The 144,179-nt window shown below is 43.9% G+C and overlaps 1 pseudogene across 1 annotated transcript; it reads left to right on the top strand.

Annotated features, from left to right (window-relative positions):
* Nucleotides 1-21,556: 21,556 nt before the first annotated feature.
* Nucleotides 21,557-110,847, top strand: LOC311248728 (annotated as a pseudogene). The gene is made up of 4 exons: nt 21,557-21,566; nt 34,914-35,630; nt 108,979-109,230; nt 110,645-110,847. The product of its transcript is annotated as an uncharacterized misc_RNA (transcript).
* The last annotated feature ends 33,332 nt before the right edge of the window (nt 110,848-144,179 follow it).

The following is a 144,179-nucleotide window of genomic DNA, read 5'->3' on the forward strand; positions in this document are numbered from 1 at the left end:
AGCAAGCAACACAAACCAGCCAAAGAAACCTTCGGTGAGTAACGCACAGATCTCTTTGCAGACATGTGGACAAACAGGGGCCGGAAGCAGCAATGGGGCTCTGTCAATCTTGCCTGTACAGGTGAAGTCCGGCGAGGGAGACAACATCATTACAACATACGCATTTTTAGATCCAGGCAGCACTGACACATTTTGTTCAGAAACCCTAATGAGAAGGCTGAACCTTACAGGAAGGAAAACACAAATCAGCTTACATACCATGGGCCCAAAGGCATCTGTGTCCAGCGAGTACTGATCCGTGAGGCGACATCATGGTACCCAACGCAAGGAGGTATGTGAATAGCGCTATATAAATACATGGCCATGTAAAATTGTGTGCACACATAACTTGGGGTTGAGCGTAAATCCATGGTTGCTGAAGAGGAATAACACTTGACTACGCGGACCTTTTTTGTAGTGACTATGTTGTGCGACTCGTCACCAGCCGTCTCGTTTTAATTCAGACAATCTAATAACATGGCGACGCGCAAAACGGCGTCAACCGTTTCCATGGAGACCACAGCGCGCTCCGCTGTTAGCGGTGACGTCACTGGGAAACGTGTTGTTAAAATGACTGCCAAGGCTGTTGCAGAACATTGTGGCAAATTGGATGCCAGCAGAAAACGTAAATTTAACATGGCAGCCAAGATAAAAGATTCAATTCTTGGTTTCATGTTAAATAATGAGAAGGAAAAAGTAGAGAATGCTCTTACAGATTTGAATCAGGTGTGTTATGAGGCGAAATGCATACATGACAATCTTCTGTTGGGTTATACGTTACATGATGAAAAAGAAGAACATGACACCTGGTTTAAAGCAAAAATTTTGTCAATCAATGAGTGTATTTCAAATGCAAAACTGTGGGTTTCAAATATTGTCATCTGTCATCTACCAGCCCCCTCTCAGTCATGTACCACAGCCCCATCTGAGTCATGTACCAGCCCCCTCTCAGTCATGTACCAGCCCCTCTCAGTCATGTACCAGCCAGCCCCTCTCAGTCATGTACCAGCCCTCTCTCAGTCATGTATACCAGCCCCCTCTGTCATCTACCAGCCCCCTCTCAGTCATGTACCACAGCCCCATCTGAGTCATGTACCAGCCCCCTCTCAGTCATGTACCAGCCCCTCTCAGTCATGTACTAGCCCCCTCTTAGTCATGTACCAGCCCCCTCTCAGTCATGTACCAGCCCCCTCTCAGTCATGTACCAGCCCTCTCTCAGTCATGTATACCAGCCCCCTCTGTCATCTACCAGCCCCATCACAGTCATGTACCATAGCCCCATCTCAGTCATGTACCACAGCCCCCTCTCAGTCATGTATACCAGCCCCCCTCTCAGTCATGTATACCAGCCCCCTCTCAGTCATGTACCAGCCCTCTCTCAGTCATGTACCAGCCCCCTCTCAGTCATGTACCAGCCAGCCCCCTCTCAGTCATGTACCACAGCCCCCTCTCAGTCATATACCACAGCCCCCTCTCAGTCATGTACCACAGCCCCCTCTCAGTCATGTACCAGCCCCTCTCAGTCATGTACCAGCCCCCTCTCAGTCATGTACCACAGCCCCCTCTCAGTCATGTACCAGCCCCCCTCTCAGTCATATACCTGCACGACTGGCGGGGGGGGTGCTTAGTAAGAGATGTGATTGGGCCAGCCCAGTGTCAGTCAGTACCAATGGGCCGATGTCTCAGCCTAGTAGTGGGCCGGTCGTTGACAAAAAAAAAAAAAAAAAAAAATTATAAATTTTTTTATAAAAAAAAAAAAATTATATAATTTTTTTTTTTTTAATAGTTACAAATAGTTACCGAGGTCCGGACCTCGGTGACCTCATAGCTGGCTATGGCCATGGTCTCATCGGCGAACGGTAAGAGGACACTAACCTTATTTTCAGCCCGATTGTCCATTTCCTTGTTTGCAATCAGTCTGATCAATATATCAACCCATACTAAATAAAGCCGTTACCGACGATCAAGGAATTATAAACGACCCCAACCCCCTTTCCTTCACGCATGATGAAGCATAATGTAAACCGATCATATATATATATATAACTAGCGTTTTTGGAATTACAGCAGAAAAGCTTAAAAACATACTTACATTTACATTTACATTTACATTTAGTCATTTAGCTGACGCTTTTATCCAAAGCGACTTACAAGTTCTGTACGACAAGCCATCAGGAAGAGTACAACTCTATCAGCTGAGTAACAATGTTCATCAAAGTGTTGAGTGCTACAGTGTAGGTTAGTTTATTAGGACAAGTGCATGACAGTATGGTTAGTTAGGGTTAGATTTTTTTTTTTTTTTTAATACTTATATTCTAGACGGTATTAACACAACAATGTATGAATGAAAAAATATAACGTTCCCACATCCTGAACGATAGATAATCGATGTTGAATGGGCCATAGTAATGCAGATATACCTATAATATTTAAAAAGTTATAGCCCTGCAAAGAAGGTAAACATCTCCATAGGCTTACAGCGGTGGCAGACTGGGTATATTGATGGGTATAACCCATGGCGGAGAATGTGTTAAGGGCCGATGCCCCTTCAGGCAATATATGCCATCTGCTGCAGGACGCGCCCTCCAACATCTTGGAACAAGTAGTCTGCCAGTTCAGCAAGGTACGGTGCACGTTTAGATTAGATTAGATTTTTCTGGTAGCTCCTCTAGGTCCCTTCCTGACATTTTATCCTTAAAAAGTCAGCGACTCTCCACGATGCAACCAGGATGCCAATCTTCGCCTCTCTGTGGCCTGTTCCCAGGGGCCTTGCCGTGGAAACCTGCAGCTGCCAGCTATCATGATGCTGGGCTACGTGGCCGTGAACGAGAACCTAGCCATGGCCGTCATCAAGTCCAAGGTGGCAGCTCACATGAACCTAGCCATGGCCGTCATCACGTCCAAGGTGGCAGCTCACACAAACCTAGCCATGGCCGTCATCAAGTCCAACATATTTGGAGAATAGTTATGACTGAAAGTAGAAGTGTTTGATCTGCACCCCCCCCCCCCCCCCATTTTGTTAGTGTGTTTTGTCTGTATTGTACTGTTTGTGAGTTTTGTTTTGTCTGTATTGTATTGTACTGTATTGTATTGTTTGTGAGTTTAGTTTTATTTGTATCGTACTGTTTGTGAGTTTAGTTTCGTCTGTGTTGTACTGTATTTATGTTGAGCTGTTTTGTGTCTCAAACTAAAAAGAATAATTTAAAATATGGGCAGCTGTGGTGCTGCGGTGGAAAAAATAAACAGCCCTTTGGATTTCCCCCCGGAGTCGAGATACCTGGTTGAATGACATGCCTTTCTGTGATGCTATAGGTTTAAGGTATGGAGTCGAGATACCTGGTTGACTGACAGGCCTTTCTGTGATGCTATAGGTTTAAGGTATGGAGTCGAGATACCTGGTTGACTGACAGGCCTTTCTGTGATGCTATAGGTTTAAGGTATGGAGTCCAGATACCTGGTTGACTGACAGGCCTTTCTGTGATGCTATAGGTTTAAGGTATGGAGTCAAGATACCTGGTTGACTGACAGGCCTTTCTGTGATGCTATAGGTTTAAGGTATGGGCAAAGCGTCCAATTTGTGGACCCAGTTCTGCTTCTTTGACAGCATTAACAATGTTTCTGGCATTGTCTGCGGTCACAGCAATGGTTTTGGGCTTTTCTATTTTCCACTCTGCTACTGCCTCTTGTAGCTTCTCAGCTAGGTGGGTGCTAGTGTGCAGTTCATACACAGGTCGCGTTTGTAGAACTGGGTTTTTAATTTCCCACTCACTGTTGATGAAGTGGGCGGTCACTGTGAGGCAGCTTTCGGGAGCACGGGAGGTCCACGGGAGGTGCCTGGTGGACGCGGAGGTGACTAAGCGGCTCTGCGGGGCTCGTCGGGGCATCTCTCTGTTCCGCGACGGGAACACCTGCTTTGTATGACGCTGGACCGCATATTCACAAATAATGCGAGAGTGATCGAGGCCGGCAGAGTGGGGCCAGGCAATGAAATGCGGCTGAAGGAGATAATGGAAGCAAAGATCCTGCCCGTGGCAGCGGAGTTGGAGCAGAAGCAGAATTTTATTTATTCAATTTATTATACCTTTTATCCAGACACGCTATATGAGGACAGATTGCAGGCGGTGGCAGATCATTTGATTGAGGCTGCCTCCCAACTGCCTCTAGAGCTAACTGCTTCCCCCTGTGTGGCTTTACAAACCCCCCCAAAAAATACATTAGCATTTATGGGATGGAAAATAATTAACCCTTTGTGTTTTTTGTCTTGAAAATAAGCCACGCCTTAATCACAAAAACTGGTATTTAAGGGGTTAAAATCCTGAAAATGAATGAATATTTGATATGTCTTGCAGGACGACCAGCCCAGAGTATTCCCTATTCCTTCCAGTGAGCTTGTGGGGGGAACACACCGGCCGGCCCATTTTCGCGGCAGTGATGACGCACAAGCGTTTTTCGCTATTGAGCAGAACCATGCGGTTCGACGACCGGTTGACAAGCTGGCGCCGGTGCGAGACGTCTGGGACAAGTGGGTGGTGCGGCTCCCACTGGGTTTCAACCCAGGCGTCGATGTATGCATCGATGAGCAGCTTGTCGGTTTTAAGGGCCGATGCCCCTTCAGGCAATATATGCCATCTAAACCAGCCCCCTATGGCGTAAAATTCTGGGCCATGGCTGACGTCAGGATGGCATATGCCGTCAGCATGCAGCCATACTGTCCTGTCTAGTGTAAGAAGGCTGTGTCTCTGTCCTGTGTCTCTGTCCTGTCTAGTGTAAGAAGGCTGTGTCTCTGTCCTGTGTCTCTGTCCTGTCTAGTGTAAGAAGGCTGTGTCTCTGTCCTGTGTGTCTGTCCAGTCTAGTGTAAGAAGGCTGTGTCTCTGTCCTGTGGCTGTCCTGTCTAGTGTAAGAAGGCTGTGTCTCTGTCCTGTGTCTCTGTCCAGTCTAGTGTAAGAAGGCTGTGTCTCTGTCCTGTGTCTCTGTCCGGTCTAGTGTAAGAAGGCTGTGTCTCTGTCCTGTGTGTCCGGTCTAGTGTAAGAAGGCTGTGTCTCTGTCCTGTGTCTCTGTCCGGTCTAGTGTAAGAAGGCTGTGTCTCTGTCCTGTGTGTCCGGTCTAGTGTAAGAAGGCTGTGTCTCTGTCCTGTGTCTCTGTCCAGTCTAGTGTAAGAAGGCTGTGTCTCTGTCCTGTGTCTCTGTCCTGTCTAGTGTAAGAAGGCTGTGTCTCTGTCCTGTGTCTCTGTCCTGTGTCTCTGTCCTGTGTCTCTGTCCGGTCTAGTGTAAGAAGGCTGTGTCTCTGTCAGGCCATGTGAGCGGATCGGAGCGTGAGCGGCGCGGGGCGCGGAGCGGGCGGTTTTGACGTGAGCGAGGAGTGGGTTTTAAAATGAGTCGGCGCGACGTCCGGAGCGAGAGTTCTCCTCCGCTCCAATCCACTCCAGGCCGCTCACAGTGGTTTAACACTGTTGATGTAATATACATGCCAAAGCAACAGATGGCGATGTACAAACATGAAGGCCATTTTCAACCAATGAGAAGGGTGAACCTGTGATATCCTGTTCAGGCTTCACTCCTCCTCCTTCACTCACTCCTGTTAGAAAAAGTATCGACGCCATTGTTGTTGTCGTTAGCTTACATGCTAACGTTAATGGCAGCGACCATAGCATTGTGGCTCGGCTAGCCTATCATCGCTTAATAGAGCTAGTGAATGGATAAACAACGTTATTTAACATTGCAGAATGGGTACAATTACAATGCGGCTCAATACAAACAATTGTTAAGGGGCCCAGGGGGTGTAGACTGTTGTAGTTTGAGCTAATTTACACCATGATCCAAAAAAAAAGAAAAAAATCTGCCGAGCGATCTGGCGCGGGGAGCGGGGAGCGCTCGATTCAAGGTGAGCGGGGAGCGAGCGGAGAGCGACTTGGGGGCGGGGTCAACATGAGCGATTAGCGGAGCGGACCAAGCTTTAAAGAGCGAAGAGCGGATTTCTCGGCCGCGCCGATCCGCTCACGTGGCCTGGTCTCTGTCCTGTGTCTCTGTCCGGTCTAGTGTAAGAAGGCTGTGTCTCTGTCCTGTGTGTCCGGTCTAGTGTAAGTGTAGCCGGTGTGATCTTGTTGCGTTGTGTTTGTCGATTCGACCCCTGTTGAGGGATCGCCCTGAGTGGGAGTTGAACCACGGACGCCTGCGTCGCGGGCGGCATCACAGACCACTATACCAAGAAGTGAATTCACTTCTTGCTTCCGGGTCTGGATGCCTCTGGGGAGTGAGTTTACTTGCAGTACCGCTTACCATCCACAGCCACTGAACTACTTGTACCATCGTGACTGTGGATATACTGCGGTACCTCCGTTACATAAGAAGTGTTAGGAGTAAGGGTACGTTTGTTGACTGCGTGCGACAGCTGAACAGAGATGGTGAGACATGCAGGAGTCAGAGGTGGAGTTCAAGTTGGTACAGCCAACAATGGTTTACTTTTGAAGTCTGAAGCAAATGTAGAGTACAAGCAAGTCTTGACCAGAGCCTCAAGTGGAGACTCACGCAGGAGCACACCACTGAGCTAAGGTTCCGATAAACATCCACACAGTATATTTATGCATCTTTCTCCCGACTCTCAGGTAGGACTAGGCCTAGGCCCGGTGGAGCATGTAGAGGACCGCGTCGTCCACCCCGATGCTCTCCCGATTTGGAGGACTAATGATCGGAATGTCAGAGGAGGAGAGGAGAGCAGTCTCTCGGACCAGGGAGAGGTCCCAGCCCAGGGAGAAGTGTCCGGCAGGGGCGTAACTATGGGGGGGACACACCGGGAAATGTCCCCTGCATGGGTTCAGAATGCAGTTATTGTCCCCCCCACGTTTTTACCGTCCAAAGATAATACATGGATAATAAACGGACACGCGACCGCGGCGACTGATTGTCTCTGAGCTGAGTCTCTGACTACCTGTCCTATTATTATGCAAAGATGAGTAGATGGGGGTTGCATTCTTGCCCTGCATGGGCCAAGTACCCACTCGATACAGTACTCGTCTTTGCATAATAATAGCTTGGGTCGTCAGCCGAGGTGTGCCAGATTTTCCCCAAGCCTTTGATTGCCAGGACCAAAAACAATGGCTAATTTTATATACTGATAGTGAAAAATGCAGCACCGTGGCGGATGCATACACTTAATAATAATAATAATAATAATAATAATAATAATAATAATAATAATAATAATAATAATAATAATAATAATAATAATAATAATAATAATAATAATAATAATAATAATAATAATAATAATAATAATAATAATAATAATAATAATAATAATAATAATAATAATAATAATAATAACTTTATTGTATAGCACTTTTCATACAGAGGTTGCAGTTCACAGTGCTTCACAACAGTAAAAAAAAACAGGCATAAGCGAGCACTCGCAAATGGGGGACCCTGATGTAAACAAGACAAAGGTTTTTCTCTGGTCTGCATCCCCTTAACAATTGTGTGTATTGCGCCGTACTGTATTGTACCCATTCTGCAATCTGTTAAATAAAGTTTTCATTCATTCATTCATTCATGAACAGCAGATCAGCTGTTGCAGATCACCACGGCGGGTGATGAACAGCAGATCAGAATGCATGAACACGACTCACCATACCTTGTTTGTTGTTCAGTCCTCCAAAATTTAATCCAATCCAATCCAATCCACTTTATTTATATAGCACATTTAAAACAACAAAGTTGACCAAAGTGCTGTACAAGTCCACAAACATAGGATAAAACATAAAACATAAAAATTGAATAAAAGCACACAATAAAACAGTACAGTATGTGTCACATAAAAAAGGCCAGTCTCTCAAAAACGGTTTAAAAAACAAAAGCCAGAGCAAATAAGTGTGTTTTGAGGCGTGATTTAAACACCTGCCTAACATGCAGTGGCAGCTCATTCCAGAGCTTTGGGGCTGCCACTGCAAAAGCACGGTCCCCCCTAAGCTTCAGCCTGGAGTTTGGAACGGCCAAGAGGAGCTGGTCAGAGGACCTGAGGGACTTTGGAGGAACATAGGGTTCCAGCAGGTCTGAGAGGTAACCCGGTGCCAAGCCGTTCAAACATTTAAAAACAAACAGTAAAACCTAAAAATCAATCCTAAAACGCACAGGAAGCCAGTGGAGGGCAGCCAGCACAGGGGAAATGTGCTCCCGCTTTCGCGTTCCCGTCAGCAGATGGGCAGCAGCGTTTTGCACCAACTGCAAACGAGAGAGGGAGGCCTGACTGACGCCCACGTACAGGGCATTACAGTAATCAAGGCGAGAGGTCATAAAAGCATGGATAACCGTTTCAAAAACGGAACGGGATAAAAAAGGTTTGACCTTGGACAGCGTCCTAAGTTGGAAAAAGCCCCTTCCCACCACAGTATTGATCTGCTTGTCCAGCTTTAGGTCACAATCAAATTTTACCCCTAGGTTGGTAACTGTTGGCTTCACAAAAAGCCCAAGAGGGCCCAAGTCACCAGGAGGAGGCACATGACCATTGCTGGGACCAAACACCATGACCTCTGTTTTACTATCATTGAGACAAAGACAGTTTGATGCCAGCCATGCCTTAACATCGTCAAGGCATGCTAATAGTGGTTTTACCGGGTTGCTAGTGTTTCTTTTTAATGGCATGTAAATCTGGCTGTCATCTGCATAGCAGTGAAAGGAGACGCCATGCTTTCGGAGTATAGGCCCTAAGGCAGGGCTATTCAACTGGCGGCCCGCGGGCCAGATCAGGCCCGCGGGATGATTCTGACCGGCCCGCCAAAGATTACATGATAATAAAAAAAAATAAAAAAAAATAAAAGATTTTTTTTTTTTTTTACTTTTTTTTTTTCATGTCAACGTTAACACGCACAATTGAGCCAAAAGTCACTCAATTAATGACAGATTTCATTGATAAATTGAGGGAAAACTTTGCAAGTTGATTTGATGAATTTGACATGTCCAGATAATTGATGCATTTTGTGAGCAACCCATTTGCCAATGTAGCTGCTATTTCCACAAAAGGACAAGAGTTCCTTGCATCACTTCACATTGATGAAGGTCTCCTGCAACTTGAAATAATTGACATGCAAGCATCATCTGCTCTGAAGCAGGCACTTGAGAATGAATCCACCACAACATTTTGGATAAAGTGTATTCATGTCAAGACATTCCCCAAAATAAAAACGCTGGCAATATCTGTGCTAACAATGTTTGGCTCAACATACACCTGTGAATCCAGTTTCTCTCACATGAATGCCATTAAAACAAGCAACCATGCCTCCTTGACAAATGAGCATTTGCATCACTGTTTGCGGGTAGCCCTCACTTCCTATGAACCCTCTTTCTCTGCCATTGCCCAGTCAAAGAAGTGCAATCGCTCTCATTAGATGTGTGTATGTAGGCTAGGCCTGTCTGCCCCCCACCCCCCTGATGTTTGAGAGTTAAGAGTCGACAATAAGTGCTAATAAGATGCTGTGATTTGCTGTTGTTGCACAGACATGAAGCACTTTTTCATAAGCTCAGCTGCACTATAAATGTGTTTTTTTGTTCAAGTGTTGATGTTAGAATGGTCATATGCACATCATGCACTTGTTTGTTTTTTATTTTATTTTTATATTGAAATGTTGAAGAGGAGATGTTGCAGTTGTTGCACATAAATGAAGCACTTTTTTTGAAAAGTATACTACTTTTGCAATGTAGTTAAAGGGGATCTTATAAATGGCCTTTTTCAGTGTTTAGCATTGTTTCCTAGCTATGTGGACTTATATTAATATGATCTATGTCTCTAATTCTCATATTGGCGCATTCTTCCAATTCTCCTCTCACAATATTCACCCTCACTGAACTGAGTCATCTGAAAATGTGCTGATTTGTGATGTCAGAGAGACACTGCTGCATGATAATCAGCTGAGTTTCCACACAGTTCCCACAGTGGTTGGAGCCCAGGCTCAAAACGTGTTTTTGAGTACTTGATTAGAAATACAAAACAATGAATTAAAAAAAAATATTACAGAGGTGTTCCATAAACCCACAGGAATTGTGTAAAAGTGCCCAAATAGTGAAAGAAATAGTAAAATAGTTCCCCTTTAAATAAAAGTTGTGAAAATGTGGTTGCGTCAAGTGTACATATATTCATAGCACGGGGAGGCGCCGTGGCAGTCCGGCCCCTGGCCCCTTGGGTTTCTGACAATGTGGCCCCCTGAACAATTTAGTTGAATAGCCCTGCCCTAAGGGGAGCAGGTACAACACAAATAAAATTGGCCCGAGAATTGAGCCTTGGGGAACCCCGCAGGGGAGAGGTGCTGTGGAGAATACAGCGTCGCCCAGGCTAACACAAAAACTTCTCTCAGACAAATATGATCTAAAAAACTCCAGGGCTTGGCCTTTAATGCCAACCCAGTGCTCCAAACGGGAGAGCAGAATATTGTGATCCACTGTGTCGAAGGCAGCAGTGAGATCTAAAAGTAAGAGGATAAGGGAGTCACCAGAGTCAGTGGCGAGAAGGATATCATTAAAAACTCTTAAAAGTGCAGTCTCTGTACTGTGCAGTGCTCTAAAACCAGATTGGAAGACCTCCAGAATGCCATGTGTGTCAAGGAAAGACATTAATTGGACAAGTACAATTTTTTCCAAGATTTTGGATAAAAACGGGAGCTTGGAGATAGGCCTGAAATTAGAGAGGACAGAGGTGTCCAGGCTAGGCTTTTTAATAAGCGGTTGCACCACAGCATGTTTAAAATGTACAAGTATATCACCTGCAAGGCTGTTGTTCATAATGTTTGAAACATGTCAAATATCCACTCGTCGCCCTCCAATTCCAGATTGGCGTTGAATGCAGCTACTTTATCTGCCAACTTGAACACAGTTGTCATCATTGCCTCATTGTTGTTGTGAGTCTTATGCATGGCTATACTCCTATGTCATTCTTTAACTGTATGTGAAATGCCACATACCTGTTCTGTATGTGCATACATTGAATAACTAATAGCATATGTAGCCTAATAGGTCTACACACATACAATGACAATATTGGGTTATTGTCCCTAGTCATGCACCCAGCCTATTAGAAGTGTATGCCGACATGCATGGCTGGTGTCTGTGCCCTGCTCGCCATGCTTGGGGTGTGATTTGTTTGTCGTGTTATGCTATGTCACAGACAGTGTGCGTAAATGTGCCCTGTGGATTATACATGCCCCATGTAAAATAAAGCTGAGAGCGTCGTTTCTTGACTCAGCTGAGAGCGTCGTTTCTTGTTGTGATCGTTGTGATGATTAAGGATGTTATGATTACTTTGCACCACTAGGTGTCAGTATGATAGGCTCTGATAAGTAGAAGATCCAGGAAGTAAGAACGACCATCTGGAGATAACATGTAACTTGTGCTGTGGTAGTAAAATAAAGTACTGGTGTTCATGAGCAAGGACTCAACTCATAATTGAACCACTGAACAAAACATGGTACCAGGAGTAAAAACTACATTGTGACAGGTGGCATGGATTCCTTAAAGCCACCGGAGAGTTTGAAACTAACTGGAAATGTCGACAGCAACTGGCAGTTCCAGCTATACCTTGTGGCCTTGGGACTGGAAAACAAGTTGGATTCCAGGAAGGTAGCATTACTTCTAACAATAGCAGGCCCACAGGCCATAGAAGTGTACAATACATTTGTGTATGAAGAGGAAGCGGATAACATAAATTTGGATAAAGTGTTTGAGAAATTTGATGCTCATTGCTCTCCAAAAAAGAATGAAACATATGAGAGATATGTGTTTCGTTCTCGGATGCAACAACAAGGGGAACCTTTTGATGTTTTTCTGACTGACCTGAAGCTTAAAGCACATTCATGCAACTTTTCAACACTGAGGGATTCCTTGACCAGAGACCAGATTGTTTTTGGAGTGGAGGATAAAAAGGTCAGAGAAAGGCTACTAAGGGAAACAGAGCTGACACTAGAAGGGGCCGTCAAGATCTGCCATGCGAGTGAGCTGTCCCATATGCTTGTGAGGACATTCGGTGAGATGGCAGCAGGCACAGAAAATGTGGGTCATGGTGCAGATGTGGGTGCCATTTCAAGCACAGGAAAAAGACACACAAAGACACGGCCTGCACAGCGGACGGACGACAGAGTGTTCAGCTGCAAGCGCTGTGGCTCGCAGCACAAGCCAAGGCAGTGTCCAGCCTTTGGTAAGAAATGCTTTAATTGCCAGGGGAGCAACCACTTTGCTACACAGTGCTTCGCAAAAGGAAAAGAGAGGGGGACAGGAAGATGTGTAAACAGAGTGGAGGACACTGATCTGAGTGACTCAGAGAATGAGAAATTTTTTGTTGCCACAGTGAACAGTGAAGTGAATGCTATTAGAGAAGATAAATGGATATCACCACTGTGGATAAACAGGACTCTAGTCACAATGAAATTGGACACTGGAGCAAAAGCCAACTTGATCAGCATGTCTGACATCAAAGAAATGAAAGATAAGCCAAATATAAGAAAAAAACACTTGCACTGAAAGACTACAATGGACAGAGGATTGACTGTCTAGGCACATGCACGCTGAATGTAACAGTGAAAGAAAAAGTGCATCACCTGTTCTTTTCTGTTGTTGCTGAAGGACTTGATTCACTGCTGGGTGATAAAGCCTGTGAAGACCTGGAGCTGGTGAAAAGAGTGTATCGCATCAACACAACTGTGAGTACACCAAGTGACTCTGTTGACTCAATAGTACAGAACTTTGCAGATGTCTTCAAGGGTTTTGGTGTATTGCCATTCACATATAAAATCCAGCTGAAAGCAAATGCACAGCCAGCGGTGCATGCTGCACGAAGAGTTCCGGCACCACTGAGAGACCGTGTTAAAAAAGAACTGGACAGGATGACAGTGCTGGGGGTGATACAGAAGGTAGAGGAACCAACAGAATGGGTCAATTCTATGGTGTGCGTGAAGAGAAAAAATGGTGACCTGAGAATATGTATGGACCCAAAAGATCTGAATGAAAACATAAAGCGGGAACACTACCAGATACCCAAGCGTGAGGAAATCACCAGTGAGATGGCTGGTGCCAGATACTTCACAAAGCTTGACGCAACACAAGACTTCTGGCAGCTGAAATTGGATGAAAGCAGCACCAAATACTGCACCTTTAATACACCTTTCGGCAGATATTGCTTCCTCAGACTGCCTTTTGGAATCTGTTCAGCATCTGAAATATTTCACAGAGCAGTGGAACACATCATCGAAGGGCTGGATGGAGTTCGAGCCTATGTTGATGACATCATCGTCTGGGGCTCCACAGTCCAAGAACACAATAGGAGACTGACCAACGTGCTGGAGAGGATACGAAAGTTTGGACTAAAGCTCAACAAAAGCAAATGTCAGTTTGGAGCTCAAGAAATCGTCTTCCTTGGAGACAAGCTCTCTGCACAAGGTGTCCAGGCTGACCAGGAAAAAGTCAATGCCATACACAACATGCCAAGGCCCACAGACAAGACAGGTGTGCTACGCATTATGGGAATGGTCAACTTCATAGGTAAATTCATTCCTAACCTATCTGCAAAGACAGCCTGTATTCGTGAGCTCCTGCATACAGGGGATGAGTTCAAATGGGCATCCAAACATGAGCATGAGTGGCAGAGGCTCAGTGGCAGAGGCTCAAAGAGACACTGACAACTGCACCTGTGTTGGCATTCTATGACTCGACGAAGAGGATCAAAGTGTCGACGGATGCCTCCAAGGACGGAATTGGAGGAGTACTCCTACAGGCTGAAGGTGAGCATTGGAAACCAGTGGCCTATGCATCCAGGTCCATGACAGAGACAGAGTGTAGATATGCACAAATCGAAAAAGAATGCCTAGGGTTAGTGTTTGGCCTAGAGAGGTTTCACAGCTACATATATGGCCTACCCTCCTTCACTGTAGAGACAGATCATCGTCCTTTGGTTGCAATCATAAAAAAAAACTTAAATGAAATGTCGCCAAGGATTCAGCGCATGATGATGAACATGCAGAGATACGACTTTGAGCTGATCTACACACCAGGAAAGCACCTGATACTCGCCGATGCGCTCTCACGGGCACCCACAGGGAAAGGTGTGAGCACGACTGAAGAAGATGTTCAAAACCATGTCAACATGGTGGCTGCTGCGCTTCCTGTATCAGACACAAAGTCCAGACAAATAGCTGAAGAAACAGCAAAAGACACAGAGCTGCAATGTATCATTGGAAACATGCAAAATGGATGGCCTGTAGGTTCCTGTCCACTGTTCCACGACATCAGAGGTGAACTGAGTGTTGTTGATGGACTGTTGCTAAGGACAAATAGAATTGTCATTCCACAAGAATTGAGAAGGGACATACTACAGAGGATCCATGAAGGTCATCTCGGTGTCGAGAAATGCAAGAGAAGAGCGAGAAACGCAGTCTTCTGGCCTGGGATCAACAAAGACATTGAGAGACTGATAAGTGGATGTGAAACATGCCAGAGACATAGGAACAAGCAAACCAAAGAGCCTATGATGGTAGCTGATGTCCCAACAGCACCATGGGATAAAGTAGGAATGGATTTGTTTCATCTCAAGGGTAAAGACTATGTAGTGGTCATTGACTATCACTCAAACTTCCCTGAAATGGCATTGCTATCAAATACATCATCAACCTGTGTTATAACACATACAAAATCGATCTTCGCCAGACACGGCATACCAAACACAGTGGTGAGTGACAACGGGCCATGCTTTAAGAGCAGAGAGTGGCAGGAATTTGCAAAACGGTACGGCTTCAAGCATGTGACATCTAGTCCTCTGTATGCACAGTCAAATGGAAAAGCTGAAAAAGGAGTCCACATCCTCAAGCAGCTCCTGAAGAAAGCTGCTGACAGTGACTCAGATCCCTACCTTGCTCTTCTGAGCTACAGAGCATCACCCCTCGCTTGCGGACTGTCACCTGCTGAGCTGCTGATGAATCGAAAGCTGCGTACCACACTGCCGAGTTACTCAAAAAAAAAGAAACATCCAAAGTTGGTACAAAAGCTACAACAACAGAAGATGAAACAGAAGTCATTCTATGACAGAACAGCCAAGCAGCTTCCACCACTATCAAGCAACGATACAGTTAGGATTGAAGATCCTGATGGATGGAAGACAAAAGCCACTGTTCTTCAAGAAGTAGCTCCACGGTCTTTCACTGTGAGAACAGAGGAAGGTCAGATCTTCAGACGTAACCGCCGCAGTCTTCTGAAGACACAAGGGACTGTTCGAGAGCTCAGTGAAGCCCACACTGAGTCTGAGTCCATCTCTCCACCTCTAACAGACTATAACCCTGACAACAGTCCAGGTGAACCTGTCTTAAGAAGAAGTGCAAGAGAAATCAGAAAGCCTGAAAGACCGGATTAAAAAAAAAAAAAAAAAAAAAAAAGATGAAATCAAAAAAAAAAAAAAAAAAAAAAGTGTGATAGAAAGATTTTATATATATTGTGTAGTATGTATTAATTATGTTAATATGGTAATTGGTTAAAATGATGTGTTAAAGAAAAAATGGTTAAGATACCTGACACCTGTAATTTAGTTTTTCTACCGTTTACAGAGAAAGGGGGATGTGATGATTAAGGATGTTATGATTACTTTGCACCACTAGGTGTCAGTATGATAGGCTCTGATAAGTAGAAGATCCAGGAAGTAAGAACGACCATCTGGAGATAACATGTAACTTGTGCTGTGGTAGTAAAATAAAGTACTGGTGTTCATGAGCAAGGACTCAACTCATAATTGAACCACTGAACAAAACAATCGTGTCATCATATAAAAAATTGTCAAGGGATAAAGTTGAACTTCAGGGCCTCAGAACGATTACAAAGGCACCTCCCTCAAACTGAACAGTGACATCTCCTTAGCAAATGATCTCAATACCTTCTATGCGAGGTTTGAGGCTGTGAATAACAACACCAGCCTACAAACCACTGCAATGGAGGGGGGGGGGGGGGGGGGGCGCTGCTGATGGAGATTCAATGTTCAGGATAACAGAACATGAGGTGAGGAGGACCTTTAAGAAAGTGAATATCAGGAAGGCAGCAGGACCGGACGGCATCCCTGGCCGCGTCCTAAAAGTCTGTGCCGACCAACTGGCCCCGGTATTCACTGACATATTTAACCTGTCCTTAGAACAAGCTGTCATCCCCACCTGTCTGAAGAAGTCCACCATTATCCCTGTACCCAAAAAATCTACGCCCGCTTGCCTCAACGACTATCGCCCTGTAGCTCTCATCTCCATAGCCATGAAGTGCTTTGAGAAGCTAGTGAAGGGCTACATCTATTTCTCCCTCCCCATCAACCTGGACCCCCTGCAATTTGCATATCGCCCCAACAGGTCCACGGAGGACGCCATAGCCCATGTGCTGCACACAGCAGCATCACACCTGGACAAGAGGCAGGGGAACTATGTGAGAATGCTGTTCATCGACTACAGCTCAGCATTCAATACCATAGTCCCCTCCAAACTCATAGCCAAGCTCAGGGACCTGGGCTTGAACTATGACCTCTGCCAGTGGGTCTTGGAATTCCTGACGGGTAGACCCCAGGTGGTAAGAGCAGGCAACTGCACCTCCTCATCCATCATGCTCAACATAGGGGCCCCCCAGGGCTGTGTTCTGAGTCCCCTCCTCTACTCCCTGTACACACATGACTGTGTGGCACAGCGGAACAACAACACAATCATCAAATTTGCTGATGACACAGTAGTGGTGGGCCTGATCTCTGCCAACGACGAGAGGGCCTACCTGGAAGAGGTAGAGAATCTGTCGCAGTGGTGTCAGGAGAACTGCCTCTCCCTGAACGTCAGCAAAACAAAAGAGATGATTGTGGACTTCAGGAGGTCGGGGGTCAGGGACTACAGCCCCCTCAGCATCGACGGGGCACCGGTTGAGAGAGTGAACAGTTTCAAGTACCTTGGAGTCCACATATCCGAGGACTTGACATGGACCACACACATTGACAGTGTTGTGAAGAAGGCACTGCAACGCCTCTACTTCCTCAGGCGCCTAAGGAAGTTCCAAGTCAGTCAGAAGATCCTTAAGAACTTCTACTCATGCACAATAGAGAGCATCCTGACTGGCAATATCACCTCCTGGTTTGGGAATAGCACCGCACAAGACCGTAGCAGACTACAGAGAGTGGCCCGTTCAGCCGAACGCACAATTGGAGGGGGGCTTCCCACTCTCCAGAACATTTACAACAAGCGGTGCATGGGTAAGGCTAAGAGAATTATCAAAGACTCCAGCCAACCAAACAACTGCCTCTTTTAACTGCTGCGGTCAGGCAAGCGATACCGGAGTCTCATGACAAGCACAGAAAGACTCAGAAGAAGCTTCTATCCCCAGGCCATCAGGATGCTCAACGAACAATAACACTATGTAACAACCATCAAATGCACTCACAGCACACACATCCACACGCACACACTCACTTTAAACAAACAACTCACTGCAGCACCCACTTTACACACTTTAGAACACTTAAACACACTTTATATTTATTGGTAAAGAATTTGCACTACAACCCATACCTCATTACACCTTACTGTAAATTGTACCTAAATTGTACCTCATCCCATTTCTGCTTTGCACTATATAGTATATTGTATATTAGTATTTTGTATAGTATATTGTATGGTAACTCAGTTACTTCTACTCTGCATTGAACATTGTACATATGTACATACTGAACACTTGTGTCCACGTACGTGACTTCTATTTCTTACTTGCTATACTTATTTTATTTTATACTTATCTATTTTTGTCTAGCACAGTCTCTGGAGCGTAACAGAAAGAAGCATTTTGTATAAAAGTATTCTGTACTTCTGTATGACAACTAATAAAGAAACTTGAAACTTGAGCTACAATATTATAAAATCCTGTCAGGAATTGTGCGTGCCTCAAAGCATGAATGAACCAGCATTTCTAAGCATGTTAAACTTACCGCACTTTTTATACAGTATTTACCTTCAGTGAGTTAGGGCTCATTCAGATCTAATCAGACAATGTGACACATCACAGCAGGGTGGTGCATTGGTGTGGAGGCCGTTTGTGTGACATTGAGCGTTTCCTTTTCATGCTGAATGAGCCCTTAGTTATAGCTTGAGGTGGATGTAGAACGTCTGCAGATTTACAAAATCCAAAGTCCACATTAAAAGGAGTTATGTCTCCAACAGTAATAACTTCCTGAACTGCTAGAAACGCTTTATTTTTAGTCCTGCCTGTCTGGCTAGAATGTGTGATTTTTTAGTCCAGCCTTTTCTTCCAATAATATCGACGTCACTATTTACATTTATATAGCCGACGCTTTCATCTAAAGCGACTTACGAGTTCTGTACAACAGGTCAGCAGGAAGGGTGCACTCTTTCAGCTAAGTGTCACAACCAAGCCTGCATGTGTTGCCCTAAGGCCCCCACAGTGCCAGCAGAGATGGCTCGTTTCCCCCTAGGCCTTGGTTGCAACGTGCTGGACACAAGGACAAACATTTTTAAGCAAAAATAACAATATTTATTCACCACTATTCTAAATTCACAAAAAGGTGGAGAGCTGGGTGCACCAGCCTCCCTGAGTCCTTGGTTCAGGATACAATAATAATTGACAAGCAGAAAAATGGTGAGAGACACAGCAGTGACAATGCTCCCAGTCTGCGTATAGGGCGTGGAGCCTCGTCACCACACCTGTGTTCAAGTATACAAAAAACAACTGTCAATTACAAGAAAGCAAGTGTGTCAATTACAACTCACCAATTAGTGACACCACACTCACACCACAATGTGAATGTAACACCAAAAACAGTAAGTATATATACCCTCCACCATGTGAAAAGTACACATAACACTAAGTACCAATGTTTTTCAAACAGTGTTGAACTTGGGTGCTACAGTCTTGAGTGCATAGTAGTACAGACAATATAGGCAAGGAAGATTATTATAATACTTTTTTTCTTTAATTTCAGATCTTGATTGAAGTGTGTTTTTAGTCAACGGCGAGAATCTGTCAGGTTTTGGCTGTCCTGACTGGTTCGTCAGGTTCGAAGTTCGTTCCACCACTGTGTGGAGCAAGGACCGAGAATAACCGGCTTCTCTTTGATGACCCCCCCCCCCCCAGGAGCTCGGATTGGAGTGGATATGAGGCGGCCAGAAGATGTAGAGCGGAGGGGTCTTGAGGGTGTGTAGTTAGAGACCATTGACCGGAGGTAGGCGGGCGGGAGCTGTTCCCTTTGTCGCACGGTATGCAAGAACTTTCAGATCCAGGTAACACAATAGTTTACTGTTGACATAATTATGTCTATTGATGTTTATTATTGTACACTTTTGCAAAGCAGCCATACTGCGGTACTTGAGAACACTGCAAGCAGCCATACTGCGGTACTTGAGAACACTGCAAGCAGCTATACTGCGGTACTTGAGAACACTGCAAGCAGCCATACTGCGGTACTTGAGAACACTGCAAGCATCCATACTGCGGTACTTGAGAACACTGCAAGCAGCCATACTGCGGTACTTGAGAACACTGCAAGTAGCCATACTGCGGTACTTGAGAACACTGCAAGCAGCCATACTGCGGTACTTGAGAACACTGCAAGCAGCGATACTGCGGTACTTGAGAACACTGCAAGCAGCCATACTGCGGTACTTGAGAACACTGCAAGCAGCACTTACGGGGGCCAAGCAAGGAAACTATAAAAGAAGGAAGGGTCATTGTGTAGTGCGTGAACACGCATTGGTGTTAAACTTTTATTTCGGCCAACATTGAGTTGAATGGGATCAGCCATCTCCTCATTTATGACCTGTAATTTAAACAGGTTATTATGTCGGATGTCAGGATCATCTGCAATTTGTTGCATTTAATTTGGACCCGGGGTCTAACTCAGTCCTGACCACTAAAAAGAAAGGAGTATCACTCAATATAGTTAATACTACATCCTCACTAACATTATATGCATTCATAACTGAAGAAACACACTCCTCAATGTCAGTTTCAGTATTTAATAAAAGACAAAGATGAAGACACCCTGAAACAGACACAGACAGCACAGTCAGCTGACAAAGTATATCCTGAATACACAATCACACTATAGTAACACATAAATATATATATCTATATAATGCATATATAATATAATATAATATGTATGAGCAGTAATGGTGCATAGAGCATCTCACATGAATGAGTGAACGAACGTCTCTGCAGGAGGCGAAGTGAATGAATGAATGAATGAAAACTTTATTTAACAGATTGCAGAATGGGTACAATACAGTACGGCTCAATACATACAATTGTTAAGGGGATGCAGACCTGAGAAAGACGTTTGTCTTGTTTCCATCAGGGTCCCCCATTTTCAATTCATATAGACATTTATGACATACACAACATACATGACATTTATGGCATAGGGACATATAGGTATTTAGTACTGATACATTTGTGACATAGGCGGTATTCAAATATACAGTACTGTTACCCCTAGATCCTGACAGAGTATATACATATGATGGGGAGGGGACTGTACATTAGGAGGGGGTGGGTGGGTGGGAGGGAAATATACATACGGCGGGGAGGGAATATATACATGCGGTGGGGAGGAGACTGTCTATTAGGAGGTGGTGGGGGTTTTGGGCATTTACGGTGGCCAGTTTCGAATTGCAGCCTCCCGTAGGTGCTCTTTAAGGGCGGTTTTGAATGTGGGCAGGGATTCACATTCCTTTACAGCTTTGGGTAGGGCGTTCCACATTGTTGTGGCATAATTGTGAAGTGAAGAATGACAACTAAGATGGCTGCTCAGCGTAGTGCACGGCATATCCGGTTGGATACTGGTAAGACGCTGCCCTCTAGTGGCCGGCGATAAACTCTTCATCCCCCCCAGACCGGAAAGCTAAGGGTCGGAATAGATTAACGGTCTAAATCCTGTATCCAGCTGCCGGACTCGGGCTCGTAGCGCGCAGGCGGCCTCCTCACGCGGCCCGGCCGAGTAGGCAGGGGCAGCGTCGGTGGCGACCGCGGCACCGGGAGTGGCGTGCCCAGGAAGGCACCGGCAGGAGCGGTGAGGTCAGAGGGCGCCTCATCTGCAGGCGCCGTAGGGAAGGCGCCCATAGCCGCGTCGCGGGGCCCATCAGCCGGCTGCTGAGCAAACCCCTGGGGCACCGTGGGCGGGGGCTGACGGGTGGGGGCCAGGGTGGGCACAACGGGTGGGGGCAGGCGTCCCAGGGCAGCAGGTGGCGGCGACGGCGCAGCCGACTGCTGATGGGCGCAGGGTGTGGCCGGTGTGTAGGCGCGGAGGAAACGCCGGTACATTACAGTGAAATGCATATGTAACAGGGTGGATTATCCTTGCTTAGTGAGGGTGAGGTTCTACAAACACTGGGTAGCCGGAACACGGAGGAGCTATGTCCAGCCGGGCCCCCAACTGTGGTTGCCACACTACTAGGCGTAAGGTATATGAACGCGGCTAGTGGGGCCTTAGGATTTACCAACCTAGGAGCTTTTACAGTAGTCATCAACTGCTCTTAATGATGAATACCCGTTAGTACACTGTAATTCCCCTTAATAACTGCGTCCCGTCTAGTAGGTGACACACCCCCCCACACCCAGTGTAAGTAATAGACCAAACAGTTTTCCGTAAAATAGTAGCGTACCTTTTGTTATGGTTTGTAACCGACCTCAAACGCAACGGCACAGACAGGAAGTTCAGAGTTAGCCAAAAGCTAGGGCGTATTTATTTACAGAGTCAAAAGATGGAATAGGTACAGTAATCAAACAAACGGGGAGACTGCCTCCGGCAGAGTCATCAGCCGCTCTGCAGAATCCTCCTGGCGACAGTGGTGGGAATTTGGCATATGATGTTGTAGCGGCTCTGCAGATACTACTAGCTCTTCCTCGAGGTGGGAAACGGAGAAAGAGATAGGTATCAGTGTTTTCCCCAACACACAATTAGCAGAGTCAGTGCAAACAAAAGATGTCTTCAGTGCTTCTTCTATAACACACAATCCGGCTGAGTCCAGTGCAAACAAATTTATATCTTCAGTGCTTCTTCAATAACACACAATCAGAATTATCCAGAGCAAACAAAATGATCTCTTCAGTGTTTCTTCAATAACACACAATCAGAACTTATCCAGAGCAAACAAAAGGATATCTTCTGTGTTTCTTCAATAACACACAATCCAAATTATCCAGAGGGGTTTGATTCCACTCACCCAAGTGCAACGCGTAACGGGTAACAAGGCGCAGCTCCAAACAGTTCTCCACAGAAAGGTCCTGGAGAGAATATAGACCAGGAAACAGCAACGGGAAAAAAGCAGGCAAAGCAGTTGTATTCCAGAACGACCCGACAACGATAGCAAGAAGGTCTGTGTATATAAAGCTAATTACAAACTGTGACAGCTGCGTGATGAGATCGATACTTGCTCCAAAAGCGTGTGGCGGGGAATGCACCAATCAACACGGCACCTTAAAGGAACGGAGCGTGTGGCGGGGGACGGACCAAACCTCACAGTACCCCCCCCTCCACAGGAGCCACCCGGCGACCAGCCCGACCCGGCTCGCCCGGATGGGCACGATGGAAGTCGGTGATCAGGCCGGGATCCACGATGAGCTGGCGGGAGACCCAGCTCCGTTCCTCCGGGCCGTACCCCTCCCAGTCCACCAGGTACTGGAACCCCCGACCCCGCCGTCGAACGCCCATCAACCGGTGGACCTGCCACTGGGGGTGACCGTCCACCATCTCGGGAGGAGGTGATTCCGGAGCAGGAGGCATCAGGGGACTGAGAGAGACAGGCTTAACCCGGGACACATGGAAAACGGGGTGAACGTGCATGGACGCAGGAAGCTTAAGACTCACCGCCGCCGGACTGAGTACCTTCAGAACCTCAAAAGGACCGACGAACCGGGGGTTAAGCTTCTTGGCCGAGGACCGAAGTGGAAGGTCCCTTGCGGAAAGCCACACCCTCTGCCCAGGGTGGTACGTCGGCGCAGGGACCCGGCGCCGGTCTGCCCCACGACTGGCACGCTCCGATGACCGGAGCAGCGCAGTCCTGGTGATCTCCCAGACCCGACGGCACCGGTTGAGGTGGTCCTGTACGGAGGGAACTGCCACCTCCGACTCCTGTGCAGGGAAAAGAGGGGGTTGGTAGCCCAGGGATACCTCAAAGGGTGAGAGGCCGGTGGCGGAACTGACCATGGAGTTGATGGAGTACTCGACCCAGGGAAGGAAACGGCTCCAGGAAGCGGGTCTCTCGGCAGCCACACACCGAAGAGCAGACTCCACACTCTGGTTCATCCTCTCCGTTTGTCCGTTAGTCTGGGGATGATAACCAGAGGAAAGACTGACCGTTGCCCCCAATCCCTTGCAAAAAGCCCGCCATACCTGGGAAGTGAACTGGGGCCCCCGGTCCGAGATGACGTCCTGGGGAGAACCATGGAGGCGAAACACGTGGCGTGTCAGGAGGTCCGCCGTCTCAGCCGCCGAGGGAAGCTTGGGAAGGGCCACGAGGTGAACCCCCTTGCTGAACCGATCCACCACGGTCAGTAGGCACGTGTTCCCCTGGGAAGAAGGAAGACCCGTGACGAAGTCCAACGCCACATGGGACCAAGGACGGCTCGGAATGGGAAGCGGCTGCAATAGCCCGGAGGGTGCCTGGTGGGAGGCCTTGCTGCGGGCGCAGACTGCGCAGGCCAGTACGAACTCCTTGACGTCGTTCCTCATGGTGGGCCACCAGAATCGACGAGCCAGGAAGGAGAACGTGCGATGAACGCCCGGGTGGCAGGCGAACCGGCTGGTATGTCCCCACTGGAGAACCCGGGACCGGACCGAGTTGGGGACGAAGAGACGATGAACCGGTACATTGCCTGGAGCGCGATGGAAGCCTAGGGCACGCCTTACCACCCCCTCGATGCCCAAGGTGACCTTCAGCGACTTCGGGTTATTGAGAAGCGCTATATAAATTAAATGAATTATTATTATTACTCCTACCACCCTGGCCTCTGGGAGGATGGGAGTCGGGTCCTCCGTGGTTGGAGCCCCCTTGGAGTGTAACCGGGACAGGGAGTCGGCCTTTGTGTTGCGGGAACCAGGGCGAAACGTCAGCAAGAAGTCGAACCGACTGAGGAAGCTGGCCCATCTTGCCTGCCGGCCATTGAGGCGCTTGGAAGCACGGATGTATGTCAGGTTCTTGTGGTCCGTCCAAATGGTAAATGGCTCCTCGGCCCCCTCTAGCCAATGACGCCACTCCTCCAAGGCAGCCACAACCGCCAGCAGCTCCCGATTGCCGATGTCATAGTTCCTCTCGGCAGGGAGGAAACGACGCGAGTAGAAGGCGCACGGATGTACCTTCTGGTCCGTTGCCGACCGCTGGGATAAGATAGCTCCTAGTCCAGTATCCGAGGCGTCCACCTCTACGATGAACTGTCTCTTGGGGTCTGGATGGAGCAAGATCGGGGCGGAAGTGAACCTCTTCTTGAGGGAGCGGAACGCAGCACACGCCGCTGGGGACCAGTCGAACGGCAGGGCGGGAGAGGTCAGCCTGGTAAGCGGTTCCACCACTCGACTGTAGTTCCGGATGAATCTTCGGTAGAAGTTGGCGAACCCGAGGAAGCTCTGTAACTCCTTCCGAGAGGTGGGTTCCGGCCACTCCTCCACGGCCCGGATCTTGCGAGGGTCAGCTCGGGTCAAGCCTCTCTCCACGATGAAGCCCAGGTAATCGACGGAGTCGGAGTGGAATCGGCACTTCTCTGCCTTGACGAAGAGCCGATTGTGGAGGAGGCGCTCCAGCACACGGCGGACATGCTGGATGTCTTCCTCGAGGGTCTTGGAGAAAATGAGGATGTCGTCTAGGTATACTACCACAAACTCCTCCAGCATGTCACGAAGGACGTCGTTCATGAGCGCCTGGAATACCGCCGGAGCGTTGGTGAGGCCGAACGGCATTACACAGCACTCTCTCCCACCTTGACCGTCAGAAGGGGGGCTATGTGAGACTGTTGTTCATTGACTACAGCTCAGCGTTCAACACCATAGTCCCCACCAGACTGGTGGACAAGCTGATCGAGCTAGGTCTGAGCTCCGCCCTGAGCGCCTGGGTACTGGACTTTCTGAGTGAAAGACCCCAGGCGGTCAGGGTGGGGGGTCAGACCGCCAACACCATCACCCTGAGCATCGGGTCCCCCCAGGGCTGTGTTCTAAGCCCCCTGCTGTACTCACTCTACACACACGATTGTGTGGCCAAGTTCAGCTCCAACTCCATAGTGAAGTTCGCAGATGACACGGTGGTGGTGGGGCTGATCTCGGACAACGACGAGAAGGCCTACCGGGAGGAGGTTGAGGTACTGGAACGTTGGTGCCAGGACAACAGCCTGCTCCTGAACATTGGTAAAACCAAGGAGCTGATCGTGGATTATAGGAGAGGACAGCAGGAGACACACACACCACTGATGATTAACGGGGCTACCGTGGACAGGGTGAGCAGCTTCAAGTACCTGGGGGTCCACATCTCAGAGGATCTGACATGGTCAACACACATAGACACAGTAGTAAAGAAAGCGAAGCAGCGCCTCTACCACCTGAGACAGTTAAGGAAGTTCAGAGTATCGGGGAAGATACTCCAGTCCTTCTACTCAGGAGCTGTAGAGAGCATCTTGACCGGAAACATCACTGCCTGGTATGGGAACAGCACGGCACAGGACAAGAAGGCCCTACAGAGAGTGGTGCGCTCAGCCGAGCGTACCACAGGTATTGCGCTACCTCCCCTGCAGGCTCTATACAACAAGAGGTGCAAATCCAGAGCCTGCAGGATAATGAAAGACCCCCACCACCCCAATAACAGCCTGTTCCAGCTGCTGAGGTCAGGCAGACGCCTGCGAACCCCAGCTACTAGGACGGAGAGGCTTAGGCTAAGCTTCTTCCCCCAGGCCATCAGAGCCTTGAACAATGAACATTGAGAGACACAGAAAACTGAACTATCCACACACAAGCACACACAAGCACACACAAGACACGCACGCTGAGCACGCTCACACACTAGCAGCCACTTTAACACTCATGCCGCACACACGCACACTTATGGCCAGAGGAAAGGCCACTTTAAATTAGTAAAACAACAGGAACAGTGTATTGCACTACTAAAGCTACCTAGCATGTCCTATATGCTCTGTAAATACTATGTACAAATACCGAGATGGCACACCATGTTACCTGTTTATTGCACTGTTGTTTTTTATTGGATTCTATTATATGTTGTACCACTGTATTTTTATTGGATTCTATTATATGTTGTACCACTGTATTGCACATCGTCGCGGGCAAGACCAGCCGCATTTCATTGTATACCTGTATGCCGTGACAATTAAAACTCTTGACTTGACTTGACTTGACAGGTACTCGTAGTGGCCCCTGGGAGTCTTGAAGGCGGTCTTCCACTCATCGCCCTCTCGGATACGGACTAGATGGTAGGCACTCCGGAGGTCCAGCTTGGTAAAGACGGTAGCCTGGGTGAGAGGCTCGAAGGTGGAGTTCATGAGAGGAAGAGGGTACTTGTTCTTAATGGTGATCTCGTTGAGCTGGCAATAGTCGATGCAGGGTCGAAGGTCTCCGTCCTTCTTCCCAACAAAGAAGAAACCGGCCGCCACAGGAGGGGAGGAAGGCCGAATGAGTCCTGCTTCCAAGGACTCAGAGATATATTGATCCATCGCTGCCTTCTCAGGGACGGTCAGACTGTAGAGGCGGCTGCCGGGAAGGGGAGCCCCTGAGCGGAGGTCGATGGCACAGTCGTAAGGCCGGTGAGGCGGAAGGGCCTGAGCCCTGGACTTACTGAAAACCTCCTCGAGGTCATGGTACTCGGGGGGTATGGTCGAGAGGTCCGGAGGCGGCTCACAAACGGATCTCCGGGGCGAGGGACAGGACGCCGCCTGAAGACACTGGGCATGACAGGAGGAGCTCCACCCCCTGATGGTACCGGAGGACCAGGCGATGTGGGGCTCGTGCAGCGCGAGCCAGGGCCGGCCCAGGACTACTGGGACAAGAGGGGATCTGGTGATAAAAAACTGGAGTCTCTCAACGTGGTTACCAGCAATGGTGAGCAGGACAGGACAGGTGCGTTGAGTGATGTCAGCCAGGCGGTGTTGGTCCAATGCGAACACCTCCAATGGCCTCACGAGGTCCTCTAGTGGAATGTTGGCCCGGGTAGCAAACTCGAAGTCTAGGAAACTCGTCAGCACCCGAGTCAATGAGTGCCTCCACCGTGGCCCGTTGGTCCGCCCAGGCCAGGGTGACGCTCATCAGACGGCTAGGTGGTGCACGGCTCTGGGAACGAGAAAAACGGCTCACCAGGATCTCCCGGGGTCCCGGCGAGCCTGATCTTTTGGCCGGGTGGGGCAGTTGGCGATACGGTGTCCATCCCGACCGCAGTAGAGGCAAAGACCGGACCTGAACCTCGCCTCCCGTTCAGCTTGGCTAAGATGTGAACGTCCCAGCTGCATGGGTTCCTCCCCGGGCACCGAACGGGAGGGGAAGGAACCACCAGTCGTGTTGGGAGCAGGGCGGACCGCAGTAATGTCACGAGTACGGGGGGTCTGGGGAACCTCTGGAGGTCCCTGTCGGGTTCTCTCACGTCTTCTCTCCTGGAGGCGTCCGTCGATACGAATGGCGAGGCTGAATAGGTCCTCGAGGGACTCAGGTTCCTCACGGGTCACGAGCTGGTCCCTGACAGCGTCGTTGAGCCCCCTCATGAAGGTGAGACGAAGCGCTTGATCGTTCCAACCGCTCTCCGTTGCCACCAGTCTGAACTCCAGCACGTAGTCGGTGACCCCGCCACTGCCCTGCCGGAAGGTGCCCAACCGGGCTCTAGGGTCCTGGCCACGGGCTGGGTGGTGGAAAACCCTGCGGAGCTCAGCCACGAAGTCTGGGTAGGAAAAACAGAAATCAGCCCCCATTGCCCAGGAGGCAGTGACCCACTGGGCTGCCCGGCCTGAGAGCAAGTTAGTCATGTAAGCCACTCGGGCTCCCCTTGAAGTGAATCGGCTGGGTTGATGACGAAAAACCAACTCACATTGCATGATGAATGTGGCACAATCCTCGAAGTTACCATCGAACAACCGTGGTTCGGAGAGACGGGGCTCCCGAGGTGCGGGATCGGGAGGCGCGGGATCGGGAGGCGTGGGGCCTGCCAGGGCTGCGGGTGATGCTCCGGCCGAGGCTCCTGAAGTAGGTGGGGTTACAAGCAAGGTGTTAACGGCTTCACTCAGCGCTTGTAATTGGAGGAGAATATTAGTCTGCTGATTACCCTGGGCTGTCTGCTGGCTAGCCAGAGAGCCTAGGGACTCCTGAATAGGCAGGACCTGGTCTCGGAGCTCCTGTACAGCAGCCGCAGCCGCACCTAGCTGTAGGCTGTGGTCGTTGGTTAACTCAATCTGGACCGCCAACGCTGTTCTGACCCTGTCTGTGTCGGCTGAGGTCGTCATGGTCGGGTCGTAATGTTATGGTTTGTAACCGACCTCAAACGCAACGGCACAGACAGGAAGTTCAGAGCCAAAAGCTAGGGCGTATTTATTTACAGAGTCAAAAGATGGAATAGGTACAGTAATCAAACAAACGGGGAGACTGCCTCCGGCAGAGTCATCAGCCGCTCTGCAGAATCCTCCTGGCGACAGTGGTGGGAATTTGGCATATGATGTTGTAGCGGCTCTGCAGATACTCCCAGCTCTTCCTCGAGGTGGGAAACGGAGAAAGAGATAGGTATCAGTGTTTTCCCCAACACACAATTAGCAGAGTCAGTGCAAACAAAAGATGTCTTCAGTGCTTCTTCTATAACACACAATCCGGCTGAGTCCAGTGCAAACAAAATTATATCTTCAGTGCTTCTTCAATAACACACAATCAGAATTATCCAGAGCAAACAAAATGATCTCTTCAGTGTTTCTTCAATAACACACAATCAGAACTTATCCAGAGCAAACAAAAGGATATCTTCTGTGTTTCTTCAATAACACACAATCCAAATTATCCAGAGGGGTTTGATTCCACTCACCCAAGTGCAATGCGTAACGGGTAACAAGGCGCAGCTCCAAACAGTTCTCCACAGAAAGGTCCTGGAGAGAATATAGACCAGGAAACAGCAACGGGAAAAAAGCAGGCAAAGCAGTTGTATTCCAGAACGACCCGACAACGATAGCAAGAAGGTCTGTGTATATAAAGCCTTCAGGGGCGCTAATTACAAACTGTGACAGCTGCGTGATGAGATCGATACTTGCTCCAAAAGCGTGTGGCGGGGAATGCACCAATCAACACGGCACCTTAAAGGAACGGAGCGTGTGGCGGGGGACGGACAAAACCTCACACCTTTCATCTGTTGAGTCTTCCAAATGAGCATATGGCCCCTTTAAGATGCACATTTTGAATGCAAACCCTATTTGACTTGTAATGAGAAAATAACATTTATTATTAGAGTACATGTTATTTGTAACCCCTCCAGTTAAATGTAATGCAGTGTATAATGTATGCAGTGATCGATAATTCCCAGGTTGAATACTCCAGTGGCCACAATCTTATCAACTGTATTTGAAAACATTTATTAACAAGGATTTTGAACAATGAGGTCTAGTGGGTTCAGTCATGAGGTTTCTGTCTGTTCTATAGCCATTTGTGGAAATAAATGCAAAAAAAGTCAGTAAATCATAAACATTTATAAACGTGTAGAATAAGATTTGCTCAAGGAACGCATAGTTGAACTTTTGAACAGATTCTCCCTGATGCACCAGTAACTGCTATGACTGTTGGGAATTATTTTTTATATTTTCAGTAAACTTTGATAAAAAGAAACAATTGTGTTTGGTGTTTCAGGATCAATTCCTGAAGTTCAAGTTTAAGTTGGGTTGTATTTGTCACATATGGTACATGTACATTACAGTGAAATGCTTGGTTAATGAGCCATCCTGAGGTTAACTCATATTGTAGTTAATAAACTTAGTAATCTACCCACAAGGTGTGGTCTATACGGAGAGGGTGGACGCAAGCCTCTACAAATGGTTCACATTCAGTGGGTCATTGCCAGCAAGTGAATGCTGTTCATGTCTCCTAGAGTGAAGCTGAGTCTGTCTCACTCTATTCATGTTTTTCCAGTGACTTTGAAGATACAATTAAAATAAGATTATCCTTTATTAATCCCCTTGGATCCAGGTGTCATGGGGAGGGAATACAGAGCTCCACAGTCCTATGCAGTCCAGTATCTATATACACTATAGATACAATGTGAAATATATTTAAAAAAAGATGTTTCCCTTCTCTTGTGAAACCATCACATGAGATATTTAACATACAGTCTGTAGAGTGGAGACCTGTCTGTGTCCATTGCAGTGATTTATCCTAAAGGAACACACCAACATTATGGGAAATGCGCTCACCATCTTCTCTAGAGTCAGACAAGAAGATAGATAATAAACTGCAAGCTAGCCTAGCTTAGCACAACTGAATGGAAGCGGATATGGACCACTAGCCTACACTGTTAAAAAAAAGTTTACTGTATTATTTTACAGATTACCTTTGTTTTTCTACTTTAAGTGTAAATACCATAAAAATACAGTAAATGACCTTGCATTCTTGCAGCTTTTTGTCTTACAGTATAGCTTAGAACTCAAGAGAGAGGTATTGTTGGTCTACAGCTAGGCTAGCTAGTCCATATCCTCTTCCCTTCATTTGTACTAAGCTAGGCTTTCAGCCAGCTAGCTTTCTACTGAATGCACAGAGAGGAAATTGATATCAATCTTCTTGTCTGACTCTGCAGATGGAAAGCACATTTCCCATAATGTTGGCATGTTCCTTTAAACCACAGGGGCACAGAGAAAGAGTTTTCAAAGTAATGACTTCCACCTGTTAGATTTCAGGGTAATTAGCCTGTCGTTGATGGTTATTGGTTACCAACCTCCAATCAGATTGTTTTTAGTAGTACTGTGCACAAGCAATACACTAGCATTACACAGCAACTTGCAATGGGCCTGGTCTACAAGATACACTACACGACCAAGGTACCCATGTACATGTCAAAATACTTCCCAAAGGTCAGTGAATACCACAATCACAACACCAGAGGGAGCTCCACAAACGAACTTGATTCTTGTACCGGATCTCCTCTCTGGTAAACAAGAATACCCTGAAGACTCTGGCAGGAGCACTCATTCAGGGGTACTACGACTATGCTTGCACCTCATGGTACCAAAGCACCTCAAAGGCGCTAAAAACAAAATTACAAACATCTCAAAACAAACTGGTCAGACTACTGCTTGACCTTACTCCTAGAACCCACCTCACCCCTGCCCACTTTGACAACCTAGGATGGCTTAGAGTAGACGACAGAGTACAGCAACTTGCAATGGGACTGGTCTACAAGATACACTACACGACCAAGGTACCCATGTACATGTCAAAATACTTCCCAAAGGTCAGTGAATACCACGATCACAACACCAGAGGGAGTTCCACAAATCATGTTAAACCCAGATTCGGCTCAAATAAGGGACTAAACACGTTTCGCAATTATGCCACATCAATGTGGAACGCCCTACCCAAAGCTGTAAAGGAATGTGGATCACTACCCACTTTCAAAACCTCTCTCAAGGGACACCTACGGGAGACTGCAATTCAAAACTGGCCCCTGTAAATATCCTAACCCAACCCCCTCCAATGTACAGTCATTTACCTAGTATGGTTTTGTCAATAGTCCAATGTACAATTTTGTTTGTTTGTACAGTGTCTCCTCCCCCCCCTCAATGTACAGTTTTGCTTGTTTATACAGTGTGTCTCCCCCCCCCCCCCAACCACCTCCAATGTAAATTACCCAGTATGGTTGTCAATATCCCAATACACCCAACCCCCCCCCCCACCCAACCTCCTCCAATGTACAGTTTCTACGTCAAATGTATATACTCCCTTTGCTTGACTCCTTCTGTATCACAAACGGTACTGTATTTGCAAATCTGGTATGTCATAGATGTAGCAGTACTGACTATCTGTATGTCATGTATGTCATATATGTCCTGATGAATTGAAAATGGGGGACCCTGATGTAAACAAGACGAAAGTCTTTCTCTGGTCTGCATCCCCTTAACAATTGTGTGTATTGAGCTGTACTGTATTGTACCCATTCTGCAATCTGTTAATAAAGTTTTCAATCAATCAATCAATCAATCAATGTTAAACCCAGATTCGGCTCAAACAAGGGACTAAACACGTTTCGCAATTATGCCACATCAATGTGGAACGCCCTACCCAAAGCTGTAAAGGAATGTGGATCACTACCCACTTTCAAAACCACTCTCAAGGGACACCTATGGGAGACTGCAATTCGAAACTGGCCCCTGTAAATATCCTAACCCAACCCCCTCCAATGTACAGTCATTTACCTAGTATGGTTTTGTCAATATTCCAATGTACAATTTTGCTTGTTTGTACAGTGTCTCCCCCCCCCCCCCCCCAATGTACAGTTTTGCTTGTTTATACAGTGTTTCTCCCCCCCCCCCCAACCACCTCCAATGTAAATGACCCAGTATGGTTGTCAATATCCCAATGTACCCAACCCCCCCCCACACAACCCCACCCAACCTCCTCCAATGTACAGTTTCTACGTCAAATGTATATACTCCCTTTTCTTGACTCCTTTTGTATCACAAACAGTACTGTATTTGCAAATCTGGTATGTCATAAATGTATAGATGTAGCAGTACTGTCTATCTGTATGTCATGTATGTCATATATGTCCTGATGAATTGAAAATGGGGGACCCTGATGTAAACAAGACGAAAGTCTTTCTCTGGTCTGCATCCCCTTAACAATTGTGTGTATTGAGCTGTACTGTATTGTACCCATTCTGCAATCTGTTAATAAAGTTTTCAATCAATCAATCAATCAAGGTTCCAGTAGTGGGCACTGCAGCTTGAATTGCCAGGTCCTAGAACCAGCGCTTTGGGGGAGATATTTTATTTTTAGAGCATTAACTCTTTGGAATGGCTTGCCTCGGAACCTCTGCTGCATTTACAGTAGATTCACTTTGAAAAATAATCTTAAATTGTTTTTAAATTGTTTTTAACACTGTAAAGTAATTTTTTGTTTTTGTTTTACACTCATGTAATTTTAGCTATCTTAATTGTTACAGTAGTTTCATTATGCATTGTGTGTACTGACTTTTAATAATTTTGTTTTTGCAATAGTGATTGTTTTTGTATGTTTTTTTGTGTGTGTGGACCCCAGGAAGACTAGCTGGTTGCTATCGCACCAGCTAATGGGGATCCCTAATAAAATAAAATAAAATTCAAATCTCCTCCTCCGTGATGCATCTGCATTGTGTATTGTTTTGTCGTCCATGGCTGCAACCGTTCGGTGGAATTCTGTCCCACGCACCGACAGGCTAAAACACTATCTCTTTCCCCTTTAATGCATCAGGAAAATAATGTACTTGGAGTCGTCGTCCTATCAGCATGGTGTTTATTTCCTTAAACATACGATAGCATCTTGTACAGAATGAACATTGAAATACACATTGAAAGAATTTAAGGTTAAGAACCTAAGTACATTCTATTTCTCCTTGGTTGTGTGGCCTATCTAGCTCGCTAGCTCTCTCTCTCCTTGTGGTCTCCCCTCCACCAGCCTCCATTCAGAGGCTGGCTCTCTCTCTCTGTCTTCTCCAGAAACACAACTGGTCTAATAAATTAGCGATCTACCACTGTCTTTCTGTCATTTGCTATCTAACCATCTCATCACCTAGGCAACGTCTCTCTCTCTCTCTCTCTCTCTCTCTCTCTCTCTCTCTCTTTCTCTCTCTCTCTCTCTCTCTCTCTCTCTCTCTCTCTCTCTCTCTCTCTCCTCTCTCTCTCTTCTCTCTCTCTCTCTCTCTCTCTCTCTCTCTCTCTCTCTCTCTCTTTCACACCTGTGCTGAGGTACAAAAACATGGAGGCTACATACAATTGGGTCTCATTCTCCAACGGACTTACGACAAAAAGGGCTTTCTCTTAGGGCCATTTGAGACCTTTTCGGGACATGAATATAGACAATATATTCTAATATAATATTAATTATATATGTTTTATTGGGACGGTTGGTGAATCCCAAAATCGGCCCGAAAGGGCTCAAATGGCCCTAAGAGAAAGCCCTTTTTGTCGTAAATCCTTGGAGAATGAGGATGATTATAGAGTAAAATTATTAATACATATTTTTCCTCTTCACAAACCGCTTGGCTAATCTAGACAATCTGCTGGGTTTGTAGAGAATTGATTGATTGATTGAAAACTTTATTAACAGATTGCAGAATGGGTACAATACAGTACAGCTCAATACACACTCTGAGAATGAGAAAGTTGAAACCGTATCACAAGACTGAAAACTCAAGAAATAGATGTTTGGAAGTTGAATGATAATCATGGTCTTAGTGTTACATAATATTAGAATATATAATCTTGATCTTGATTATATGTTCGACTCCCACCCCTAATAACAGTATTGTTTTCTTCCATTAAGACCCATTCTTTATTATTTTTTTTTCTTTTTGATCTTTTTCCCCCTCCATTTTCCTCCGATTTTCTCCCATCCCAATGTTAGTCGTATTCCCAATCCCTTCCTGGTCGCTGCGCATTTACCCCCCACAGTCAGATCATCTGGGAGAGTGGAGGCTACCTAGGAGTCACTGTTTACAACGACCCGGACCCACCCCGCCAGCTTCTCCCACCCTCTAATACAGCCAATTGTATTAGTGTGAACGGCCAGCCAAGCTGGTGACAACCCCGGAGCTGTGAGCTGGATTCGAACAGGCGAATCCAGCTCACAGCTCCGGGGCTGGTGACGAACGCAATCTCCGCTACGCCACCTAACCGCAAGACCCATTCTAAACAATGAAGAACTCCGCATTATTTTATTGGGGAAGACTGGAGCTGGGAAGAGTGCCACAGGAAACACCATCCTGGGAAGAAAAGCTTTCCTATCCAAGTTTTCAGCTACGTCTTTGACAGAAAGGTGCGGTAAGCATAGAGGAGTGGTGAATGGACGACATCTTGCTGTTGTCGACACTCCAGGCAACTTTGACAACAGATTTGGAGAGGAGGAAAACACGAAGGAGATCAAAAAGGCCATTAGTTTAGCTTCTCCTGGTCCTCATGTGTTCCTGGTTGTGATCAAGATGGGAAGATTCACGGAAGAAGAGAAGAACGCAGTGGAGATGATTCAGAAGATGTTTGGTGATCAGGCAGACAAGTACACCATGGTTCTCTTCACTAACCATGACCAGCTTGAAGATCAGTCAATGTAACAACCGGTATCACGTCTTCAACAATAAAGACGAGGAGGACCGCTCTCAGGTCACTGAGCTGCTTGAGAAGATCAAGAAGATGGTGGCGTAGAATGGAGGAAGCCACTACACACCAATGACATGTTCCAAGAGACTGAGAGAGCCATAGAGGAGGAGAAGCAGAGGATTCTGAACGAGAGGGAGGAGCAGATACGCAGAGAGGAGGAGAGAATTAAGAGAAAGCATGCAGAAGAGCTAAGGGGCGCTCGGGAGGAGGGGAAAGAAGAGATGCAGAGGGAGCATGAGGCAGAATTGAAGAAGGTGAGAGAAGGTGAAGTCAGAGAAGCCAGAGAAAGAGCTGAGAGACGCAACAAGTGGATTGCGACAGGGGCTTGTGTTGGAGCACTTGTAGCAGGTCCAGTGCAGTAGTAGTAGGAGGAGCTGTAGCTGCAGGAGGAGCTGTAGATGCAGTATGTAACTGAGGGGTACAATTCCCTGACTGTATTAATAAGTATGGTATCATTAAACCACTACTGTCTTATGTACATTACTACTGGCCATACAGTACACAGGTATATCAGATGAACACTTCCACAATGACACGGTTCCACACAAATCTGGGTTATAATAATATTTATTAGCAGCAATGATAGTATATTACAATACTTTACGTAGAGTCGCGCTTATAAGGCGAAGAATGTGCGTGAGTAAATCAATAACGTAAGTCCATTATCATATTACGCAGGAGATAATGAATACCACCTGTATCTTAGGAATTATATCTATGGTACACTAGTAGGGCAGCGGGAGATACTGGTAGGGGTCCCTCCGGTTGTAGGCCAGCAGGGGGAGGAAATGTTCGAATGCAAACTCTGGATCAACGGGGACTCAATAAGCTCCTGCTACGGGAGACGGTACATTACTCCCTTGATCGGCAGACGAAAGCAGCAGCTGTAATCCAAGTATGCGTGCAGCATAGGTGAAAGCCAGCCAGCCTCTCCTTGAGACGGGCTCGAGTGATGTTCCTCACGGGTAAATCCCACACAGTAGTGGGTGTAGACGATTCTCCTCCGCTCCAACAGCCACAGGACCAAAGCAATATAATAATAATCCAGCCGGAAAAGGGCTCTGCATTCACCGGTGTAGATTCTCCGGTGCGCGGTACTTCACATTAACTAGGTCGAACTTGACGTTATTCCACTAAGCTCTGACACTTTTACTGTCCTATTCGCACGCGGTTATAAGTGCTCTATTTAGATGCACGGTTGCTCACTTCACTTGGTCGTTGACTCGTGATGAAGGCTTTACGGTTGAGGGTAACACGTTTCTAGGTTAACTTGACTTTAGGCTAAGTGCTTCTGTATCCACCTGCGACGTATTTATACGTTAGGTGAACAAACTAGTACCAGCCTTATTTATGTCTCGTATTCTTGCGCAGAGCCGATCATGTTCAGGCATGTCTTTGGCGGTGACTTTGAACTAGACCTTGGGGGTATGGCAGTGGCGCCTAGTGGATCGCTATCCAATAGGAGAATGAAATATTATGGTCTGTACTAGGTAAAAGGGATATTCTGTGTATATGTACAAAGAATACACAAGGGATATCAGACGATATACAAATACTATGCAATATATATCAAGTAATAAATATATATATTCGGTTTAATCTGATCCTTCGTAACACAGTAGCTGCATTTTTTAGGCGCTTGGAGCTTTGAGTAATTGCAAAAGGGTGCAGTAGTGGGTGCAGGAGTAGGAGTAGTTGTAGGTGCAATAGAAGTAGGAGCTGCCGCTGCAGTTGAGGCTGCTTTTGGATACTATAAATGAACGTGAATCATGCCTTGGATAAATACATTCACATCAGACACATCATTGGTCTGGAAACTGCTTCAAGTCAAGTCAAGTCAAGTTTTATTTGTCACGGCATACAAGTATACAATGAAATGCGGGTGGTCTTGCCCGCAACGATGTGCAATACAGTGGTACAACATATAATAGAATCCAATAAAAAACAACATTGTGCAATAAACAGGTAACAGGTAACATGGTGGGACATCTCGGTATCTGTACATAGTTATTTACAGGGCATATAGGACATGCTAGGTAGCTTTAGTAGTGCAATACACTGTTCCTGTTGTTATACTAATTTAAAGTGGCCTTTCCTTTTTTGGCCATAAGTGTGGGCGTGTGCGGCATGAGAGTGTGCCTGCTCATGTTAAAGTGTTAAAGTGGCTGCTAGTGTGTGAGCGTGCACAGCGTGCGTGTCGTGTGTGTGCTCATGTGTGCTTGTGTGTGGATAGATCAGTTTTCTGTGGCACTCAGTGTTCATTGTTCAGGGCTCTGATGGCCTGGGGGAAGAATCAAATCAAATCAAATCAAATTTATTTATAGGGCCCGACAACACACGTTAATGTCTCCATGGGCCGTACAGGTCTTCTTTAAACAAGTCAAGAAGACAACATAACAATAAGTCAAGAACAGAACAAGAACACCATAGGGTCCAAACATTTTTTAGATGAATGCAAATAAATGAAAGAATGCAAGCACTCCCAGACATACCCCACGCGAAGGTAAGGAAAAACTCACTAAAACCTAACAATAGGGAAAAAAAGCTCCACAGGCAATGTGGAGGAGAGAAACCTTAGAAGGGCCGTTCAAGGGGGGATCTCCCTTCTTAGATGTCGGTGATAGTAGTGTTGCAGACGGACAGTTGGTAAGCATGCACTCATGTGTGTGGTGAAACACAGATGAGTGCATGCAATAGCAACTGTACATTTTGAAAAATTAAAGATAGAGCTAATAGCGATAGCAACTGAACATTTTGAAAGATTAAAGATAGTTGATAGCGGATCTATTTGAGGCACAGGGGCGGCGCAAGAGGGTCACGTCCTCCCCGTCTTAGTCACGGGACATTCAACACTCCGGTCGTTGCTCAGGGACAGCCGGAAACAGGGGGAAGGGGGGTGGCGCAGAGAGGGTCGCGAACTCCCCGACATCATCGCGGGACATCCGGCACTCCGGTCACCACTACGAGACCTCTGAAGACAGGGGGGCACGCAGAGGGGGTCGCAATCTCCCGGCCTTCGTCACGGGACGTCCAACACTCCGGTCAACACTCCAGGACAGCAAGTCATAGAAAGACAGGGAGACGGGACAGGCGTTAGACAGCTCATGAGATTGTAGTAGGCGGACATAGCAATAGATACAAGTGGTAGGCATATATGTGAATGGAGTAGATATATGAAGTAAGCGTATTATGTGAATAGAATAGAAATACTTAACCCAGCAATGAAACCGCGTTGACTGTTAAACTGTTAACAGTCTGTTAATCAGTTGACAGGACCACGGACAGACGGCGGTGAATAACTGATCCAATGCCTCGGAGGTGCATGTAGAGCAGTCACTACAAGCTTGGCCAAGACCCCAAGGCATCCATCACCTTGGTCAGCGCCAGGAGACGGGTACTCAGAGAGAAGGGGGAGGGAGGGGGGGGGGGGGGGGGGAGAGGGGGGGGGGGGAAGAGTTAGAGAGTTCCCATGTTTGTGGTGCTGCAAAGGAGCAGACATGTAGTACCCTGTAGTGCCATGTAGTACCCCGTAGTGCCATGTAGTACCCTATAGTACCCCATAGTGCCATGTAGTACCCCGTAGTATCCTGTAGTACCCTGTAGTGCCATGTAGTACCCTGTGGTGCCTTGTAGTTCCATGTAGTGCCATGTAGAGCTATGTAAGCCATGTAGTACCCTGTAATGCCATGCAGTACCAAGTAGTACTCTGTGGTACCATGTAGTACCCTGTACCCTAACTAAACTACCCTATAGTAAACTACCCAGTGATACCATGTAGTACCCTGTACCATAACTAAACTACACAGATTAATCTAAAGGTCAGTCCCCGACCAGGTGAGATCAAGGTAGGTTGAAGGAGAGAGAGAAAAGATGAGTCTTAAGCAGGGATTTAAAAGCTTCGACAGAGCAGGCGCCCCTGATGACGGCAGGTAATTTGTTCCACAGGTAGGGAGCGCGGTAGACAAAGGCTCTGTGGCCGGCGGATTTCTTTTTAACCCTAGGGGTCGATAGAAGCCCCGCATTTTGTGAGCGCAGAGCACGAGCGGGCGAGTATCGGGAGATGAGATCAGATAGATAGAGCGGTGCAAGCCCATTTAAAATTTTGTAGGTGAGGAGTAGCACTTTAAAGTCAGAGCGGGCTTGGATAGGAAGCCAATGTAGGGCGGACAAAACTGGTGTGATGTGATCAAATTTTCTAGTTCTAGTTAGTATCCGTGCAGCCGCATTTTGCACGAGTTGAAGATTTTTGATGCTTGAATTAGGTAAGCCTGAAAAAAGTGCATTACAGTAGTCCAGACGTGATGAGACAAAAGCATGAATCAGGGTTTCAGCATCAGCCAGAGTTAAAATGGGGCGTATTTTTGCGATATTACGAAGATGGAAGAATGCAATTTTGGTGACATTTTTTATATGTGCAAGAAGCTGAGCCTGAGCCTCTCTGTCCTAGTAGCTGGGGTTCGCAGGCGTCTGCCTGACCTCAGCAGCTGGAACAGGCTGTTATTGGGGTGGTGGGGGTCTTTCATTATTCTGCAGGCTCTTGATTTGCACCTCTTGTTGTATAGAACCTGCAGGGGAGGTAGTGTAATACCCGTGGTACGCTCGGCTGAGCGCACCACTCTCTGTAGGGCCTTCTTGTCTTGTGCCGTGCTGTTTCCATACCAGGCAGTGATGTTTCCAGTCAAGATGCTCTCTACAGCTCCGGAGTAGAAGGACTGGAGTATCTTCCCCGATACTCTGAACTTCCTTAACTGTCTCAGGTGGTAGAGGCGCTGCTTGGCCTTTTTTACGACTGTGTCTATGTGTGTTGACCATGTCAGATCCTCTGAGATGTGGACCCCCAGGTACTTAAAGCTGCTCACCCTGTCCACGGTAGCCCCGTTTATCATCAGTGGTGTGTGTGTCTCCTGCTGTCCTCTCCTATTTTTTTTATTTTTATTTAACCTTTATTTAACCAGGAAGTCCCATTGAGATACAAGATCTCTTTTGCAAGGGAGACCTGGCCAAGATGACAGCAATAACACCCGAAAACATCAGACAGCAATAAAATGTGCGGTACATCACACAAGAACATAATAAAAGTGCATGTACACAATACACAATACATCACACGTAAACATAAAAACACAAAACAGAACAGTCTACATAACAGTAAAAGTGTACGACAGTAAAATACAGGGCAATACAGTAACTCTGCAGTTTTGCAGCTGGGACCCGACTAGAGAAAGCAGCGACACTCTTCCTGTAGGAAGTTATGTAATACAGACCTAAACTCGCAGAGGGAGACCAGGGTATCTAAGTGGATATGGTCCTGTAGCCCATTCCATGCCCAAGGTGCGAAGCTTGAAAAAGCTGTTCTTCCTAGTTCAGTGTTTATTCTCGGTTTTTTTAAAAGTAGCCATCTTGTGGACCTGGTATGGTAGCTGCTAGAGGCAAAGCTAATTAGGTTGGAAAGATATAGGGGAAGCTTCCCTATGATGGCCTTATATATAAAAACAAACATGTGGGATTTCCTCCGTACGTACAGAGAGGTCCATCCTACCATTTGGTAAAGCACACAATGGTGAGTAAGCCCTTTGGCACTAGTGATGAAGCGCAGAGAAGCATGATACACACTGTCTAGCTTTTTTAGCATTGAAGAGGCAGCATGCATATATATTATGTCACCATAGTCAATTACAGACAGGAATGTGGCTTGAACAAGTTTCTTTCTGGCCTCAAAAGAAAAGCATTGTTTGTTGCGAAAGAAAAAACCAAGTTTTAGTTTAAGTTTCTTTGTGAGGTTTCCAATATGCACTTTAAAAGATAGCTTTTCATCCAGCCATAGCCCAAGATACTTGTAGGATGAAACATTTTCTATGGTTGCTCCCTTTAGCGTAACGATATGAACATGATTCACTGGCTGTGAGCGAGCCCTTGTGAACATCATGGATTTAGTTTTCTTTGCATTTAAAACTAGTTTAAGATCAAAAAGGGAGGTTTGAAAACAATTAAACGCAGTCTGGAGGTTCTCAATCACCTGAGTAAGGGAGGGAGCACTTGTATACAGGATTGTATCGTCCGCATAAAGATGCATCTTGGCTGTCTGGATTTCTTTCCCCAGGTCATTTATAAAAATAGAGAATAAAACCGGAGCCAAAATAGACCCTTGGGGAACACCTTTGTTGATTTCTAAAAAACTTGATTTGTAGTTCTCTGCAAATATACATTGTGTTCTGTCTGAGAGGTAATTTCTGAACCAATTTACCGCTTCCTGTCCAATGCCAATGTTGTCCAGTCTATCCAGTAATAGTTTGTGGTTTACGGAGTCAAATGCTTTTGATAAATCAACAAACAATGCTGCACAATGTTGTTTATTGTCAAGTGTGTTGATACCCTGTCCACGGTAGCCCCGTTTATCATCAGTGGTGTGTGTGTCTCCTGCTGTCCTCTCCTATAATCCACGATCAGCTCCTTGGTTTTACCAATGTTCAGGAGCAGGCTGTTGTCCTGGCACCAGCGTTCCAGTACCTCAACCTCCTCCCGGTAGGCCTTCTCGTCGTTGTCCGAGATCAGCCCCACCACCACTGTGTCGTCTGCAAACTTCACTATGGAGTTGGAGCTGAACTTGGCCACACAATCGTGTGTGTAGAGTGAGTACAGCAGGGGGCTCAGAACACAGCCCTGAGGGGACCCGATGCTCAGGGTGATGGTGTTGGAGGTCTGACCCCCCACCCTGACCGCCTGGGGTCTTTCACTCAGAAAGTCCAGTACCCAGGCGCTCAGGGCGGAGCTCAGACCCAGCTTGATCAGCTTGTCCACCAGTCTGGTGGGGACGATGGTGTTGAACGCTGAGCTGTAGTCAATGAACAACAGTCTCACATAGCCCCCCTTCTGATGGTCAAGGTGAGAGAGGGTGCTGTGCAGTACCTGCTTCAAGAGTAATCAATATGATGCCTATTAAAATTTATATAATTTGAACCTGTGTCATGTGTCTTTTGATGTGAGGACTTTGCTCAGTTTTTTACCAATAAAGTAACTACTAGGGCTGGCATTGGCAGACATACCACCAATGATATACACAGTTTACCTAGTAACAAACCGCCAACTCTGAAGACATTTTGCAACACCTCTGAGGCGGAACTTCATAAAATTGTAATGCAGAATAAATCTTCAACCTGCAATCTCGACAACGTTCCCTCAACCTTTTTTAAGAATGTCTTCGATGTCTCTCTGAATAATTTTGAAAAATAATGAATACATCTCTTGAGACTGGAGTTTTTCCCAATGCTTACAAAACTGCTGTTGTAAAACCATTACTGAATAAATCAAATGTCCTAAGCAACTATAGGCCTATTTCCAAATGACCTTTTATGAGTAAATTACTAGAGAAAAATGTTTTTAATCAATTGAATACTTTTTTTTAATGAAAATGGTATATTAGAGAAATTCCAGTCTGGTTTTAGATAGGACGGAGACAGCTCTGGTTAAAATAACAAATTATCTCAGGATTAACCCTTTCACTACCACACTACCAAAGGGTTAACCCTTTCACTGCGACAATACAGAAGGTTAACCCTTTCACTGCCACACGACAAAGGGTTAACATTCTGTAGTGTGGTAGTGACAGGGTTAATACTGATGCCGGCAGAGTCTCTTCTTTTGGACTTGAGCGCTGCATTCGACACACTCGATCATAGCATTCTAATAAACCGCCTTGAAAACTGCATTGGATTATCTGATCTGCACGGAATTGATCTGTCCTATCCATTTGACCAGCACTTGACATTGTTGTTTCAAATGTTTTTTTTTACTGTTGTGTCAATAAAGTATCCAATCAATAATTTTTTTTTAAAGAATTGGTTTTTGAAAATATACACTTTGACTGCTGTTTTGATAGGGTTAGGGTCTTTACTCTTGGCTACAATTGAAAAAGAAACACAACATCACTTAATACGGACTGTATTGGTGTATTTGTGCAATGTGAAATAAGGCTTAAGAGGTTAATATAGACCCATTAATGTAGAACTATATACTGAGTTGATTGACACCTCCCATAAGTCTCTACGACAAACAGTTATTTGTGTGTGTGTTTTTCCCAGTGAAAGTGTAAGAGGCTCATTCATGTGTCTGTCCCTTTAAGTAATTTTTTTTGTGTGCATGTGACCTCACTGCCAGCCTTAATTGATTCAAATCTTAAGACACACATCCATCCTCAATGCATTTCAATGAGGCGGCGCTTCTCTCACTTTTTAGAGTACAATAAAAGCAAAACCATAGGAGTTAAAGCTTAGATATTTAATATGAGGGAGTTGATGAAGCTTTATGTGCAATTATATTCATTCAACAATTGTGGCCTCTGTGGCAATCTAAATACATGTGGAAAAAGGAGTGGAGAGTCCATTAGTGTGTAGGTGGAGTGTGACTGTCAAACAAATGGCTACAAAATTATTGAAATGTCCAATTCCATGAATTTCTTTTATGACTGAGGGGACAGTCGTGGCATCATTTTGATGTCTTGTTTTTATATCTAGGTGCAAAATGTAGGCCAATGTCGCAATTTAAAAAAACATCTTCATTCCTAAAAATCCAAAATCATTCATTCCTATGGAGCAAAATTGCTCGTTTAAAGTCTATTTTTCCCAAACAATGTGGTGAAACATTCCACAAAGCAATAGCAACTCAAGTTGGAGCAGGCCGGTCGTTTTGAAACCTGACACGTGTGTGTAGTGAGAAAGCTCAGGGAGCAGTAGCCAAACAAAAAAGACATCAGAATACAGCAATAATTCTGGGTCTCAATGAATCCAAAATGACAATGTGGTTAGAAGTGGTGGAGAGAATAAAAGCTAGCATATAATGGTAGTGTCTGGTTAGGAGCGAGGGATAATGGATGGATTATCCAATGGGGGGTCCGGGAGGGGGGGGTACGAGCTAGAGCATATGTGTGTAGGGTATTAGATAGCAGGTATTGGGGGTATATCCTGTATAAGACATTTAACTAAATGGTGATTTTATTGGATGTGCACTGTTAATAATGCTTGTATATCTTATCGTGTGTTGTCATGTTTGTTTATACGTTTGTTTAAAAAATAATAAAAAAATAAAATACAAAAAAAGAATAAAGCAGAAGAATATCATAGATCTACCAGGTCACCCACACTAGTAAAGAGCATGCAATGTTCTTTCAACACGTCTTTTATATACCTTCATTGTGCTACACCAGGAAACTCATTTAACCTTTCCTTTATGATAAATGTTGGTTTGCTATTAGTCAATATTAGAAGAGTTAAGGACTACATTTACATTTACATTTAGGACTATATGAATAACTTAGTTCTCTCTCAATCTCATGGACATGCATGAACAGCCAAATAAAAAATCAGATGTGCCCTATTGTCCTTACTTGTGTCACTGTAGCCAACCTTTCACTTTGGGGTTTTAAACATGGGTTCTCGTTTCCAGCATTGCCTACTAGCTCTTATTGTCTATGCAGGCAGTATCACAGAACTGTGTCTATGTGTGTCACTCACTGAGTGCCCATCCTCATGTACCTCTCTGAGATTTAATAAAGAACAAAGAAGGGAGTCTGCATGATAAATCATGCGCTGGAAGACAGAGAAAAAGAGGACAAAGGAAAGCCTCCACTTTCGCAGGTGGGTCGGTACGCAGTGGAGGCTGTAGAATTTATCCTCTGAATGATATTGACATCACAGGTTTGAGTCTTACTTCTCTGGTTTGGGAAATGTGTTTTGTTCACGTTTTCACCAAGAGACAGGCAGTCAAGAGTTTGTACTTAACCTGCACATGTGGGCCCTTTTGAGGATGATTTGCCCACCGGCACTTTGGATTGAGGCTCAGTGATTAAGTCCTGTTCCACACAGAAATGAAAGAAGACTTTGATTAACTGATGAGTATTTGTGGAAGAGGGTTGAGCGAAGGTGGAATGGTCTGCAGATAAATTGTTTGATGTGTAAAGGACGACATCTAGTGGACAATACTTATAACACACTCCACAAGTAATGAGACTATCAAGGTTGATATTGTATGACATTGTATTCTAGTTTCAAACCTGCTGCAGGGACCCAATTTTCCAGTTATGAATATATATATATGTCTCTTCTAAAACTGCATAGAACACCTTAAATTGAAAGGACCATTTCTGAAGTGTGGACCCTGCTTTAATAAAGCACTTCAAAATGTTTTCTTGAAACAAGTTATGATTTACTACCACTGGCACCCCACCCCACCCCTTGGATCCTTTATTGTCCTGCATGAAAGGTGGCAACCCTGAGTGTTCTTGCCATCAGTTTCTATGCAGGCGAAATACAATAGGAACGGTGTCACTCTCCTACGCTACGCTCGGAGGGAGGATACCGCAGGCGGAAGACGGCCGCTGCTGCTGGAGCTGGACCGAGTCATGTGAGACAAGCCGGCAGCAGCGCGGCGCACGGGGCCGGGGAGAAACCACCGCCTCGCCCCGCTGGCGCTTCACAGCGCGTCTCAGGCAAGAGTGTAAAGGGGGGCGTAATAGCATAGGTCAGTGGCCAATCAGAGGAACCCGGAAACACAACTGCGTTGGGTAAAGCATACACGCGTCCAGGAGCACTCACACAAGGGTACTACGACTATGCTTGCACCTCATGGTACCAAAGCACCTCAAAGGCGCTAAAAACAAAATTACAAACATCTCAAAACAAACTGGTCAGACTACTGCTTGACCTTACTCCTAGAACCCACCTCACCCCTGCCCACTTTGACAACCTAGGATGGCTTAGAGTAGACGACAGAGTACAGCAACTTGCAATGGGCCTGGTCTACAAGATACACTATACGACCGGGGTGCCCATGTACATGTCAAAATACTTCCCAAAGGTCAGTGAATACCACGAATACCACAACACCAGAGGGAGCTCCACAAATCATGTTAAACCCAGATTCGGCTCAAACAAGGGACTAAACATGTTTCACAATTATGCCACATCAATGTGGAACGCCCTACCCAAAGCTGTAAAGGAATGTGAATCCCTACCCACATTCAAAACCGCTCTTAAAGAGCACCTACGGGAGGCTGCAATTCGAAACTGGCCACCGTAAATGTCCAAACCCCCCACCCCCTCCTAATAGACAGTCTCCTCCCCACCGCATGTATATATACTCTCCCCGCCATATGTATATTTCTCTCCCACCCACCCACCCCCTCCAAATGTATAGTCTCCTCCCCACAGTATGTATATTTCTCTCCCACCCACCCACCCACCCCCTCCTAATGTACAGTCCCCTCCCCATCATATACTCTGTCAGGATCTATGAGTAACAGTACTGTATATTTGAATACCGTTTATGCCACAAATGTATCAGTACTAAATACCTATATGGTCTATGCCATAAATGGCATGTATGTTGTGTATGTCATAAATGTCAATATGAATTGAAAATGGGGGACCCTGATGTAAACAAGACAAACGTCTTTCTCTTGTCTGCATCCCCTTAACAATTGTGTGTATTGAGCCGTACTGTATTGTACCCATTCTACAATCTGTTAAATAAAGTTTACATTCTTCATTCATTCAGATAGAGCGAGAGAGCCCCCCCCCCCCCTCATCCGCATGCGCAGTAGTGCAAAACAAGGTACACGCCCCGACGCCCAGCAGCGTCGCAAACGCGGAACTGGAAATCGGTTGGTACCGCCCAGCAGCGTGATTACCAAAGGTAGCCGCATTTCTGGCAGACGTTTCTGGTCATGTGACATGTGCGCCCAATAGCGTGACGACTCGAGCTGTGTCTTTGTCCCATTTCCACGTCAAACAACCTGCAAACTACCTGGCGTTCTATCGCCATGCTCTAAGACAAACTCTAACCTTAACCAACTTCGAAGATTGTCTAAGCTTAACCAGTGTAGAAACTGGCGTCGGCCAATCAGAGAGCGTCTGCCAGAAATGCGGCTACGGAAAGTATAGACGGAACTGGAAATCGGTTGGTAAAAGTATAGACGCCGCCCAACACAGTGGAACCGAGTTTGCGCGCGGCTGCTGCACAGTATTTCCGGACGCCTACGAGGCGAGCCAGGTGAGCTGCGTTGTGTTACTCTCCGTCTGATAAACGCTTATAAAAGTTGTAATTCGTGTTTTAAACGTTATCTACTTGTTGCTACATGTTCCGTAAAATAGTCCACTCATCCTGTGTGTACATTCTGTTCGGATCCAAGATCACTAACCCACCTTTGTATTAGTTTAGTCTCGGAGAAAGTAGGCTAATGCTAACGAGACCGCCTGTTTGCTAGCTCCTGTTTGCTAGCTCCTTGCTAGCTTACATAGCTCCTGTATAGCTTGCTACTAGCTGTTGTCTATTACTAGCTGTTGTCTATTACTAGCTAGCTTGCTACTAGCTGTTGGATATTACTAGCTGTTGGATATTACTAGCTAGCTTGCTACTAGCTGTTGTCTATTACTAGCTAGCTTGCTACTAGCTGTTGTCTATTACTAGCTAGCTTGCTACTAGCTGTTGGATATTACTAGCTGTTGGATATTGCTAGCTAGCTTGCTACTAGCTATTGTCTATTACTAGCTTGCTAGTAAAAGCCCTCAGCTTTGAACTCGGCAGAATCTGCAGCTGGCTTTGATAAACCCTCAGTGTTAGTGCCCAGGGTAAAGATACAAGGCTTTTTATATCAGGGCATCTGCCCTGCGACCCTGTCTCTTATGAGATAAATTACTGACCCTCGAGCCGTAGCCAATAACGACTGATCCTATCAACAAGAGCCTAAGGGTTTAGACATAGTAACAAAATAACTGCAGGAATCAATACATCGGTTTTAATGGTTGTCAGTAACATTATACTTTTTTTACTGACTGTTAGTACAGCCAGGTATATGGGTAAAAAAAGGCAGACATGGTAGATGTCAGCATATATTGATTGGACATTTTATTAACAGATTGCAGAATGGGTACAGTACGGCTCAATACACACAATTGTTAAGGGGATGCAGACCAGAGAAAGACTTTCGTCTTGTTTACATCAGGGTCCCCCATTTTCAATTCATATTATGACATACAGATAGACAGTACTGCTACATCTATACATTTATGACACACCAGATTTACAAATACAGTACTGTTTGTGATACACAAATTGTCTAAAAAAGAGAGTATATACATTTGAAGAAACTGTACATTGGAGGAGGTTGGGTAAGTGGGGTGGAGGGGGGGTTACATGACATACAGATAGACAGTACTGCTACATCTATACATTTATGACACACCAGATTTACAAATACAGTACTGTTTGTGATACAAAAAGAGTATATACATTTGAGGGGGAAGAAACTGTACATTGGAGGAGGTTGGGTAGGTGGGGGGGGGGACTGTACATTGGAGGGGGTTGAGGTTTTGAAGGTGGGTAGATTCACATTCCTTCACAGCTGTGGGTAGGGCGTTCCACATTGTTGTTGCATATTTGCGAAACGTGTTTAGTGCCTTGTTTGAGCCGAATCTGGGTTTAACATGATTTGTGGAGCTACCTCTTGTGTTGTGTTTGTGGTATTCACTGACCTTTGGGAAGTATTTTGACATGTACATAGTCGCTGATAACAAACTTCCATTGCACCTGGGTAAAACGGAATCCATTCTCTTTGGATCAAATTGCAAACTCAGCAAGGCCAATGAAACGGAGGGCTAGGGCCTCCACGGTTTGCGTTTAATAGAGCTGGCGGACACTATGGGGTTGTAACTCCCATTAAAGAATCACACAGAGGCGTGCTGCAGTTACTGGTTGTTATTTGAGAGATTTCCATGTGTGGTTGTCTACAGAGGAATACAATACAGTATACATTAATAAACACAAAGGAATACAATACAGTATACATTAGTAAACACAGTAGTGGCGCATATAAACATAATGTCATAAACATGTGGTCTATAGCTGCAATAATATTCATTAGCAATACGGTGCAACTATTAGCCACCAAGACATTCACTTAACCGGAGTTATTATAGATAACCTACATAGCCTATGCAGGGGGATTACTCATGCAGTGCATGTAGACAATATATATGTAGGCGGACTGTAAACCAGGTGTTTAAGATACATTCTATTCACTAGAAGTAGTGAGTGAGTTATATAGCCTAGGCTAGCTCACGTGCGGCTAAGCTACCACGCAGCATCACTAACAGGCAGGACCTAGGTTGGCTAACGTGTAGCTAAGCTAGCGGCGCAGTGTTTCAATAACAGAGGGAACAACGTCGACAGGAATAGAACAGCGGAGACACACTATAAAGGTAGTAAACTGAATGAACGAACTAAACGCAGGTACAGTACTCACGTTCATTGACGCACACGTTATCCCAAAGGGAAAGATGTTACTGCTGCGACAGCCGCACCATCAGGCAGCAACACAGAGAAAAGCTTGTGCACACGTTCCTCAAAGGGAAACTCTTAAAGGGCCAGTAACGTTATCAGAAGACTAGAGTGCAACACTAGCACGTCACGCTGAACGATTACACTGGCATAAATCAATTACCCTTTCCTGTCAACAACAACATATTAAAGGGCTATTACAGAACAAAGTAGTCTTTTAACGGGCTTTCCTACAGCCAATGTCTTATCTGCTACAGTGGTAGGGATGGGTATCTTTAGGATTTTATCGATACTACTACTCTTATCGATACTGCTTAACGGTTCGGGAATTTATCGATACTCTTATCGGTTCTTTTTGAGTATTTTGCACACACAAAAATTATTAAGAACATAATCAACATTGCTTTATTATTCTTTTATATAACTATATTAGATATTACTGCACATGGCTACTTTTTGATCAATTAATACAAGCAGTCAGATAAATTAACTATTTTGGGACTTTCTATTTTATTTACAAAGTACTTTAATCAGAATGTCCCACCCAATACCCAGCTGTTAAAAACGGTTCAATACTCCATTTTATTAGTAGAGGCTGTGACACTATTTCACCCTATCCTCTGTCATCCTTCCTCTAGCTCAGGGGTGGCCAACCAGTCAGAAGGGGCCTTTCTCACTCACTTTATTCGTTTCCATTCCGTTCTAGCCCGTTCCGAGATTTAATGCGAACTTCCCCCCTCCCTCTCCCCCCTCTAGTTTGTGTACACACTGCAGTCTTGGTTCGCTCCGGGTTCTGTTTACGGTTTGCCTTTTGAGCGGTTACGCTTGCCGTAGGCGATGATGTCACGTTCGAAAATGTAAACAGGAAGTGTCTTAACACGACGGCGGAGATGCTGATATAAAATGAACAAATAACCAATAAATATGAAGTTATATTTGAACCTCTGTTGTCAAGCCTTGTCAATATAACCCACCCCATTTTATCACAAATGGATGGTGTTGTAGCGTCCGCTTTTGAGCGTTTTGCAGGGTTAACTATAACGCTAAGCTAACGGCTAACGCTAGTTATCTTAGCCTTTTACTAGTAACATTGCTGCATCGATTATATTGAATGTCATTGATCTACTGGTCGACCACGGCCGACTGGTTGGGCACCACTGGTCTAATAGAAATAAATGCATTCGAACAAGAAAGTATAGTATACAGCAATGGCTAACGGCTAACGCTAGTTAGCTTAGCCTGTCCAGCAGCTAACATTATCCCATCGCTCCTGGCAATTATATTACATGTCATTGATCTAGTGGTCGACCACGGCCGACTGGTTGGGCACCACTGGTCTAATAGAAATAAATGCATTCAAACAAGAAACCAATGTATAGAAATGGCATGGCAAAAAAAATTGCCAGGCCTAATGCGAGCCAGAAGTGCTGTGCTTTGTTACGTGGCTTCATGTTTTCATCCACTGAGCTGTGAGGCTCCACAATGCTTGTTTTTGGTTGAGGTCTGAACTCTCAAATTGCCCATAAATATAGTTTTTCAAGCAAGCATGACAGTAACGACGTTGTGTGTGTCACGCCCCCCGCTCCCACTGGCCCGCAACCGAAACCACCTAATCCAGGTGTCCCAGGTTCAGCGGGGGGTAAAACGAATCAGCGCCGGTTCGATCCCAAAAGGGGTGTGTCCGTCTGAGTGAGAACACTCCCCCCGTTCCCGGGAGCACTGATTCGATCCCAATACGTGAGTGAGAAAGGCCCCTAAGTGCCACAAAAATTACTGTGGTACCACAAAGAGCCACACCATATACCAGCGTTTCTCAACTTTTTTTTCAGTCACGGCACATCATGTGTTTATAGGTCTCACCCTCTGGCCTCTGAAGTTGCTAATGTCTTTTTTATTTGGGGCTCACAGGGTTAAAAGTACCCTGTGAGACCCACGGTTACAAAATTACAAAATCACTTTTAGCCATTTAAAAAAAGAATGTTTATTTAAAAAATGTTAAAGGGGAACTATTTTACTATTTCTTTCACTATTTGGGCACTTTTACACAATTCCTGTGAGTCTATGGAACACATAGGTTTAAAAAAAAAAAAAAAGAAAAATGCATTGTTTTGTATTTCTAATCAAGTACTCAAAAACCGCATTTTTCTACCTCAAGATCTTAAGCCGTTTTGAGGCTGGGCTCCAACCACTGTGTGGCCTGGTGCCAACTACCACATCAACTGCCACATTATTATGCAGCTGAGAAATCTCTGACATCACATTTTCAGATGACTCAGGGGCTGTCTACACGAGCGCTGGATTTAATATAACCATGATTGTATGTGCGCAGTTGCACTGTTCGGCCACACACAACCGGGGATTTGCTACACTACAACCGCGGTCTTGAAAACCGGTGGCCAGGGTGAAGTTTTGCGGTTGCGTGTGGGCATAGCAACCGAGGTTATTCCCAGTGTTTACAGCAGCGCTGTCGCAATTATTTCTCATGTTCACGGCAGACCGCGGGGTAGAGAGAGCAGAGCCAGCTACACCAGTGTTTACAGCAGAGCTGTCCCAAGTAGCGTTATATGAAAATGATTGTAACAAACTGTTGTTCGAAACGTATCGTCTGTGTTGAAGAGTGTTGAGACTGATGTCTGTTGTCGCATTCCTGACCTGATGCTCAGAGTAAACATGTAGCTGCGCTAAACTAAACTCATGTGTTGTCAAGTTATTGTTATAAGGAACCCAGTCCAGACTGCATCCCCTTAACAATTGTGTGTATTGAGCCGTATTGTATTGTACCCATTCTGCAATGTGTTAAATAACGTTTTGCATCCATTCATAGCGGTAACGTTACCACATTACGTTAGCATTTAAGCTATATACTATACATAGATATAACCATTCACATTAGCATGTAGCTAACAACACCGGCGGTTTTTTGTGAGACTAAACTATCCGCTCTTGGTGGTAAATTGTGTTGCTGATGGTTTTGTTTCATCAACAAATGAGGCAGAACACACAGTGAATGTATCCGTTTGTTTATTGCACTTTTATTTGCAGTTTCTTTCTTTGCTGAAAAATATATCCTCCGTTGGCAAAATGACATTTAAAGATGGCGGCAAAACAGGAAGTGTAGTGAGCGTTCTACCTTTTCTGATTGGTTGAAATGGCCTTCATGTCTGAACAACATCGCCGCCTACTGCTTTGGCATTGTATTACATTGTACTACATGTATCGGTTGCTGGGTTTCCAGCCCTGCCGTGAGTATGCAGTTATACACGGTTGTTCACCTGTGTGGACGGAGTTTTATTTTTTTTCAAACTTCGGTTATATTAAATCCAGTGCTCGTGTGGACAGGGCCTCAGTTCAGTGAGGGTGAATATTGTGAGAGGAGAATTGGAAGAATGCGCCAATATGAGAATTAGAGACATAGATCCTATTAATATAAGTCCACATAGCTAAGAAACAATGGTAAACACTGAAAAAGGCCATTTATAAGATAGTTCCCCTTTAAGCACATGTATAGTCAATTGGTCCTGTTGTTCAGCCTCATAATGCTATTTGATAGTAAATGTGTTTATATGTCCCACCCTCTGGCCTCTGAAGTTGCTAATGTCTTTTTAATTTGGGCCTCACAGGGTTAACCTCTTAAACCCGAGATATACAGTAAAAGTGTATATTTTCAGCATTACGTTTGTTTACCAATTATTTTAACTGTTATTAGTGAAATATAAGATTATAGAAATCTCAGGGCATTGAGTCAGAAACCGGCGCATATTGACAGGAGGAAGTGGCACATCCAAAAGTGAGTGTAGTCTTTTGAAGGAAGAGACTCAGGGCTTTCAAATTTCGAAAAACTACCCTACCCAGCTCACACCAGCCCCTGTCAATCATCTGACTTCTGGATTTACTTTTTTATTTCTCTTATTTTTTGGGATTATCTCCCACAAACCTGAACGTTATTGCCATAAAACAGAACACAGTTAGTTTCTCTACCTTTCTGTGAATGTCTTGCAAAAAACAGTGTTGCAATATGATGAAAAATGGTGGAGAAATTTACATTATAAAAAGATGGCAGAATTCAGTACTGTATCTACAAAACCTTCTGTTTAATCATCTTCCCTTTATTCATTTGCTTAGATTTTTCAGGTCTGGTCAATTTTAGCATGGTGTTATTCACAGTCAAAGATAATTTTTTTTAAATAGAATTGATATTCTCCTTTGGTTCATTACAATTTACTCAAGCCTAGTAACAGACACACTATTTCTGACACTGATCCATATATGTCCCTAGATTCAGATACCAAGAACATGCAAATGGACCATTTAAAAAAAAATTGTGAATGTTTATTCTACGTCCTTATGGAATGAGTTTTTTTTGATGGCAGAGCCGCACATTGACGGGCAAAGAGCCGCATGCAGCTCGCGAGCCGCGGGTTGGCCACCCCTGCTCTAGCTGCTAGGGTGAAGGGACTTTGGGCTTGGCTGAGACAGGGCTGTACGCTAAGCTTTTTCACTAGGGGCACACTTGCCCCTAAATGAGAAATTTAGGGGCAAAAAATATTTTTTAGGGGCAAATTTTTAAATAACAATTTTACCATTATTTATATCGATTGTTTTTGATTTAAAAAGAAAAAGACAGTTGATGATGTCACACACTAGACTAGGTCACTAGGATGCGTCGTCTATACTTTCCGATCGTAGCTCCATTATGTCAACAACACGGAGGCAGCCAGCCTGGATGGATTGCATGAAGCGATATAATTAAGAAATGAATAACCAATAAATGTGAAGTTATCTTTGAACCCCTGTTGTCAAGCGTCTTCAATATACCCCCCCCTCCTCACTAATGGTACTGGTGTTGCAGAGTCACTTTAGTTAGACACTAGTTTAGCGTTAGCTGAACGGCTAACTGGCGTTAGCCAGAGGCTACTAGCGTTAGCATGTTGAGCAATTCTATTCATGTCTCCTCGACTTCCACTGTTTGTTGATAACTGTGACGCGGCTCTCGCCTTATATGTAGTAGCGAAGCAATAGTATCTGCTGTGTGTGTGTGCAGTCACAGTGCACTGCTGACAAGTGGATGAGAGGAAATTATATCAATGCATCGGTTTTTGATGATGCAAAGACGCTACAACAAGATGCATCGCGAGTTCAGCCTGACATTTTGCCGACGCGGGGATTTATTCCACCGGTGCACTTGCCCTATCAGAGTGAGTGCTCAGTCGATTGTTCCCGCTGATCATACCTGCTGAGTGCTCACTGCTCAGCTCGCGTGAGTGACGTCATCACACGCCTTGGATAATTTAGGAGTGAAATGCGAATCCAAGGCTTGAAAGCACTACTCGCAAGCCCGCCCCCAGATAATATTTACCAATCGCAACGGCCAATTAAAGGGGCAATTCGCGATGATATCATCGCAGTGTACAGCCCTGTGAGACCGGTGGTGGTAGAGGGAGGAGGGGTGGGCTGGGACATGGTGGCTGCAGCCTCAGCCTGACGATCTATAAAAAGTTGTCATCTTTCAAATATATTTGTAGCTAAACAATTAGCTAAGCAATTATATTTTATTTATTAGCCTATTCGTAATAATTCGTTATTAGCCTAGCTAACTCCGTATCTTGGCTTACCTGCAGTGGATGTGGATGCAGATGGAATACTGTGAGCAAAGCAGTCAAAAACGGTGCATTTCTGCACACTAATATTATGTTTTGCCAACAGATGTTTTGATAAATTGCTCGTATTGCCACCCTTACTGCCAAATGTTTTGTTGCACTTGTGGCAACGTGCGTTGTCGGCATCGACTCTCGTAAAGTATACCCATACTTTCGAGCGCTTCGCTCTCTCTGCCATAACAAGCGCATGCAGAGCTGTCTGTGTGCAGCGCGCTTCAGCAGCACGGAGCCACGGACAGGCACCTCCCTTAAGTACCCGTATGCGAGTGTGAGCGGCTCGCGACGAGTGTGTGTAATAATGGCTTGCTGCGCCTCGCTTCTCGTGCAGAGACAGAGAGAGGAGAGATAGTTCGCAACGTTTAAATTCCTCGAAAAAAACCTCATAATAATTTCTAGAGTATCGATAGCAGTACCGATAACGTCGGAGCTTATCAATACTCAGTTTTTTTCTAATTTTGTACCGGTTCCCATTTAGAACCGGTGTCCGGGGTAGGGCTGCATGATTTTGGGAAATAATCTAATTGCGATTTTTCTGACAGATATTGCGATTACATTTGCGATTATAATTTTTTTGAAGCAGCCCCACAGAGGTTTGTTGTCAAATGTGGCTTGCATCTGGCCTACGCGGTGGGTCTGTTCGGGACACCGAGTCTGAAAATGTTTCTTTTTACCTGGGAATCGATACCGGTACGGTACCCAACGGTACCTTTTTTTCTGTACTTCACTCTCCCTCTCTGAAGTAAACTTCACAACACACAATCTAAAACCCCTTACCTCCCTCTCCCAAACTGTTCCTACAACAATTTTTTTTATGTTGCATGATCATGTATATTTATTTTGTATTATAATTTTTTTTGTGTTTAAATATCAACATTATCTGGCAATCCTCAGTAAATACTATCAAACTCCTGATGTCAGACCAGATATGAGACGCACACACACACGGAAAAGGAGAATGGCTTAAATGATTTTAGAATACTTCAGCTAATGAGTTATTGAGCTAATGAGTTATAAGTTATTATCATCAACTATCCAGTTCGTTTTTATAGTGCAACGTTTTTCTACTTTTCTACATTAATTGAACCAGTAGAGAGATGCCCCGCTCCCCCCCACCCTTTCCTTACTCAGCTCAGATGTTTTCTCTGTCTTTAGCAGGGTTAGCTAGGAACAGCTTTCTCAAGCTTCGCACCTTGGGCATGGAATGGGCTACAGGACCATTATCCACTTAGGGTGTGTTCACATCTGAAAGTCCGGACTTTCCGTGGATAGTCCGGACTTTCTGGTGGACCAAATGTGAAAATGTTTAATTTTGGTCTGCGTTCACACTACCCTGTTTGGTGCGGATCTAATTTGTAAACAAAGGACATGCTGTCGCCAAGTCGTTCATCTATTGGACTAGCACTCAAACGTAAACAGTTGCCGCCAGCGTATTGACACACCTCGCCCACACGCCGACTGTTTAGATTTCATTTGTCTAGCTGTCACTCTCATGTCTGGTTGCTATGCTTGTTGCTATGCCTGTCACAAGTGACGTATTAACATTTGCGGGTTTAGCGCGCGAGGGAAAGAGCCGTCACCTCGTCGTTACCCCACGTTGATCCTCGACTCATTGCTGTCTTTTTTTATTTTTATTTTTTGCCGCTTTGAGATACAGACAAGGCTGCTAATGTGAGGATGAAGTTATTAGGTGGAGTTGCGCCTGCGCGCTCTTTGGGGAAGAGTTGGGTCGCGACTCGCGCGACTGCTCATTCATCTAGAGAGACAGAGAGGAAGAGAGAGACTGTCCGTGCGCGGCGCCAGTCTAGAGAGACAGAGAGAGCGAGAGAGAGGCAGAGAGAGAGAGGAAGAGAGAGACTGTCCGCGTGCCTGTCATTCATTTGAGTTGGGTTGCAACGTGCGCGCAAGCTGTCACTTGGCGCTGTCAAGTTGGGTCGCGCGACCGCCGCCACTAGGCACCTGTCACTCATTTGCTCTAGATTAGATACTATATAAAGTTCGTTTTGCGTTCACACCAACAGCAAACGAACCATGGTCCACTTTGAAACGAACCGAGTCCCAACTTTTCAAGAGGACCATGGTTCGGTTGTTTGGTCCTCATTATAGTTCGGTTTGCGTTCATACCTGTACAAACCAAACGGACTATCGATCTAAAGGGACCATGGTCCACTTAAAGGGACCATGGTCCACTTAAAGTGGACCAAACAGGGTAGGTGTGAACGCGCCCTTAGACACCCCGGTCTCTCTTGGTGAATTTAAATCTGTATTACATAACTTCCTACAAGAAGAATGTTGCTGCTTTCTGTAGTCGGGTCCCAACTGCAAAATTACTGTATTACCCTGTATTATACACTTTTACTATCATGTAGACTATTTTGCTTTGTGTTTTTGTGTTTACATGTGATGTATTGTATATTGTATATACATGCACAGTTATTATGTTCTTGTGTGATGTATCGCACATTTTATTGCTGTGTTCTTGGCCAGGTATCCCTTGCAAAGGAGATCTTGTATCTCAATGGGACTTCCTGGCTAAAAAAAAAACGTTTTTCTTTTTTTTTCTTTTTAATTGCAGGCTTGGTGATTTGATAATTGCATCATTCCAAATAGCGATTTCGATTAAAAAACGATTAATCGTGCAGCCCTAGTCCGGGGGGCATCCCTATACAGTGGGTGACAATATTGTCACAAGGAAAAGATGAAATTACCTACCTGGGTTCCATCCTAGAGGCAAATCTTTCCTGTGACAAAATGGCAACCAACAAACACGATTTTTGTACAGGATCTCCTCTCTGGTATATAAGAATACCTTGAAGACTAACAGGAGCACTCATTCAAGGTTTCTACGACTATGCTTGCACGTCCTCATGGTACCAAAGCACCTCAAAGACCCTAAAAACAAGGCTCCAAACATCACAAAACAAACTGGTCAGGCTACTGCTTGGCCTTACTCTTAAAAACCAATCTAGGACAGCTTAGATTAGACGACAGAGTACAGCAACTTGCAATCGGCCTGGTTTACAAGATACACTACACCACAAAGATACCCATGTACATTTTTACATTTAGTCATTTAGCTGACGCTTTTATCCAAAGCGACTTACAAGTTTTGTACTACAAGACAGTAGGGGTGGGAATCACCAGTTTCATCATGATACGATACGATATCGATTCTTTGGACAACGATACGATATTTGCCGATATCACAAAGTCTCTCACGATACAATACGATACGATTAGATTCAGGTGCCTGCGATCGATATGAGATGATATCATATGCCCATTTAACACAATCAGTTATGAGATTCGCCACAGGATTTTCAAAATAAGAGTATCGATATGAATCGATCTTATTACATCGCATCGATCCGATTCGATCGTTGATAATTACATCGATGTATCGATCTGGATCGATGTATCGTCCCACCCCTACAAGACAGCAGGAAGGGTACAACTCTATCAGCTGAGTAACAAGGTCTGACAAGAGTTACATGTTGTTCTTATCTTACTGAAGCCTTTTCACATTTGTTATAGAAGTGAATATGGGTCATATATTTAATATTTTTGTTAAGATTGTTTATGGAATTTAATTTAGTTTTTGCCAAACAGAATATATATAATAGTGTAATTTGTAACAGTATTTTCAGATGCCTATGAAGTGCACACCAAACCTAATGATTGTGCATCTGATGTGTGTCACACAGAGACCGCCAGTAAATGAGCCTGATACCCAGTACCGCCTCATGCCTGATTAATGTCGCTACACACACCAGAACACAACCAGACGTAACACACCGGTTATATTTGCATCCTAAAATGGCTTACCTGAGCTTGGTCCACCCTGGTTGGGCTTATCAAAATAAATGGTTTGGTTCCGGTTGCCAACCGACCATGCCGATTTAGGTGCGACCCAATTTATTTTATGAGTAAAAAAAATATATATATATATATATAAAAAATGTTTTACAATAAAGTTTCATACAAATCTTAGTCAAACCTTTAGTATTATGGATATTAAACATGCTGGCAGAGTACATGCATCCATGTTGTCGTGAACATTTTAATTAAATAAAGAAATTCCCTATCCATAGTCGCCGTGGGACGAAATAAAATAAATTCCCTACCTACCCATGGCCTTAACTGACAACCAACAGGAACCAAACAATTAATTTGCTTAGGCCTTGGTCTCCTTGTTCTCATGCAAGGCTCTATATACACTGGTTCTCAACTGGTCTAGCCTCAGGACCCACATTTTTCCTTAGTCATTAAGCAGTGATGCACTGATGTGAAAATTGTGGCCGATACCGAACCGATAACCGATATTAATATTGCTGTTCTGGCCGATACCGATATTTACCGATGTCGATATCTCTGTATAGAAAACACTTTTTTATGATAATCAAATAAAGAGCTAATTTCCAAAACAAATCTTTTTTCTTTTGTAACTTATTTTCAGAAATGACTGATATTTTGAAACTATTTAAGGTCAAAACATGTAAAAAGAAGAAAAAAATATAAAAAAAAATATATATATATATATTTTAATATCGGTACGATACCGATGTGTAAAAAAAAATTGCCATATCGGCCGATATTATATCGGCAGCCGATATATCGTGCATCACTATCATTAAGTTGCGACCCACATTTCTTAACCAAAATGTGCAGTAATACACGATCCTTCATGCACTGTTAAAAACATGAAACAAAAATAAACAAGTGCAACTAGGGCTACAAACCCAATGAAAAAAAAAGCTTCTTAGCAGACACTTTTATCCATAGCAACGTACAGTACACAAGTGCATAGATTTTCAGTATATGTAGTCCCATGGGATCGAACCCACAACCTCAGCCTTGTTAGTGCCATGCTTTACCAAGTGAGCTACAGAGAACTACAGAAGGCAGATGTATCTTGAATTACAGGCATATGTTTAAACTGGTAATGCTCATCAAGACTGGCCTGAAACAAAAGAGAAAGCAATGTGGAAATGAACACATCTGCAATTAATTAATGCCTCATGCCCAAGTACTCAGCCATGTGTGAACGATAGGCCAAGTATACTTGCTGACATAGCAGCCTAGAATATTTAGCACTGATTTCAGGTGTAAAAAGCCTCACCACATGTCTGGCTTCCTTAGTCTACTGCTTAATTTAGTATAGGATGTTGTAAATTGATGCCCGAATTGCGGGACATTAGAGAGATGATGGAAATGTAGACCTCAAAATGGCGCAAAATGGCGCTAAATCTCAGTATGTAGCTAGCTAGTGAACCAGCTATGTCACAGCATTGAGAGGACAACAGCTTTATTGCACACATATGGTTAATAAAGATATCAATCATATAACGTTACACAGCTATAGATAGTCTCCAGTTAATCTGGTATCATTACAACCCAAAACACGGTAAAATTAGCAATAACTAACGTTACTAGTACTGGCTAACTAGGCCTAGCTACTAGCCAGAACCTTTGTAATACTCATAGACTTGGTCACTTTCGGTAGCATGCTTGAACGGTAATGATTTATGTGTCGTGTCGTGTGGCTTATTTATTAATAGAGGTTACCACATATTTTTACAAGGTTAGAGATGAACCGATTATAGAAATGAGTAGCTAAGTTGCAACTTGCGGTGGCTAGCTAGCTGATGACGCGACAGATAGCTGTGAAGAGCTAGCTAATTTAGTTCCACAACGTTCATAGTGCATGGTTAACACGACGCAATAGGTACAATGGATGGGTTGAGATATAAATACTGTGCTAACGAAACGAGATCTTACCTTGAGTCAGTGAAGTCTTTTCCGTGATCGTGAAGAGGGTTTGTTGGACCGTGTTGACTGTGAACGTGGGACCGTGTTGACTGTGAACGTGAACATGACCGTCTGACTGACTGGAACAAAAGGGGTGTACGATAGTTCCCAGTGGGGGAGGGGTGTAGCTTTGCAGATCCCGGCGGAAACACCCAGCTCTCTGACCCAACACATGGGTTATGTCTCAGAAAATTGACCCATAATTATTATAACTCACAAATTGGGTCAAAATTGGGTCAAAATTAAATCTCAATAACCCAAATAATGCTCAGAGAATTAACCCATAATTTTAACCCAACACGATTAACCAAGAAATTGGGTTATAGAATTGACCCATCTGTTTTTAGTGTGTAGAACCCAAGTTTGACACTCTTTTGTGGGCTTGTAGAAGACATGTTGGGGGTTATTTTGAATGTTGGTTACTCTCTCTAGACCCATAGGGGGTGGACATACATCATGTTTAACAATGGGTCAATTCGACCCAATTGGCGTTTCTAGTTAGAAAAATATTCTGTCATTTCTAGTGGTTTTGGGGGAGAGCGCAACTGATTGGCCCGCTGAGGGGCCCCCATGGAACCAAATTTGACACTTTTTTAGGGACTTGTAGAAGACATATTGGGGGTCATTTTGACCCCTGGCTAGTCTCTCTAGACCCATAGAGGTACACCCACACATTTAAAACGGCCAAGGTCGACCAAAGTGCTGTACAGTATGTGTGGGTAAAACAATCACAGATTAAAGCATACACAGTAAAACAGTGACACATACTGTATACACAGTGAAAACACACATCATGCTTCAAAAGGCCAGTGAGAAACGGTGGGTTCTTAGTGATGATTCAAACATTTCTAATGTCTGGGCTGATCTAATGTGGAAAGGTAGACTGGTAATGTGGAAAGGTAGACTAACTCAGGTGACCAGGAATACCTGTTTTTTCCAAAATTCTGTTCAAATGACATCTTGGAATAACAACAACGATTGTGTGCAGACAATTGAAAATGTTGGGTTCCTTTCCACTTTCTTGAAGATAGAAAACATTTAAATAATTGTTCTAGAACTGCATTTTTTGCACTTGTTTTTGTTAAGTTACTGGGAATACCCTTTCCTTGTTTTTGCTCATTTTAACAGACAAAACACAACACATTCTAGTAATTCTGGTTTACACCTAACCCTTATTATTGCTGTTATGATTTCCAAAACTAAAATCTCACCAATCTTTAGCAAAATAGGAGATTTAAGTGTTTATCTGGAATTGTGAGGATAGGTATTCGCGTTAACCTGGGATCAATATGTGAAACGTAATTATCTCCTAAAATAATTGGCCACAAAAGACGAAACTCATTTTGGTTGTTCATTGGGGTGCCAAGATCATGCCCAAAACATATCATGCATCTGCCATGAAAATTAAGCCTTTTTTGTTTGTCATCAATTGAAGGCCATGAACTATGTTGACTCATATCCATCAGCTGTCGACCTTTCTTCCTCCCAAGGGAGCTAACGTCGATCATCCTGGTCGGGGTGTATATTCCACCGCAAGCAAACACTGGTGACGCGCTCTCCAGGCTCCACGACGAGGTAAATAAACTCCAGGCAGCTAACGTTGATGCTGCTATTGTGGTTGTGGGTGATTTCAATAGCGCCAATCTGAGAAAGGTATTGCCGGACTTCTATCAGCATGTGACTTGTAACACCAGAGGCGGTAACATTTTAGACCACTGTTGCACGCAATTCAAGTGTGGATACAAGGCTCATTCTGCTAGCGGCTTCGGAAAATCTGCTCATGCGGCCATTTTTCTTTCACCAAAATATAAACAAAGGATCAAGAGCACTCCGGTAGTCTCGCGAGAGGTGCAGAAATGGGATGTGGAGTCAGAGGAGACGCTCCAAGCTGCGCTTGAATGCACAGACTGGAGTGTATTCCGTGACACGGATAACATTAATGTCTACACGGAGACAGTGCTGGACTTTGTTCGTACTTTGGTGGAAGAAACAATCCCCACTACCATAATTAAAGTTTACCCAAATCAAAAGCCCTGGGTAGACAAATCCGTCCGTGAAGCTCTGAAAGCGCGCACCACAGCATACAACGACGGCCTGGTGGCAGGCAACATGAATGACCACAAGGTGGCGCGATACAACGTAAGGAGGACAGTAATAGAGGCAAAACGGCGCTACATGGATAAAATTTAACTTCAGTTTGAACAGGCTGACTCCAGAGCTATGTGGCAGGACCTCAAAACGATGACAGACTACAAAGGCACCTCCCTCAAACTGAACAGTGACATCTCCTTAGCAAATTATCTCAATACCTTCTATGCGAGGTTTGAGGCTGGTAATAACAACACCAGCCTACAAGCCACGGCAATGGGGGGGGGGGGTCTGCTGATGGAGACTCAGTGTTCAGGGTAACAGAGCATGAGGTGAGGCGGACCTTTAAAAAAGTGAATATCAGGAAGGCAGCAGGACCGGACGGCATCCCCGGCTGCGTCCTAAAAGTCTGTGCCGACTAACTGGCCCCGGTATTCACTGACATATTTAACCTGTCCTTAGAACAGGCTGTCATCCCCACCTGCCTGAAGAAGTCCACTATCATCCCTGTACCTAAAAAATCCAAGCCTGCTTGCCTCAACGACTATCGCCCTGTAGCTCTCACCTCCATAGCCATGAAGTGCTTTGAGAAGCTAGTAAAGGGCTACATCTGCTCCTCCCTCCCCATCAACCTGGACCCCCTGCAATTTGCATACCGCCCCAACAGGTCCACGGAGGACGCCATAGCCCTGGACAAGAGGAAGGGGAACTATGTGAGAATGCTATTCATCGACTACAGCTCGGCATTCAATACCATAGTCCCCTCCAAACTCGTAGCCAAGCTCAGGGACCTGGGCTTGAACTATGACCTCTGCCAGTGGGTCTTGGACTTCCTGACGGGCAGACCCCAGGTGGTGAGACCAGGCAACTGCACCTCCTCATCCATCACCCTCAACATAGGGGCCCCCCAGGGCTGTGTTCGGAGTCCCCTCCTCTACTCCCTGTACACACACGACTGTGTGGCTCAGCGGAGTAACAACACAATCATCAAATTTGCTGACGACACAGTAGTGGTGGGCCTGATCTCTGCAAACGACGAGAGGGCCTACCTGGAAGAGGTCAAGGTCCTGGCGGGATGGTGCCAGGAGAACAGCCTCTCCCTGAACATCAGCAAAACAAAGGAGATTATTGTGGACTTTAGGAGGTCGGGGGTCAAGGACTACAGCCCCCTCAGCATCGACGGGGCACCGGTTGAGAGAGTCAACAGTTTTAAGTACCTCGGAGCCCACATATCCGAGGACTTGACATGGACCACACACATTGACAGTGTTGTGAAGAAGGCACGACAACGCCTCTACTTCCTCAGGTGCCTAAGGAAGTTCCAAGTCAGTCAGAAGATCCTTAAGAACTTCTACTCATGTACAATAGAGAGCATCCTGACTGGCAACATCACCTCCTGGTTTGGGAATGGCACTGCACAAGACCGAAGCAGACTACAAAGAGTGACACGTTCAGCCGAACGCACAATTGGAGGGGGGCTCCCCACCCTCCAGAACATTTACAACAAGCGGTGCAGGGGTAAGGCTAAGAGAATCATCAAGGACTCCAGCCACCCGAACAACTGCCTCTTTGAACTGCTGCAGTCAGGCAAGCGATACCGGAGTCTCAAGGCGAGCACAGAAAGACTCAGAAGAAGCTTCTATCCCCAGGCCATCAGGCTGCTCAACGAACAATAAACACTATACAACAACCATCAAATGCACACAGCACACACATCCACACGCACACACTCACTTTAAAAAAAACACACTGCAGCACCCACTCTCCACACTTTAGATCACCTAAACACACTTTATATTTATTGATAAAGGATTTGCACTACAACTCGTACACCTTACTGTAAATTGTACCTAAATTGTACCTCATCCCATTTCTGCTTTGCACTATATAGTTTTGTATATTAGTACACTGCATAGTATATTGTATATTATATGGTAACTCAGTTACTTCTATTCTGCATCGAACATTGTACATTATGTCTATACTGAACACTGTGACCTCATTTTGTACTTCTAATTTACATGCTACTATACTATTTTATTTCATACTTATCTTGTCTAGCACAGTCTCTGGAGCGTAACAGTAAGAAGCATTTTGTATAAAAGTATTCTGTACTTCTGTATGACAACTATTAAAGAAACTTGAAACTCGTATCCCTCTACCCGGATTTTTCCTTCAGATTCAGCAACATTTTAATTCTCTTGAGATAACTCGGGGAGAACTATGGCTATATGTTACATGATGATATCCCTACAAAACAACCAAAACATTTTAATTCTCTCTTAAATTGGAGGAGATAAGTGAATTGGTATTCCCGGTAACTTAGGTCAACTTTAGAGGTCCGCCATCCCTCATTACATGATGTTTTTTTTAAAGGTGAATTATTTGGCATCTATAACAATCATTCCTGACATGAGTTTTTTTTTTAATGTTGTTCGTATAACGTCCTGGGTTATATGGCTTAGAAATGGGGCAGGTTACCGGGAATACAAGCGTTACCCATATAGAGAGAGAGAGAGAGACGTAGGTGATGTCACACCAGAATTGTCAACACACACAGTTGGAAACGAGAGCAGCCCGATGGCTAAAGCGATATAAAGGAATGAACAGCCAAATAAATGTGAAGTTATCTTTGAACCTCTGTTTTCAAGCCTCGTCAATATACCCCCCCCCCCCCCTTTCATGGAACTGGTGCCCCGGAGTCACGTTTGAACATTAGTTATCGTCTAACGAGAGGTAGCTTAGCATCTAACGTTAGCCCATTGCTGCGCTAAAGCAAGTCTCCTCTCATCCTCCTTAGCCAAATTGAAATTTGAGATTTGAAACAAAAATAAACAAGTGCAATTAGGGCTACAAACCCAATGAAAAAAAAAAAGCTTCTTAGAAGACACTTTTATCCATAGCAACGTACAGTACACAAGTGCATAGATTTTCAGTATATGTAGTCCCATGGTATCGAACCCACAACCTCAGCTTTGATAGTGCCATGCTTTACCAAGTGAGCTACAGAGAACTACAGAAGGCAGATGTATCTTGAATTACAGGTATATGTTTAAACTGGTGATGCTCATCATGATTCAATAATCTAAATTGAACTGTATGAAATAAAAAGGCAGCCTTATCTTGAATTACAGGCATATATGCCTTTTAAACAAGTTTAAACTGGTGATGCTCATCAAGTTTCAAGAATCTGAATTGAACTGTAGCAGAGATGACCCGATCAGGTAGGGGTGGACGGTATAAACGGTATACGGTATAAACGGTATGAATTTGCTCTACTGTATGGATTTTGACTATACCTTGTAACCGGTAGAGCAGCTCTAAAATAGCAATGACGTCATGTAACCACAGCGCGACTATTTCACTCGCATTTGCCCCTAAAAATAGATAGAATTAGTCATAGATAATAGATATGTGCAAACTGGAAAAAGTTATTTAGGAGGCTTCGCGCAGTGGGCGTGTCAACACGCAATTGTCATTTCATAATAAACGCATATCACCGCGGCGCACAGCAAGTTTCAATTTCAGTTCCTGGCATTTTTAACCAGTGGAGAAAGGTAAGAGATTTCCCTATCGTTTTTCTTATATGAATTATTCTACGTTAATAAAACATACCTGGTGATCAACTACAGTTTGCTGTGAACATTATGATATGTGTGAAGTGTTCTGATAACGACGGCTGGGCAGCGGGGCTGGTTGCTGGATTTTGCGAGAAGCATATGCAGCTGCAGAGCCGCAGAATCCACCATAACCCACCCATCTGTACCGGCACAGTGCAGTACTCCAATTCAGCCATTGGCAATTCAGCCGTTGGGTGGGGGGCGCTGTTGAGCCAGGCCTGTGACCGGACCTGAAAGCGCCCCTACTCTGCGGCTCTGCAGTTGCATACTATTGGGATTGTTGGGAGCAGCACGGAGTCTCGACTCGGGACTTATTTTATTTGGAATATAATGACTGTATACGCAAAAGTAGCCTAGTTTTAAGTTAAAATATTATAAATCGACATGCCTTGAGGATGTCATTATTTATATGTGACCCCGCCCAGCGTGCGCGCCTACAACTCGGCGCCCCAGGTTCCTGACGAGAGGGGAAAGTATTTTTTATTTTTTTTCATTTCCGTTTTTTTTTATATATATATATATATATATATATATATATATATATATACTTACAGTTCGAGGGTTGAAGAACATATTTAGTATAACAGCGAACATATATAATAACTCTAATTGTGTTTAAATTGTGTTTAAAAATGGCTCCTTGAGACAGACTGAGCCTCTCTCACGAAGCTGTGGGGGCTTTCTCATCGGCTGTACCATTTTTGCATGTGAAAGGCTGCTGTTAATGTGAGGTACGCCCCCACACTACACTAGTGTGGTTATACACAGAACCTGGCTGTAGCCCAGTCAGAACACTTTTTTGCTGCTCAGATAACATGGCCGCACAGAGATTATCAGCTGCTCTTAATAGAGGGAGAGATGGAATGATTATCGACTCATCTGCGTTAATGAGTGACCACATAACTGATTACATGACTGACAGCGACGACGGTGGTGACCGACCAGCTCTATCATCTGACGACGAGGAGACGGAGGGGCCAGGCGTCATTGTGCCAGATCCAATCGAACCTACCGACGATGGTGAAACAGAGGAAGACGGAGACATTTGCGTTGAAACTGTAGCATTGGGCTTTTCAGCTGAATCGACCATGCGATCAGTTGAAAAGATGTCTGGTTTAACGGTGGAGGGTGAAATAGAAGAGGAGCTCCGAAAGATACACACTTTCGACTGCAAGTGCCAGACACGCCGAAAGGAAAATTCCGAACGATCTGCCCTGTCTTGTTCAAAAAAACTGTCTGTTGAGCTAATCTACCAAAACAGATTGGACACTGCGTCGTTGACACCAAGAGAAAGGGACATGTGTCTGTTATCCATTATTGGAACATGCCAAAATGTTTCAGAGATGACGCAAAGTACAAAGAGAGTCAATGCTATACGCCTGGCTTCAAGGACAACGTACAGATTCCACGACGTTGTCGTCTGTCGTCCAACGTTCTGTTTCATTTATGGGTAAGTGTCTTTATGCTTGTATATTGTATTGGACGTAGATGTATTGTATTGGACGTATATGTATGTTTAGCAATAGGTTTAAATAGGTTTAAATAGGTTTAAAGTGTAGAGATAGTCGTCGAATCCTATGCTACCCCTGCGATGGCGTCCATTTTGGATATTATGATGGGTAGTGTAGTTTTTGTGCGGCCATTTTGTCATGCACATCGCTAGGATTTGAATTCATAAAAACTACACCTGAATGTAAACAAGAGTGATTGATTGATTGATTGAAAACTTTATTAACAGATTGCAGAATGGGTACAGTACAGTACGGCTCAATACATACAATTGTTAAGGGGATGCAGACCAGAGAAAGACTTTCATCTTGTTTACATCAGGGTCCCCCATTTTCAATTCATCATAACATAATATATGACATACATGACATACAGATAGACAGTGTGTACAATGTGTGTATTTCATTCATTAATTCTCTTCCCTATTGTTAACATTTTTGTTTAGGATCAGCGATGCGCTTCTCAAAAGCCTTTTCAAACACTACAAGACCAGGGGCGGAGCTAGGGGGTGGCTACTTGGGCTCAAGCCCCGAATGTTTTCTGAAAAGCCCAGATTTTTTTTTTTTTTTTTTTTTTGACAATTCATCATTGTTACATGAAAATATGTTTGCACCAGATTTAGCAGAAGCTAATTTCCATCTGTGGTCTATCCAGCTGTTAACTGTATTTGAGTGAGTAGTCTTGGTGTCATGGTAGACTCAGACCTAAGCTTTAAATCACAATCAACAAGTTGACAAAAACTTAATTCTTCCACCTTAGAAACATAGCTAAAGTACAGCCATTTATAAATCAAAAGGACGCTGAAAACCAGATCCATGCCTTTATTTCAAGCCAACTCGACTACTGTAATGCACTCCTTACCGGCCTCCCGAAAAAATACGATGATAACTATTTTATTGCAATGCACTATTGCATTATTTTATTCTATTTTACTAACTATTTTATTGCACTGCACTATTTTACTTTGTATCAGTGAATCATAGATGCCTGGCCATAAGAGCATTCAGAGCATCTCTGCTCTCCCACTATTGAACTTGGGGGAGCAAAGGTATGCTCTTGCTCCACCACTTTTTGATCATATTAAAAATATGATATACCCCCCCCAATATATAAATCTAACCATAACTACCTTATGGTTAACTGAGTTTTATAGTGAAAAGAGCAGCTTTATTGGTCAAGATTGAAGGCTCTATATTGCAGGAAATTGCACGTACAGGTTAATTTTTATTCAAAAAAAATCTGCCTTGGGGGGGGGTCGTGCCTAACCCCCTCCAAACCACCCATTGCCTGCAAAAAAAATAAAAATAAAAATTATATATATATAAAAAAAAAAAAAAAAGGCGGGCACCTATCTGGGCTAAGCCCCGGATCTCCTATAATCCTAAATCCGCCCCTGAGACAGATGGCCTCACACCGCGTGAGAGGAAGAAACAACCGAGAAATCACAAGCGTTTTTTGTCTCTTTTTGACGTAAAAAGGGTTGTGAAATTTCTGATCAACTATGCTGTCCTACATGCGATTGTGTTGCCCGGCCGTCACGCCGGTCACAAGGATTTCACTGCAAAGTTACTGCCAACCAATCTGACCAAAGCTTCCCTGTGGCGCTGTTACAGCAGTATAGAAGGTATGTTATGACACACAAAACCACCCCTTGCTCTCTCTCTTTCTCTCTCACACACACACATGGCTCCCACTTTTTCTTATTCTACCAATCTAACAAAAACACTTGTCTTTTCAGGATTTCGTGTTGTTGGTCAGAGATCCTTCCTTCGGTTGTGGAAAGCACTCCTTCCGCAGATAATCATCACAAAACCCAGGACAGATCTGTGTTCTCAATGCTACTCCAACAATCACCAATTAAGGCAAGCCGCGGGAAGGCCAGAGAAGTTGCAGGTGGAGAAACTCCAGGTGTGTACAGTCTACTTTCACTACTACACTACAGACGGTTTTTTACCACCATCTATTCCCCTGTACCCCCGTCCATTAGGGATGGGTACCTTTCACATTTGAACCGATACCGGTACCGGTACCTGTGAATCGATACCAGTACCCAACGGTACCTTTTTTCGGTACTTTAGTCTCAAGAAATGTAATTTACCTACCTCAGTCGTAAAAAAAAAAATCCAAACTTCAAATAACTACAATTTCGATAGTTTTCGGCTTGTCATTGCTCCGACTGCTTTGTTGTTGAATCAAGTCAAATCCTAGGTAAGCATATATTGTGCGTGTGAACGTTGACATGAAAAGAAAAAAGTTAAACAATTTTTTTTTTTTTTTTAAATCTTTATTTTCTTTAAATTTTTTTTCCGGTTTCTCACTTGATTCGATACTCGGTAGTACCGACGTCTTTCGGTTCGGTACCTCAAAAGTACCGAATTCGGTACCCATCCCTACCGTCCATAGTGGCTTGTTTACAGCCTTACGTCTATGTTGCTTCAACACACATGACATTAGGATAACCTGAGGATAACTGAGCACTGCCACCTTATTAGCCGTGTGTGTGTGTATTGAGCCGTACTGTGTTGTACCCATTCTGCAATCTGTTAAATAACGTTTTCATTCATTCATGTTTTCATCCAGGTGCAGTTAAAACATCTGGCCCTTGTTGACAGAGAATGCGAGCTGTTGCAGCAGATGACTGCATCCACAAAAAAAACATGCGCGACCATGGTTCTGTCTCTAGGCCCTTCCGCACCTGCAAGCCAAGATATCACGATGCACTACAGCTTTGATTACGCACAGCAGGTGAATATCCAATTCAATTATTTTTTATTTCTCCACGTGGTGAATACACAGGTCACAACATGATTACAGGAACGTTTTGGAGTTGTATTTGGTGACTGTAGGAGCCTGTAGGGAACGTCACCAAATACAACTCCAATACAATTATTTTTTATTTCTCCACGTGGTGAATACACAGGTCACAACATGCTTACAGGAACGTTTTGGAGTTGTATTTGGTGACTGTAGGACTCGGAGCCTGTAGGGAACGTCACCAAATACAACTCCAATTCAATTATTTTTTATTTCTCCACGTGGTGAATTTCCTCCCCTGTTCCCTTATTTCAATGTCCTTTTTTCTTTTTCTTCTTTCTCTGTCAGGTACATTTCCCATCTCACCCTTTTCAAGTGGGTCCCATCTTTTTTCAAACACCGCGCAAATGTGGCCTGTTCGGTGTCCACTGTGAAGGGCTGACGAAGCAGGTGAATTACCTGATTGATGAAGGGATGTCAACTGGTAAAGGCAGCAACGCCGTTATCAGCTATGTGGATCATTTCTTCACCAACTATGGAGTTGGAGAAAAATCAGTGGACCTGCACTGCGACAATTGCTCCGGGCAAAATAAAAACAATTATGTCTTGTGGTATTTTGCCTGGCGCACGATTCACAAACTCCACCTGCAGCTTGGCCTCCACTTCCTGATTGCAGGCCACACTAAGTTTGGCCCCGACTGGTGCTTCGGTTTGATCAAGCAGGTCTACAGGAAGACTGCGGTCGACACCCTGGCAGGCATCGCAGACATCGTCAGGAAAAGCTCTGCAGTGAAAGGAGTCAATATCCCCCAACTTGTGGGTCTCGAAGATGGCACAGTGTTTGTTCCAAGCTACGACTGGCAACAACATCTGGGAGGCTTCTTCAAAAGATTCCCACAAATAAAGAAATACCAGCACTTCAGCTTCGATGCCAACAGTCCTGGCATGGTGACGGCGAAATTACACTGTGACGATACAGAGCCATTCACGTTTCAGCTGTTGAAAGACCCAAAACGCTACCCAACCATCTCTGGTTTTCCAGTCCTCCCCCCACCTGGTCTAGACAACGACCGACAGGAATATCTTTATAAGGAGATAAGACAATACTGTTCTGATGCCGCAAAAGACATTACATGCCCACTCCCAATGTCTAGAGCACCTCAGAACAAGAAGACTGTACGATGTTAGATACCATGGAGAAGACACATGGATGTAGAGCACACACACACACACACTGTACTAGCAGTCACTTTAACATGAACACACACACACTCATGCTGCACACGCTCACAATGTAAGGTCACTTTAAAAAAATTAAACAAGAACAGGAGTGGTTCTTGTATAGTAAAAGCTTTTGTAAAACTCATGTACATATACCTGATATGTCTTACTCTTATTACTTGTATTATTGCACAATGTCGCATTCTCATCCTATTGGATTCTTATTATTGCATTCTTGACTTGACTTGATAGTATAGTAGTACTAGTATAGCATAGGGACATAGAAGAATTGTATTGTTGTGTACCGGTACATGTACATTATATTTTTATTATTATTACTATTGTTTTATTGCACAATCGTAGCGGGCATGGCCAACCGCATTTCACTGTATGCCCTGGTATGTATGCAATGAATAAAGAAAATTTCACTTTAAACTAAATGGAAAGGTCACTTTAAAGGAAAGAACCGATGTGGTTCTTGTATAGTTTAGATTATCGTAGTATAGCATAATGACAGAGTTGAAACTGTATATTGTATTAGCATGTCTATTTTTATCATGCACATCTTATGCCTTCTTATTACCTGTTTATGTATTTTATTATTAGTATTATTGCACAATCGATGCGGGCATGACCACCCGCATTTCACTGTATGCCCTGATATGTATGTGACGAATAAACCTCTTGAATTGATTTGCTATTGTCTGCTGATTTTCGTCCAGTTGTCACATGAAAGGTGGTAACAAAGACTGATAATGATAACAATAATAATGATAATAGGCTACCTGTTTTAGGTCCAATTAATATAATAAGCAATGTGAGAAGATGCAATCTTTATCTGTGTAGGCTACATGACAACATTTAATGGGGGCAGAGGTAATGCCACACTAGAAGATATTCCATGTTTATCACCTCGTGCTTCCCTCCTTGGAGACCTGTTTCAGAACCACAACCCAAGATGCTTCTATCCACCCTTTGCTGGGTTCAGTGTAAATAAGCAAAGCCGGCAGAATGAGGGGTCTTCTTTAATGCATTATTATTTATTGCATTTCTGTGTAAAAAAGGCTTGTGTCTATCACTCCGCTGGACAGTTCTACCAACTATGCATTAAAATTCCCTGCGGTCAACATAATTTCTTCCTATTTTGGTTGTAATTGTGTAATGATAGATGTATAACCTGAACACTGTACATATCTGTTTTCAGGAAACACTGGGCTATACAAAGAATATGCTGTGATGTCACATGAATGTATAAATATATGGCCATGCATTTAATCTCTCTTTTTTATAAAATCATTATAGCCAACATGCAATATATCCCATTGATTGGTACAATGGGACAGACATTTGTTTTATACAGCTATAACCTGCATTCTTTCAAAATATATCATTAATCAATAAAACAGATATTGTAATACACTATGTAGCCTATGTGTCTAATGAATAATGCTGCGAAAGATTGGACACAACACAAGCTGTGTAAACAAATAGGTCAATATAATTTAATTTAATAAATAAAGGTTTTCAATTCAATAACTGAAATATACATTATTCAGACTAGTAGTTATATTACTACTACAATACAAAATGTTTGATTTTGTATCTGATCTGTCATGACAGCATGGCTGTCACAGCACTTAATTATGTTAATACTATTCAGGGGAGAGGTGTGGCTGGGAGGTATTGTTTACGCCTGGCGAAAGGTGTCAAATCTTTAAGAGCTGTTTTCTCTGCTTAAGTCTCTGGGGAAAAAAGACTGCTACAAGATTTAAAATTAGCACATCACAATAATAACATTCTCAGATTTCAAAGTATGACACATCATTTGAAAGCTTACATTCTGTACTTTCACAATCTGGAAAAATCTGGAAAAAAAGAAAATATAGACATGTGGGCTAAAGCACTGGACATGGTCACATATAGCCTGCCTATCAGGCAAAAAAAATAATTCTAACTGAAACACTGATACCGTGATATATAACGTTACCGTCTATGCTTCAAATTATACCGTGATATACATTTTAGACCATACCGTCCACCCCTACGATCAGGGGATACTGAACGGCATTGTATTATGAAGAATTATAAGTGTGTTTTGTTTCTAAATGGCGTTTCATTTTTGATGGCTTCATGCTTTCATGTGCTAACACTATTAGAAGTCTAAACTAATGGGGTGCAGTTACACAGGGAGAGACGATAGGGGGCGGTATCTTCCCAATTGAGCTCAGAGACTCTGCAGCACTAACCTGAGGCTCGATTGATGAAATATGAATTCAAATCGCCAATATAAAAAAATACGACAAACGCTATATAGCGTTGGTGGCATTCAAAGGTCGGCATGAACTAACGACAAAACGCGTCACTGGCACTCAAAGTGTTAACCCATTCTTTGCCGGGCATTGTACCCATCCTAAACCATCCTCTGCCAGCTCTATTTGTCTATGGAGATGTTCACCTTCTTTGCAGGGCTATAACTTTTTTAATTGTATTACTAAATTGACATTACTATGGCCCATTCAACATCAATTATCTATCGTTTAGGATGTAGGAACGTTTAATTTTTTCATTCACACATTCATACAAAAATACGGTCTAGAGTATAAATATGTTATCGTTTTCTGCAGGGGGTCCCAATGTTCAATATCTTTCGTCAGATTAGGTAATAAAGGCTGATAGTTAGCTATATATAGGTATTTATGTTCATGTGTGATCCATATCCTGAGATACTTAAATTTTTTAGGGCTAATTTTAAACGTAAATGAGCTTAGAGATATCCGACCAGCCTCAGTTCCAACAGGCATCAGTTTGCTCTTTTGAATGTTAATTTTATAGCCAGACATTTTGCCGAAATCTGCAAGTAGGGTCATTAACTGAGGGAGACTTGTTTGGGGTTGTTATATGGATGGAAAATGATCTCTTTTTTGCATCTTGACCGGAAGAAACTCAATGTCAAATGACTATAGTATTGTATCCATGGCTAGAATATAGATTTAGCTCTACAAACAAGGTGACTAACTCCCATCGTTTACAGCATGGCAATACTACCACAGGATAAGGCTAATCCCCGGCGGTCAATGAGTTAAGATCGAATATTCAAATATTCAATGCCCCCCCCCCCCCCCCCCCACAAACATGTATTTTTTATCTTTTTTTTTATTAAAAATATATTGTTATTTTCTGTTTCAGTTTAAATTCAGTTAAAATGTTCAGTTTCAGTTAAATTCAGTTATTCTTTTTAATAGAATGGATCGTTAAAATCAAAGGGTATTGCACATAAATAGGCACTTCAGAATCTGAAGTTCAGATAATTCTTCAGAACGTTGATCGGCTCAGCTGACCGACAATAAATCAAAATGACACCATTCACCATCGTAGCCTATAATAACTGCATTGGCCCAGGGCCCGAAATTAGAGCCTGCCACCCGCCAATGGCGGGCATATTTTAGGTTTGGCGAGTGACACTGAGAGGTCTGTCCGCCACGTGGCGGGTAACAAAATGAAAATAGTCACAATAATTAAATAATAATTAAAACTGCGGTGTGTTTTGGTCTTACGACAGTTGCCTTTTAGCAAATTGCAAAGCCTGCGATTTGGGATACGTTATACAGCGAGTTTGATTCAAGGTTTTTTTCTTGCGTGCCAGTCATGCTTACCAATCAGAAGTGCTGTGTTCTCATTGCTCACCAATCAGAAGTAGCCCAAGGTAGCTAGTATACGCTCATCAACAACAGCTCGTGAAATGTGACAAACATCCATGTGTGAAGACTTATAGCATAGCTCAGCACTGGTAAAGGGAACAACAGAGTCCTCTTCTCCACAGTCAGCCACCTACTCCACCCCCCTCAAACCCTCCCTCCAGAAATCTCCACTGAGCAGTGCACTGCATTTCAGCAATTTTTTCATTCCAAAATCAATACCATTCACCTACAGCTGGCCTCATCATGCACCTCCCCATGTGATCCACCCTGCATGATCACCACCGGCCATCATTTTATCAGCTCCCTCTCCAACTTCACCCCAGCATCAGAATACACCATCTCAGAGCTTATCCGTAAAGCCAAAACCCCCACCTGTCAGCTCGATCCTCTTCCCACCACCCTCGTCAAAGCCTGCCTGCCATCACTCTCACCCATGATCACGCACATAATAAATTCATCCCTTGCCTCTGGAATTGTACCCCCAACTCTCAAACTGGCTGCAATCACCCCCATCCTCAAAAAACCTGGTGCTGACCCAGCCGACTTAAATCATTATAGGCCCATCTCCAACCTTCCCTTTATCTCAAAAACCATTGAGAGGGTGGTTGCCGCACAGCTGCAATCCCACCTCGACACAAACAATCTCCACGAACCCTTTCAATCCGGTTTCCGCCCACAACACAGTACCGAAAACAGCCCTTGTCAAAATCACCAACGACCTCCTCCGTGCAGCTGACTCTGGACTTCTCACTATCCTCATCCTCCTGGACCTCAGTGCGGCATTCAACACCATCTCCCATCCAATACTCCTGGACCTCCTGGCTGGCATTGGGATCACGGGTGTCACACTCTCCTGGTTTACATCATACCTCACCAACAGACAACAGTTTGTTCAACTCAAGACCCACAAGTCAGGGTGTTCAACTGTTTCACTGGGTGTCCCCTAGGGGTCAGTATTGGGTCCCCTCCTATTCACCATCTATCTCCTTCCCCTGGGCACAATCCTCCGTCACCATGGGGTCCACTTCCACTGCTATGCAGACGACACACAGGTCTACATATCCTCCACACCCACCACTGCCCTTCCCCCCACCTCCCTCACCACTTGCCTTGGCGACATTAGGAGCTGGATGAGCAGAAACGTCCTGAAATTAAATGGCAGCAAAACCGAGGCCCTGCTCATCGGCTCCAAATCCACCCTCACCAAATCACAAAACACCCCAGTTCCAAACATCACCATCGACGGCTTCCCTGTACCCTTTTCCCCCCAAGTCAAAAGCCTCAGTGTCATTCTGGACGGTTCCCTCTCCTTTGCACCACACATCAAATACACCACCCGGTCTGTCTTCTTTCACCTCCGTAATATCTCCAGACTCCGCCCATCCCTGTCCAAATGAAATACAGAAACCCTGGTCCATTCATTTGTCACGTCCCGGATCGATTACTGTAACGCTCTCCTCACCGGCCTTCCCACCAAACTCATCAACAGACTCCAAATCATCCAAAACTCTTGCTGCTAGGATTATCACCCACACAAACTCATCCCACCACATCACCCCCGTCCTCATTCAACTACACTGGCTCCCTGTGCACTACCGGATTGATTTAAAAAACCTCTTACTCACCTTCAAAGCCCTCCACAATCTAGCCCCCACCTACATCACTGATCTCCAAGATTACACCCCCTCCCGCACCCTCTGCTCATCCTCTACTGGACTCTTATCCATCCCCAGCTCACGCCTCAGTAGCATGGGTGCCCGAGCGTTCAGCTGCTCGGCTCCCAGACTCTGGAACTCCCTGCCCCCACACATCCGACAGTCAGACTCACTCATCATTCAGATCACAATTAAAAACCCGTCTGTTCAAACTCGCATTTTCACTATAACCTCCATCACTGCCCAATACCCCCTGCTGTGTTTGTCTGTTATTTTTAACATCACTTTTTTTATACTTCTTGTTGTTTATCTTGTTCTTTTCTTAACCGTGTCTTTTAACTGCCTTGCTTACTGGGCATACTCACTATAACTGCACCCTGTGTGCCACTGTTTTATATTTCATACGTTTACATTGTTTGTCTTGTTTTTAATTCCACTGACACTTTTGCCAAGATCATTGTTTTAATCTTGATTGTTCTGTTCTTATGCGCTGTAAGGTGACCTTGGGTGTTTTGAAAGGCGCCTCCAAATAAAATGTATTATTATTATTATTATTATTATTATAAAAAGAATTGTTGTAGGAACGGTTTGGGAGAGGGAGGTAGGGAGGGGTTTTAGATTGTGTGTTGTGAAGTTTAGACTTCAGAGAGAGTACACATTTTACTCTGGCCTCTTATTTAAGTGTGTATTCTTCAACGTAATACCTTATCTACTTGAAATGTACTGAATTTTCTTGATATGTGATGCAAAAATGCGTATTTTTTTGGCCGGTAAGAAATATGCTTGGCGGGTTGATTTTTCCTATCTACCCGCCAAGTAAATTTACGGCCCTGCATTGGCCTATCAACCGGTTTTACTAAACAAACAGAAACGGTAGCATGTACATCTTTTAGATGAATTAGGCTATGAAAATTAGGCTGCCTCTAAATATAAAAAGGAATTAAATAAGAATGGTTTGCTTCAATAAATATATAAAAAAAAATCTTTATATATTTTCGAACATGGAGACTGGCATTAGGCTGCCTCTAAATATAAAAAGGAATTAAATAAGAATGGTTTGCTTCAATAAAAAGAAATATATTAAAAAAAATCTTTATATATTTTCGAACATGGAGACTGGCATTGACTTTGAATATTCGATCCCCATCCCTAGTGTATGTGTGTGCTGGGCTGCTCCGCAGAATAATGTGGTGTGTGTATGTGTGTGCGCTGTAGAGCTGTCCCCGAAGCCTGTTTTTGGGATTCTAACTTAAAGGGGAACTATCTTTTCCATTGATTTGCATTGTTTTCTAGCAATGTGGGGTTGTGACTAGGTGTGAAATTCTCATTCAGGCGCATTCCTCCAGTTCAGTTGAGACAAGATCCTCCCCCACTAAACCAAGCCATTCTGAATTTACATCAATCTGCGTAACCTCAGCTCCTTCTGTGGTTGTAGCTCCCTCCCACAATCAGTATATTGTTGAAATTATGATCAAGGGGATCAATAAAGGATCATCTTAATATTTGTCTAGTGTATTCATTAGATGGTGAAATCCTCTTTCAGTGCCTTCAGTGTTTTCTTAGGCAGTGGGCCTCGCTGGTATGCGCGCCATTAATGTTTCATTACTTGACAAATACAAACTAAACTAATTGGTGTACTTCTCTCTTCTCCAGGTACAATCGCTGCATTTTCTCCCCAACAACAAGCAGAGATATGAACGAGTCAAGGCCTCACTGCTGTGACCAGTGTGGAAAGAGCTTCATCAAAAAGGCAGCTTTTCTAATACACCAGCGCATTCATACAGGAGAGAAGCCCTACCACTGTGACCAGTGTGGAACGCGATTCAGTAGCTCTGGAGACTTAAAGATTCACCAGCGCCACTGCTGTGACCAGTGTGGAAAGAGCTTCATCAAAAAGGCAGCGTTTCTAATACACCAGCGCATTCATACAGGAGAGAAGCCATACCACTGTGACCAGTGTGAGAAGAGCTTCAGGCAGGCTCCACACTTGATGTCACACCAGCGCATTCATACAGGAGAGAAGCCTTACCACTGTGACCAGTGTGAGAAGAGCTTCAGTCAGGCTGGACACTTGATGTCACACCAGCGCATTCATACAGGAGAGAAGCCTTACCACTGTGACCAGTGTGAGAAGAGCTTCAATCTGGCTGGAAACTTAAAGAAACACCAGCGCATTCATACAGGAGAGAAGCCTTACCACTGTGACCAGTGTGAGAAGAGCTTCAGTCAGGCTGGACACTTGATGTCACACCAGCACATTCATACAGGAGAGAAGCCTTACCACTGTGACCAGTGTGGGAAGAGCTTCAAGACCTCTGGAGAATTAAAGAGTCACCAGCGCATTCATACAGGAGAGAAGCCTTACCACTGTGACCAGTGTGAGAAGAGCTTCAAGACCTCTGGAGAATTAAAGATTCACCAGCGCATTTATACAGGAGAGAAGCCTTACAACTGTGACCAGTGTGAGAAGAGCTTCAGCACTTCTGGAGATTTAAAGATTCACCAGCGCATTCATACAGGAGAGAAGCCTTACCACTGTGACAAGTGTGAGAAGAGCTTCAGTCAGGCTGGAAACTTGATGTCACACCAGCGCATTCATACAGGAGAGAAGCCTTACCACTGTGACCAGTGTGAGAAGAGCTTCAGTCAGGCTGGACACTTGAAGTTACACCAGCGCATTCATACAGGAGAGAAGCCTTACCACTGTGAGCAGTGTGGGAAGAGCGTCAAGACCTCTGGAGAATTAAAGAGTCACCAGCGCATTCATACAGGAGAGAAGCCTTACCACTGTGACCAGTGTGAGAAGAGCTTCAGTCAGTCTGGAGAATTAAAGATTCACCAGCGCATTCATACAGGAGAGAAGCCTTACCACTGTGACCAGTGTGAGAAGAGCTTCAGCACCTCTGGGAAATTAAAGATTCACCAGCATATTCATACTGGAGAGAAGCCTTAACCTCTTGCCCGATGGGTCCAGTACTGGTCCCAAGAGGACATCTCGTCATAAATCAATCTACTGTATGACATAATGTTTTTTTTTTTTTTTCAAATGTATCCAAGAGTAAACATCCTTCATAGTCATAGTGTATATTTTCAGAAGTATGCTTGTTTACCAATAGGTTAAAGTTATTAGTGAGATTTTAGTCATTGAAATTTGTTAATATTTTCACTCCATGGGATTTTCGCAATATGAATTGATCTTTTTACGTTGCATCGATCCTATTTGATTATTGATAATAGATCGATGTATCGTCCCACCCCTACCCATTGAATTCTAGCTTCCTGCAAGCAAAAAAAATATTTCTCTTATTTCTCAGGATAATAATAATAATAATGGCTTGGATTTATATAGCGCTCTTCATGACACCCAGACCGCTTCACAGAGTCCATTATTCGTTCATACACTGTCATACCGGTGGTGGTAAGCTACTCACGGAAGCGTGGCGAATAATCATCGCCTACGGCCCCTCCGACCACCACCAACATTCATTCACATTCATACGAGGCAAGTAGGTTAAGTGTCTTGCCCAAGGACACAACGGCAATGGGATGGACATGGGCTTGAGCGGGATTCGAACTACCAACCCTTCGATCATTGGACGACCCGCTCTACCCCTGAGCCAAAGCCGCCCCAGGATACTCTATATCATAAAACGGAATGTTATTGGCATAGAGCGCAGTTAGTGTGTCTAGTACCTTCTGTGAACATTTAGCAACCATCTGTGTTGAAATCCGATCCAAAATGGTGGAGCCATATCGATTCTAAGAATCGAACTGTACATACAGTAGATTTCATTCTTCATTCTCAATGCAGGCCTGGTGATACTAAATCCAAATTGAACTCTGCCATTTGAAAGAGGAGATTTGGCCCGATCCATAGATGTGCGAGTTGGCTATAATAAGGTAATTTATAGGCCTCATATTCTATATTCTATAATAATATTTCAAATTGCATTTGTCCGAATGGCAGAATTCAGTACTGTATCTACAAAACTGTTACACTCCCAGACCAGCCCAAGTCTGGGACAGTAGAAACAATAAGTGTTACTACCCCACACAAGGAATTGATAGTAGTATCATGGCGCCATCTAGCGCTCACCTGCAGATAATGCAGTCAGTAAAGATCCTCTCTGATTGCATTAAAGATATGCTGTTGTTGCAATTCGTTTTTTTGTTATCTGTTTAGGTTCTTTGTGTTGGTATTATCCTGTGTTTTGTTTTGCCTAGTTCCTCTTCCTGTTTTGATTATTGTTTTGTTCTAAGTGCCTGTCTCTCCCCAGCTGTTGATTATTAATTAGTTTCAGTATTTATTGCTTGTTGGTTGGGTTATTGTGGCGTCATTGTCTCCGCGTTGTCCCCGTGTCGTGCCCGTGTTCCCTGGTGTTTTGTCAAGTGAGTTCATGCCTGTCTACACCTTTCATTTTCTTGTTTTCACTTCGTTGTTATGTTAGTGCCAGTGCCTTTCGTTTGTTTTGTATTTTGGTTATGATTCAGTAAAGTTCCCTTCATTAACACTATAGGGACCGTCCACGAGTATATACGTGTTTCGGTGCCACCCGTTGTGGACTGGAGCCACGTATATAGCCGTGGGAAGTTGTTATTGTTTTATTCCATATTAATAACTGTATTAACGTCCTCGATCGACTCTGTAGACCTACCCGCATATTTGATTAGGATACTCTTCACCCAAATTACAGCCGGATTGGACGTTGTTGTAAAACGCAAGCGATCGATCAGTGAATGTGGCTACTTGAACGCACACTGTATTGCTAATCAATAATATTAATCGGCGTCCCCCGCTGCCCCCATTTCATCCATAGATGCTCTGTAATAGTCCGGATGCTAAGCAGTTTGTTTTATTTCATTCGTATATATACAACAGAAATGCCGTTCGATATAACGTTACTAGCCTTTAGCCCTATAAATAGCTTTCCAGAAAAAATATGAGACGAAATCTGCGATAAACCTTATATTCACAGCGCTATAAAATGACAACCAACCGATGGATTTTTATTTTCTTTAAGCCATTATGAAGGCACGGTTTATGCACTCAAGTGACAATGAGAATGGACAGATAGCAATACTATAAAGTATATAGCTATCCAAAAGTACATCGGTTTGTTTACAAAGCGCTGTCCTCTAGCCACATATTAGACGGCGCCGAACGGTCCTCAAAGTGTTAAGTATCACCCTTCGTCTCTGTCTCGGCTCTCTCATCCTTGTCTGCAAACTGTGTTCTCCTCACCTTCATCGTCACCCCCGATCGTAACAAAACCTTCTGTTTAATCATCTTCCCTTTATTAATTTCCTTCGATTTTTTTGTACACGTGATGTCAAGAAGGTACTGAACGAACTCAGTTTTTCATGTCTGGTCATTTTTAGCATGGTGTTATTCACTGTCAAAGATGCAAAGAAAATTCATAATTTATATTCTCCTTTGTTTCATCACAATTTAAGCAAGCCTAGTAATAGACACAATATTTCTGACACTGGGAATACATTCCATGAGATCCATATATGTCCCTAGATACCATGAACATGCAAATTGTAACTGAGGGGTACAATTCCCTGACTGTATTGATAAGTATGGTATCATTAAACCACTACCGCTTTATGTACTTTAATTACTGGCCATACAGTACATGATATATAAATATGATGAACACTTCCCACAATGAATCGGTTCCACACAAAGTGGTAATTAAGTATTTATTGCAGCAAAAGGTACATAATATACTTCTCTATTTTACTTTGGATGCGCTTATAAGGCAAAGGAATGTGCGTAGGCAAATCAATAATGAATGTCCATTCTCTGGTTACGCAGGAGGTAATTATACGACCTGAATCTTAGGGAATTATATCTATGGTGCACTAGTAATATATAGCGGGAGATACTGAAGGGTCCCCCCGGTTGTAAGCCAGCAGGGGTAGAGGATCTGTCGGTAGTAGAGAGTCTGGTCAACGATGACTAAGGAGACTCCAAGTACAGGAGACGGTGCAATAGTCTCTTGATCCACAGACGAATACAGCTGTTCTCCGTAGACTGTAGCTCCACAGTGAAGAAAGCTAGCCGGCCTCAGGCTCTCTGAGGCGCAGACTCGACGTGGCTCCTCACAGGGTAAATCCCACACGTATAGGCGTCGGCGATTCTCCGCTCCATAAATCACAGGACCAAACAAATATAATCCAGCCGCAAAGGGCTATGTAGTCGTCGGGTAGATTAATCCAGTGTACATGTCCACACGGTTCTCGTCTAGGTCTCCTCGGGTGAAAGCGCCATGAAAGCAGCCCAGCCTGGATAAGCACTCTAGCTGATACGAGGAAGCGTTGGTGATGCTGGTCACTGTAGAACTTTAGCCGCACGATACACTATACACAAATAGACTATTACTGACTTAATAGAAATATGTCGCACTCGACGGTATAGCGCCAAACTCTGACAATTCAGTTATTAATTCGCACGCGGTCTCAATGCTCTACTTGGGGCCAAACAGGCCATACTTCACCGCACGGAGTATCGTGGGTGAGGCTTCAACTTATTGGGTAACTCTACTTCTGTATTCACCTGCACCATATTTATATGCACGGCGAACAATCTAGTGCCAACCTCATTTCTGTCTCGTATCCCTGGGCAAGGCCGGGCATGTACAGACATGTCTTGACGGTGGCCTTGAACCTGACTCTGGAGGCATGGCCCTGGCGCCTGTGGACCGCTGTCCAATAGGAGAATGAAATATTATGGTCTGTACTAGGCTAAAGGGATATTCCGTGTATATGTACAAGGGATATCAAACGATATACAAATACTATGCAATATATATCAATCAATAAATATATATATTCGGTTTAATCTGATCCTTTGTAACACAAATGGCATTGTAGAAGTGGAGCAATCTTCCATTTACTTAGGTATGTATTTTAGGCGGATTTTCAGAAAATAGGACTCAGGCTCAAGACTGGGGGAAACATTTAATTTGATCATTCAATTCAAAGACACACCAGCACATTCATACAGGAGAGAAACTTACACAGGTGAATTCATACAGGAGAGAAGCCTTATCTCTGACCAGCATGTGAAGAGCTTCAGACAATCTCAAGACTTAAAAGAATCACCAATATATTCCAGTATATTCCAGGTTTCAAACCCTAGAATTGTGTAGAAATCTGCTAAAAAAAACTCAACATACTTAACCCCTTAAGCCTGAGCAGTCCGCTACCGGTACAAAATTGATATCACGCTATAAATGGATGAATACAGAGCGTATTAATTAATGTTGCGTTTCTTTTTCAAATGTAGCCAAGAGTAAAGACCCTAACCCTGTCAGAACAGAGATCAAAGTGTCAGGGTCTCGGCTTCTGTAATGGGAGAGAAAGATGACAGAGTGAAGGATGAGGTTCTCGATTCAGTATTTGGAATGGGTGGGGGTTGGTACTTTTGTTTACCAATTCTTTTAAGTGTTATATGAATACATATGAGTATAGAAATCTCTTCGTATTGAGATGTAATCCGGCGTATATAGACGCAAGGACATGGGGCAACCTAACTTGAGTGTAGTCTTTCGAATTTAATAAAACTACACTTCCCAGCCCCTGTCAATCATCTGACTTATTTTTCTTTGTTTATGTTATTTCGGGATCATATCTCACGGGTCCAACAAACCTGAATGTTATTGCCATAAAATATAACGTAGTTAATTGCTTTACTTTTATTTTTATTTTTTTATCCACTTCTCCTTTTTCTGTTTTTCTCCCGTCCCAATTTAGTCGTGCCGATTCCCCCCTCCCCTGTCTTGATCGTTGCCCGCATGTGCCCCCCACTGGTCGGTCGTAGGGAGGGTTGAAGAATATCGCATGTCCCCTCCGATACATGCGGAGTCAGCCAGCCACTTCTTTTCACCTGCCAGCGCGGACTCTCATTGGCGAGGTGTAATGTGTGGGAGGCTCACACTAGCCTCGACATTGCTGTGCAGGCGCCCTGACCGACCTGTAGGAGTCACTGTTTACAATGACCAGATTACCACCCATCGACTCCCCTCCCGCTGACTCTGTCAATTGAGTCAGTATGACGGCCGGCCCAAGTCGGAGGCAACGCTGACAGCCAGATTCGATACCGGTGTCTCACGCGTTGGTGACGAGCGCTTAGACCGCTGCGCCACCCAGCCGCCATTGCTTTACCTTTCTGTGAATGTCTAGCAAATCTGTTGTGTTGCAATCTGATGAAAAATGGCGGAGATATTTACATTATAAAAAAGTAACTACTTACAGTAGATTTCATTCACAGTTTTTGCTGCCCTGTCAGGGGAGCCTGGTGGTACTAAATCCAGATTGAACTCTGCCATTGGAAAGAGGATATTTCTCCCGATCTGTAAATGTGTGACTTGGCCATAATAATAGGCCTGATATTCTATATTCATACTTAAAATGGCATGTGTCCGGGTGGCAAAATTCAGTACTGCGTCTACAAAAACCCCTGTAAATTATCTGTTTATTCATTTGCTTAGATTTTTTGTACACCTGATCTTAAGAAGGTGCTGAATGAGCTCAGTGGCAATATTTCACATCTGGTCAATGTTAGCATGGTGTTATTGACTGTCGAATATGAAAGAAAATAAGAAAGAAAAAGAAAATGTATATTCTCCTTTGGTTCGTTACAATTTACTCAAGCCTAGTAACAGACGCAATAGATGTCCCTAGATACCAAGAACATGCGAATGGACCTTGTAGAAGTGGAGCAATCCTCCATTTAATTAGGTATGTATTTTTAGGCACATTTTCAGGAACATTTTAAAACAAATGTGATCTGCATCAGAATAACCTATAATAATAAAAAATAATCACATAACATACAACAAGACGTACCAGAACACAATAATAAATAATGTACTTGTTATTGCACATCGCTGCGGGTATGACCCCCCGCATTTCACTGTATGCTTGTATGCCGTGACAAATAAAACTCTTGACTTGACTTTTAAAGAATAATTGATGGAGTAAAATAAATTAAAATATACAATAATAATGAACAGATCCACAAACTAACATTTGGGGTCACAAGACAAGAAAACAGGAAAAATAATAATTTATATATATAATTATAAAAATACAAAAACATAAAATGTATAAAAATAATGCTAAAAGACACAATTTCCCCTAAACCCGCCCCAGGACCTCTCAGGACCAACCATCTCGCTGCTAGATCATTGGCTTAACTCTCTCAGCTGCCGACGCCCACAAGCTAATGTTAGATTCCTTGACTCCAATTACTCGAGCTGTGGAGATCTCTAAATAAATTACATCTAAGAATGTTAGGGCCCAATTACATCAGAAGAACTGACACTCCTCTTCAAACACCAGTCTCATGGTTTGAATAGAGGCCTTGCTCTCTAGTCCTCTCTTCCAACACTAGTTGTCTCTCTTCCAACATGGCTGCCTCTAACCAGACACACATAAGGCCCAAGGAGTGCTTGAGCACCTGCCCCTTTCCCTCCGAGTCAAGAAAATGCCATTTTCTGGCTGGTGGTAATTATCAAGTATTTTATTATTTGTTTATTTTCTATTGAATCAAATATGTGCAGCAATGCATTTTTAAGTTTTGAAAGATTGCGTCGCTCCCAACTATTCTTTGACATCTGTAAGCTTTGCAACAGGACTCGGAAATACTGCATGTGGTTTAGAGGGGTGGCTCCTAGATAGAGCAGGACAGGACGCGTGTATGCTTTTACCAACGCAGTTGTGTTTCCGGGTTCCCGTTTTGCGCTCTGATTGGCCACTGACCTACACGCGTACGCACCCCTCGCTATCGCCTTTGGGGCGTGAGATATGAAGACATATTTAACTGGGTATAGGAAGGCAGTACCATACAAGCCGCAAATTGAACATGCAGTGCCGACAACAATCCAATAATAAACACTCGAAACAGCTATTACCAGACAATTACAACAGCAGTGGTGCCTGCTTCAAATGTCACGTATTATAAGCTATAAGCCTGTGTAGATCTATTCGGAATAATAAACATCGCCACCCTCTAGCAAAACATGACACAATGTGATCCTATCTCCGATAGAGCGGCTGGTCGCAGAGACGCGAGTTGAACGAACACATCGGATGAATGAAAACTTTATTGAACAGATTGCAGAATGGGTACAATACAGTACGGCTCAATACACACAATTGTTAAGGGGATGCAGACCAGAGAAAGACTTTTGTCTTGTTTACATCAGGTTCATTCATTCATTCATTCTCCTCCCGATGTGTCCGTTCAACTCGCGTCTCTGCGACCAGCCGCTCTATCGGAGATAGGATCACATTGTGTCATGTTTTGCTAGAGGGTGGCGATGTTTATTATTCCGAATAGATCTACACAGGCTTATAGCTTATAATACGTGACATTTGAAGCAGGCACCACTGCTGTTGTAATTGTCTGGTAATAGCTGTTTCGAGTGTTTATTATTGGGTTGTTGTCGCAGACTCACTGCATGTTCAATTTGCGGCTCATATGGTAGTGCCTTCCTATACCAGTTAAATCTGTCTTCATATCTCACTCTTCCTATACCAGTTAAATCTGTCTTCATATCTCACTCTTCCTATACCAGTTAAAATCTGTCTTCATATCTCACTCTTCCTATACCAGTTAAATCTGTCTTCATATCTCACGCCCCAAAGGCGATAGCGAGGGGGGGCGTACGCGCGCAAAACGGGAACCCGGAAACACAACTGCGTTGGTAAAAGCATACACGCGACCAGGACGCAGAAGGAGACAATATCTCCTCCCGTGTATGAAGATCATCGTTTATATATTTATTTAAAATAATTATTGTTATACCTGACATTGCTGCGAATGAGGGCAATCTTAACTTTTTTCTAGTTAAAATAAAGGTTTGAAATTAAATTAATTAGGATCAATGGTATTCAATATAGAGTGAAATAAGCGAACTGTTTTTTACAGCGTGAAACTGTATATAAATAGTTTACAATCAATCCAAATCGTCTGTATTACTCATAAACTGTTTTGCATGACGAGCAAACAGTGTTTCTCATCATCAGTCAGACATCAGAGCAAACTGGTCAGCATATCATCTTGACTTGATATTTCAGAAATCTCCTGTTCCAAAGCATTATTGAGCAAAAGCTGAACTATTTCACAAATGATGACCACTTAATAATAGTTTCATACAGGCTAAAACACTGAGAAGCACACATTTAACCGGACCACCTGCTATCAGAAGGCCTTGTTGAGTCATGGTGTCCTACTCAATCAACCCTGCACCACCAGCAGCCAGTCTGTTGTTATTTCATCATTTATTTCTTTGTTGAACCAGACCAGGCTTTAGCTCCACTATTTTCACCTTGGTTAACAACCAGGAGAGGCCCAAGAGAACGTATTGTATTGTTGTTGAAATCTAGTAATCCATGCATGAAATAATTTTTATTTTCAGAGAATGTCTTAGTTACATCAAGATTGTACCATGAAGGCAGTGCTATATTTATATGTGATGTATTTAAAATGATGAGAGGTCTCTACATATATAGATTAGTGCTGTCAGGGGCATTACCCAGAATGCTGTGCTAGAGGGTAGACGCACGCTCCCTGTGCTCCCGATGCCAATCTTATTATACTAACTAAATAGTTGACTAATATATACACACACTATCACGGACGCGAGAAGTCCGCGGGGAGTGGGGGTGCTGAGATATCGATCGTTTTTGATAAATTTTTTTTTTTTTATCTTTTTTTTATATAAAATATATATATTATATAATTATACTTGTAGTTGTATTGTCTGCGAGACATCGCCACCACGCAACACGTCAAAATGCTCGCTATCTGCAAACAGCTCCACTGTCTGTCACATCATAACCAACACTCTCATTCACTAGAGGATATGAAGAGATGAATTGAAAATGGGGGACCCTGATGTAAACAAGACGAAAGTCTTTCTCTGGTCTGCATCCCCTTAACAATTGTATGTATTGAGCTGTACTGTACTGTACCCATTCTGCAATCTGTTAATAAACTTTTCAATCAAAACCGCTGCCCAACTCCGCGCTCTGAGCGTGCGACGGTGCGAGACAAGTAACTGTTCTGATGCACACATCACAGCCCAGCTTACCCCACATGGCTGTAGTGTTGCGCCCTCCCTCTGCAATTCGTTCCTCGCATACATGATCGCCGGCATGCAACAGGTCTTCAATCACCCTCCCGGGGGCTCGGATAGTTCTGCTGGCTTGTTCATATATTCCTTTACTGCGAATTCAGCGTCCCAAAAGTTAACTATCTCCCAGGCAGGGCGCAGCCGCTGTGTCTATTTTTTTTACCAACGGATTTCCAGTTCCGCGTTGACGCTTCCAGGCCGCGTCTATTCGAATCCCAACCGGTTCATGCGTCGGCTACACGCTGTTATAATAACACTGCATTATCGAGACAGCGCCCCTATGACGATCTGAATGAATTCCAAGAGTAGGGTAAATCTGCAGTGCCGTTCCGCTCTGTGACATGAGTAGCCTCGTTTACAAATTTGGAATAAAATCCAAAACAACCTTGCAGTTGCAGTTACACTCCCATCCAGCAGGGGGTGCTGCAGCCCCTCCCGCACACCCCCTTCTCGTGTCCTTGCACACTATCTCTCCCTGTCTCTCTTACTATCCCACATGCACACACACTATCTCTCCCTGTCTCTCTTACTATCCCACATGCACACACACACTATCTCTCCCTGTCTCTCTTACTATCCCACATGCACACACACACTATCTCTCCCTGTCTCTCTTACTATCCCACATGCACACACACACTATCTCTCCCTGTCTCTCTTACTATCCCACATGCACACACACACTATCTCTCCCTGTCTCTCTTACTATCCCACATGCACACACACACACACACTATCTCTCCCTGTCTCTCTTACTATCCCACATGCACACACACACTATCTCTCCCTGTCTCTCTTACTATCCCACATGCACACACACACGTGCACAAACACACGCACATGCATAATTGCATACACACAGACGTCAGTCCCAGACATATCGATCTACACACACTACCCCACCCCCCTTGCAACTTGTACACATATTATTTTATGCACAAAATAAAGTCTTCTCATATCAGCTCCCTCTCCAACTTCACCCCAGCATCAGAATACACCATCTCAGAGCTCATCCGTAAAGCCAAAACCACCACCTGTCAGCTCGATCCTCTTCCCACCACCCTCGTCAAAGCCTGCCTGCCATCACTCTCACCCATGATCACGGACATAATAAATTCATCCCTTGCTTCTGGAATTGTACCCCCAACTCTCAAACTGGCTGCAATCACCCCCATCCTCAAAAAACCTGGTGCTGACCCAGCCGACTTAAATCATTATAGGCCCATCTCCAACCTTCCCTTCATCTCAAAACCCCTTGAGAGGGTGGTTGCCGAACAGCTGCAATCCCACCTCGACACAAACGATCTCCACGAACCCTTTCAATCCGGTTTCCGCCCACAACACGGTACCGAAACAGCCCTTGTCAAAATCACCAACGACCTCCTCCGTGTAGCTGACTCTGAACTTCTCACCATCCTCATCCTCCTCGACCTCAGTGCGGCATTCGACACCATCTCCCATCCAATACTCCTGGACCGCCTGGCTGGCATTGGGATCACGGGTGTCGCACTCCTGGTTTACATCATACCTCACCGACAGACAACAGTTTGTTCAATTCAAGACCCACAAGTCAGGATGTTCAACTGTTTCACTGGGTGTCCCCCAGGGGTCAGTATTGGGTCCCCTCCTATTCACCATCTATCTCCTTCCCCTGGGCACAATCCTCCGTCACCATGGGGTCCACTTCCACTGCTATGCAGACGACACACAGGTCTACATCTCCTCCACACCCACCACTGCCCTTCCCCCCACCTCCCTCACCACCTGCCTTGACGACATTAGGAGCTGGATGAGCAGAAACGTCCTGAAATTAAATGGCAGCAAAACCGAGGCCCTGCTCATCGGCTCCAAATCCACCCTCACCAAATCACAAAACACTCCAGTTCCAAACATCACCATCAGCGGCACGGTGGTGTAGTGATTAACACTGTCGCCTCACAGCAAGAAGGTCCAAGGTTCGATTCCCGCTTGGGGACCAGGTTTCCATGATGCCAGGTACCCAGGTGGGGTATCTCCCAGGCCTTTCTGTGTGGAGTTTGCATGTTCTCCCCGTGCTTGCAAGGGTTTCCCCCCGATAAGATAAACCCAATGGAAAAACATGCACAACAACAGATCGCTAACGCTGTGGCGTCCTTGACGAAGACGGGCAGGAGCACTTGGATTGGTCCCCTGGCGCGGCCCTCGCCGACGCCTGTCTGCTCCCGGCTGCCCTTGGGGGGAAGGACGATGGGATGGGTTAATCGCAGAGACGAATCGCATCGGCGATCCTACAAGAGACAATGCATGCGTGTGTGTGTGTGTGTGTGTGCTAACCGTGTGTGCTAACCGCTAAACATTGAGGATAATTGCATGCCAATTAAAGACCTCTGAACAGGTCCTGCATTATTATTATTCCCTGTACCCTTCTCCCCCAAGTCAAAAGCCTTGGTGTCATTCTGGATGGTTCCCTCTCTGCACCACACATCAAATACACCACCCGGTCTGCCTTCTTTCACCTCCGTAATATCTCCAGACTCCGCCCATCCCTGTCCCAATCAAATACAGAAACCCTGGTCCATTAATTTGTCACGTCCCGGATCGATTACTGTAACGCTCTCCTCACCGGCCTTCCCACCAAACTCATCAACAGACTACAAATCATCCAAAACTCTGCTGCTAGGATTATCACCCGCACAAACTCATCCCACCACATCACCCCCGTCCTCATTCAACTACACTGGCTCTCTGTGCACTACCGGATTGATTTCAAAAACCTCTTACTCACCTTCAAAGCCCTCCACAATCTAGCCCCCCCCTACATCACTGATCTCCTCCAAGATTACACCCCCTCCCGCACCCTCCGCTCATCCTCTACTGGACTCTTATCCATCCCCAGCTCACGCCTCAGTACCATGGGTGCCCGAGCGTTCAGCTGCTCGGCTCCCAGACTCTGGAACTCCCTGCCCCCACACATCCGACAGTCAGACTCACTCTCATCATTCAGATCACAATTGAAAACCCATCTGTTCAAACTCGCATATTCACTATAACCTCCATCACTGCCCAATACCCCCTGCTGTTTGTTTGTCTGTTATTTTTAACATCACTGTTTTTTATACTTCTTGTTGTTTATCTTATTATTTTCTTAACCGTGTCTTTTAACTGCCTTGCTTACTGGGCATACTCACTATAACTGCACCCTGTGTGCCACTGTTTTATATTTCATACGTTTACATTGTTTGTCTTGTTTTTAATTCCACTGACACTTTTGCCAAGATCATTGTTTTAATCTTGATTGTTCTGTTCTTATGCGCTGTAACACCTTACCTTGGATGTTTTGAAAGGCGCCTCCAAATAAAATGTATTATTATAAAAAAAATCGCAATCGAAGCTTCGGGGACTTGTACAGCACTTTGGTAAACTTTGTTGTTTTTTGGATTGGATTAATTAATTAAGTATCCCCTTTCGTGACTGTCACGCAGCCAACAAGGTTTCACTCGGCTGTGTGATTTAATTCAAGGTGGATCGCTGTTGTCGTTTGAACAACTTCAGATTTCATGGGAACTACCAATCCCCCAAATCAAGAATGTTTAAGATTGTTATGTACCATGAGCTTGATCACTCCTGTGTCACTGTGCATGCAGGTGAGGGCTGCTAATTAGCTGATTGCTGCTGATTGGATACCTGCCTGGCAGGTTAAAGCCACTTCCTCAATGCACACATGCAGCCTGACTGTTGCTAGAAGAGTTTGTGGAAACAGTCTTTTCACGTTCCACCATTCTTTGATCGTTAGTTTGTGCTATTATTCATTAGAGTATTATTTTGGTTTAAACACAGGCATTGGTGTCTGTTTGCACTTATGTTGCATCCCTTTGAGCCAGGGTCGTAACAGTTGGGGGCTCGTCCAGGATTTAATTTGGAAACAAATACCCCTAGAATTTGTTTGGTGTTTTGTTTTTGTTTTGCATGGTGTGTCGTGGTGCTATAGTGTGGGTAGTGATTGTTACATGTTGTGTAACGTGGGGGCTTGAGCCGATCGTCAAACAGGTGAGTATGCCCTTATTTTTTGTAATTTGATTTGACTACTTATATGCTGTTAAAATATATAGTTTAGTGGACACCACAGGTAGGTAGGGTCATTATTTTCTGGTTGTTTGTCAGCTTCCTGTGTACCACTTACTCCTGGGGCAGTCAGAGAAGGGATTAGTACCATCTACTTGTCTTGTACCATACTATATGCTTGACGGGTTGATGGTCAATATGATCTTTGGCTGGTAGCAGGTGTGGTTGAAGAGGGTTAGGTCTACAGGGCGCTAGCTTAAGGGTAGGTAGGTTAGGGTGCCAGAAAATACAGGTAGTGTGGTAGGGCCTGATGTAGTTTTTTTTTAGGGTAGACATGTGGTGGGCCGTTTGACTGCAGTTTAGATGTAGAAGCTGTAAGTAGTCATGTCAGGTTATAAGGGGCACCTGTTTGAATTTGTTTGTTGTATTTAATTTTTTGTTTTGAGTGTAACTCAGTGTTTGGATAGCCTACCTATTAGCACCTGACCTCCTGCGTGTATGACACATCTACTTATTTCAGGGTTTTTTTTTTTTTTTTTTTGCAAGCTAGAAAGGTGCGCTCAGTAGAGCACACATCACCACCACGTCGCACGCCGATCACACAGGCGGACAGGCACAAATGCTGACTGCTCTCCTTATAGTTAGTAGTATTAGCATTAGCGTGTTAACACTAACAAGGGGTGCTTCGGTGGTTCTTCAGTGGTTCTTCAGTGGTTCTTTAGTAGCTCTTCAGTGGTTCTTTATGGTTCTTCAGTGGTTCTTCAGTGGTTCTTTAGTGGTTCTTCAGTGGTTCCTTAGTGGCTCTTTAGTGGTTCTTCAGTGGTTCTTTAGTGGTTCTTCAGGTAGATTGTGTGTATGCTAGCGTGCTTTTGGCAGTTTTTGGTAACTCTAAAGTTAGCAGTTTGTGTGAGCAGTTTGTGGCACTGATGCAGTAAGGATGGCTTCCATTAAGGATTTTGTTGATCACCCTTCTCATGAGATGTTGGAGAGGTTTTCCAAAGAACAGCTTCTGGAGCTTGCTGTGCACTACAAGGTAGAGCTTACTGCCAGTGAGAAACGTTTGAAACCAACTGTCTTGAGTGCTTTGAGGGTTTTACTAATTAGGGAGCAGGTGCTTGTGGCGAGGGTGGAGGAGCCTCTTGTTTCTGACATGTCTCCGCTACTATCTGGGGTGGCGGAGGGTGAGTGGAGGCTTAGAGAGTTAGAGTTTAAGGAAAAACAGCTACAGCAAGAGGAGAGGAGAATGTTGCTGGAGCACGAGTGTGCGCAGAAGGAGAGTGAGCTTAAGGAGAGAGAGCACGAGCGTGCGCAGAAGTAGAGTGAGCTTAAGTAGAGAGAGAGGAGAGAGGAGCATGAGCGTGAGCTTAAGGAGCGTGAGCTTAAGGAGAGACAGCTACAACAAGAGCGTTACTTGAAGGACTTAGAGCACGAACGTGCGCAGAAGGAGCTTGATTATAAGCATATGCTGCCTTGCAGGCGGGTGCTCGTGTTTCGGTTTTGATGTAGGCAAAAATATTAGGATGGTGCCTCCTTTTTTTGAGAAGGATGTGGATAAGTATTTTCCCCTTTTTGAACGGGTGGCAACCACGTTGAAGTGGCCTGATACGGCCTGGACACTGCTGCTGCAGTGTGTTCTTGTTGGTAAGGCACAAGAAGTGTATACTGCTCTGTCCCTTGACCAAAGTGCTGACTATGAGCTTGTTAAGGCTTCCATATTGAGGGCTTATGAGTTGGTCCCCGAGGCGTTTTAGAGGCTATCGCAGGTCGGAGGGACAGTCGTATGTTGAATTTGGAAAAGAGAAGGAGAACAGGTGGTGCACCTCTCAGAAAGCAGAGTCAAGAGAGCAGCTTAGACAGTTGATTCTCCTAGAGGAATTTAAAAGATGTGTTCCTGATACCGTTTCCACGCATCTAAATGAGCGTAAGGTATTGAAGATGGGCGACGCTGCTGTCTTGGCTGATGAGTTTGTGTTGACACACAAATCTGTCTTTGTAGAGGAGGGCCGTGTTGAGTCCAGGGGTAGACGCCCTCTCACGGTCATAGTACATGTGATTGTGGTGCCCGTTATCGCTATTGTGGTAGTGGCCCTGACAATTAGTGGGTCACAAGATTTTTTTGTTTACTGGTTTGATGTGTAGTGGTTGCCTCCTGGGCAACCATTTTGGTGGGGAGATGTTATGTACCATGAGCTTGATCACTCCTGTGTCACTGTGCATGCAGGTGAGGGCTGCTAATTAGCTGATTGCTGCTGATTGGATACCTGCCTGGCAGGTTAAAGCCACTTCCTCAATGCACACATGCAGCCTGACTGTTGCTAGAAGAGTTTGTGGAAGCAGAGTCTTTTCACGTTCCACCATTCTTTGATCGTTAGTTTGTGCTATTCATTAGAGTATTCTTTTGGTTTAAACACCAAAACCAACACTTTTGGTTTGAGCCAGGGTCGTAACAAAGATTAATGAAGTAAGATTTTGATTATTTGAAATATGGCCTGTGTAGACTAAACTATGCACAGAATTATGTCAGTCTACAAGGTCCGGATTCTACATGGTCCGGCAATGTAGACCTTGTAGACTCCACTACAGACCAATTATCAGTGAATGTTTATGCATTTTTAAGAAGGGCTACTTCCACAAAAAAACAAAGAACTCACCAAAACATCTCAGTAGCACCTCATCTAAATGTTCTATTTCATATATGGAAATTCATATTTATTTATGTATTGCATGCATTTCTACATTTTAGGATAGGATGATATCCTTCAAACAGGCAATAGTGATGATATAATTTGGGCAGTGCTGAGCTGGGTTACTTTCCTCCAGTGTATTTGTCCCCCGGCCCCACCCAATGGCCCCATGCACACACGCACACACACACGCACAAAAATCGAAGTAAAAAAATAAATAAAAATTATTTGAAAAAAAAATTATATATATATATTTTTTTTTTAACTTCGATTTTTTTTTTATGTTCGAAGCTTGTGCCATCGAACGAAGCTTCGAAGTATTTAAGACAGCCCTAGTAGGAATGGTTTGGGAGAGGTGAGGTAGGGAGGGGTTTTAGATTGTGTGTTGTGAAGTTTAGACTTCAGAGAGAGAGAGAGTACACATTTTACTCTGGCCTCTTATTTAAGTGTGTATTCTTCAACGTAATACCTTAGCTACTTGAAATGTAGTGAATTTTTTTTATATATGTGACGCAAAAATGCATATTTTTTTGGCTGGTAAGAAATATGCTTGGCGGGTCGATTTTTTCTATCTACCCGCCAAGTAAATTTCCGGCCCTGCATTGGCCTATCAACCGGTTTTACTAAACAAACAGAAACGGTAGCATGTGCATCTTTTAGATCAATTATGCTATGCAAATTAGGCTGCCTCTAAATATAAAAAGAAATTAAATAAGTCGTTTGCTTCAATAAAAAAAATATATTAAAAAAAATCTTTTATCTTTTTTTTTCTGACATAAAAATCGAATGTGGAGACTGGCATCTACTTTGAAAATTCTAATATTCGATCCCCATCCCTAGTGTGTGTATGTGTGTGCGCTGGGCTGCTCCGCAGAATAATGTGGTGTGTGTGCGCTGTAGAGCTGTCCCCGAAGCCTGTTTTTGGGATTCTAACTTAACACCATCATTGCCGACCTTGTTTACCTTTTTACCCCGTTGAATGCCATCATCCACTTCAATGTTAGTTGTAACTGAGGGGTACAATTCCCTGACTGTATTACTAGATATGATACTTACTACCACTACCTTTGTACTTAATATTCGGCCACCCAGTACACGGCATAAATATATTATGATGAACACTGTCACGTAGATGAAACGGATCCAACACAAATGTACGAATTAGAAATAGGTCTTTATTTCTACACAGCGATGGTGTGTAGAGCAAGCACTTAATCAAATCAATCACATTTATGAATGGAATTAGTATGCACTTTTATGGCAAGAGTATTCGTCGGTATATCAATAGAGAATGTCCAATCTCTGAAGGCGCAGGTGGTACATATACGACCTGGAATAGTTTAAGGAATAACAGCAATGATACTTTAATGATTATATACTGGACACACTAGGGGGGGTTAATCCGGTCGCTTGTAAGCCGACAGGAGTAGGAAGGGGGGGGGGGTAGAATCCGTCTGCCTCATCCGGCCAAGGGTATCCCAGGTGAACCCACTGTAGTGCCGTTCAATGCGCCGGCGATCCTTGGACCACGGATGAAAGCAGGTGGACTCTTTGTGGGCCGGCGTCATCCGGTCCACGGAGGAGAGACGTGAAGCGACCTCGTCTTGCAGAGCGTCTCCTCACCTTGCGTCCTCTCCAGGGGGGGGGGTTCCAACACACGGCAGTGTCGGGGGTCTTTATCCATGGAATAATCAAAGTATACAAAGCATAATCCGTGCCTGGGAAGGTGGGCTGTCGTCGGCAGAATAATCCGGTATACAGGTCCACTCGCTCGTCGGCTCTGGGGCTCCTCGGGTGCAGCTTCACGTGGGGTCAACCACCCTGGATAAGCAGCCAGTTCTCTGCCCGAAACGATGGGGTACTGACTACGGTAGTATTCTCACCGCACGAAGCACTATATATTAACAGACTATTATTAGCTTAATAGACTACGTCCAACTCGACGATATAGTGCCAAATATGACTATTCAAATATTAATATACACGATGTCTCAATACCGATGGTAGGCGAACTTGGCCTTACTCCCACACGTGGCGTCGCGGGGAGGCTTTACGTCTGTGACTCTATTGGAGGGTAAGAAACTGGACTGAAAAGGAAGTCCTACTTTAGTAGCGCAGTATATATACGCACTATGAACAAATAGTCCCATTAGTGGTGCGGTAGTCAGATTCCTACGCGGAACTAGGACTTGTTCGTACATGTTGAGCGGTACGTTTTAACTGGGTCTGGGGGGTATGGCAGCCTGGCACCAAGGTCTCGACCAATAGTAGAATGGAGACTATTATGGGATGTTCAGTAGGCTAGAATGGATATTCAATGCATATTGTACAAGGAATATACAAGGGATATCAGGGAATATTAGAGAATATACAAATACAATTAAATATATATATATAAATAAATATATATATTCGGTTTAATCTGGCCCTTCACAACATTAGTGTTAAAAACTCATAATCTATGTTTTAAATTATGGCTATGTGTCTAATCTGCCCGTCGCTTATCAATGACTTGTTTGCTATTTCCTCATCAGCGATCACAGCCATACACACATAGGGCAAACGCTTATATCTCCGTGAAAACAGGTCTGATTATCCTAAGACTGGTAAAATAGATTCCTTACCTGAGATCAGATGTTATCCAAAACTATTATTCCAATTCCTGATCGCCATTCCAAATATCGCTCACGCTTATTGATTACAGTGTTGGTACTGTAAATACATAATCGTCGATGTACTGAGGGCCGGCGATCACTTGGTCTCTTTAGATGCCTTGACGGAAAATTTTTATTAGCAAACTAACCACTCCCCCTGCATCAGTCTGAGCTGATGGGGTGCAGTTACACAGGGAGAGACGATAGGGGGCGGTATCTTCCCAATTGAGCTCAGAGAGACTCTGCAGCACTAATCCGAGGCTCGATTGATGAAATATGAATTGAAATCGCCAATAAAAAAAAATACGGCAAACAAACGACATTTCACGTCGTCTGCACTCAATGGGGGGTCTGATAAGACGACAATTGTCGTGGCTGGCATTCAAAGTGTTAAAGGGGAACTATCTTATAAATAAAAAATACAAAACAATGAATTTTAATACAAAACAATGCATTTTATTGAAAATAACCTTACAGATGTGTTCCATAGACTCACAGGAATAGTGTAAAATTGCCCAAATAGTGAACAATAGGGGACCTTTAACACATATATCCAATAGTTTCGTGTGACATTGAAAGCGACCTAATATCACTGGACTCCCATCACTGGATCTTGTGTTTGTACTTTTTTTATATTATATTTGCATCTATACTTTAAGTGTACCTATAGTGTATGTGTTCATTAGATGGGTGAAATCATCTTTCAGTGCCTGCGCGCCATTAATGTTTTATTAAAATGTTCTTGCTACTTCGAATCACATCAACAATTAAATTTGGAGCATAAAACATTTTGAGAACTTGAGAAATACAAACTAAACGAATGCAAAACACACTAAATCTGACCTTCATTGGTGTACTTCTCTCTTCTCCAGGTACAATCGCTGCATTGCTCCCCAACAACAAGCAGCGATATGAACGAGTCAAGGCCTCACTGCTGTGACCAGTGTGGAAAGAGCTTCATCAAAAAGGCAGCTTTTCTAATACACCAGCGCTTTCATACAGGAGAGAAGCCCTACCAATGTGACCAGTGTGGAACCCGATTCAGTAGCTCTGGAACCTTAAAGAGTCACCAGCGCCACTGCTGTGACCAGTGTGGAAAGAGCTTCATCAACAAGGCAGCTTTTCTAATACACCAGCGCATTCATACAGGAGAGAAGCCCTACCACTGTGAGCAGTGTGGGAAGAGCGTCAAGACCTCTGGAGAATTAAAGATTCACCAGCGCATTCATACAGGAGAGAAGCCTTACCACTGTGACCAGTGTGAGAAGAGCTTCAGTCAGGCTGGACACTTAAAGACACACCAGCACATTCATACAGGAGAGAAGCCCTACCACTGTGACCAGTGTGAGAAGAGCTTCAGTCATTCTAACACACACCAGCGCATTCATACAGGAGAGAAGCCCTACCACTGTGAGCAGTGTGGGAAGAGCGTCAAGACCTCTGGAGAATTAAAGAGTCACCAGCGCCTTCATACAGGAGAGAAGCCCTACCACTGTGAGAAGAGCTTCACCATCTCTGGAAACTTAAAGATTCACCAGCGCCTTCATACAGGAGAGAAGCCCTACCACTGTGACCAATGTGGCTCACGTTTCAGTACCGCTGGAGAATTAAAGACTCACCAGCGCATTCATACAGGAGAGAAGCCTTACCACTGTGACCAGTGTGAGAAGAGATTCAGTAAGGCTGGACACTTAAGACACACCAGCGCATTCATACAGGAGAGAAGCCCTACCACTGTGAGAAGAGCTTCAGTCTGGCTGGAACCTTAAAGATTCACCAGCGCAATCATACAGGAGAGAAGCCCTACCACTGTGACCAGTGTGAGAAGAGCTTCAGTCTGGCTGGAACCTTAAAGATTCACCAGCGCAATCATACAGGAGAGAAGCCTTACCACTGTGACCAGTGTGAGAAGAGCTTCAGCACCTCTGGAAACTTAAAGATTCACCAGCAGCGCATTCATACAGGAGAGAAGCCTTAACCTCTTGCCCGATGGGTCCGGTACCGGTCCCAAGAGGACATCTCGTCATAAATCAATCTGTCATACAAAGACTGTATGACATAATGTTGTGTTTTTTTTCTCAAATGTATCCAAGAGTAAACATCCTAACCATGTCACAACAACAGTCATAGTGTATATTTTCAGAAGTATGCTTGTTTACCAATAGGTTAAAGTGTTATTAGTGAGATTTTAGTCATTGAAATTTGTTAATATTTTCGCGGAAACCCGCCATTTTAAATTAGCGGCTGTCGCCGAATGATGATGATTTGTAGTCATATGAGCACAGGGCATCCAGAGCTCTCAATGAGTGTTGGAATTTCAAAAAACTACAGTACCCAGTGATAGGGGTGGGAATCACCAGTTTCATCACGATACGATATCGATTCTTTGGACAACGATACGATATTTTCCGATATCACAGTCTGCCACGATACGATTCGATTCAGGTGCCTGCGATCGATATGAGACGATATAAATAAAATAAAAAGGCAATGGAAATATCATTTGACATTTTTATTTTTGAGCTCTTCCAGAAATTTTTAACCACTTTTTCTCCAATTTTCTATATTTTCTCCCATCCCAATTTCGTATCATCCAATTCAACCCTCCCCTGTCACGAACGCTGTTTCTTGCCTCCCACAAGCCGGCTGCAATGTGGACTAAGTCATACATAGCACAAGTCTCCTCCGGTACTTGAGGTAACAGCAGTCGCATCTTTTCACCTGCGCAGCTCGATCTCTCAGTGGCAAGGAGTAACACGTGGGAGGCTCACGCTGCCCCCGACACTTCCTGATTATACTGCGCAGGCGCACCAACCGACCTGTAGGAGTCGCTGTCCACAACGCCCGATCCCCACCCATCAGTTTCCCACCCCCTAATACGGCCAATGTGTATTAGTATGAACGACCAGCTAAACTGAAAGCAATGTGGAGCGCTGGGCTCGAACAGGCAAGCCCAGCGTCTCCGTCATTCGTGGCGAGCGCCTTGCCCACTACGCCACGTAGCCGCCCTAGCTCTTCCAGACATTTAAATGAAAAACAATCTATTGTTTTTAATACAAATAGACCTCCTGTTCACTGTTTTTGGTTAGTTTTTCTTTTTTTTCGATATTAATATCCTATTCACTGTCACAGAGCTGTATTTTGGCTGGAAAAGGCATATTGGGAGTCCGAAGGTGCAGTACTGGCCAGATCCTGGTAGTGGCGCTGTCTCGAGAATGCACCCTCCTTCCCAGTCCCCACGGCTCTGAGTTAGCTTGTTGTTAGCTTACGCTAACATAACGTTAATTTCGATCTTTAACGCGATGTGGGCATAATGGAATGGCGAGGATTGCAAAGCAGGTTAGATGCATTGGACCCGTTGCGGAATAAAACAGCAGGGACATGTTTTGGGTCGCAGAATAGGCACACTAGCCTTGCTCTAGTGACGCTCTAGAGATGCTAGTGCTGTGTGCTCTTGATCCGAGCCGAGCAGATACGACACTCCATGGGATTTTCAAAATAAGAGTATCGCAATATGAATCGATCTTTTTTTACGTTGCATCGATCCTATTTGATTATTGATAATAGATCGATATATCGATCTGGATCGATGTATCGTCCCACCCCTACCCAGTGAATTCTAGCTCCCTGCAAGCAAAAAAAATATTTCTCTTATTTCTCAGGATACTATATATGACAAAACGGAACATTATTGGCATAGAGCGCAGTTAGTGTGTCTACCTTCTGTGAACATTTAGCAACCATCTGTGTTGAAATCCGATCCAAAATGGCGGAGCCATATCCATTCTAAGAATTTAACTGTACATACAGTAGATTTCATTCTTCATTCTCGATGCAGGCCTGGTGATACTAAATCCAAATTGAACTCTGCCATTTGAAAGAGGAGATTTGGCCCGATCCATAGATGTGCGAGTTGGCTATAATAAGGTAATTTATAGGCCTCATATTCTATATTCTATAATAATATTTCAAATTGCATGGGTCCGAATGGCAGAATTCAGTATTGTATCTACAAAACTGTTACACTCCCAGACCAGCCCAAGTCTGGGACAGTAGAAACAATAAGTGTTACTACCCCACACAAGGAATTGATAGTAGTATCATGGTGCCATCTAGCGCTCACCTGCAGATAATGCAGTCAGTAAAGATATGCTGTTGTTGCAATTAGTTTATTTGTTACAAGTGTTATCTGTTTAGGTTGTTCTTTGTGTTGGTATTATCCTGTGTTTTGTTTTGCCTAGTTCTTCTTCCTGTTGTTTTGATTATTGTTTTGTTCTAAGTGCCTGTCTCTCCCCAGCTGTTTTTGATTATTAATTAGTTTCAGTATTTATTGCTTGTTGGTTGGTTGGGTTATTGTGGCGTCATTGTCTCCGCGTTGTCCCTGTGTCGTGCCCGTGTTCCCTGGTGTTTTGTCAAGTGAGTTCATGCCTGTCTACACCTGTCGTTTTCTTGTTTTCACTTCGTTGTTATGTTAGTGCCAGTGCCTTTCGTTTGTTTTGTATTTTGGTTATGATTCAGTAAAGTTCCCTTCATTAAGTATCACCCTACGTCTCTGTCTCGGCTCTCTCATCCTTGTCTGCAAACTGTGTTCTCCTCACCTTCATCGTCACCCCCGATCGTAACACAAAACCTTCTGTTTAATCATCTTCCCTTTATTAATTTCCTTAGATTTTTTGTACACGTGATCTCAAGAAGGTACTGAATGAACTCAGTTTTTCATGTCTGGTCATTTTTAGCATGGTGTTATTCACTGTCAAAGATGCAAAGAAAAATCATAATTTATATTCTCCTTTGTTTCATCACAATTTATGCAAGCCTAGTAATAGACACAATATTTCTGACACTGGGAATACATTCCATGAGATCCATATATGTCCCTAGATACCATGAACATTCAAATGGCATTGTAGAAGTGGAGCAATCTTCCATTTTTCTTAGGTATGTATTTTATGCGGATTTTCAGAAAATAGGGCTCAGGCTCAAGACTGGGGGAAACATTTAATTTGATCATTCAATTCAAAGACACACCAGCACATTCATACAGGAGAGAAACTTACACCGGTGAATTCATACAGGAGAGAAGCCTTATCTCTGTGACCAGCATGTGAAGAGCTTCAGACAATCAAGACTTAAAAGCACCAATATATTCCAGTATATTCCAGGTTTCAAACCCTAGAATTGTGTAGAAATCTGCTAAAAAACTCAACATACTTAACCCCTTAAGCCTGAGCAGTCCGCTACCGGTACGCGATTGATATAAATGGATGAATACAGAGCGTATTAATTAATGTTGCGTTTCTTTTTCAAATTTAGCCAAGAGTAAAGACCCTAACCCTGTCAGAACAGAGATCAAAGTGTCAGGGTCTCGGCTTCTGTAATGGGAGAGAAAGATGACAGAGTGAAGGATGAGGTTCTCGATTCAGTATTTGGAATGGGTGGGGGTTGGTACTTTTGTTTACCAATTATTTTAAGTGTTATATGAGTATAGAAATATCTTCGTATTGAGATGTAAACCGGCGTATATAGACGCGAGGACATGGGGCAACCTAACTTGAGTGTAGTCTTTCGAATTTAATAAAACTACACTTGCCAGCCCCTGTCAATCATCTGACTTATTTTTCTTTGTGTGGCCAGCTGGGGGTATTGTGGGTGTGGCTCTGACGTCAGCGTGTATTTCAGCTTGACCGGATGGCGGCTGGAACAAACACTTCCTAGTTGTGTGTGGACGGTGACAGCAGCAAACATTTCCCCGCACCTGTTACGGGGCGAGAGAGAGTCCTGGTGAGTAACTTAACTATATTATAGAGCGGAGTGCATTATCATGTCGCTAGGTTGGTGTGCACTGTTTAGGTATTTATACTGTGTATGGTCTCCCTTAGGGAACGACAGACAGTGAACGGTGAAGAGGCGAGGCGTTGTGCTTACGCCTGGCGATACAAAGGTATCGCTCACTTTTATGAGTTGCACACATGCATATTACACACACAGGCTGTGTGGGATAAATACTAATATAGACGACCTGTCCTGATTTCCCTCAGGCTGGGGAAATAGATGTACCGTTGTGGTCCGGCTGTGTGTGTGCGGCGCCGGGTGTCTCACTCATTCGGTTAAACTGTGAGTCTAGCTCTCTCTCTCTCTCTCGTTCGTTTGCAGTACCGGTGTGTTATTAACTTATTAAATGTTTGTCTTGTAGTGTGCAACAGCCAGTATTTAATATACTAAGGTTCTTGAACTACTGTCATGCTTCAATGTTCATTGTTGTGATATGAGATGTTAATATATTCATTGTGTAATTTCTGTGTCATGACAGGTGGTGGTCCGTGTCAATAGGTGGTCACTGTTTGAGCTACTTCAGGTTAGGGTGTATGTGAATTCAGTCTGTCTCTCTGTACGTATTTATACATGGTGATAGTTTTGTATGAAATTCAACTTACTCTTTCTTTTAACATAGCATTCAATAAAGATAATTATATTACATATAATTGCTGTGTCTGTCGGTTATATGCCCTAAGCCTCCTGGTTACAGTTTGGCGCAGTTGGCAGGATCTAATTTGATTTTGTGACCTAGGCTTTGGGTATTTATGGCAGTACATAGAGAGACAGATTGGATTTGCATATAGGGGGAGAATTTAGGGACAGAGTGGCTAAAAACAGTGACCACACAGCGTCCAAGAAGAGAGGCCGGGGAGTCAGTCAACAGAAGATTCTGCCGTCACAACAGCCTCCTGCCGGCCGGGTGGACGAGAGGACCGTTGGTGAAGTGACGCGTCACAGCTGATTAAGGTGGCTTTGTGAAAACACGAAAATGAGTGTGAAGGACTTACAAGATGAACTTGATGCTCTGAAAGATAGAGTGCAAGCCGATAAAGAGGCCATCAGCCAGTTGAAAACTGAAAATGAGTCTTTAGTACAGAAGCTGGACGGGAATCAATCTCCCTTGTCTGCTCAGTCCTCTGGTAATCAGGGGTCGGGGGGTGGTGGGCATGTGGGGGGGGAGAGTCTAGCTGGTGGTACCAGGGAACAGATTGTATACCTGCCAAAGGAGAGAAAATGTCCAGTATTCACTGGGGGCGCAAGCGCTATTTTTTATGATTGGTTGGATGAAATTAATGCTACTTTGATCTACCGCTCTTGCGGTGGAGCTGAAAAAGCAGCATACATTTACGAGCATCTGGGGGGGGAAGCAAGGCAGGAGATAAAGTATCGCACACAGGCTGAACGATCCAGTGCAGGTGTTAGACATTCTCCAGGAGATATATGGGCAGCCCCGGTCACTCACTAAATTACAAAGACAGTTCTTTGATAGAAGACAGCAGGATGGGGAGTCTGTACGGGAATATTCACATGCATTAATGGCGATCATGGAAGAGATCAATCACTGTAAGGTGAAGGAGGCGTGGTGTGGCGATTTTGCCTTGCGTGACCAATTTGCAGAAAATGTATCTGATATCGGTCTCCGTCGAGAATTAAAAAAAAAACTCGCCAGCAGCCCACCATGTCATTTTTTGCGCTCCGTAGAGAAGCTTTTCAGTGGGGAGAGGAAGCAGAGTGCGGGGGGGAACGAAGAAGGCTGGTGGTGGGTTCCTGTGAGGAGGTGGAGGCCACGCCAGTAGAGGCGAGTGTAGTTACTGCTGCGATGGAGGGGAAACCTGATCCTACGCTTGCCAAAGTGTTAGACATGTTACAAAAACAACAGGTTTTGATTGATGATTTGTCACAACAACTTTCAACCACTTTGCAGGCGTCAGGGTCTAGGCGAACAGACGCCCGTAAATGGCAGCCACGGTACGATGCCTCAGGGCAGCCCATTTGTTTTAAATGTCAGAAAGCTGGCCATATCGCACGATTCTGTGTGGCCCCAGGGCCTAGCCGTAGTCAAGACCGTTGGTCTCCTGCTTTGGCCGCAGGGAGGGATGGGGCAGCCCAGATATCGGAGCAGCAGGGAAACTGTCTCCCTCTGTGGGGAAGAGCCAACCCACAGGTGGAGTACAGACAGGCTCAGTAACAATACCCCATATTGATCCGCATGTATATGAGTGTTTGGTGGGGGAGTGTGACACTGTGGAAGTTTCTATGGGGGGGGTGACGTTTCAATGTTTAATCGATTCCGGGTCAAATGTGTCGACTGTTACCGAAAGTTTTTTCTTTAAACATCTACTGCCAAAATGGGGGGGGGGGATTTGGCTGACTGTGGATGGCTGACATTGAGTGGGGCCCATGGATTGAATATCCCTTATTTGGGCTACTTCACTGTTGATGTGGAGGCGGTGGCGTTGGATAGGACCATACCGCAGAGGGGTATATTAGTGGTGAAAGACCCGGTTGGGCAAGCCGCAAAACAAGCAGTGCCGGGCTTGCTCGGGATGAATGTTATTAAGGAGTGTTATCAGCTGTTATGCCCTGCGCATGGTCCTAGCCCACCGCCGCTCCTCCTGAAAGCCCCAGGCTGGCAGTCTGCTTTTGCAGCCTGTCTAAATGAACAAACTGTCACATTGGAAAGGAACATGTTTGCTGCTGCTGTCTCCCCGTTCACAATCCCTGCAGGATCGATGTGTTTTGTTCCAGCGGCCGGACCTGACAGTCTATGCCTGTCTAGGGCATCTGTACTTATAGAGCCGTTGGGGTTGGAAGAGGGGAATTTGCCTTCGGGGTTAGTGGTCTCTAGTGCCTATGTAGAAGTTAACCATGGACATTTGACTATTCCGGTCATGAATGTGGGTTCCTCAGGTGTTAGTTTGAAGCCACAGACACGGCTCGCATCGTTACATCTGGCTGAGGTAGTGGCTGGGGAGGGCGTTTCTGTCCATTTTAAGCGGGTGGGTCCACGGGAAGAGCAGGTTATGATTAGGGAGCAGCAGGGGTCGCAAGGAGACGGGGAGCTGTCCCCCGAGATCGCTGCACTGGGCTTCCCGGGTTTGTCGGAAGAGCAGGCGAGACAAGCCAGGCAACTGTTGTACAAGTTTTCTCATGTATTTGCCTCCTCAGATAGTGAGTTAGGATGTACGAATCTAATTTATCATGAAATCCCCGTCGTTGATGAGGCCCCGGTGAGTCAGAGGTACCGAAGGATCCCGCCCAGTCAGTATGAGGAAGTGAGAAGCCACATCCAGAAGTTGTTGGAACAGGGAGTGATTAGGGAGAGCAGTAGCCTGTACTCTTCCCCCTTGGTGATCGTGAGAAAGAAAGACGGTTCGATTAGGCTGTGTGTGGACTATAGGCGGTTGAATGCCAAAACCCGCAAAGATGCGTTCCCACTGCCTCGCATTGAGGAATCATTGGACTCTCTGAGTGGTGCAACATGGTTCTCGACACTGGACTTAGCGAGCGGGTATAATCAGGTGGAGATGCTTGAGAGGGATCGTCCGAAAACGGCCTTTTGCACGCCATTTGGGCTGTATGAGTTCAACCGGATGCCGTTTGGTTTGTGCAACGCACCAGGGACATTTCAGAGGCTCATGGAGCGCATCCTGGGTGATCAGCGGTTCAAAGCATTGTTGCTCTATCTTGACGATGTCGTGGTTTTCTCTTCCACCTTTGCAGAACATCTACGTCGGCTGGAGGGGGTTTGTTACGGTTTGAGCAGTGTAACCTGAAAGTGAAGTTCAGTAAGTGTTCATTCTTCAGATCGGAGGTGTCATATCTGGGGCACGTTATCTCATCGCAAGGGGTGGCGACTGACCCAGCGAAGATACGTGCGGTAGCAGAGTGGAGAAATCCCCGGAATGGGGCGGAGTTGTTATCCTTTCTAGGTTTCGCCTCCTTCTATCGAAGGTTCGTGAAGAACTTTGCCAGTCTGGCAGCACCTCTTCATGCTCTCGCGGCACTTGGTGGCTCCAAGAAGGAGAGGCGTCCTCTTTCGTCGCACCTGTTTCATCAGCATTGGGGTCCGGCATGTGAGGAGGCGTTTCAGGGCCTGAAGCAGAGGTTGGTTTCGGCTCCGGTGTTGGCATACGCAGACTTTACCAAGCCCTTCACAGTGGAGATCGATGCCAGCCACCAGGGTCTGGGAGCTGTGCTGTCTCAAGAGGTTGAGGGGCAGAGAAGGCCGGTAGCGTATGCCAGCAGGGGGTTGAGGTCCTCAGAGCGGAATATGGAGAACTATAGTTCTATGAAGTTAGAGTTGCTGGGCCTTAAATGGGCGGTGACCGATACATTTCGGGAATATTTAATCGGTAACAAGTTCACCGTACTGACGGACAACAACCCGTTGAGCCATTTGCAAACCGCGAGATTGGGGGCTGTAGAACAGCGGTGGGTGTCCGAGTTAGCCCGGTTTGATTATGATATTGTTTATCGGCCGGGTCGGCAGAATGCAGCTGCAGATGCTTTATCCAGGCAGTACTCTATCTTGGACTCAAAACCAGCACCGGCAACACCCGGCTCATGTCCAGAGGATGACAACTCTGGGCCGGGGGGTGGGCAGGTTGTGCGGAGTGAGGAGCAGGTGGGGGTGCCCCCTCCGGCCAATGTCTCTACTACTACCTTTCCGTCTTACAGTTCAGTGTCTTTGTCTCTGTTACAGCAGGCCGATCCAGTGGTGGCGTCTTTCCTTAAGTATTGGCGGCGAGGGGAGAGGCCAAGTCGGGAGGAAAGACGGGCAGAGTCCCCTAGGGCATTAGAGCTGTTGCGGCAGTGGGAAAGGGTGGTAGAACGGGGGGGGGGTGCTTTCTCGAACGCGAGAAAGCCCAAGGGAGGGTCAGCAGGAGCAGGTAATCATGCCTAGGGCATTGCAAAAAGAAGTGTTGGATCAGATGCATGGAGGGCATGGTCACCAAGGTATTGAGCGGACCTTTAAGCTGGTGAGTGGTCGGTGTTATTGGTCCGGAATGTATCGGGATGTGGAGGATTTTTGTAAATCCTGTGAGCGGTGCATTGTGTCGAAGGCCCCACAGCCAAGGGTAGTGACTGCCATGGGGAGCGTGTTGGCATCCAGGCCACTGGAGGTGGTGGCCATGGATTTTACCGTATTGGAATCTTCCTCGGATGGGAGAGAGAATGTTTTAGTTTTTACTGATGTGTTTACGAAATGTACCGTTGCAGTCCCGACTCGGAACCAACAGGCTACCACGGTTGCCAGGTGCTTGGTTAAGCACTGGATTCAGCCTTATGGCGTGCCAGCCCGGTTGCATTCCGACCAGGGCAGGTGCTTTGAGGGCGAAGTGGTGCGGTCGCTCTGTAAACTGTATGGGATGAAGAAGAGTAGGACGAGTCCGTACCATCCACAAGGTAACGGGCAGTGCGAACGGTTTAATCGAACCCTCCATGACTTGCTTCGTGCTCTTCCCCCGGCGAAGAAGAGGAGGTGGGCGGAGTATTTGCCGGAGGTGGTATATGCTTATAATACGACAGAACATCAGAGCACGGGCTATTCCCCATATTTTCTCCTGTTTGGCCGAGCCCCTTGCACACCTCTAGACCTCATGCTTGGTGGGGGCAATGAGGAAGTTGGAGGTGTGGGAGAGTGGGTGCAGAGGCATCAAGAGCGGCTACAGGTGGCATATGAGCAGGCTAGTGGTCAGATGCAGAAAGCAGTAGAGTCTCGGCGTCGTCACTGGGGGCCGACGTCCAAGGACGCAGACTTGCAGCCAGGGGAACTGGTTTATGTGCGGAATCGGAAGGTAATTGGTAGGAATAAAATCCAGGATCTATGGCTTTCCATTCCCCATCGGGTCGTCAAGCGGTTGAGCCCCGAAAAGCCGGTGTATACCGTGGTGCCGGTGGGTGCTGCGGGACCACCCAGGAATGTTCACCGTTCTGAGGTCCGGCGTTGTGGTGCCGGGGTACTGGGGGAAAGGGAGGATGTCAGGGGGGTGCAAGACGAAGAGAGTGAAGATGGTAGTATGATTTGGATTGGTATTGGTAGTGGGTCAGAAGAAGGCTTGGGGGCGGATCCCAAGGAAGGGGGTTCGGAATGGAGCCAGCATAATAGTTCGGATGACTCTGAGGAACAATCACATTGTCGAGACCAGGGAGCACGATCTGAACCGGTGAAACCGTGGCCCCACATAGAACGGGGGGAACCGGAGGAGAGAACCATGCTCCCGGTGCCGGTGCGTCGGTCACACCGCAGCAAGGCGGGTGTCCATTCTAACCCCTTTAATCTGCCGCGATCGGCCGTCTGTCATCTAGGGGGGAAGAGTGCGGTGCGAGGGGTTGGGGCGTCGCCACCTAGGCGTGGTCGTACGGAGGTGGGGTCCTTCCCTGGAGATCAGTGGGACCCTGATTAGTTTTCTAGGGGGGTGAGTGTGGCCAGCTGGGGGTATTGTGGGTGTGGCTCTGACGTCAGCGTGTATTTCAGCTTGACCGGATGGCGGCTGGAACAAACACTTCCTAGTTGTGTGTGGACGGTGACAGCAGCAAACATTTCCCCGCACCTGTTACGGGGCGAGAGAGAGTCCTGGTGAGTAACTTAACTATATTATAGAGCGGAGTGCATTATCATGTCGCTAGGTTGGTGTGCACTGTTTAGGTATTTATACTGTGTATGGTCTCCCTTAGGGAACGACAGACAGTGAACGGTGAAGAGGCGAGGCGTTGTGCTTACGCCTGGCGATACAAAGGTATCGCTCACTTTTATGAGTTGCACACATGCATATTACACACACAGGCTGTGTGGGATAAATACTAATATAGACGACCTGTCCTGATTTCCCTCAGGCTGGGGAAATAGATGTACCGTTGTGGTCCGGCTGTGTGTGTGCGGCGCCGGGTGTCTCACTCATTCGGTTAAACTGTGAGTCTAGCTCTCTCTCTCTCTCTCGTTCGTTTGCAGTACCGGTGTGTTATTAACTTATTAAATGTTTGTCTTGTAGTGTGCAACAGCCAGTATTTAATATACTAAGGTTCTTGAACTACTGTCATGCTTCAATGTTCATTGTTGTGATATGAGATGTTAATATATTCATTGTGTAATTTCTGTGTCATGACAGGTGGTGGTCCGTGTCAATAGGTGGTCACTGTTTGAGCTACTTCAGGTTAGGGTGTATGTGAATTCAGTCTGTCTCTCTGTACGTATTTATACATGGTGATAGTTTTGTATGAAATTCAACTTACTCTTTCTTTTAACATAGCATTCAATAAAGATAATTATATTACATATAATTGCTGTGTCTGTCGGTTATATGCCCTAAGCCTCCTGGTTACATTTGTTTATGTTATTTCGGGATCATATCTCACGGGTCCAACAAACCTGAATGTTATTGCCATAAAATATAACGTAGTTAATTGCTTTACCTTTCTTTTTCTTTTATCCACTTTTTCTCCTGTTTTTCTCCCATCCCAATTTAGTCGTGCCAATTCCCCCCTCCCCTGTCTTGATCATTGCTCGCATGTGCCCCCCACTGGTCGGTCGTAGGGACGGTTGAAGAATCTATCGCATGTCCCCTCCGATACATGCGGAGTCAGCCAGCCACTTCTTTTCACCTGCCAGCGCGGACTCTCATTGACGAGGTGTAACGTGTGGGAGGCTCACACTACCCTCGACATCTCCTGTCCTTGCTGTGCAGGCGCCCTGACCGACCTGTAGGAGTTGCTGTGTACAACGACCAGATTACCACCCATCGACTCCCCTCCCGCTGACTGCCAATTGAGTCAGTATGACGGCCGGCCCAAGTCGGAGGCAACGCTGACAGCCGGATTCGATACCGGTGTCTCACGCGTTGGTGACGAGTGCTTAGACCGCTGCGCCACCCAGCCGCCATTGCTTTACCTTTCTGTGAATGTCTAGCAAATCTGTTGTGTTGCAATCTGATGAAAAATGGCGGAGATATTTACATTATAAAAAAGTAACTACTTACAGTAGATTTCATTCACGGTTTTTGCTGCCCTGTCAGGGGCGCCTGGTGGTACTAAATCCAGATTAAACTCTGCCATTGGAAAGAGGAGATTTCTCCCGATCCGTAAATGTGTGACTTGGCCATAATAATAGGCCTGATATTCTATATTCATACTTAAAATGGCATGTGTCCGGGTGGCAAAATTCAGTACTGCATCTACAAAAAAAACCTGTAAATCATCTGTCCTTTATTCATTTGATTTCTCTCCAGTATGTGTTCTCATGTGTGTCTTCAGATGTCCTTGGTGATTGAACCCTTTCCCACAAACTGAACAGCTAAATGGTTTCTCTCCAGTATGTGTTCTCATGTGTGTCTTCAGATGGGTTTGCCAACTGAACCCTTTCCCACAAACTGAACAACTAAATGGTTTCACTCCGGTATGATTTTTTATGTGTATCTTCAGATCTTTCTTCTTGCTGAACCCAGGCCTGTTAGACAACGTTTGTATTTTCTGTGTCTTTTATTATATAAGGCTATAAAATAACAAGTGTACATGTACACCTCTAATACTGTAAGAGCCATATGAGTGTTTTTAGTTATGGATTATTATGGAATGTTATGATTTATCTGTGTAGCCAAAAAGGGAATACTTGCCCAGTGTTGGCCTATTCTGGGAAAAATGGATTGGCCTCAGTTGTATTGTGGGCTGTGGTTCACCTGACTTGCCTGAACGGCACGGTCTAGGCAGACCAGTCACTGTGCAGCTGAGGGCATAAATTACTGATGGTAATCACCTGGGTGTGTAGAACGGGAAAGGCACACAGTTTTCTGACCGCTTTGGTCCCAGCTTCAATGTAAATTGTTTTTCTAAATAAATCGGATATCCATTGATATCTGACAACGGAAGAGTAAGTAAGTAAGTAAGTAAGTAAGTAAGTAAGTAAGTAAGTAAGTAAGTAAGTAAGTAAGTAAGTAAGTAAGTAAGTAAGTAAGTAAGTAAGTAAGTAAGTAAGTAAGTAAGTAAAGAAAGTTTATTTATATAGCACCTTTCACAGACCAGGGTCACAAAGTGCTTCACATAGTAAAAACATCAATAAAATGCAAAAGATAGCAGCATGGTAAAAAAAAATTAAAAACGTGAAAGATCAGGAAAAGCCAAAACAGATAAAAAGACAAAAGATTTACATAGAGCATAATTCGCCAAACGCCTGTTTAAACAGCACAGTCTTTAGCTGCTTTTTAAAAGTGTTTACAGAGACCACAGATCTAAGGTCCAAGGGCAGAGCATTCCACAACCTGGGGGCCACGGTTTCGAATGCTCTGTCACCTTTTTTCTTCAATCTAGACAGGGGGACAGCCAGCAAGCCCTGATCAGACGACCTGAGCGATCTGTTCGTGGTGTATGGACGCAGTAGGTCGCAGATGTAGGCAGGTGCCTGACCAAGGAGTGCTCTATAGGTGATGACCAGAACCTTACAGTGAATTCTGAATTTGATGGGGAGCCAGTGAAGGGAAACTAAGATGGGAGTGATGTGGCAATATTTTCTGGACCTAGTCAGCAGCCTAGCGGCTGTGTTTTGGACCATTTGTAGCCGGCCCAAAGTGGATGCATCGAGGCAAGTGAAAAGGGAGTTACAATAGTCCAGGCGGGATGAAACAAAAGCATGAATAATAATTTCCAGCTCTACCTGGGACACAACAGATCGGAGTTTGGCAATATTTCGTAGATGGAAAAAACAGGTACGTGTCAGAGATCTAATGTGGTGATCAAAGCGCATCTGCTGGTCAATGATCACACCAAGGTTTCTGAGCTTGGGCCTCAGATTTGTTGAGAGGGTCCCCATGCATGTGGCAACTTCTGAGGTGACTTTTTCTGAGCCTATAATAAGAACCTCAGTTTTTTCTGCGTTTAACTGAAGGAAGTTGTTTGCCATCCAATCCTTGACAGCAGTCAGGCAGTCAAAGAGGGCAGATAATTTGTCAGTTTTTTCAGGCTTGAAAGAGACATATAATTGGATATCGTCAGCGTAGAAATGATAAGAGACCTATTTGAATTGACTAATGATTACTCCCAGGGGGAGCATGTAAAGTGCAAACAGAGTAGGAGCCAGCACAGAACCCTGGGGCATGCCACAGGACAATGGAGCAGTTTCGGATGTGAAAGTGCCAGTAGACACAGAAAAACTCCTATCTTGCAGATAGGAGGAGAACCAGTCCAGCGCACTCCCAGTGATGCCAGCCCACTGCCTCAGCCTTTCGATCAAAATGCAGTGGTCGACTGTATCAAAAGCTGCAGTTAAGTCCAATAGCACCAGCACAGAACATTTTCCCTCGTCAGATGATCTCATGATGTCATTTGAGACTCTGAGGAGGGCTGAGAAAGTGTGGAGACTATTATTGTATAGAAAGCGTGTACGGAATACTTCCCGACTGCCACCAGAAGCGGACCCAGGCAGAGGCCGCTACAATAAGTCAGAAAACTCGCTGAAGAAAACTATTTGTTTGGTGAAGAAAGAAGGTTGTTGAACGCTGTGATTGCAAAAAGGAATCGATAAACAACGGCGTTGGAAAGGAAGGAATCGATCAAAGTTTGTGTCTAGGCTCGGGACAGATTTATGAATGAACTACGTTGCGCACATACACGGCGCTGTGGGATGTAATTATACGGTAGTCTACAAGGAAATTCGTTTCCCTAAACTCCGAATGGGATCGGATTTGGATGTTATTCTTTGAAGTTGTGTTACAAATTGGCGAATAAACATAAACTAAGATGTCGGATTCTGAAATGAATAACATGAATATGGCGGACGCGGAAAATGAATTGAAGCAATTAAAAGCAACACGTAAAGGGAAGCTTGCAGCTTGCACCCGAAAATGTAATGAGATCAAACAAATTCTGCTATTAAAAGATAAAGAAGGAGTAAAATCGCACCTGGCATTATTCAATAATGCACTCAGTGATTTTAAGATCACAAATGAGTCTGTACAATTGTATTTAATGGATGATGGTGAAAATGATAAAACACAATGGTATGAACCGAAAATGGATGTATTTAATTCATTTCTTACTGAAAGTGATGCTTGGTTGATGGAGGAGAATCTGAACCCTAGCTCCAGGCTAAACTGCGTCTGTGGTCCAAGGACGAGTTGAGACTCAAGATAAACTGGAAAAGTACCGTCAGCTACAATAAGACCAGAGGATAGCGCTTCAGGTGTGGGGGCCAGGGCCCCATCAAGATTATCATCAAGATCAAGTGGAAGTATCTCTTCCAGGTTATCTGCCTCCCGTATCAGAGCTGAAGCTGAGCGAGCCGGGCTACAGCAGGGTATCTGCCGGTTGGAGTAACTGGATTGGATGAAACAAAGGGGTGACAAACATAAATATCTCTCTGTCTCTCTTCCTCTCTCATGTCAGAAGTCACCTCACTGGCAGACTGCCGTCCCTCTCTCTCTCTGTCTCTCTCTCATGTCAGAAGTCACCTCATTGGCATATATTATATTTGCATATCGTATGTCACAAATGTAACAGTACTATATATACCTGTATGTCATGTATGTCCCTATGTCATAAATGTCATGATATCACGTACAGTATGTTCAGTTGTGTATGTCATAAATGTCACTATGAATTGAAAATGGGGGACCCTGATGTTTCTCTGGTCTGCATCCCCTTAACAATAGACCTATCGCTAAGCCACGCCCCCTTTGAAAAGTCGGACAAACAAAGTCGACCGTGAATGACTGTTGACGATGGCAGCAGGTAGCCCCTTTCCTGACTGTGATGCAAGCCTTGCTTCACAGTCACGAAAGGGGCTAGGCCGCGGGGGGAGCTTAAGTTCAACTGTCAGATTTACCACAGCAGGTAATAGACCCGTTTTTTAAAGATAACACAAATATTTCATATAGAAGCAGACAGAGAGGGTTTGCATGTTCTTGGTATCTGATTCTAGGGACATCTATGGATCTCAGGGAATGTATTTCCAGTGTCAGAAATACTGTGTCTGTATCGCTCGGTACCGGGCGGAAAGGGCTCGTCTCAATTATATATGATAAAATATTTTGGATGAACCCAACTTGCTTAGACTCCCTAAAAGCCAAATGGGACAAAGATCTGGGAATTATCATTACAGATGAACAATGGGATCATATATTATACCTTGTACACACCTCCTCTATATGTGCAAGACACAGTTTGCTGCAGTGTAGGATCCTGCATAGGGTTCATTACACCAATGCGCTGTTAGCAAAGATATACCCGGATAGAACGGATGCGTGTAATAGATGTAAACAATCTCCAGCCGATTATATGCACATGTTTTGGACGTGCCCCAAACTCACAGAGTTTTGGACTGCAATATTTGATACACTGAGTAGGGTCCTGGGTGTGACGTTAGACCCTGATCCACTCACTGCCTTTTTCGGTATCCCGAATACCCCTTCGATCGCATCTAGGGCTGCAAAACGAGTTGTGGCGTTCACTACCCTTCTCGCTAGGAGACTTATTCTCTTTAAGTGGATACACCCTTCCCCACCCACTCACAACAGATGGATACATGAGATACTACATTGCATTAAGCTTGAGCGAATCAGAATTGCCCTAAAGGGCTCCCTTGAAACATTCCATGTGACCTGGCAACCATTTCTGCAACACATCGACACCCTGACTATCAATTAAGAGACTTAGAAAGGATAGAGCTTTACACCTCTAAATGCACTTCCATATCTTTTATTATTATTTTATTCCTATTTTCTAATCCCCCCCCCCCCTTCCCTGTCCTGGTATGTATGGGTGTGAATGAGACCCCCGGGGGCTGGGTGGGTAACTGGGGGAGGGAGAGGGGAACGAGGGACACAGCTGCAGAAGATCAAACTACTCAAGAATTACCACAATACTATAAGCAGGGGTGGGGGAAAGAATGAAATAATCTCATTGATGACTTTCTTCCACAGCCACATCCGTGCTAGAGAGTTTTTTTTGTGTTTTTAGTTCTTTCTTTACCTCTTTTTATCTAAATATTTGTGTACAATGCAGATGGGTCTGATTGATATTGTTGTTGTTTTTTGTTTTTCTTGCCCAGCAGCATCTATGCTATGTGTTTTTCAACAACCTCGGTGTGGGGGGGATGGGGTGGGAAGGAGGGAGGGGAAGGGGAAATGAGAGGGAAAAAAAGAAAAAAGATGGAAAATGTACTATATTGGCAATTGTAAATGTTCAACGTTTTTTTCCTGCAATAAAGAAATTAAAAAAAAATACTATGTCTGTTACTAGGCTTGAGTAAATTGTAATGAACCAAATGAGAATATCAATTAAATTTTTTTTTTTATCTTTGACTGTGAATAACACCATGCTCAAATTGACCAGACCTGAAAAATCTAAGCAAATTAATAGATGGAAGATGATTAAACAGAAGGTTTTGTAGATACAGTACTGAATTCTGCCATCCGGACACATGCAATTTGAAATATGATTATAGAATATAGAATATCAGGCATACAATGGTTATAATAATAATAATAACTTTATTTGTATAGCACTTTTCATACAGAGGTTGCAGTTCAAAGTGCTTCACAACAGTAAAAAATACAGGCATAAGCGAGCATAAAAAGATAGACAGGTAGAATCACAGTGTTTCACATTAGGATCTAGCATCCCAATAGGCTCTCCGCTTACAGTTTTCAGTAACACAAATAGTAAAAATAGTTTAAAATGATTCAGTTTAAAAATAGTAAAAAAATTATAAAATAGAACGGACATAAAAAATACAGGCATGAGCGAGCATAGCAAGATATGGCAAATCACAGTGTTTCACATTAGGATCTAGCATCCTAATAGGCTCTCTATTCAGTAATACTCCTGTAATTCCCAACATACTTCACAGTACATATTGCTGTAACTTTAGTGATATTAGATCACAGGGACACGAACCCACACTGTAACTTTAGTGATACTAGATCACAGGGACTCGAAGCCACACTGTAACTTTAGTGATACTAGATCACAGGGACTTGAACCCACACTGTAACTTTAGTGATACTAGATCACAGGGACTCGAACCCACTGTAACTTTAGTGATACTAGATCACAGGGACTCGAACCCACACTGTAACTTTAGTGATACTAGATCACAGGGACTCGAACCCACACTGTAACTTTAGTGATATTAGATCACAGGGACTCGAACCCATACTAAATAGTGGGACCTATTGCATGAACAAATAATCACAATGTTTCACATTTGGATCTAGCAAATAATAAAAATAGTTTAAAATGATTCAGTTTAAAAATAGTCATCAGTAAGAAGTAAAAAGTGCAATAACCGACACATGAATTTGATAGGCAGTGTATAAGAGTAGGCAGGGTAAGAATAGTGCAGGTAAATACAAGTTGTGTCAGGATATCCCTGATGTTTCCTCTTGCCACTAGGTGGTAGCAGATATCTATCAGTGAAATGCCTGAGCAAAGAGATAGGTTTTAAGCTGTCTTTTAAAGATGTCTAGCGAGTTGGCTTCCCTGATGTTTTGGGGTAGTTTGTTCCATAGTTTTGGGGCATAGTTGATAAAGGCTGCATTACCGATCCTCTTTTGACTGCTTCTGGGAGCCTCTAGTAGTCCAGCAGCTGATGATCGCAGTGTTCTTGATGGTGCGTAATTTATTAGAGTGTTGGCGATGTAGCTAGGTCCCTGTCCATTTAGAGCTTTGTATGTAAGTAGAAGGACCTTAAAGTAAATTCTAAATGTTACAGGAAGCCAGTGTAAAGCGGCTAAGACTGGACTAATGTGCTCTCTCCTTTTGGTTCTAGTTAGCAGTCGGGCTGCAGAGTTTTGGATTAGCTGAAGCCTCTCTGTGGTTTTCTTAGGGAGACCTGTGAAAAGTGCATTACAGTAGTCTAACCGGCTAGATATGAATGCATGAATTAGCTTCTCAGCATCGTTCTGATTAATAAATGGTCGTACTTTTGCTATATTTCTGAGATGGAAGAACGATGTTTACGTCACTTTGCAGTTCTGAATCTATGATAACCCCAAGACTAGTGACCTCAGATTTGATCCAAGGGGTTAGTCCCCCCAGGTTCTTTATTAATGTTTCTTTTTTAGTTTTGGAGCCGATAATTAGAATTTCAGTTTTGTTCTTGTTTAGTTTCAGGAAGTTCTTACTCATCCATTTATTTATTGCCAGTAAGCAGTCTGTAATGGAGCTGTATCATTTGGTTCAACAGATATGTACAGTTGTGTATCATCCGCATAGCTATGGAAATCTACATTATGTTCTCTGATGATATCACCCAGCGGTAACATGTAAAGGGAGAAGAGTAAAGGACCTAAGCAACTCCCTTGTGCAACTCCATAGTTGTTGTCGTATATATCAGACATGTGATCTCCTAGTTTAACATATAATTTCCTCCCTCTGATGTATGTTTTAAACCAGCCCAGCACATGTTCTGAGAAACCGACATGGTTTTCAAGACGATCGATTAGAATATCGTCATCGATTGTATCAAATGCTGCACTGAGATCTAACAGGATAAGGATGGAGATCTTATTCTCGTCAGAGTTTAGTCTGAGGTCACTGATTATTTTGGTGAGGGCAGTTTCAGTGCTATGATATTTTCTGAATCGTGACTGAAATTCTTCTAAGATGTTGTTTTCTTCAAGAAAGGAATTTATTTGAACTGAAACTATCTTTTCAAGTACTTTACTAATGAATGGTAGGTTGGATATTGGATGATAATTTGCCATTTCATTACTATCCAAGTTAGGTTTTTTTAGTAATGGCTTTACAACTGCTGTTTTAAAGGCATCCGGGAAAATACCAGTCCTAAGGGAAGTGTTTATGATATCTAGCACAGGGCTTGAAACACTATTAAATACCCGTTTGAAGAAAGCTGCAGGTATAGGGTCAATGTCTGAGGTGGAGGAGTTACATTCTGAGACAGTTTTGCAGAGTACATCTAATGTGATGCATGTGAAACTTCTCATGGTTACATTGCACGGTTTGCCGCAATCAGCTTTATTTCCATCATGAGTAATGCTGGCCCTGATCAAGGTTATTTTGTTGTTAAAGAATAGTGCAAGTTCTTCACACTTAACCGTTGATGACTGAGGAGGTGTAGGGGCAGTGTTGAGTAGTACATTAAAAGTGGAAAAGAGGATTCTGGAGTTTCCAGCATTTTCTGTAATGATTTTAGAGAAGTAATCTTTCCTTGCTAAGCGGATGGTTTTATTATAAGCAGTTAAAGCATCTTTGTATATATCACAGCATATGGTGGTTTTTGTTTTTCTCCATTTTCGCTCCGCTGCACGACATTTCCTTTTTTCTTCGTTGACCGTATTATAGTTTAACCAGGGCGAGGCTCTAGTTTTTTTCTTTTTTGTTTTTAATGGGGCGACAGAATTTAATATAGATGACATTGCATCATTGAGATTTTCTACCATTTCATTTAGAGAGCTGTCATGATTGTGTGGTTCATGTAGTCTGATAAGATCAATGAACTTTGATTCAGCTTTGTCGTTTAGGAGCCTCTTTTTAACTATGATTTTTTTCTTTTTTTGTTTTAGTAAGGGTTATTTGAGTATCAAAAAATATACAGTGATGGTCGGAGAGAGGTAATTCAGTTATTGAGATATTTGTTATGCTTAGCCCAGTTGTTGTTATAACTAAGTCTAGTGTATTCCCAAGCCGGTGAGTTGCATTTGTTATATGCTGTATTAGGTCAAAGCTATCCAGTAGATTTTTTAGTTCTATAGTTTTGGAGTCTGTTTTCTTATTAAAATGGATGTTCAAGTCTCCATTTAGGATCACCTTATCATATCCGGTAACACATAGTGAGATCAGTTCAGAGAGCTCCTGTATAAATATTGGTGAGTGTCTAGGCGGGCGGTATATTGTGACAATAATAGTTGAATCTGTTTTTAGTTCAATGGCAAGATATTCCATTGACATGAACTCGCCTAGTTCTGTGATTCTAAACAAGAGTTTTGAGGAGAAGATTGCTGCAACTCCGCCGCCCCTTTTATTTTTTCTGGGTATTTGAAAAAAGTTATAGTCTGGTGGACAAGCTTCTATCATTATTGATGTAGCTGTGTCATTATTTAGCCATGTCTCTACTAGGCAGATGCAATCTAAGTTATTTTCTTTAATCAGATCATTTACTAAGAATGTTTTATTATTCAGTGATCTGACATTTAGGAAAGCTAATTTTATTTGTTGGACTTCTTTAGAGGAGGTCTGCTTTGGCTTGACCGTGATGGCCCTGAGGTTAATAGCAGGTAAACGCATTGATGGCGTATATTTTTCACCATGCCATTGGCTGGTTATGATCACTTGTATGTTTTGAGAGATGGCATGGCAATTGTGCTATACTGCACCGTACTGACTGCACTGTGCTTTCTGGGACATTTGATCAGACGAGATGGCCTTGTGTGATATGGGGGGGGGGGGGGGGGACGCCTTGTGCTGCTGCACTTCGTGGTGAGATTGTGTCCTTCATGACTATCTCTCGTGCTGGTATGAGCTTAATATTCTTGGAGGCCATCAAGGCATGACGCATGTTTGCTGCTAGGAGCTTTGAACCTAAGCGATTTGGGAAGAAGCCATTTCTTTGAAAACTTTCTGGGTTATTCCAGAAAACATTGAAGTTGTCAATGAATTTCAGGCCGTGTACAAGACATGCAGCCCCTAACCATGAATTAAAATTTAGGAGTCGACTGAATGCTTCTTGTCCTCTACGAAAGCATGCAATTGGTCCACTGATGGACACATCAGTGTCTATGTACGCAGACTGATGTTTGTCTAGTGTGTTCATTAAACATGTGAAATCGTCTTTCAAAGTCTCTGTGCCAGTCTTCTTTCGCAGGATGTCAAACGATCCAGAGTGAATGACAATTTTTGTTATTCCCGGTCTGATTAGTGTTGGAAGTATTTCGGCCAGCTCTTTCACAGATGTATTGTCTAGACAGATATTTTCTGTGTTTGCCATCTCCACATACCTTGTTGTGGAATCTCCAATCAGTATGCAGTCTATTTTCTGTGTGAGGTTAGCATTTTTCTTTCCAACAGTTTTGGGGCCGGTTGTTTTTGTTGAAATAACAACAGACTGGCTGCTGGTGGTGCAGGGTTGATTGAGTAGGACACCATGACTCAACAAGGCCTTCTGATAGCAGGTGGTCCGGTTAAATGTGTGCTTCTCAGTGTTTTAGCCTGTATGAAATTATTATTAAGTGGTCATCATTTGTGAAATAGTTCAGCATTTGCTCAATAATGCTTTGGAACAGGAGATTTCTGAAATATCAAGTCAAGATGATATGTTGACCAGTTTGCTCTGATGTCTGACTGAGGATGAGAAACACTGTTTGCTCGTCATGCAAGACAGTTTATGAGTAATACAGACATTTTGGATTGATTGTAAACTATTTATATACAGTTTCACACTGTAAAAACCAGTTATTTGCACTGTTGGTAGCTTATTTCACTCTATCTAATTAATTTAATTTCAAACCTTTATTTTAACTAGAAAAAAGTTAAGATTGCCCTCATTCACAGCAATGTCAGGTATAACAATAAATATTTTAAATAAATATATAAATGATGATCTTCATACACGGGAGGAGATATTGTCTCTTTCTGCGTCCTGCCCTGCTCTATCTACGAGCCACCCCAGAGTTTGACTGAGCATTCACACCACCCCAAAAAAGCAGACTATCCGAGAAAACGAACTCTGGTTGGATAGTCCGGACCAAACAGCTCTGGTGTGAAAGCACCCTGAGTCCTGTTGCAAAGCTTACAGATGTCAAAGAATAGTTGGGAGCGACGCAATCTTTCAAAACTTAAAAATGCATTGCTGCACATATTTGATTCAATAGAAAATAAACAAATAATAAAATACTTGATAATTACCACCAGCCAGAAAATGGCATTTTCTTGACTCTGAGGGAAAGGGGCAGGTGCTCAAGCACTTCTTGGGCCTTATGTGTGTCTGGTTAGAGGCAGCCATGTTGGAAGAGAGACAACTAGTGTTGGAAGAGAGGACTAGAGAGCAAGGCCTCTATTCAAACCATGAGACTGGTGTTTGAAGATGAGTGTCAGTTCTTCTGATGTAATTGGGCCCTAACATTCTTAGATGTAATTTATTTAGAGATCTCCACAGCTCGAGTAATTGGAGTCAAGGAATCTAACATTAGCTTGTGGGCGTCGGCAGCTGAGAGAGTTAAGCCAATGATCTAGCAACAGAGCGAGATGGTTGGTCCTGGGGTAGGTTTAGGGGAAATTGTGTCTTTTAGCATTATTTTTATACATTTGATGTTTTTGTATTTTTATAATTATATATATAAATAATTATTTTTCCTGTTCTCTTGTTTTGTGACCCCAAATGTTAGTTAAGTCAAGTCAATAGTTTTATTTGTCACGGCATACAAGCATACAGTGAAATGCGGGGGGTCATGCCCGCAGCGATGTGCAATAATAAGTACATTATTTATTATTGTGTTCCGTTATGTCTTGTTGTATGTTATATGATTATTTTTTATTATTATAGGTTATTCTGATGCAGATCACATTCGTTTTAAAATGTTCCTGAAAATGTGCCTAAAAATACATACCTAATTAAATGGAGGATTGCTCCACTTCTACAAGGTCCATTTGCATGTTCTTGGTATCTAGGGACTGTTACTAGGCTTGAGTAAATTGTAACGAATCAAAGGAGAATATACATTTTCTTTTTCTTTCTTCTTTTCTTTCATATTCAACAGTGACATTGACCAGCTGTGAAATATTCTTCTTAAGATCAGGTGTACAAAAAATCTAAGCAAATGAATAAAGGACAGATGATTTACATGGTTTTTTGTAGATGCAGTACTGAATTTTGCCACCCGGACACATGCCATTTTAAGTATGAATATAGAATATCAGGCCTATAAATTACCTTATTATGGCCAAGTCACACATTTACGGATCGGGAGAAATCTCCTCTTTCCAATGGCAGAGTTCAATCTGGATTTAGTACCACCAGGCACCCCTGACAGGGCAGCAAAAACCGTGAATGAAATCTACTGTAAGTAGTTACTTTTTTATAATGTAAATATCTCCGCCATTTTTCATCAGATTGCAACACAACAGATTTGCTAGACATTCACAGAAAGGTAAAGCAATGGCGGCTGGGTGGCGCAGCGGTCTAAGCGCTCGTCACCAACGTGTGAGACATCGGTATCGAATCCGGCTGTCAGCGTTGCCTCCGACTTGGGCCGGCCGTCATACTGACTCAATTGGCAGAGTCAGCGGGAGGGGAGTCGATGGGTGGTAATCTGGTTGTTGTAAACAGCGACTCCTACAGGTCAGTCAGGGTGCCTGCACAGCAAGGACAGGAGATGTCGAGGGTAGTGTGAGCCTCCCACACGTTACACCTCGCCAATGAGAGTCCGCGCTGGCAGGTGAAAAGAAGTGGCTGGCTGACTCTGCATGTATCGGAGGGGACATGCATTCGATTCTTCAACCCTCCCTACGACCGACCAGTGGGGGGCACATGCAAGCAATGATCAAGACAGGGGAGGGGGGAATTGGCACGACTAAATTGGGATGGGAGAAAAACAGAAAAAGGAGAAAAAGTGGATAAAAAAAAGAAAGGTAAAGCAATTAACTACGTTTTATATTTTATGGCAATAACATTCAGGTTTGTTGGACCCGTGAGATATGATCCCGAAATATCAAACAAAGAAAATTAAGTCAGATGATTGACAGGGGCTGGCGTGAGCTGGGAAGTGTAGTTTTATTAAATTCGAAAGACTACACTCAAGTTAGGTTGCCCCATGTCCTCGCGTCTATATACGCCGGTTTACATCTCAATACGAAGAGATTTCTATACTCTGTACATATACATATGTATTCATATAACACTTAAAATAATTGGTAAACAAAAGTACCAACCCCCACCCATTCCAAATACTGAATCGAGAACCTCATCCTTCACTCTGTCATCTTTCTCTCCCATTACAGAAGCCGAGACCCTGACACTTTGATCTCTGTTCTGACAGGGTTAGGGTCTTTACTCTTGGCTACATTTGAAAAAGAAACGCAACATTAATTAATACGCTCTCTATTCATCCATTTATAGCGTGATATCAATCTCGTACCGGTAGCGGACTGCTGCTGTTGAGTTTTTTAGCCGATTTCTACACAATTCTAGGGTTTGAAACCTGGTATATATTGGTGCTTCTTTTAAGTCTTGAGATTGTCTGAAGCTCTTCACATGCTGGTCACAGAGATAAGGCTTCTCTCCTGTATGAATTCACCGGTGTAAGTTTCTCTCCTGTATGAATGTGCTGGTGTGTCTTTGAATTGAATGATCAAATTAAATGTTTCCCCCAGACTTGAGCCTGAGCCCTATTTTCTGAAAATCCGCCTACAATACATACCTAAGTAAATGGAAGATTGCTCCACTTCTACAATGCCATTTGCATGTTCATGGTATCTATGGACATATATGGATCTCATGGAATGTATTCCCAGTGTCAGAAATATTGTGTCTATTACTAGGCTTGCTTAAATTGTGATGAAACAAAGGAGAATATAAATTATGATTTTTCTTTGCATCTTTTTTTTTTTTTTTTTCAGATTGAGATAAACATTTATTTGTCGAGAGCTTACCTTTTAGATTTATCTTTTTTTATTGGAAGAATTAGTACATATTTATACATTTCAGTTATCAAAATTATACAACTTCCATTTCCTTCCCCATTCCTATCCCCTAATCCCACCCATCCCACCCAGTGAGGGCGACGACAAACATACATGAAAAAAAAAGAAAAAAAAGAAAAAAAAGAAAAAAAGAGATATAAATAAAAAAAAAAAATAGACATTTAAATAATTAAACAAAAGTACAGATGTGGCAGACAAAGCTACGCAAAAGAAAAATGAAGTAAAATTAAAATAAAAAAGATAAAACAAAGATATTTTTATATATACATACCGTAATAATAATATATAATATAAGTGTTACTCTCCATTTTAGTAGCGTAATTTCCAGATGGTAAAACAAATAAAATGGAAAGTAAATTTAACACCCTTAGCAGACCACCACAATGCCATCTCCCTAGCCATGCGTGGGCTAGCAGTGTCATGAAGGTAGATAGGGGGTGGAGGGGGGTCATGGGGTCCCAAGATTGGATGGAGTCATATGGGTTTTGAAATGGGATAGGAAGGGCTGCCATGTTTTGTGGAAGATATCCGTGTGGCCTTGTGTAGTAAATCTGATTTTCTCTATATGTATAAGAGACATGACATCCCTCATCCAGTGTAAGTGTGAAGGGGGAGTGGCTGCCTTCCAGTTGAATAGGATGAGGCGTCTGGCAATGAGTGAGGCAAAGGCCATGGCATTGGATTGCCCAATAGATATTGCAGCGTTTTCCGGTGTCAAGCCAAATAGTGCAATAAGAGGGCATGGGTCAATGTTCATAAAAAATATGTCTGAATAAGATTTAAAAATGGAAGTCCAGAAAGGGGCCAGTACTGGACAATGCCAGAACATATTAATAAGTGAGCCAGGGGCTTGGTGACACCGGTCGCATGTGGGATCCATGCCAGGATTTATCTTCGCCAGTCTAGTCTTTGACCAATATAGACGGTGGAGGAGCTTGAACTGTATCAGTGAATGGCGGGCACATATTGAAGAAGAGTGTATTCGGGCAAGAGCGTTTTCCCATTCTTTGTCTGTAAATTGATGATTTAGATCGGACTCCCAGTTTTGTCTTATAGCCAATACTGAGGAGGGTAGGGATAGGGATATGATGTTATATAGTTTAGATATTGAGCCTTTGATTACAACCTTCACCTCCAAGATGCGATCGATCAAAGTTTTTGGGGGTGTATGGGGGAACTGGTCAAATTTGCTCTTAACAAAATCACGTATCTGTAGATATCTGAAAAAATTTGTTTTTGGTAAGTTAAACTTTAGGGACAGTTGTGTGAAAGACATAAAAGAACTGTCTTGGTACAAATCATAAATGTTCAGAATGCCCTTCTTAAACCAGTTGCTGAAGGTTTCATCCACCATAGAGGGAGGGAAAAGGACGTTTTTGTGGACAGGTGACGACTGTGACATGGCGTGGAGACCAAAGTGTTTTCTAAACTGGGACCAGATCCGGAGGGAGTGTTGTACTAAGAGGTTGTTGGTATACTGGGCGGTTGTGACTGGGAGCGAAGAGCAGACTAAGTATTGCAAAGATGTTCTAGAACAAGATGCCCTTTCCATGTCCACCCATGCCGGTACCCACTGACAGAGTCCGTAGTGGGAGTGACTCCAGTAGAGAATGCTGTGAATATTTGCAGCCCAATAGTAGACCAAGAAATTGGGTAGTGCGAAGCCTCCCTGTGATTTAAGCTTCTGGAGGGCCATTTTATTTATTCGGACTGGGCGTTTGTTCCAAATAAAATCTGATATTGCCTTGTCGAGGGCTTTAAAAAATGACTTTGGAATAAAGGTTGGAATATTTTGAAATAAGTACAGAAATTTCGGTAATGTGTTCATTTTCACAGTGTTCACTCTGCCAACAAGTGATAAAGGAAGTGATGACCATCTGATAAAATCCTGCTTGGTGCGCTCCAGTAGAGGGGTGAAATTGGACGCTATGAGATTAGAATGTTTATGTGTTATCGTTATGCCAAGGTAACGGAAGCTGCTTGGGGAAAGCTTGAAGGGGAACCTAGAGGGGGGGATATTTCTAGCTAAGGAATTTATGGGGAAGAGTTCACTCTTGTTTAAGTTTAATTTATAGCCAGAAAAAACACCAAACTCGTGTAGTATGTGAAGGACACGTGGAAGTGTGGCCGCTGGATCCGCGATATACAACAGGACATCGTCCGCATATAGTGAGATTCTTTGTTCCTGTCCATTTCTAATGATGCCTTGGACATGGCGGTCCTTGCGAAAGGAAATAGCTAGTGGCTCGATCGCTAGTGCAAATAGTAGCGGAGAGAGAGGGCAACCCTGTCTTGTACCGCGTTGTAGGGGGAAATATTCCGAAGTCACATAATTTGTTCGAACTGATGCCACTGGAGAGGAGTATAAAAGTTTGACCCAGGACACAAATTTCTCGCCGAAACCGAATTTCTGCAGAGTATAGAATAAATAGTCCCATTCAACCCGGTCAAAGGCCTTCTCTGCGTCTAGCGCAACAACGACCTCTGCAACGGGAGACTCGGTGGATGAGTAAATTATATTCATAAGGCGCCGCAGGTTGAAAAAAGCCATTCTATCCTTCACAAAGCCAGACTGGTCTGGATGGATAATACTTGGTATAACGGATTCCAGTCGTCGAGCGAGTACCTTTGCCAAGATCTTTGCTTCATTGTTAAGGAGAGAAATAGGACGATATGAGCCACAGTCTTTCGGGTCCTTATCTTTTTTTTAAAGCAGGGATATTGAGGCTTGATAGAGAGTCGGAGGAAGCGAGCAGGATTGAAAAGATTCCTCAAACATTGAAGCCATAATGGGACATAACTGGGTGGAATTTTTTTTTAAGAATTCCACTGGGAACCCGTCTGGGCCTGGGCTTTTCCCACTCTGCATCATAGTTAAAGCCTGTTGAATTTCATCAGCGCTAATGGGCTCTTCCAAAAGAGTCATTGAATCATTGTCTATGACTGGTATATCCAAATTTGCGAAGAAACTATTCATGAGAGAGGGGTCTTTGGGGGAATCAGAGGTATATAGTGAAGAATAAAATGTTTTGAATTGACCATTTATTTCCAATGGGTCCGTATAGATCTCTCCAGTGGCAGAGTTAATTTGCGTGATCAAGTTCTGAGCGGTGCGGTGTTTTAGCTGTAGTGCCAGCACTTTACTAGGTTTATCACCAAATTCAAAAAAGGACTGGCGTGATTTGAGTAGAAGCTGCTCAGCATGACTGGTGGAAAGGAGGTTAAATTCAGTCTGTAGGGTCACTCTTTCATTATAAAGTGAAGGTGTCGGAGAGACTGCGTATGAATAATCCAATTTAATAATTTGGTCTGAAAGTTCAGTGCGTCTGCTGTTGTGCAGTTTATTACGTCGAGCACAATTAGAAATAATTTCTCCACGGAGAAAAGCTTTAAGAGCTTCCCAAATGATGGACATAGGCATGCCAGGGGTAGAATTTACCTCAATAAAAAATTTGATCTTAGTGGACAGGAACGATGAAAATGAGTCCTCAGATAGCAATAGTGGATTAAGTCTCCACGGCCTGATACGCCGGTTTACATCTCAATACGAAGAGATTTCTATACTCATATGTATTCATATAACACTTAAGATAATTGGTAAACAAAAGTACCAACCCCCACCCATTCCAAATACTGAATCGAGAACCTCATCCTTCACTCTGTCATCTTTCTCTCCCATTACAGAAGCCGAGACCCTGACACTTTGATCTGTTCTGACAGGGTTAGGGTCTTTACTCTTGGCTACATTTGAAAAAGAAACGCAACATTAATTAATACGCTCTGTATTCATCCATTTATAGCGTGATATCAATCTCGTACCGGTAGCGGACTGCTGCTGTTGAGTTTTTTAGCCGATTTCTACACAATTCTAGGGTTTGAAACCTGGAATATACTGGAATATATTGGTGCTTCTTTTAAGTCTTGAGTCTGAAGCTCTTCACATGCTGGTCACAGAGATAAGGCTTCTCTCCTGTATGAATTCACCGGTGTAAGTTTCTCTCCTGTATGAATGTGCTGGTGTCTTTGAATTGAATGATCAAATTAAATGTTTCCCCCAGTCTTGAGCCTGAGCCCTATTTTCTGAAAATCCGCCTACAATACATACCTAAGTAAATGGAAGATTGCTCCACTTCTACAATGCCATTTGCATGTTCATGGTATCTATGGACATATATGGATCTCATGGAATGTATTCCCAGTGTCAGAAATATTGTGTCTATTACTAGGCTTGCTTAAATTGTGATGAAACAAAGGAGAATATAAATTATGATTTTTCTTTGCATCTTTGACAGTGAATAACACCATGCTAAAAATGACCAGACATGAAAAACTGAGTTCGTTCAGTACCTTCTTGAGATCACATGTACAAAAAAATCGAAGGAAATTAATAAAGGGAAGATGATTAAACAGAAGGTTTTGTGTTACGATTAGAGTTGTTCCGATACCAGTATCGGAAATGCCGCCGATACTGCCTAAAATGCTGGTATCGGCGAGTACCCTCTAATTCTGCGCTCCGATACCATATGACGTAATTTATCAACAACACTGCGGCCTGCTGAGTTAGCATTATAAAACAAACGTGTTTTTAACCGACGGTGAATTAAAGTGTCAATGCCATTTGTCATTTTAACAGCAGATACTTTGCCATCGTCCAGACAGAGCGCTGTTGACGGGGAGCTCGGATGGGTTCGCTTGGTGGTGTTATTAGCATTGAACAGCTAACCGAAAGCTAGCTTTAACGTTACCTTGGCTAAAGTTGGGGCTATTCATAATCCAGCAATAATGGCTGCAGACCTGCAAGCAAAGTACAGCAAGTTGGCAAAGGAGTATTCCAAGTTAAATCACATTTTCACCAGTAACGTTAGTCTTTCCATCTACCGGTAGCTCATGCTAGCTAACCTAACGTTAGCTCACGTTAACGTCATCACTGATCGACCACCTCGCGTACACAATTAATGACATGTTGCGGACAGCCATATCGGTGACAATGTTTAGCTTTTAGTGCCAAATGATAAGAGTCTGAGGCAGAGTCTCAAAAGAGAATGTTGAATATTTATTGTGCAAAAATCACAACAAAAAAACTGAGCCTTGTGGAAGCAAGTGCAGCAACAAATAATGGCCGTGTGGAACTAATGTGCCAACAACCTTTCCGTGGGTGAACTCATTGAGATAGTTTTCCATTACTGATACTAATACTAATCTATACAATCACCTGTTGTTGAATAAATACCATTACTTTATAGTTATTACTAAAAAACAGTATATATAAAACAGTAGCTGTATAAAACAAATTAAAAAAAGTTTTATAATTTATATAATATTAAAAAAAAATTATGTATGCACTGGTATCGGATCAGTATCGGCCGATACCCAAAGCTTAGGTATCGGAATCGGATCGGGAAGAAAAAAATGGTATCGGAACATCTCTAGTTACGATCGGGGGTGACGATGAAGGTGAGAACACAGTTTGCAGACAAGGATGAGAGAGCCGAGACAGAGACGAAGGGTGATACTTAATGAAGGGAACTTTACTGAATCATAACCAAAATACAAAACAAACGAAAGGCACTGGCACTAACATAACAATGAAGTGCAAACAAGAAAACGACAGGTGTAGACAGGCATGAACTCACTTGACAAAACACCAGGGAACACAGGCACGACACGGGGACAACGCGGAGACAATGACGCCACAATAACCCAACCAACCAACAAGCAATAAATACTGAAACTAATTAATAATCAAAAACAGCTGGGGAGAGACAGGCACTTAGAACAAAACAATAATCAAAACAACAGGAAGAAGAACTAGGCAAAACAAAACACAGGATAAGAATACCAACACAAAGAACCTAAACAGATAACACTTGTAACAAATAAACTAATTGCAACAGCATATCTTTAATGCAATCAGAGAGGATCTTTACTGACTGCATTATCTGCAGGTGAGCACTAGATGGCGCCATGATACTATCAATTCCTTGTGGGGTAGTAACACTTATTGTTTCTACTGTCCCAGACTTGGGCTGGTCTGGGAGTGTAACAGTTTTGTAGATAGAATACTGAATTCTGCCATTCGGACCCATGCAATTTGAAATATTATTATAGAATATAGAATATGAGGCCTATAAATTACCTTATTATAGCCAACTCGCACATCTATGGATCGGGGATTTAGTATCACCAGGCCTGCATCGAGAATGAAGAATAAAATCCAATGTATGTACAGTTCGATTCTTAGTATGGCTCCACCATTTTGGATCGGATTTCAACACAGATGGTTGCTAAATGTTCACAGAAGGTACACACTAACTGCGCTCTATGCCAATAATATGATATAGAGTATCCTGGGGCGGCTTTGGCTCAGGAGTAGAGCGGGTCGTCCAATGATCGAAGGGTTGGTGGTTCGAATCCCGCTCAAGCCCATGTCCATCCCATTGCCGTTGTGTCCTTGGGCAAGACACTTAACCTACTTGCCTCGTATGAATGTGTATGCATGTGAATGAATGTGAATGAATGTTGGTGGTGGTCGGAGGGGCCGTAGGCGATGATTATTCGCCACGCTTCCGTGAGTAGCTTACCACCACCGGTATGACTGTATGAACGAATAATGGACTCTGTGAAGCATTCTGGGTGTCATGAAGAGCGCTATATAAATTATTATCCTGAGAAATAAGAGAAATAATTTTTTTGCTTGCAGGAAGCTAGAATTCACTGGGTAGGGGTGGGACGATACATCGATCTATTATCAATAATCAAATAGGATCGATGCAACGTAAAAAGATCAATTCATATTGCGATACTCTTATTTTGAAAATCCCATGGAGTGAAAATATTAACAAATTTCAATGACTAAAATCTCACTAATAACACTTTAACCTATTGGTAAACAAGCATACTTCTGAAAATATACACTATGACTGCTGTTGTGACATGGTTAGGATGTTTACTCTTGGATACATTTGAGAGAAAAAAACCACAGCATTATGTCATACAGTCAGACAGATTGATTTATGACGAGATGTCCTCTTGGGACCGGTACCGGACCCATCGGGCAAGAGGTTAAGGCTTCTCTCCTGTATGAATGCGCTGGTGAATCTTTAAGGTTCCAGCTTGACTGAAGCTCTTCTCACACTGGTCACAGTGGTATGGCTTCTCTCCTGTATGAATGCGCTGGTGAATCTTTAACTCTCCAGAGGATCTGAAGCTCTTCTCACACTGGTCACAGTGGTAAGGCTTGTCTCCTGTATGAATGCGCTGGTGTAACTTCAAGTGTGGAGCCTGACTGAAGCTCTTCTCACACTGGTCACAGTGGTAAGGCTTCTCTCCTGTATGAATGCGCTGGTGAATCTTTAATTCTCCAGAGGTACTGGAACGTGAGCCACATTGGTCACAGTGGTAAGGCTTCTCCTCTCCTGTATGAATGCGCTGGTGTGTCTTTAAGTGGTGAGAATGACTGAAGCTCTTCTCACACTGGTCACAGTGGTAAGGCTTCTCTCCTGTATGAATGTGCTGGTGTGTCTTTAAGTGTGCATATCGACTGAAGCTCTTCTCACACTGGTCACAGTGGTAAGGCTTCTCTCCTGTATGAATGCGCTGGTGATTCTTTAAGTTTCCAGAGGTGCTGAAGCTCTTCTCACACTGGTCACAGTGGTAAGGCTTCTCTCCTGTATGAATGCGCTGGTGTGTCTTTAAGTGTCCAGAGGTGCTGAAGCTCTTCTCACACTGCTCACAGTGGTAGGGCCTCTCTCCTGTATGAATGCGCTGGTGAATCTTTAATTCTCCAGAGGTCTTGACGGTCTTCCCACACTGGTCACAGTAGTACGGCTTCTCTCCTGTGTGAATGCGCTGGTGTATTAGAAAAGCTGCCTTTTTGATGAAGCTCTTTCCACACTGGTCACAGCAGTGGCGCTGGTGACTCTTTAAGGTTCCAGAGCTACTGAATCGCGTTCCACACTGGTCACAGTGGTAGGGCTTCTCTCCTGTATGAATGCGCTGGTGTGGCCTTGACTCGTTCATATCTCTGCTTGTTGTTGGGGAGCAATGCAGCGATTGTACCTGGAGAAGAGAGAAGTACACCAATGAAGAGGTCAGATTTTGTGTGTTAAGAGCAATTTAGAGTACACAGACCACCAGTACAGATAATTCTTAAGATTACGATGATCCTTTTGGGGAAATTCGGGATATATGGCTCGGCCCATACTCGCAATGCGCTTCGAGTGACAGATCGCTCCGAGAGCGTGTGTGTGAGCGGCTCGAGTCGCAAGTGTGTGTGTGTAAGCAGGGGGAGAGAGCTGAGGAGAGATTGCTCCGAGACTTGCACAGTATGAGCCTCTCCCTCTCTCTCTATTTTTCTCTCTTTTGGGGAAGTGCAAGTGTCTGGCAGGGAAACCGCTTCCGCTTTATTTCCACTCGCTCCGTTTTGATCATAATTTCAACGTTATACTAACTTCCTCAAATAGTTGATTGTGGGCGGTGGCTACAACCACAGAAGGAGCTGAGGTTATGCGGATCATTATTCATACACGTCACAGATTGATGTAAATTCAGAATGGCTTGGTTTAGTGGGGGAGGATCTTGTCTCAACTGAACTGGAGGAATGCGCCTGAATGAGAATTTCACACCTAGTCACAACCCCACATTGCTAGAAAACAATGCAAATCACTGGAAAAGGCCATTTATAAGATAGTTCCACTTTAAGTTAGAATCCCAAAAACAGGCTTCGGGGACAGCTCTACAGCGCACACATACACACACCACATTATTCTGCGGAGCAGCCCAGCGCACACACATACACACACTAGGGATGGGGATCGAATATTCGAATGTTCAAAGTCGATGCCAGTCTCCACGTTCGATTTTCATGTCAGAAAAAAAAAGATAAAGATTTCTTTAAAAAAAAAATATTATTATTAAAGCAAACGATTTTCATAGCCTAATTGATCTAAAAGATGCACATGCTACCGTTTCTGTTTGTTTAGTAAAACCGGTTGATTTACTTGGCAAGTAGATAGGATAAATCGACCCGCCAAGCATATTTGATAAGGTATTACGTTGAAGAATACACACTTAAATAAGAGGCCAGAGTAAAATGTGTACTCTCTCTCTCTGAAGTCTAAACTTCACACCACACAATCTAAAACCCCTCCCTACCTCCCTCTCCCAAACCGTTCCTACAACAATTTTTTTTATATTCATAATAAATTTTATTTGGAGGCGCCTTTCAAAACACCCAAGGTCACCTTACAGCGCATGAGAACAGAACAATCAAGATTAAAACAATGATCTTGGCAAAAGTGTCAGTGGAATTAAAAAGACAAACTGTAAACGTATGAAATATAAAACAGTGGCACACAGGGTGCAGTTATAGTGAGTATGCCCAGTAAGCAAGGCAGTTAAAAGACACGGTTAAGAAAATAATAAGATAAACAACAAGAAGTATAAAAAACAGTGAAGTTAAAAATAAGACAAACAAACAGCAGGGGGTATTGGGCAGTGATGGAGGTTATAGTGAATATGCGAGTTTGAACAGATGGGTTTTAAATTGTGATCTGAATGATGAGAGTGAGTCTGACTGTCGGATGTGTGGGGGCAGGGAGTTCCAGAGTCTGGGAGCCAAGCAGCTGAACGCTCGGGCACCCATGGTACTGAGGCGTGAGCTGGGGATGGATAAGAGTCCAGTAGAGGATGAGCGGAGGGTGCGGGAGGGGGTGTAATCTTGGAGGAGAACAGTGATGTAGGTGGGGGCTAGATTGTGGAGGGCTTTGAAGGTGAGTAAGAGGTTTTTTAAATCAATCCGGTAGTGCACAGGGAGCCAGTGTAGTTGAATGAGGACGGGGGTTGTGACGTACGTGGGTTGGTCATTATCATTATTACTGTATTTGGAAGACCATGTGAACATCAGGTTAGTATAATTAGTATGTGTTATGTTATGTTTTGTATGTGTGTGTGTGTGTGAACATGAGAGCTAATGCTGTCTCTTCTTCTCTTCCTGTCAGGTGCTGCCCGTCCCTACACTGAAGAGTGCTGATTGCCTAATGAGTGACAGCTGATGGCAATCACCTCGAGAGGGACGGGTGGACAAATACCTGACAGCACACACACATCGGGGCGCCTCATTCTGTCAATTGCCAGTGACCAGAGTGGAGTGGGGTTGCCATTGCTTACCAACTGTGTGGGATTATTATTGTGCTTGTTTATGCCAATTGCCACTGTCTGTGTGTGGACTGTTAATTAAGTGCTGCCTGCGTGGACCAAACCCTGTGTGGGGTATGTATCGTGTTGGCCATTTTAGATTCATCCTACACTGTGAGCTATATGGTTAGAGTGGTGATTCATCCTACACTCTAAACATTGGGGTTAAAGTGGTGTTCATCCTACATGCTACATGGTTGGAGTGGTGTTTCTTTGTATAGCCAGGTAAGCTTGATTGTGTCTTATGGCACTTATGGTTATTTGTAAGTAGCCCTAATTATCTTATTGCTGGGTGGTTCCCAGATTGCCAACCACGTGGCATGTGGTTGTGTGTTTAGTGTTTGACTTGTTTATTATTATATTTACCTTGTTTGTTCTCCCATTTACCCTTTTCCCTGTTGTTTGTGGGATTACTTCCCCTCCTTAGAATAATAAATCAGTGGAGGTTTGAATTCCTACCCTATACAATAAATATAATTTACTATTTTGGAAAAGCGCCTTGTGTACGTTTCTTACCTGCCCGGGACTGTTTTGAAGGCATTTACTGAGAGAGGCTGTTTTTTGCTCATGTGCAGCCGGCTCCAGTTATTATTCTGTGTGGTCCTTAGACCTTTGTACATGACATGGGGGCTCGTTAGTTTGCACAATTGTATGGTTCCTTGTTTGTTATGTAACATTGTAACTTGTGAATTGGAGCATGTCAGGTAAGATAGCGTTTTTTTTCTTTTTCTTTGGTAGGTTATATTATTGTGTTTCCATTGTCCGTGCTACACAGTTTGATTGGTGTAAACCGTTCTTGTATGTAATGCTCTTGAACTAATTTTTTTTCCTGCCACATAGGTAACAGGGGGATCGCTTACCTGGTTAGGGGGTGGGGGGCACGCGTCATAATTCCGGTGGAGCGCGCAATGAAATCGGTAAGCGACTGAAGATATGTGTAGGCCTCATCCCGCCAGGGGAGTAGTTTAGCTGGGGATATGCTAGAGTGCCACAGGTGATCCTAGTTAGATGGTTAGACCAAACGTTTATTGTTTTCATGAATGGTAGATGTGGGCATTAAATCAGATTGGTTGAATTGTATACTACGGAATGTGGCGATTAAATGTGTTACGCACGGATATTGTGGAGTAGGTGAGTGGCTATTTCCTGGTGCCTGTTATTCGTTTGATGGTAACACGGGTTGTTACGGGAGCACAGGGTAATTATACATATGTTATTTGTGGCATAGTCATATTCTGCAGGGGCTATGGCTGAGGTAGCTTTTACTTTGGACGTTTTTTTGGCGGACCCTACGAGGGATCAAATTGATGCACAAAGTCTGCACAAAGATAGATTTGTGTAGTGTCGCCAAACATTATGGCATTACTGTCCAGAGTTCGAAAAGTAATGTTAATAAAGTATGAGGAAAAAACTGTGGAAACGTAATAAATAAAAAGGCAGTGTTCCAAATAAACACCAAAATATATACTATCTCTATTGGAATGGAGACTTCAGCATAGGATAAACTAGGGATGGGCAAAAATAATCCAGATCGATTGATCACATGATGTACTCGAGTACTCGTGGAGGAAAACGCTGTCTTTTCCAGTGTTTTAGACTTTTATTTTGAAATCCACCCACCGGAAGTATTGTTGTTATTATCCTAGCTGACCTAGCACAACGTATTGAGCGGACAACTTGTCTCGTCCGGTTCTGTGTTTTTGAGCTAATGATAAAACAAATGTTGAGATTGTTGGTGAACAACTAACTTTAGGTTAGTTTTAACGTTAGCTACTAACGTTAGATGCAGTTACTACAGGCAATCAACTATGAGGAGGAAGCGTCAAAGCCGTATAGAATAGCCCTGTGGTGCGTACTTAGGCACGACTCGAAACTACCCGTTATAATAAATTAATTCATGTTTAATTTGTCCCCGTGTCCAGTCCTTTGACTAGCCCCACCCGTTCATTGTTTTTTTTATTTAGTTATCTTTTTCCCCCTCCATTTTCCTCCGATTTTCTCCCATCCCAATGTTAGTCGTTATGCCAATTCCCAGTCCCCTTCCTGTTCGCTGCGCACTTACCCCCCACAGTCGGTCTGGGAGAGTGGAGGCTATCACGTGCTTCCTCCGACACACGTCCAGCCAATCAACCGCTTCTTTTCACCTGGCAGCGCGGATTCTCATTGAGAGGGCGTAGCGTGTGGAAGGATCACACTATCCCACTCAAGTCCTATCCGCGCTTAGCAGGCGCCCCGACCGAACTGTAGGAGTCGCTGTTTACAACGACCCGGACCCACCCCACCAGCTTCTCCCACCCTCTAATACTGCCAATTGTATTAGTGTGAACGGCCAGCCAAGCTGGTGACAACCCCGGAGCTGTGAGCTGGATTCGAACAGGCGAATCCTAGCGTCTCCGGGGTTGGTGACGAACGCAATCTCCGCTACGCCACCTAACCGCTCCACCCGTTCATTGTAAACAATGATGCATGCAATTGTATTAACGTTATTGTGTGTTGTAGGCAGCTATGCTATACATTGTATTTCGTTTGTTAGCTATTTAGCTAATATTGAATAGCATCAACGAGGCTAGATCTTTAATCTTTATTTAGCAGTCCAGTTTCTCCGGGCAGTAGCGAGTAACTACTTGGGTCTAAAAATAGCTAGCCTAGACTACAAAGAACGCTACTTGGCTAAAAGGAGCAACACTATTGAGAAATGTAGTTAAGCTATGTGCTCACAGGAGCTCCTGTGCTGTGCTCTTAACGCCAGCGGCACGCCTCCCCACACGGAGTGACTGACGAGGGGTACTGGTTCCGCCTCATTAAAACAAACGCGCAAATAGCAATTAATCGCGCCCGTCAAAATCATTGGATTCATTTTAATTATCGCGCCGATTAATCGATTTATTGCTTATCGCGGCAGGCCTACTAACATTATTTGTTAAGCATTTTTGGTTGAAATAAAATTCAGCGATTTTATTTTTTTTTACAATTAATTGCGAATATTTTCATGTTGAGCTATAGATTGTGGATGAATACGCACAGAAAGGTACACCATGCAAATGTTGATGCTTTATTTGTTTTAAACAAGACGATTTAGAAATGGGCAATGGGCAAATACATTGTGTTTTCAAGATGGACCGGCCGGAAAAAGCAATCATGTAACCAATACACCTCCCTATACTAATAGTCTTTCGGGTATTTTATTTTGAAAAATGGCCACTTCCGTCCGTGCCTCAACCCAGCGTACTGTCGAGTCTTGACTAGCAAAGTTTAGGCACATAGCGCACATTGCTGCGGTTGAGTAGTAGGCGTACAAACTTACTGGTAACGGGAGGTGTTGTAGCCATATTGCTTATTATTTAAATGTTTTCTTTTTGACCATCATGTGTTGATATTTAGATTTAAACTTATTCTATATTCTATATTGTGTATATATTTATAATGAAACAGAATCTTTTTGGTTATTTGGAATGATTGCTCCCCCTATTGGTATGAAAATGGTAGGCCTAATGGTTCGCTGAGGCCTAACAAAAATAATGGTTTGTTTCCGGTTGCCGACCGACCCTGCCGATTTAGGTGCAACCCAATATATTTTATGAGTTACATTTTTTTTTTTTTTTTTTTAATAAAGTTTCATATAAATCTTAGTCAAACCTTTAGTATTATGGATATTAAACATGCTGGCAGAGTACATGCATCCATGTTGTTGTGAACATTTTAATTAAATAAAGAAATTCCCCATCCATAGTCGCCATGGGAAAGAAAAAAAAATAAAGAAAAAAGAAAAAATTCCCTACCTACCCATGGCCTAACTGACAACCAACAGGAAACAAACTATATATTTTTTTATGCCCGATTAATGATAATTATCAGGTGGTAATGGGCAGGTGTTTAAAGTGGATGTCTACCGGGAACAAGGGCAGTTTTGATTTGGAATAGACGGGGCAATCATATAGTTTTTCGACCACACACACACCACAAGCACGTTAATATTCGCAGTTTGGTTTGTAGTATTATGTTCATTCGCTTTCGTTTTGGAGTTGTGCATCCTATGTTTGGAGAATCGATGGGATCGCAATTAAACAACATCTGAACTTGATACGACTCAACTGAATTAATTGTTTGCTGAACAAGGTGCGTCTGAAAGTTTTTACCCGTTCTGATCGCGGCTGATGGCGTTTTGCCGATACAAAAGTCGAAAAACTTTGATGACTTACTGGCGCAACAGTATTGCTTTATGAATGAACTGGACGCGAGCCTCATGAGTCTGCACTGCCGACGCTGCCAGACGTGAGTAAACACTCCATTGTGTGAATGAATCGCTATCCGTGTGAAACATGTCTGAGAAGCAGCCACAGGGTGCGACGGAGGATGAATACGCACATGATGAACAATATGCAGCTGAAAGAGAGCTTTTGAGGCTGGTCGGCTCTCGCTGTGGCAAATTATGTGCCCTAACGAGAAAGAGCAACGAAATTAAATCATTAATGGATCATGTCTGTACTAAAGAAAATAAAGAAAATGTCGAGCAGGATTTAAAGACATTTAACACCCTGCTGGAACAATTTATGGAGTTACAAGTGTCTGTGCAATCATTACTTCTGTCTCATGATGAACAAGAGTCAGATCATCTTGACTGGTATGAGCCTAAACTACTGCGCTTCAAACTATTTCTAAATAGCGCAGATACGTGGCTGAATGATAATGGGTCAGATACTCTGACACCTGACCATGTTGTCTAAACAACAGACATTTGCCTCAACCCAGCGTACTGTCAAGTCTTGACTAGCAAAGTTTAGGCACATAACGCACATTGCTGCGGTTGAGTAGTAGACGTACGGACTTACTGGTAATGGGAGGCTTGAATAACGTTTGAATGATAATCCATTTTGTGAATACCGTACTTTTCGCACTATAAGCCGCACCTGACTATAAGCCGCAGCAGCTCAATTTAATGATGTGTACATATATAAGCCGCACTGGACTATAAGCCGCAGGTGTTTTAATGTTTAATTACCATATGTAAGGTTTCGTGCACTGAAAGGATTGTCGGGAAAGAGATGGCTGTTTGAAGAAGCTCCCATTTATTAACATTTCAACAAACAAGTTGCATATTTGCATAAGAAGTGTTACCATTTAGTGCAATAGTATACAGAACATGTACTGTGCTGTGTAAACTGTACTGTACAGTATCACATAGCGTTTCAGACACACAAACGTTCAAGCCTACCGGCATTGATCTACAGCTGGTAAAAAAAAAATAGCCACTTACTATTCTAATTAATCGGTATCACAAAGGAGTCTGGTCGGGGCATATAGCATTATGTCGGGAACAATCAAATGAAATAAAGAAAATTGAATTTAAAAATAGAAAAATAAGTTTAGCATATTAAATCGTTTTAGAAGCCTATAGCCTATTTTAACTCTGCTCATTGGACGACTGGCTGTGAGGACTGCGAGGAGGAGAAGCTCCCATGTATTACCATTTCAACAAACAAGTTGCATATTTGCATAACAAGTGTTACCATTTAGTGCAATAGTATACAGAACATGTACTGTGCTGTGTAAATAGTTTTAAATGCAAATAATCAGGGGAGGAAATTAGGCCACTTTACTCGCCAATTGCGAGTATTTTTTACGTTTGGCGAGTAATTCATGAAGAGCACTCGCCAGTCTGGCGAGTACTAGTAATTACAAAACAAAACAAAAAAATCATTCTGCAATCTGCTGATTCGCTCACTGGCACAAACCGAACTCTGACTCCCCCCTTGATTCCTCCCATTTGCGCCACATAATAATCAGACCATAACCAATGAACATCATCGTTGTACAGATGCGCTCTAAGCTCCTCCAATGAACACTCGTTTTCTAGAAGATGCCGCCCATCTAGGGGAAGTGGACAGACCACTGCGCGCAGACCTACAAACTCCTGCCACCGGCAGCCGGCTTGACAACGTAGACAAACTTAGACAAAAACACATCAGTGGATGAAAATAATTGCATGTAGAGTCGTCGCTTTCGGATATCAGTGCGGTCTGACATGGGGGCGAACAACAGCATGCGACGCGTCTCCTTCGAGTCGGATGAGAATGACAAGTCAACCAGCATTAGCCGGCTAGCTACCTAGCATGTAACAAGCTACCATAACGCGCGTTCAACATAGTGGACTATACTGAGCGGCTTTGCTTAAATGCAGCCGAGTGACATTTTATTATTACCGGGTTTCCCCCCATATCACCACTCGCCCATATGCCCTTCACAACGGTGATGTTGTCATACTTGGCATTCAGAATACACCTGCTGAACCCCTAGCGTTGTCGATTCGGTTCCAATGTATTGTCATCTTACAGCACAAGTACAGTACAACCAGAATACACTTGGCATACAACCAGAGTGCAAATGTAACAAGTCAAGTTGTTTTATTTAGCTATTACATTACAGTGAAATGCTTGGTTCTTTCACTGCCCAACTCAGTCCAACCTAAACCAACCCAGTATTGATTGATTGATTGATTGAAAACTTTATTAACAGATTGCAGAATGGGTACAATACAGTACAGCTCAATACACACAATTGTTAAGGGGATGCAGACCAGAGAAGGACTTCCGTCTTGTTTACATCAGGGTCCCCCATTTCAGTCCTGTTTGCTTAATGCCTTGTCCACTTCCTCCACACTCCAATATGCCCTTCAACCCTGCTCCTGTCAAACCTGCTCTTTCCATTCCCTCCATCATGTCCCCCTTTCTGATGAATATTTCCTGCACTTAAGAGTCAGACACACATTCCTAGTAGTTGAGCTGTGATGAATGAATGAATGAAAACTTTATTTAACAGATTGCAGAATGGGTACAGTACAGTACGGCTCAATACATGCAATTGTTAAGGGGATGCAGACCAGAGAAAGACTTTGGTCTTGTTTACATCAGGGTCCCCCATTTTCAATTCATATTCAATTCATCATTCAGTATAACCTAGACCAGCCCAACCCAGCATCTTTCACTGCCCAGTTCAGCCCAACCCAGTCCAGAATAGTTCCCTCTTTCATGTTAATATGTGATTTAATGATGTCATATTTTGAAGAGTAGAGACAGTGTGATTAATTTACTATGATTGAAAATCAATTTAGACGAAGACGTACAAAGAAGTAATTATCACAATTAGCGATTTTTTTTGTCTGGTAAAAAATCTGTTTGGCTGGTAAAAAAAATCAGATACTCGCCAGTTGGCTGGTAAGCCAAAAAGTTAGTTTCCTCCCCTGCCAGGGGAGGAAATTAGGCCACTTTACTGGCCAAATGCTAGTATTTTTTACGTT

This window comes from Notolepis coatsorum (genome assembly GCF_963971535.1).
Source record: "Notolepis coatsorum genome assembly, contig: SCAFFOLD_431, whole genome shotgun sequence".
NCBI lineage: Eukaryota > Metazoa > Chordata > Actinopteri > Aulopiformes > Paralepididae > Notolepis > Notolepis coatsorum.